The sequence below is a fragment of the Nannobrachium achirus genome, assembly GCF_963921795.1.
Source record: "Nannobrachium achirus genome assembly, chromosome: 8".
In the NCBI taxonomy this organism is placed as follows: Eukaryota; Metazoa; Chordata; class Actinopteri; order Myctophiformes; family Myctophidae; genus Nannobrachium; species Nannobrachium achirus.
Window position 1 is genome coordinate 2,316,416 of NC_137817.1, and position 112,500 is coordinate 2,428,915.

The 112,500-nt window shown below is 42.3% G+C and overlaps 1 protein-coding gene across 1 annotated transcript; it reads right to left on the reverse strand.

Annotated features, from left to right (window-relative positions):
- Positions 1-29,561: 29,561 nt before the first annotated feature.
- mpzl3 (myelin protein zero-like 3) lies at positions 29,562-94,720 on the reverse strand. Its single transcript, XM_080732190.1, has 6 exons — positions 94,494-94,720; positions 68,531-68,697; positions 35,245-35,458; positions 34,318-34,474; positions 33,478-33,547; positions 29,562-30,727 (listed from the first exon to the last, which is right to left on the reverse strand). Exons 1-6 carry the CDS (start codon positions 94,696-94,698, stop codon positions 30,650-30,652), a joined length of 891 nt encoding a protein of 296 aa, XP_080588316.1. The 5' UTR covers positions 94,699-94,720; the 3' UTR covers positions 29,562-30,649.
- Between the last annotated feature and the right edge of the window lie 17,780 nt (positions 94,721-112,500).

The following is a 112,500-nucleotide window of genomic DNA, read 5'->3' on the forward strand; positions in this document are numbered from 1 at the left end:
TTGCCACCAAGGGAGCGGTTGCGTCACATCCGCTTTATCTCGCACTCATCATTTCTATTCCGGTTTGCCAGACTGTATGCCGGGAGCATTTGCCCAAATCGCGGAGGCAACAGTCTGGCCACGCGAGACTACTTCCACACTAACTCTGGGGGAGCCCGGAATCGAACTGGGAACCCTTCGGGAACCGTTCGTGTTCTAAGACGGCAACTCTACCCCTGAGCCACTGCTGCCCCTGGAAAAACATGGGAAACTACACAAATCCTCTGTAGTCTCCAGTTCACCACTCCCCTTCTGCCGTTCCCGTTCTGTTGAGCGTGTAAAGGTCCTACACCATGCATTTACAAAAGGTTTGAGGCTAAATGACCACTCCTGAATACAGAGCCCCTGTCATTTCTGCCTGGCTTTCAGAGCATTTTCAGCTGCAGTACCAACCTTGTCCTGAGTGGGAGGACTGCGCTATTGAGCCAGTTTTGGCCCCACACTCCTCCACCACCTCCTGCTCAGCAGGCCTGCCCACCCCTCCCCAACCCCCACTCAGCACAACAGTAGCAGTAGGTCCCGATTGTGATGTCACAATCAGACCTAAAATCAGACAGCCCGTTCTGAGACCTGCTTACATAATATCTGCCCATAAACTGAGAAAGACACAATGGTCAGAAATAGGACTTTGTGAGGACAGAACGTGCTGGTGGGACACCAAGAAAATACACCAGTAAGACTCCCTAATCGGGAGATAAGCGACCGTAGGTGGCTTATCTCCATAAATAGGGCAAAAATGTGTTTTTCCCAAATCTTCCTGATCCATGTTGATGACATGAGTGTAGACATGCTGTGTAGTGATATTCGTGATTTTAGGGCAAAAACTGTAGGAGCAGTGTCCAAAAATGTGTTTTAAAAATCGGCCTGAAGGTGGCGCTAGAATAGGGCCATGTGAGAAATGAGGGGTGGGGTCTCCGCGTTGCCTTGGCGGACGAATAGGTACCAGCCCCGGCTCTCCCGGACGCTCCTAGCCCGAGTTACGGCATTGTATGTGCGCTGCAGTGGGAGGGGGTCCTCCACTGGGGGCGCCACCACTTTTGCATCCGTTCTGGAGCACCAGGAGTCGGTGGTCCCCGGGAATTCCCCGTGAGCAGCCCCGTTGGGGTGGTCATTTGGTCATTTTTGCACATTTGGTCATTTTTTACATCTGGGGGTGGGCTCCGGGGGTCCTTGGAGGTTGTAGTTTGGCAGTCAAGGAGTGTGTGTGCAAAATTTGGCATGGATGGGGGCAACGGTTGTGGAGATATGAGCAGGGCAAAAGTGTGACGGACTCACTGACTCACTGACGCACTGACTCACAGACAGACCGTGGAGGTTTTACGGTCGCAATAAAAATTGGAAAAATGAAAATTTATGGTGTAGCCCCTTTAAAGGAGTAGTTCACCCCCAAAATGACTTTTTTTCTATTGATTAGTCACACCATGGAGACTAGAGTTCAATAATATTTTTAGTTTTTTGTCGCATTCCTAAGACAAAAATGTGATAACAATAAATTTACCCCCATTCGTTCCAGATGGGGACCCATTTCGAAACGGGTCCCCATCCGGAATCAATGGGGGTAAATTTACTCGAATCAAATTTTTGTCTTAGGAAAGTGACAAAAACCAAAAAATATTATTGAACTCTAGTCTCCATGGCGTGACTAATCAATAGAAAAAAAAGTCATTTTGGGGGTGAACTACTCCTTTAAGGCGACAGCGTTTGAACGTTGTGTGAGTGGACAGTCTGGCTTTGAGAGACTACAGCATCAGCTACTTTCAGCCAACGTTCCCCCCAGGATGACGCTAGGGTTCAAGTGGTTAACCTTTATTTATATGCACTGTAGAGGGTTTGCTGATCTTGCAAGATCAGCAAGATGCTTTTTGTTTTTCTTCAACAAATGTACTTTTCTCACATGCCTCCCTCCCTCCCTCCCTCCCTCCCTCCTTACCTACCTACCTACCTACCTACCTACCTACCTACCTACCTACAACAGGGACCCCTTATAGCTGAGAGAGAGATGAAGCAGGGACCCCTTATAGCTGAGAGAGAGATGAAGCAGGGACCCCCTTATAGCTGAGAGAGAGATGAAGCAGGGACCCCTTATAGCTGAGAGAGAGATGAAGCAGGGACCCCTTATAGCTGTGAGAGAGATGAAGCAGGGACCCCCTTATAGCTGAGAGAGAGATGAAACAGGGACCCCTTATAGCTGAGAGAGAGATGAAGCAGGGACCCCTTATAGCTGAGAGAGAGATGAAGCAGGGACCCCCTTATAGCTGAGAGAGAGATGAAGCAGGGACCCCTTATAGCTGAGAGAGAGATGAAGCAGGGACCCCCTTATAGCTGAGAGAGAGATGAAGCAGGGACCCCTTATAGCTGAGAGAGAGATGAAGCAGGGACCCCTTATAGCTGTGAGAGAGATGAAGCAGGGACCCCTTATAGCTGAGAGAGAGATGAAGCAGGGACCCCTTATAGCTGAGAGAGAGATGAAGCAGGGACCCCTTATAGCTGAGAGAGATGAAGCAGGGACCCCCTCTACAAATTGGATTCATGTTAAATGTGTAGTCTTAACCACTTAAACTCAATACTTTGTAACCTTGACCCTTTGCCTCAGTACTTGGTCTGCTCTTTTTCCCCCTGTATGCCTAAACCTCTTAGCCAGAAATAAAGCTATTTTGGGCTAATGTTACTGTACAGTTAGATTGTGTCTGTCTGCTAGTGTAATGTACAGTTTGATTGTGTCTGTCTGCTAGTGTAATGTACAGTTAGATTGTGTCTGCTACTGCAGTGTACAGTTAGATTGTGTCTGTCTGCTAGTGTAATGTACAGTTTGATTGTGTCTGTCTGCTAGTGTAATGTACAGTTAGATTGTGTCTGCTACTGCAGTGTACAGTTAGATTGTGTCTGTCTGCTGATAGTGTAATGTACAGTTTGTTTGTGTCTGTCTGCTAGTGTAATGTACAGTTAGATTGTGTCTGCTACTGCAGTGTACAGTTAGATTGTGTCTGTCTGCTAGTGTAATGTACAGTTTGATTGTGTCTGTCTGCTAGTGTAATGTACAGTTAGATTGTGTCTGCTACTGCAGTGTACAGTTAGATTGTGTCTGTCTGCTAGTGTAATGTACAGTTTGATTGTGTCTGTCTGCTAGTGTAATGTACAGTTAGATTGTGTCTGTCTGCTAGTGTAATGTACAGTTAGATTGTGTCTTCTACTGCAGTGTAGAGTTAGAGTACAGTGTGTACTGTTTTGCTTTCAGCGCACACAGACACATGCGATACAGCGACATGCTCCCTGTAAACAAAACAAAGCCAAAACATGCCCTCCACCATCCATGTGTCTGGAGGGTGAGACTTATGTGGAGAATGTAATCTATCTATAAATTAGGGAAACCTAAGTCTGCATTTCTGCGTCCGTGTGTCTGCGCTGACATCATCCAATGGGAAAACCCTTGGGAAAACCCTTGAAATAACACAGAGTGATGTCATCAACCGGGTGATGACGCCACCCATGGCCTCCCCTAAGTAACAAGAAATCTTGTGAAATAAAATGTTGTCAACCAATCATCAAGGATGATGATACACGAAAGAAGACCTATTTTCTACTGTGCTGTGAACTGTTAACAAAAGAATACTTCTGTACAATGTCTACAAACCTCACTATGTTGGTACCAAATTGTAACAGGTCGTGACAGTGCCAAAAGAAAGATTGAAAATCAAGTACTTCTTGAATTAAAGGAGTACGTTAAAAGACATGGATTCACATTGAATGAAAATGTTGGACTGTCTGAGCCCCATACAAAAAACAATATACGTCAAAGGTCTCGCATCATCAAACACAAAACAGAACACAACATAGACGAACTAGAAGCTCATATCGCCAATACAGAGAATCTCTTAAATGAGGAGTGGGCGCAAACCTCTAGTACCTTCTTCTTTCGTGTATCATCATCCTTGATTATAAATTAGGGAAAAATCTATGTCTGTGTGCGTGTGTGTTTGTGTGTGTCTGTGTCTGTGCTGACATCATCCAATGGGAAAACCCTTGAAATAACACAGAGTGATGTCATCAATCGGGTGATGACGTCACCCAGTTCACGTCCCAGGCCATATATAAGGGCCACGAGAGGGGCCGTCTGTGCCCGTAGCCAATCCGATGGACATAAACAGGCATATGTCCAAAAACCTTGAGGATGGGTGGATTGGTGAGCTTAACATGACATTTGAGCCAACCAGACTATTAATGGGCCAATCTCTAGAATGTGTCAAGCTTCACGTGACATAATATCATAATAAAGTTGATAAAGCATGATTTTCCTCGATTGGCCGAGCCCCAACCCATTGGCTTTGCGGATTGGTCAAACCTCACCGAACACATATACGCACGATGCGGCGCGTTGTGAGCTTTGTAGATTGGCTATTTCCACTATCCAAAATATGGAAACGATTATGACAAAATAATTGCATAATAATTGTGACAGGCGTAGTATTGCTACTTTCTACCCTATCAGGAGTCAGCAATGAACCAATGGCAACGCGCCTACAGATTAGAGTTCTCAAATTCTGCCTGAACCCGACCGACATTTAGGGTAGGGTAGGGCCTAAAATGTATGCTAATTAGTCGGGCCAGGTAGGGCCTTGGGCTCAATGAACAGAAAATATATTTTTTATTATTTTATTACTAAATTCTTTCCAAACCCGACCATACCTGACCCGACGTTTTCGGGCCGGGTAGGGCCTAAAATGTAACTTGTCGGGCCGGGTAGGGCTCGGGCCTGCCCAGTTAGGGCCCAGTTAGGGCCCAGTTAGGGCCGGGCCTTAATTTTCAGGCCTGTTGAGAACTCTTCTACAGATGACCACCAGGTCATATGAACCAATGGCAATGTGCCTACAGATGACCATGAGGTCATATGAACCAATGGCAATGTGCCTACAGATGACCATGAGGTCATATGAACCAATGGCAATGTGCCTACAGATGACCATGAGGTCAAATGAACCAATGGCAATGTGCCTACAGATGACCCCCAGGTCATATGAACCAATGGCAGCGTGCCTACAGATGACCACCAGGTCATATGAACCAATGGCAATGTGCCTACAGATGACCACCAGTCCCCATGGTCATGCAGGATGACAGACATCTACTGAAGGTCAGGCTGTGAGGGTCTCCATCTCAGCGCTGTCAGCTTGAGGAAGACGAGATAACCAGAAGTTAATTACAGGTAATAATAGTCATTTCTCCTTAGTTTAGTTTAGTTTAGTTTATTAGCACATCATATAAAACATGTAACATTATATACATGGGAACAAAATACAGTGCGAGGAAAGGAAGAAGCCATCAGGCTTATTTGGAATCCTTCCCTTATTGGAAGAGTTAATAAAATTACAGTTTTAAAAGTTCAATAACAATACAGTAGAAAACCACAAAAGGGGCAGCTGTGCAATGAAGAGATAATAACACAGAAACTGCACAAAAGAACAAAAGACAAGAGAAAAAGAAGAGAAAAAAAAAACATAAAGAAAACACATCAGTAAACTAAATCATGTTGACTACAGTTAGGACGAAATAAGATATAGCTTTAGATGTTTTTTGAATACTGGCAAGGATATTGATAACTTCAGTGAAGCATCTAGACAGTTCCACAAATGAGGGCCTCTAAATTTGATAAATGATTGATGTTTTGAAGTACGACAAAGAGGTAAATCAAAATCATCCCTTTGCCTTGTGGGGTAGGAGTGAATGTCAGAAGTTAACTGAAAAAAATTATGAAAAGAAAATGGAATGTCTTGTTTGCATTTTTTAAATTTAAACATAAACAAACAGGTTTGTAGAATATTTACTTTGTCAATAGGCAATAATGAATATTTAATGAAGAGAGGAGCAGATGGCTCATATCTATTTGACTGAGAAATCATTCTCACAAACCTTTTTTGAATGATCAGAATTTGTGTTAAAAATGATGGACATGTTGCAGCCCAAACAATATTACAGTAACTAATATGTGGGAAAATTAAGCTATAATAAAGCGTTAAATGGGACGAAGGAAGAACAAATGGACAGATTTTTCTCAATATACCAAGCATCTTCATCGACTTCTTGCATACAGTATCAATCTGTTGTTTCCAGTTTAAGTTTTCATCTATAATGACACCCAAGAATTTTGTATATGGAACCTGGCAAATTTCTGAGCCATTGATTAAGATTCTAGATTTTTCATGGGGGAATATTTTGTTTATGTTGCTAAAAATCATGAAGTTGCATTTTTTGATATTAAGAGTAAGCTTGTTCAACTGAAACCATTTGTACACATCCAACAATTCATCATTAACATGTTTAACAAGGGTATTTAAATCACTGTGTGAGGCAATGAGATTAGTATCGTCTGCAAATAAAATAGGAAGAAACAATTTGCAATTCATGGCTAAGTCATTAATATAAATCAAAAACAATAAAGGACCAAGTATGGAGCCCTGAGGAACCCCGACTAAGATTTTCAACTTCTCAGATAAACAACCATTTATGGACACATATTGTTCCCTGTCAACTAGATAGTTAGAAAACCACTTAAGAGCAACATCCTGAACTCCATATCTATTAAGTTTAGAAACAAGAATTTTATGATTTACAGTATCGAAAGCTTTAGTTAAATCCAAGAAAACACCAAGAACAAATTTCTCATCATCCAGAGCTGAAGAGATATTGTTGACAAGCTGTAACAGAGCCAGTTCAGTTGAATATTTTTTGCGAAAACCATATTGATGGCAATAGAGGATGTTGTTCTTAACACTTTGACCGCCACGGAGGTCATATGACGTCACGCTTTTACACCCCCCGCGCTGCCACCGGCGTCATATGACGCCGGAATGTCTTTTTTTTAATTAACACAAGATTAGGAGCATATGTATCACTGACGCTTGGATTCAGCCGTCCTGGGCCCTGGAATGACTAAAATCACCATGGTTACCATTGTGTGGCCAATCAGCTTGTGTTACCTTGTGTTACCATGGTGATTTGGTACATGACCGTCCTCCCCAGGCCTGGGATTGCTGGATGGACGGCAACTTTGGCAAGAAGCAGCAGCCATGTGTTTGGGGGGGGGTTTAGTTTAGTGCTTTACTATACTACTGAGGACTACTTCTACAGCCGTTACATGTGATCTGAAAAGTTTTACTGGATCGTCATGGTTCATCGACCAGGCCACCAGGGACCACCGAGCCGCGGCGTCGCAGCGAAAAGAAGCAGCAGCCATGTGTTTGGGGGGGGGGGGGGGGGGTTTAGTTTAGTGCTTTACTATACTACTGAGGACTACTTCTACAGCCGTTACATGTGATCTGAAAAGTTTTACTGGATCGTCATGGTTCATCGACCAGGCCACCAGGGACCACCGAGCCGCGGCGTCGCAGCTGCTATATAAAGTAAGTGGTTGTTGCTAGATTGATTGATTGATACATACAGTGGTGTATTGGCGTGTTTGGGGGGTCGCAACGTCGCTCCGAGAGCAAGCATGAGATGAGAGATGATTATGCTCATCTCGGATCACAACAGGTGGTCCGCGCGCGGACCACCGATCGAGCAGGGCGTTTAGCTCAGCGGCGTCAGTTCAGAAAAAGCTAAGTTATGGCAACTTGACTGGTGTCTTTCACGCGCGCGAGGCTCGCGTGCAAGACACCAGTCATGTTACATACCTTTACAACAGGCACGATTACAGTACATTTTATTATATTCCCCCTGTAGCCAAGGTATGGCAGCTGCCATAGCTTGCCATACCCAATTGACGCCTCTTTAGCTTAGCTTGGTGAGAAAGGAGGACAGATGCTCCATTTAGTGCAAAACAAACACATCCCAGCAAAACAACCACTATAAGTCACTCGCAAACGTCGCAGTCTGACCAATCCAGCGAGATGGATTGGTCAGACCTTGTACCAGTTCACTGGTACAAGGTCTACTAAAAGGAGATCATGAGATCCATGAAAAGACTAGGCTTATTTCCATAGTAAACCATTGCAGTATCTCATATAACATTGAATGACAGACGGATAGAACACAGTACTATGCAGTAGATATAGTCAGGAAAAAAGGGGGAAATAAAAAACAGTATAAAAACATACAGTAGGTAAATACAAAGAAGGGATTGATTGATTGATTGATTGATTGAAGACTTTATTAGAAGTTTGCATAGGAAAAGGTACAGTTTCATGACGGTACAGTTCACTGGTACAAGGTCTACTAAAAGGAGAGCCATGAAAATACTAAGCTCATAGTGCCTTGCTGGGCTATGAGCTTGTAGATCGGCTATTAGGCATCATATGTAAATGGCAGATCTACAAGCTCATAGCGCGGTGCCGGGCTATGAGCTTGTAGATCTGCTATTTTGGAAATATATGTACCTGTGTATATAAAATGTATAGCAAATAATTATATACCTTATGGTAATTATGTTTTTTTTTTTTCATAACTACTCTTACTTGCAGTTGCCTGGTCTGGATTCTAACATGGTGAAGTTTGTCGCAGTTGGCTTGACTTTGTCAATACAAACATTTCCATATGAATGTACATCAATTTTTATTTAATTTTATGTATTATGACTTTGAATTGCTCAGGGTAGTTTGACCGTTTTAGTTTGAAGTGACTAAAATGATGATTGCAATGGAACACATCTACAACTATACTGAAGTGAAACAGCAATGTAAAGTTTTTTTTTGTTATCTTTATCAGAGTTTTTATCTTTATTTTTGAGATGTCTGATGTCTAACTGAAGGCTTGAATAAAAAATCCCAGGTCAAAACACAGTGGATTCTACTCTGTCTCTCCTTCATCCTGGGAAGATGAAAAAAGAGCCTCTGTCAGTCTCCTGGCTTCTTCCACTTTCCTGCCTTATAACTAGACCACGGTACAACTTTTTTTAACTTTTTTTTTTACATTATTATGGCCTGCACCCTGTTCTTCATTTAGAGGTACTGTGTGTTCTTGTACCATTTACCAATTTGTTTCTAGGGCTTCTGAAAGTTTTTTTCCTTTGACCTCAATTATCTCAGAAAGTAAATTTCTGATGCTCCTTTTTCATCTGTACAGCTTTCGCTCTCCCTCAGGTTTCTCCACAGCAGAACACCACAGCAGGACGAAATTTTTATGGTGAAAGCTAAGGTTCCGACTCTATATTCTCTGAAATTTTTGTCAATTTTCGTACATCCTACCATTTTCAATTTATTCCGTCAAAAATGAATGGCCGTCTATGGTGGCAAGGGTTTTACCCTTAAAACCCTTAACATTGTGGCAGTCAAAGTGTTAAGTAAATGAGCGGAAATTCTTGAATAGATAAGTTTTTCCAAAATTTTAGAAAAACAGGGAAGAATAGATATGGGCCGATAATTGCCAAAATGATTAGTATCTCCTGATTTATGTAGTGGCACCACTTTTGCTATTTTTAAATTTTGAGGAATAACACCAGACTCTAAAGATAAACAAAAAATATGAGTTAAGGGTTGGATAATATAATCAATAATTTCTTTAATAAAAATACTTCTAAACCCATCATGACCTTCAGCAGAATTTTTCAAATTAGAGACAATACCCCTCACTTCCTCAACACTGGGGGGATCAAAACTGCAGAGTGGAGTCCTACTAAGGCCCTTGTCCTTATATACGGTCATTCCAATAAGTACTAGTGCTTCCTGTTAAGGTTATTCCAGCTTCCCCAAGAGAATAACACGTAATCTTGAATGACTTGTTCTTCCAGCCTGAGTGATTACTGCTACTCTAAAGGTGAGTGTAAGCCTTCCATATCCACACTGGTCGGGCAGAAACCTCGTATCTCCAAGTTTCAAACGGTACGTTTTTTTCGTGAAGTAAAGCCCTGTTTCATCATGCAAGCCTGCCGCACGACGCTAGTGAAAACAGCAGATCTACAAGCACACAACGCCTCACGGTGCGAGGCGTTGTGTGCTTGTAGATCGGCTATTTTCACTCGTTTAAATCATTTTTAAAATGATGAATGCAAAACGAACGGTTTTGGACATACAAGGTTTCGCCCTGACGATACGCTGTCTTTCTCTCCTGGCTGTATCTCTTCCAACTGTATGTATCTCTCAACTCTCTCTCTCTCTCTCTGCCAAGTGTGTCTGTGTGTCTCTCTTCTCTCTCATCCGTCTCTCTCTCTTCTTGGCTGTATCTCTCTCATCTGTGTGTCTCTCCTGGCTGTATCCCGCTCATATCTCTCTCTCTAGTGTGTCTGTGTGTCTCTCTGTATCCCTCTCATCTGTCTGTCTCTCTTCTTGGCTGTATCCCACTCATCTCTCATCTCTCTCTCTCTCTCTCTCTCTCTCTCTCTCAGGCCAGTGTTGTGGAGGACTCTCTGCCAGTGTGTCTGTGTGCCAGAGACATGCAGTCATCTTTACAATAAGTCTGAGGCACACTTCCCTCTGCCTGCCATGATGTCAGGGTGATGTCATCACATCGTAACTCAATGAGGTCAGGATGATACCGTGATGTCATCATCACATCAGAACTCCATGAGGTCATATGAGGTGTTCTCACTTCCAGAGATGACTGTACACCGTAATCTCTAGAATACTCTTGTCTAGTCAGTGAAACACTGGCCGTAATCTATCTATAAATGGTACAAATCTCTGCGTGTGTGTATGTAATCCGCGTATCTCGAGAAACGTATGTCCCACCGGCTTCACATTCGGCACGCGCGTCCCCCGAGTGCGGTGCCGGGCCTCGACCTGACCCGATGCGCGGTTTTCCCGAACCGGCGCAAAACGTTCGGAATCTCCTTATGCAGAGCTGATTGTTGACATCAGGCTGATCTGGAGGAAATCGGCACAAGCGCTGACTCATTGTGACATCACTTCATAAAAGGATATGACATCACATACGCCACATGAGTCAACAAAAAATGCCATGGTTACGTATTGAATGTCATCAGTATGACGTGTTCTGATGTTCATATATGGGCTTAAATGGACACAGGCAAACATATGGCCTGTATATGACACATATGAGGCACAGACAAAGAGATCTCCATAATGATATATAAAGGGACACAGACAAACAGATACAGAGATCTCCATATGGGCATAAAATGGATGCAGACATAAATGGACACAGGCAAACAGATGGTCAATACGGGTCCTACAGAGAACTCCATATATGGGCATAAAATGGACACTTAGAGACAGATATCTCCAAATATGGGCATAAATGGACACAGGCAAACAGATGGTCAAAACGGGTCCTACAGAGATCTCCATATATGGGCATAAAATGAACGTAGACAGACAGATATCTCCATATATGGGCATAAATGGACACAGGCAAACAGATGGTCAAAACGGGTCCTATGACAACAGATATAATGGGGTTTGCATTAAAGGGCGGGGCATTCATTCCCTATTTACATTGTCCCCGAGTTGGCCAGGGCGCCGACTAGACGCTCAGCCGCCAAGCTTCTCAAAGTCCAGTTTTTATGTCAATATGTTGAAAATAAAAATAAGTTGCCTATTGTTTTTGATTCACTAATAATGCTCACTTAATTTGGTTTACAGAGCAGCACTTTCACATAAATGTGTCAATGTTTTATCATTCAACATAACAGCAAAATAATGTTTGGGTTGCGGACACATTTTTAGGGTAAAAATGTAATCAAACCCAGTGTGAAGTGAGTGGTAACTTTTATGTATAGTTGTGTGCTTAGAGTCCAAGCTGTACGGGACCGACATATGGTTCAGGTTTATTGTCAGATATACTGTATCCATACAAGTACAGATTATAATGAAATGCTTGTGCCAAAAGCAGTCTCAGCCTTATTACACAAAGACATGGTCACAGTGTGGAGACTGTGGACCCACATACCATGCAGGCCACACAAAAAAAAAGTCCCAACAAACAACATACAATACCATGCAGTGTAACAGTGTACAGCTTAAAAGTGCGTGCATGTTTGCCTATGTTTGAACCCTTTGTTGAGCAACCTGACTGCCTGGGCTAAAAAAACTATTACTGAAGGGAGCGTGTCGCTGTTACTACATGTCATCTTTTCGAGGACGACACAAACCCTCACCCTAACCGGTGAGGGTTAGTGAGTCGCTAACCCTCCGGTCGAAATGACGTTCATTCGAAAGAGCGTGATTTCCCCTTACTGAAACGGGTGTTGTGCGATGGACTGACGTACCATACATACATACACACAATACCAGATGTAGGAGTGTTTAGTGGAGCTCCGCCCTGGTCACGGTGGCCTTCATGGTCACAGGGACAAAAGCAATGAGTCCCCCTGCTGGCTGGAGGCCATGCTGGCAGCGTCCCACCATGGGATGGATGCCAGCTCTACCAGCTCTCTGTCTGCTGGCTGCCCGATGAGATGAAACCCTTCCTCCAGGGAAGAGAACAAGAGGTTGACATCAACTGAACCATGTTGTCCTCAATCCCTCCAGGTGAACCCTGGGGTTCCCCAAGGAAGTATGCTAGGGCCGTTACTGTTAAGGACATGAACGCTGCCTGTAATGGCAAATTGTTTCTGTTCGCCGGCACTCCTGATGTCAGACGAGGACAAAATGTAGGTTGGGGACGCTCTCGGTTCTGAACTCAACACGATGCGTACGTGTTGAGTTGGGAACCGAGACCGAAACCATACTTATGGCTTTCCAACAACAAACTGCCACCAAGCGTCCGTCTTTTTGGGTGCAAACATTCCCTCAGTAAGGTATGAGCTGATGATATCTATACTATAATTTTGCGAATGTCTGAGTGTCTGTCTGTCTGTCTGTCTGTCTGTCTGTCTGTCTGAAACCGCGTTTCTCCTCGGTGGCTGGAGCAATTGATCTGAAATCGCATCACCATTAGCATATGAACACACCTGACATAACTGTGAAGCCCGTTTGTCACTTTCACAAATCGTATGCTGTATATTAGCATTTTTATGGTGTATCTACTATCTATTCTGCATCTAGCATGAGGCACATCTATTCTGCATCTAGCATGAGGCAAAATGTTTAACCAGCTCTGTGTGTGTGTGTGTGTGTGTGTGTGTGTGTGTGTGTGTGTGTGTGTGTGTGTGTGTGTGTGTGTGTGTGTGTGTGTGTGTGTGTGTGTGTGCAGGCAGGCGGGTGTGTGTGCAGGCGGGTGGGCGGGCGGGCTGGGGGGGGGGGGCTACAGTATCTCTGTAGCCATTAAACGAAACGGGTTTCTTACATTGATGCTCCTACATCATGCAAGCACCAGTTAAAGTTACTTTCCATCCCTCATATACTGTGTGCACAGTGCACATCCCATAACCCACACACTGCACATCATTTTGGAGCTCATATCTTTGAACGGGTAAGGGCTAGTAATAATTGATTGATTGAAGTTTGCAAAGGTGGGCAGTTTCATGACAGTACAGTTCACTAGTTCAAGGTCAGCTAAAATGATACACCCAAAAAGCCTATGGCTCGTTTCAATTGAGATCCTTTTTTGAGCGGTGGTCCCGCCGCTCCTGTGATTCGCTTTCAAGATGTTACTGGCTGGCTGGCTGGCCGGCCGTGTATGTCTGTCGCCTGCCATACCTACCACACACACAGACCACACACACACACACACACACGTTAAAGGAGGGGCGCTATTGAGCAGGGCAGGCAGACAACACACTCTCTCTCTCTCTCTCACACACACACGCGCGCACACACACACACACACGGGTAGCAATGAGGGCGCGCGCGCGCACACACACACACACACACACACACACGATTTAAAAAATAAGAAATCGTCAAATCGAGTTTCACTTTAATTAGGGTAATTCTTACTCATTGGAGCCTTGCAAGGGGCAAAACGTACACAGCCCGGTCCTCCTAAAGCAGGACGACAAGGTCCGACACCAAATTAATACTGATTTCTCTCTGATGTGTAATTTCTTTGATGCACATGCAGCGCACGTCAGACTGTGTGCTGTGGCAGAGCTCACCACAGCACTGCGCTCACTCGCGCTGGTACAGGCAGCAAACAGAACAAACGCTGCTGAGCTGGTAAACTTACTTATTGTTGTAGTTTGAAAGAAGCTTATTATGCTGTGTTACCCACCTACTGTAGTCCTACTGTCCCTATCACTGTGTTAATTTTGCGTCGGGAGACTCAGGAAGCAAAGCGCTTCGCCTCCGTTTACAATCAATCAACATCTCCGTGCATGAGCAGTGCAGGGGCGGCCTTAGCTATTTTTTCACCCGTTTCACCAGCCTCCAAGAGCTGGCTTGTTTTGGCTGTTTTGTCACTCACTATTGATAAGGAAACACTAAGTTAACTAAGTTAACTTCTGTATGTGATTGTTGCGCAACTAAAGTTATTATTATTAGTATTATTGTTTTATTACATTTTGCTATTTGGCTATGTAAAAAAATAAAACAAATAAAACAATAATAAAAAAAAATAATTTCCTTGCATTTTTTAAATGAAAACAACATAGTTGAAACAATGTATTATTCTTTTACCAAAAAATGGAAATCGTAATCGAAAATCGACTTTTCTGAGAAATAAATCGAGATTTTATTTTTAGGCCACATCGAACAACCCTAACACACACACACACTCAGTCAAGAGATATTTAGAGCAGCAGACCCATAAGTACTGCAACCCCCGCTGCACCCACCCAGTAATGCTGTTGCGCAGCCTCCACAACCACCGCTCACTTCACAAGGGTGTGATTTTTTTTTTATAGCTCAAATAACATTGAATGACAGAATGATAGATGATAGAACATGAACACAGTACTATGCAGAAGATGCCAAATCTGGGTTGGACGTGATCTGTGAATATCTCGCAAAGAAGAGGTTGCCAATTTGAGCGGCCTTCTTGACAGCAAACTGACATCTGAGGTGATCAAAAAATTAAATCAAGATTCTTGGGTGGAATTTCCTCTTTTGTCATGAAAAGTGCTCTCAGGACTCATTCAATGCTTGGTTTGACAACATCTCAATAACACTAAAGGCTACACGTCAGACCAGGCCTCAGTTCCCCAAGGAAGTATGCTAGGGCTGTTACTATTCCTTCTATCAGGGACGTGCTGGCCATTGGGAAAAGCGGGACAACTCCCGAACGGCCGGTTCATTCCCGGACGGTCCAGGCCGGCCATTAGGAAAAAAATTCAAATAAAATGTCGGCCTTCGTTCCATTTTGGGGGCTGGGCGGCCAACAAAGTAAATCGTCACTGTCGGGCAGAAACCTTGTATCCCCAAGTTTCAAATGTATACATTTTTTCCAAAGCAAAGCCCTGCTTCATCATACAAGGCTGTTGCACAAAAGTAGTGAAAACAGCAGATCTACAAGCACACAACGCCTCGCACCGCGAGGCGTTGTGTGCTTGTAGATCGGCTATTTTCACTAGTTTAAATCATTTTTAAAATGATAAATACAAAACAAACGGTTTTGGACATACAAGGTTTCCGCTCGACAACGACGTAATATAACTCATGTACAGTAATTGGCCCACTGGCTTGTCACTTGTCATGATCTGAAATGGCAAATCTTTGAGTAGCAGCAGCGCTATAGAGAGAGATCTCTCTATAGCGCGCAATGAGGGCCTCTCCAACTCTTTTTCCCGGGCTGAATCAGGGGCCCAGCACGTCCCTGCCTTCTATACATGAAGGACATGAACGCTGCCTGTAACGGCAAGTTGTTTCTGTTCGCCGACGACTCGGCACTCCTGATCCCGGGCCAGGAGAAAAATTCAATTGAGATCCTTTTTTTTTTTAAGCTCAAATAACATTGAATGACAGACAGATAGAACACAGCACTATGCAGAAGAAGCCAAATCTGGGTTGGACGTGATCTGTGAATATCTAGCAAAGAAGAGGTTGTCAATTTGAGCTGTCTTCTTGACAACAAACTGACATCTGTCGTGACAAAAAAGTAAATCAAGATTATTGGATGTAACACTGGGTGAAAAGAGAGATTATCTGACATATACTGATAGATTATATGACCAATTTTGTACCAGTATACTGGGCATATACCCACATTATTGGAAGTTTTCAGTTCAAGAGATTTTCAGGCATATTCCCCTGTAAACTGCAAATAATAGACAAAGGCACACCAGGGTGTGCCTTTATGTGCCTTTGTCTAGCTGGGGGCAGAATATCACCCATTATTTGCAGTTTACAGGGGAATATGCCTGAAAATCTCTTGAACTGAAAACTTCCAATAATGTGGGTATATTCCCAGTATACTGGTACAGAATTGGTCATATAATCTACCAGTATATGTCAGATAATCTCTCTTTTCACGCAGTGTAATTTCCTCTTGTGACATGTTCTCAGGACTTGTTCAATGCCTCCTTGCTCATGCTGGGGTTTATAACATCTCAATATCACCTCAGACCAGGCCTCAGATCAGTCAATCAATGATGCTACTCCTACAACTAATAAAATCACATCTAGTGTTAAGTAAGCAGTGCTATTCACGAGTTAACCCTTAAGTTATGTTTCCGGCATTTTGACCTGTTTAACATTTTAATTAAAATAAAGAAAAGTTTAAATATGTTTTCCACCGGAAACTCACTGGGCTTAAAGATTCTTCTGTGATGAACATGTAAAAAACACTGCACTACACCATCTTACTGTGGGCCAGCAAGGTTTCACAGCAATCAGACTGTTCCTGAATTGAGACATTTTGTTCATCCTAATCGTCCTCCTCTGAAGCCAATCAGACCGGTCTGTCTTGATCACATGACTGTTAGACTGATTTCACTTGGCATCCTATTGTAGTCCAGGCGTTTCAGGCAGTATTTTGATGGAATCGTGCACTTTATGAAAGAAGCATGAACTTTGGCACACAGTTAGAACATGCCATATGGAACATCTTTGGCTATAGGGGCATCTCAGATTTGTCTTGGGAAACTTGTGGGAGCCAATTAAAGTTGGGCTCTCATAGACTTTACTATAGAGTAAAATAATAAAAAACAAAATACATATGCTTTAAGTAGCATGTGAGGGGTCAAACTAGGTGTTTTTGGGATTCTGAATCCAATGCAAACATTTGTTTTGCAGGAAAAAACATGGGCTAAAATGAGTCATCACTTTTCAAAGTTTTGTGGTGGCCGTTTCTCGGAAAGGAATGTTTTTCGTGCAAAACAAATGCTTGCATTGGATTCAGAATCACCAAAAACACATAGTTTGACCACTCACATGCTACTTAAAGCATATTTATTTTTTTGTATTATTTTACTCTATAGTAAAGTCTATGAGAGCAACTTTGATTGGCTCCCACAAGTTTCCCAAGACAAATCTGCGATAGCCCTATAGCCAAACATGTTCCATATGGCATGTTCTGTGTGCCAAATTTCATGCTTCTTTCATAAAGTGAACAATGTTTGCCTGAAACGCTTGGACTATTGTACATGGAAGCTATGGTGAGTATAGCTTCCATGTACAGATTATTGATTCATTTTAAAAGGATCCCTGGCTAATACGACAAATATGCCTTAATACATTATAATTGTCCTTTATAACTACAATGTAAAATTAAAAACACCTTAAATATTTTATTTCTTCTAGAAATAGCTAATCTTTCACTCAATAGGGGAAATGCCTGTCGCAAGTTGATGATGTCATAAATGTCATGTGTGATCTATCCCTATGGAATTTATGGCATGCATGTTCAAAAAACACATTTGAAATATTGATTTGGTGCTCATATTAACCATAGGAAGTATTACGTTTGTTTTTATTTGCACATGCATTCTATAAATTCCATAGAGATAGATCACACATGACATTTATGACATCATCAACTTGCGACTGGCATTTCCCCTGTTGAGTGAAAGATAGCTATTTCTAGAAGAAATAAAATAATTAGGGTGTTTTTAATTTTACATTGTAGTTATAGAGGACAATTATAATGTATTAAGGCATATTTGTCGTATTAGCCAGGGATCCCTTTAAGTACTTTATCCATTTATATGTTGGCTATTCAAAAATAGCAGATCTACAAGCTCACAGCGTCACTACTTAATACATCCTACTGAGCGGTGCTAACCGCTCCCACATTTGACTTTGTGTGTCACGCGTCACTACGTTTTGTGACGAGTTCTGATCAAAACCAACAACAGAGTCAACGTGGCTTGCAATTTAACAGTCTTTTATTGGGGGAACTTAAAGGGAGGGGGAAAATCATCATCAACACAAATTCCTCCTGGATTGGGGTATTTTCCATTTATGGTTTCTTCATGCAAAGCCCTGGAATGCCTTGGGAAAAGAGCAGAAACCACAATTAGTTCTCTACCGTCTTAAGCCATTCTAAAACGGTTAGTTCCAGTACTTTATTCTGATTGGCTGGTCCCTGATTAGACCAGTGTCTAAATCACACGATAATCCACACCTTGAATCAGTTTATATCAAACCCAGGTGTGTTATTTCTTTCCACAGTGTTGTGAAGCTGAACTAGAGAGGGGAGGGCTTGATTTGCTCTCAAATCCTGCCGTGCGGGTGCTTCTAAGCACCGCCCGTGCACAGTAAGGTAACTGAGTGACTCCGGGCGGGGCTTGTAAAAACAGCAAGCGCCCCCTATTCACCATTCTGATTGCAAGTAACAGGTGTGTTGTTTCTGCAGCCTGGCCGGGAACTACTTTCTTGTAGCTGGGAACTACTTTCTTGTAGCTGGGAACTACTTTCTTGTAGCTGGGAACTACTTTCTTGTAGCTGGGAACTACTTGTAGCTGGGAACTACTTTCTTGTAGCTGGGAACTACTTTCTTGTAGCTGGGAACTACTTTCTTGTAGCTGGGAACTACTTTCTTGTAGCTGGGAACTACTTGTAGCTGGGAACTACTTTCTTGTAGCCGGGAACTACTTTCTTGTAGCCGGGAACTACTTTCTTGTAGCTGGGAACTACTTGTAGCTGGGAACTACTTTCTTGTAGCCGGGAACTACTTTCTTGTAGCTGGGAACTACTTTCTTGTTGCTGGGAACTACTTTCTTGTAGCATGTGAACTACTTTCTTGTAGCATGTGAACTACTTTCTTGTAGCTGGGAACTACTTTCTTTCTTGCAGACCTTGTAGTGAATTATTAGTGAAATAGAACAGTTTTAATTGGTTCATGATGAGGCTTTGCCTCGTGTCTCACCATGCCTCTCAGCTGTTATAAAATACCAGGTAACCAGAGGCCTCTTGTGGCTTATTGCTTCTATAAGGGTTAACTGTTGGAGTGTACATCGCTTAACGCCAGAGCCTGCGTCCCTTCACCAAGGGAGCATGTTTTCATCTGAGCAGAGGTTCAGCAAACATTTGTGACTCAACGTGACTGAGGGGCAGTCATTTCGGAAGGCAGGGTTTTTCTCTACTGCTAATATGATTTTTTTTTTTTTTTTTTTTTAAATGAAAAAAGCCACAAATGCATCTCAAAATATCTAGGCTACATTTCACTTAAACGCCAGAGCTTAACTCTGCATGTAAATAAGACTTTTTTTAATTAATGTGAGAGATCGTCAGGTCATTTGCAGGCATTTATTTTGAACTTGAATATCTCAAAAGTAGTATTTCAGCATGGCGTCATTCTATAAGCCATATCTTCAAAACTGTTGGGTCAATCTCCACAACCACTATATCATTTTGTAGCTATGATCACCAGCTTTCAAATGAAATGAAAATGAGGAAAAAATGCAATGACTAGCCGTCAGTTGTGGGACACATTTATCATTTTGTAGCTATGATCACCAGCTTTCAAATGAAATGAAAAAATGAAAATGAGAAAAAATGCAATGACTAGCCGTCAGTTGTGGGACACATTTATCAGTTGGTGCTGATCAGAGCAGGGCTGTCGATCAGAGCCCAGGTGTCATCACATCATCTTGAGTGAGGATGGAAACAAACCCTCCCTGCCAATCTCTGTACTGTCTTTGGTCACCCTGTAGACAATATGTGGCCCAGCGCCCCCAGCAGCCAGTCATCTCGGGGACTGTCATTATTCCCTACAGCCAAAATGATTTTTTATTTTTTTTTGCTCTCTAAAAAGATAATGCCACAACAGCATCTCATAATATCTAGGCTACATTTCACTTAAACGCCAGAGCTTAACTCTGCATGTAAATAAGACTTTTTTTAATTAATGTGAGAGATCGGTACATAATTCTGTTAGTCCTCCCAGTTTATATTAGCTAAAATGCTAACTAGCCAGCCTTTGTTAGCCGTTTGTAGCCAAATGCGGTAATATCGGGACTCCATTACTTAGCGATGCAACCCACAGTATTGATCCCATTAATTTAATGCCACGTGTGTTCCAAATGAACAATTATTAACCACGTAATGTATGATTTAGTGTATTATTTTATTTATTATTCTTCCGCCGTTCTTCCGCTTTTTCTTCTTCTACGCTGGTGAATGATCCGTTCCTGCCTGGAGCGGCCTGGAGACGTCTGTGACGTATGCGTGCGGAAGCTTCCTTTGGCACTGAGTTAGCTTAGCATTGGGTATGGCAATAGATCAGTGTCGTCCTAAACTATCTAATTCTAACGTTCAGGGCGTTTGTTTTTTTGGACAATAAATTGACAGCCAAGAAAACATGGATGGAATGCAATCGTTCACTCGCCGTCGGAAAGTTGACTTTAGAGTAGACTATTCTGGTTGACTGGCTATGAGTGGCTAACGGCTAACGCTAGCTAGCGTTAGCTAGCGCTAGCTGCAGCGCTAGCTGCAGGCTATAAACAAATAAAACGTGACCCAACTCTATTGTTGCTCTCTTCTACAAGCTCACAACGCGAGGCGGTTAAGCCTGTAGATTGTGTTTTATTATCAGGTCAGATAATCCTTCTGACTAAAGTTACACAAACACTGATTATGCTACATTTAGCACAGTTAGCCCTGTTGCGCACGTAATACATTCACTTCAACCTCGTGTTGAGCAGTTAATCCTATTTGCTATGTACGTCTACAAAAACCTTCATATTTCAAAGATAACGTGCTTACTGAAGTCTCACAGATGTCACAGTATGGTACGCTCAAGCAGAATTACCCGTATCTTTCGTATTGTTTAATAAACTGCATTTTAATCCGATCAGATGCCATTTTCTGTTGTTTTTCAGCCATGCGACCCCATCGGTTGCGAGGTGTACTGCACTTAGATACATTAATACCTTTTTAAGGAAACGACGACCGATCGGATTAAAATGCTCCTCATTAAATAATACGATCATTACGGGACATCCTGCTGGAGCGTACCCTATGGTGACATCTGTGAGCCTTCAATAAGCAATTTATCTTTGTAATCTGACCGTTTGTGTAGACGTATGTAGCAAATTGGTTAAACTGCGTAACAGCAGATTGTGTTGAATTCACGGTTGGCGCAGCGTAGCGTCTTTACATTTAGCCCAATAATGCTTGAGATGCTGTTGTGGCATTATCTTTTTAGAGAGCAATAACTACATTTTAAAACATACATAAACCACTTTAGCCCTATGTTATACCAAGGCTATTTGAAAATAGCCGATCTACAAGCTCACAACGCATTGCGGTGCGACGCGTTGTGAGCTTGTAGATCTGCTATTTTCAAACATTTTGTACTTTTACTTTTGGTACTTTAAGTACATTTGGATACCAATACTTTTGTACTTTTACTCAAGTACATTTTTAATTCTGGACTTTTACTTGTAACAGAGTGATTCTACATTGCAGAATTGATACTTTTACTTAATTATAAAATGTTGGTACTTTTTCCACCACTGTGTAAACGTTTGTGTTCTCATGCCAATAAAGCTTCTTTGAATTGAAGATTGAATTGAAGATTGCTCCCCATGTGGCGGAGTCAGGTCATTGCAGGTTAGAAATTTATTTAAAACTTGAATATCTCAAAAGTCCTATTTCAGCATGGCATCATTCTATAAGCCATATCTTCAAAACTGTTGGGTCAATCTCCACAACCAATATATCATTTTGTAGCTATGATCCCCAGCTTTCAAATGAAATGAAAAAATGAAAATGAAAAAAATTGCAATGACTGGCTGCTGGGGGTGCTGGGACACATATGCATTCCGGTTGGTTCCAGATTTCTAGCGGAAGTGCTGCGTTCAACGGACGCTACGTCATGCGGTGCGGGTCTGTTTAGAATTCCCTAGCGAAAAAACTAAAATAGATTGTGGCTCTTAACTCGCTCTTCATAGGTGTAACATTGCTTGAATCAATGTTTTTATTTGTATATTGTTTATTGCGAGCGCAACCGACGGCGCAGGAGACGTAGACCAGATTTGTTCGTGCAGGGAATACGTTTGCAGGAACACCGCCCTGTGAAAAAATACAGCTTCCGGGAAAATTCAGCCCCCCCTCCTAGAACGGTTTCTGCCTTCTATTGTCACCAGGCTTTTCTCTTGGCAGATGAGTACGCCTGGCTACGCGAGGCCAGTCTTTGGTACTGGAACCTCTCAGCCCTCTGCTGGCCTTGCTGGAGGCCCCATTTGGCTCAGGCCCAAAGCCACGGTTCCTCCACAGTACGGCCAGGGTCACATTGACCAAGCTTTGCGGGACACTTAATGACATTAACTCATAAATAGTAAAGCTTACTTCTTCACTGGGTGTGATTTTATTAACACCAGGCTTCTTGTCTGGGCTTCTGAGGACAAATACATTTACATTTTGGAGGTCCTTGGCACATAACCATTTGAGAACTACAGTGCTACAGTACAGAGCTAAGATTGAGAGCTGCCAACAGAAAAATAGGCAGCTCTCTTAAAGGAATATGACAGCGAGCACTGCAGTAACAAGGAGTAACTCAGAGGCGTCAATTGGGTATGGCACCTTGGCTACAGGGGGGAAAAAATGTACTTCTTAAAATAAATTCATCATGCCATCATGCCTGTTGTCTTGCACACTCGCACGCGTGCAAGACAGCAGTCATGTTGCCATACCTTAGCTTTTGCTGCACTGAGGCCACTGGAGTAACTAAGGACTAAGGAGTGGCCCTATTATCGTCCTCCTTTCGTACCTTATCTCTAAACGTCTTTTTACTAATACTAATAATTAAAATAGCAAATCCACATTGACACGTTGTGAGCTTGTAGATCGGCCATTTGAACTATTTAACACATTCAGTACCTTTGAAAAATTGCTGAACATTCCGCTCATATCCGCGAACGGGAGCATTCAAAAGACGACCACGGCTCTTGTCGAATCGGAAAATATTCATCGTCCGACTGCGACCATCTGAAAGATACAGGCTTCAGAGTCCAGCATGCGCCTTAAAGGGAAAGGTTGTTTTGGTTCCGGTTAAGTCATCGGGCCCTGGAACCAGAAGATATTTGGTAACCCATGAGCTTGTGAACAGCACCATCCAGCGTAAAAAACAACAACATAGCGTCGAACTCGTCACGTGGCAGTGAATGAGAAATGTAAGTGTTTGTTGTTTGTTTTTTTAATATGTTTTTTTTTTTTTGCATTCTTGTTTCTTTCTTCTTGTTTTTCTTTTTCTGTATAAAATTGCTTGTGATGTTGTTCTGTCCAAAAGGTTTATATAAGCCTGTTCACAATTTCTTCAAATGTATTATGTTAAAATCTGAAAAGCAATAAAAAGTATTAATCACAAAAAAAAAAAAAAAAATGCAAAAACGGGGTAAGGCACCGACTAAAACAGGGCCCTCTGTGTGGGGGCATAGACTGTAAATAAATATGGACGGTGGGAACCCATTGGTTTCTATGCTGCGAAAATTAAGCTTGTTTTGCCCTTGTATGGGTGTCGCCATCTTTGTTTTACTGGCAGGGATACTTGGGTAAATGTGTTGAGCCTGCCGAAAATAAAGCACACGAAGAAGAATCATCACAAGCCAATGATCACAAGCCTCTTCTACAGCAATTATAACATGAATTGGAACATATTCTCACAAAATGCATATCATAGTGGTTGAAACAAGGCTTTAAAGTAGCGACAGGAACCATGTATTTATGACAATATGTATTAAAGGTAAGAACATCAAATGTAAAAGTTCGGGGGAAACAAATGGAATCCTATGGAGAACATGTTGCTCCTCGTACCAGAACAGCACAACTAACGGCCAATCATAGGAACTTTTAGTTCTGTGTTTGCTTCATTTCAAATCCAGACAACTGGCCCTGTGTGCACAACAACACACTGTTATGGCCCACAGCTGATGACAGCACAGCTGTCAGCACTTTCTAATCAGAGCACACAGCTGTCATCACTTCAGCTGATTGAGAAGTGAACGTATTTATTTAGCACCAAACCTCCCTCCCAGGGACGTGCTGGGCCCCTGATTCAGCCCGGGAAAAAGAGTTGTAGAGGCCCTCATTGCGCGCTATAGAGAGAGATCTCTCTATAGCGCTGCTGCTACTCAAAGATTTGCCATTTCAGATCATGACAAGTGACAAGCCAGTGGGCCAATTACATGAGTTATATTTCCTCGTTGTCGGGTGGAAACCTTGTCCAAAACCATTTGTTTTGTATTTAAACTAGTGAAAACAGCCGATCTACAAGCACACAACGCCTCGCGGTGCGAGGCGTTGTGTGCTTGTAGATCTGCTGTTTTCACTACTTTTGTGCGACGGCCTTGTATGATGAAGCAGGGCTTTGCTTTGCTGAAAATTCTACAAATTTGAAACTTGCCCAGCCCCAAAATGGAACGAAGGCCGACATTTTATGTTTATCTTTTTCCTAATGGCCGGCCTGGACCGGCCGGGAATGAACCGGCCGTTCGGGAGTTGTCACGCTTTTCCCAATGTCCAGCACGTCCCTGCTCCCTCCAATCAGAAGCTGGCCAAGAGCCGGGGAGCTGTCCATGGTACTGAAGTACATCACTTGGTTCACCTCCATGAGGGGACAGTGTTGTTGCAGGTCTTTCAGTCAAAAAGGCAAATGGGATAAAGGACAACTTTATTTTTTTTACAACAAGGGTTCATATTTTAGATTGTAATTAAAGAATATAAAATGAGTGTTAAAATTATTTCATTTACTTCTTTCTATTGTTTTAGAGATTCTTATTTCAGTGGTTGGGGGCATGCGTACAAGTGGCTAAATATGTCATTTTACATAGAATAAGTTTGATTGAGTGAAGACTTTATTAGAAGAAGTCTGCATAGGAAAAAGAACAGTTTCAAGGTCTACTAAAAGGAGATCCTAGAAAAGACTAAGCTTATTTCCATAGGAAACCATTTAAGTATCTCATATAACATTGAATGACAGACGGATAGAACACAGTACTATGCAGTATAGTCAGGAAAAAAAGGGGAAAACAATTTAAAAATAAAAAAATAAAAAGTCCATTCCCAAGATACAACGCAACCTTTCATGGTTAGATGTGACTTATGGGGGCTAGAAGTGTTACTGTAAATAGCAATAAAGAAACTTCTGACTTATTGTGTCTAAAAAGACATATTTAGCCACTTGCACGCATGCCCCACATTTTAGCACGGTAAACGCGACAAAACAATAGAAAAAAACAAATGAAAACATTTTAACACTCAGTTTTTCTTTTCTCAAATTACAATCTAAAATATGAACCCTTGTTGTAAAATACCGAACACTGTGAAAATAGCAGATCTACAAGCTCACAACGCCTCGCAGTGCGTTCAAGTCTAATGCGACACAGATGCGTTCCAGGTCTAAAAGGGTCAATGGATGAAATACCATCAGATTTCTGTAAGAAAAAAATGCGTGATTCCTAAACCCACCAGGCTTGAGTTAAGACCCGCCTCGTGGAAACGCGAGGACTTCCAGGAGTGGCTGAAATCCCCGCCTGACACATGGAGGGTGGATAAAGTCAGAGGCATGAAGACTTGTACTGTGAAAAGCCTGCATTTGCACAATGCACAGCTATTAATTTCTCACTACAGTGCTCAAAATGAACTGTGCTAAAATAAACTTGAAACTGACTTAATTGTACTGTGCTTAATAAAGGGAAAACTTTGTAACTTTGCTAAAGAGAAAAACGTACTGAGAAAGCTATTAATTTGTCACTACTGTGCTCAAAATACAAACTCTTACTGATTATCAGTTAAATTGTTATAGTTTGGATATGGCTTTGGGCCTATTATGCTGCGTGTATTATTGTAATGGATCAGTATGTAGTAGTAGGTACTTTGCACTTGAGCGAGCAGCACTAACGTTCATGGGCACTTTCATACTTAAGATTATCGAGAGGAGGCGGGTCTTAACTCAATCCTGGTGGGTTTAGGAATCACGCAGAAAAAGCACCCTCCTTTCCTCCTTTAACGCATATCTCTCTCCCTTTGCTCTCTCTACCTCTACGTTCTCACAGAATACAAAACCATGAGCGCACAAAGAATAAGAAAGACTCTCAGCCACTGCTCAACACCAGTAGAACTCAGTGAAGTGATAAATACAAGTGATTGTACAGTAATGTGTGTCTAATTGATTCATTGATTAGCAGTGATGTCGATGCCTCTCTGATGACCTGGCAGGATGCAGTGTCTTGACACAGCTTGATGCTCTTTGGCAGCCTGGCTCTGACTCTAATGCTTCAAGAAGACTGAAGTCAAAGTTTTCAAAACTTCGCTACATCCAACCGAGGAAGTTCCCCCCCGTCAGGTGATAAGAAGCGGCCTGCTCACTCCTCATGCACTGAAGGAAGCATGAGCTCAGTTCAGGGCTCTGCCCAGGTTGGCAGAGGGAGAGCAGAGCCCAGGGTTACAGCTAATAGGCAATAATTGGCACTGGGTGAAAAATGGGTTATAAAATAGTGGGATAAAAATGTTAAAAGCAAAAAAAATATATTGATGACATCATGGATCTCCATATATGGGCATAAAAGGGACAAGGACAGAAGGGTTTGCACCACTAGGGACTGACAGATGCAGATATTTGCAAGTGTGTCTCGCCTCAAGGCAACCACACTTGCAACTTACAATTGCATCTTTCTAGTTAAGATTTCAAATTGCAGTATGAAGTATGAAACATGGACATGCTCAAATCAAGTATAGTGCCTCAAAACTGTATTCAAGCTGTACTCAATGTACGTACTGTACTATCCAACACTGGATTGATTAACTCAATATGAAGATACTAGCAGGATTATTAACAGTACGGTGGTAAGGGTTATGATAAAACAGGAGTGTCAAAAGTGCGGCCCGGGGCCAAATGCGGCCCACAAGTTCATTCCTAAGTTGTATTCTAAACGGCCCGCCAGCACCGTCAAACAATAATATTTTCCCAGAATATAATTTGTCAGGATTCCTTGTTCCCTGTTGTCTCATTCTGAAGGGTCTTGTTCCCTGTTGTCTCATTCTGAAGGGTCTTGTTCCCTGTTGTCTCATTCTGAAGGGTCTTGTTCCCTGTTGTCTCATTCTGAAAGGTTCCCTGTTGTCTCATTCTGAAGGGGTCAAAGAAAAGCTATTTTATTGTAGGCCTATGTTTTACCTTGCACGTCAGGTTACATTTGGTGATGTGAAATAAGGAGTTATTTGTGTTTTGTTCAGAGCACACACCTGACAAAAAAAAAACATTGATATTGAATATTGATAATGATAGTTAAATAAAATTGTAATTGCGATGCATATTTAATTATGTGACTTTGTTACGCTCCAACTGAACGCACATCGTGTTAGGAGATGTAGTCGGCCCTCCACTCCTTCCATCAGTACAGTATGCGGTTTCACTTTGGTAAAACTGTGATTCTCCTCAAACATCAGCTCTGCATGAAGACAGCCTTTTCCCTGGCAGAGCCGAGACGAGACGTGAATTATAAACGTTTAAAGAAAAGCAGCCGTGTGTGAATGATTAGCAGTAGTTGGAGGTTGTGGTTTGGAAACGAGGACTGAACATGAATTAGAGCAGGAACATGACAGAACGAGGCCTGCTGGGGAAGAAACTCTGTTAGCGCTGACGTTAAATTAGCATGGCGTTTTAGGACACTTCTGTTGTGTGACTGTGGGGGGGGTGACGGACTGACTGACTGACTGTGGAAGAGCAGAGAGACGCTGTAGGAATGTGTTAAACAGGGAGATGTCTTGTTACAGATCATTGGACTTCATTTTTAACAACTTAAAACACAATATTCTTAGTTGACCGGAGTCTCTCACCAACGGGCAGGCAGTGTTTTTACAGACAGCCGTACTGATTTAGCTAAAAGTGAGGAAAGGGCCAATTTATGTACTTTACTTACTGAGGCCTTTAACTTCACTATGGAACTTGTTGCTTATTAGGATCTACTACCTTAGCAGCAGCTACTCTTCCTGGGGTCCACAGAAATAAAATAACATTAATACATTTTACAGTACAATATAAGAAACAGTTTAAAATGTTAAAATACATCCAAAATATAAAACAAATAATTATGGTGAATCATTGCAGAAGTACATCTTAAAGGAGCTATAGTCAACTTTTTCTTGAAAAACGGATGCTAAAATAAAAATTATGTTTCGAAAATATTTTATAAAAAAAATAAGCTGTTTCTGTGTGTTTCTATTCAAAAATGACCACAAAAAGTGTAAAATAATGATAAAATAATCATTTTGGCCATTGTCAGACCGACACTTTGTTTACATTCTAGTCTATAGACTAGGTTGTAAACAAAGTGTCGGCACCTACAATGAAAAGGTTGACTATAGCTCCTTTAATAATATCTCAACAACCCAAAAGAATTCAAACAAATGCAAATAAAAATACATTACATTCTATAACATCTGGAACATATGGTCACAGAACGTTCACTCCAGAATAGGGATGTTAAGGTTCGAAGCAACGCCTTGTGAGCTTGTAGATCTGACATGTTCTCTAGTGTGGGACACTGGCAAACGTCTAATCCCTCTTTCAGGTCTCAACCTGAGAAGTGCTCTACTAGTCTAGTCTAGTCTAGTCTAGAGCAAGTGCTGGTGAGTTCTGAACATGTATGAGTTTGAGAGGACTTTAGAGACGATGCAAATAGGATATACATTTCAACATGTATATTATTTGTCTCAACAGTGAGCAGTCCAGTATACTGTGTTGTTGATTGTTTTTTATAGCTTGTATTGTGTTTGATATCAGGGGGTCCTTGAAACAGAGAACTTCCATGAATAAATTAACGACTAAGAAAGAAATGGATCAGTTCATATCTTGACATTTATTTGTGCACAATCATCGTACAACAGATTAGAAAACCGGTTCGTTCAACAGAGAACAGAGCACGTCTTACAACGACAGTCGACGTGGCTCACAACGTACGTTACATAATAAAGTAGTGTTCCGTAATAACGTTCTATAATAAATGTCAAGTCAACAAACACACCCTAAACAACAGATCAATATTACATCTACACATAAATACAGCAGGTGACTGACTGATCATCACTAAAGCCAAAAATCATGACAAAGAAACAGCTTATCTATTATACATACCAATATAAACTATAAGATATCCAAGGCAACGCGCAATCCTGTACAAACAAAGACGACTCTCTATATAAACGTTTCTTAAATGTTTCGTATCAAACGTGAAACTAAATCTTGTTGCTTCAGCAGCCGTCAAAATAACTTATAAAAAGGAAAAGGAAGACCTCTAGGCTGACGCACTAGGACACATCGACGCACGCAGACGCGTTTCATAATAACATTCTAAAGTGACAGATTTACAGACAGATGTGGGATCATTAAGTGTGCATTTATTATTGTCTTCCACTGTACCTGGTGGTAGAGGCTGCTACCAAGCTGCAGGCTGCACAGCAGAGTTGATTTTGACAGCATATTTGTATTTATTTTTAGCCATAGTCTTTTGAATATAATTAAATGTTTTGGTCATCTGAAATGTTTTAGTTTTAGTCGACTAAATCTACAGTTGGTTTTGCCGACAAAAATGTATTTTGCCGGTGGCCGGAGGCTACACAGTGGGAAGAGATGGGGGTTGTTTTTGACCATGAAGGGTTAACCTGGAACCTTCCACAATAACCTGAAACTGTCCAAAGCCCTCGAACCCGTGTTTGTGTTTTCTAGTAGACCCACACCCACCCCAAGATACCTCCACATCAACCTGAAGACTGGACAAATAAAACAAAAATAGACTACAAAACTACAAAACATGTACTGTAGTCCCCAGAACTCAGAGTTGCTTCTACTAGGGATGGGAGACGATAGTTGTTATTATCGTTTATCGCTCACAATAATCGTATCGTGGAGATTGTTGTTCCTCCGTCGTACACTAGGAAGAATTAATTGTTGAGCTTCAAATTCATCTCATTTTAAACCCTCTATACTTGGTAAAACGTACCTGAGAAGAGTGCATTTGGTACGCTCTCATTTCAAGCTACACAAATCAACACGCCAAAGACAGCCGACGTGTTGCGTTGCAACGCGCTAGCTGTGAGCTAGCTGTGAGCTAGCTGTGAGCGTGTGCATCGGCTATTCTTTGGGACATGTTAAGACCCGATGACGTGTTAACTAAAACATATACAAACATTACGGCATATTTTGTTGTACTTGGTGATTTAAAGAGATTCTGCTTCAGCTGATGTTGGATGACAAAAAAAAAAAAAAAAACTAAAAACAAACTGGGGGACAACTCAGTGTAAACACAATTAATTGCAATTAATTCCAAGTGCGTTTTCACTTCCCGAAGATAATATCTGACACCGTCATCATGTGGTCTGTTAGGTCAGTGCTCCTGACAACCTCTCTCCTGTGGAAGTCAGGATTCAGCCCGCTGGGCGTGTGCTACCTCTCCCAGACACCAGGGGGGGCTCTAGCAGTGGGACTCTGCCACGTCGTCCTCCATGGGAGGTCTCTGTTTGAGGTAGAGTTCCTCCTCGTAGTCCGAGTCCTAGAGGGACAGACAGACAGACAGACAGACAGACAGACAGACAGACAGACAGACAGACAGACAGACAGGCAGGCAGGCAGGCAGACAGACAGACAGACAGACAGACAGACAGACAGGCAGGCAGACAGGCAGGCAGACAGACAGACAGACAGAGAGCAGTTTAGTTTTAGTCATACTGTAGTATTTTGAATAAATTCCATTTAGTTTTTAGTCATGTGAAATGTTTCAGCGTTAGTCTAGTTTCAGTCGACTAAATATCATAGGATTATTGTCGACTAAAATGTATTTCGGCGGTGCCTTGATGGCGTCGCAATGCCCCGGTTGCGCTCTGAAAACGGCAGATCTACAAGCTCACAACGTGTCGCAGCACGTGTGTTGCGAGCTTGTAGATCTGCCATTTTCAGAGCGCAACCAAACATGAAAGGAGTTCTTTCATCAGAATGTATATTATATAAACACAGTGGAGTCAATCCGTCAGACAGACGGCCATGTCAAATTAATTATGTGAAAGGGATCTGCCAGACATGTTTCAATGACTTATTCATGAGGTTGGAACTTGGAAGTAAAAAGTGCACAGGAATCACAATCACCATCATCTCTGTTGTTGTCACAAACTCTGGCTGAAATGTGTTATTGTTGCTTCCAGAGATAAACTGTACTCACCCATCAGATAATATAATTAACTCTACCCTGCAAGCCAAATGACGTCATGATGACGTTACCATAACGTCCTCCGGTGACGTTCAGAACTAGTCCAGATCACAGCCCATATGGGGATGATCTTGACGTCATTATCAGGACGTCATATGGACTATAGGATTATTGTTATATTGTTTGAAATGTTAGTTGAAATATGAGCATGTAAGGTTATATTCTGGGACATCTGACTAGTTATGATATTTATCTGGCCTCGATTGGACCCTCTCTGATTAATCCAGGATGTCCGTTGTCGTGGGCAGGATTTATGTTGGTTGAAATCAGGTGATATTCTAGGCCAGATCTGACTAGTCATGTTTTTTTTGTTTTTTTTTAAGATTTGTTTATGGGCTTTTATGCCTTTATTGGATAGTACAGTAGACTGACAGGAAACAGGGGGAGAGATGGGGAGAGACATGTTTTGAGATGTTTGTTTTTTGTTTTGATTACTTTTTAAACATTATGGTAACTAAGGAGGATACGTATTTAGGATAGGCAGTTACAAGCTATATAGCTTCAGCCTATTCCCTTTGATCACTCCAGTGTTTTGTTGTGTCTTTTTTCTCTCTTGTGGAGGTATGATTTGTAAAATGTATCACACTGTGAAAGATCATCAAATAAACTAAACTAAACTAAACTAAAGGTCGTCCGGATCGGGAATCGAACCGGCGACGCCGCCAGGCATCAATGCCTATATGGTATGCACTTAGACCAGTAGGCCACCATGCGCCCCTGACTAGTCATGGTTTGATTTGATCAGGCCCCAATCGTGACATCACTGATTGGTTGCTGCTGGGAACTCTACCATCACATACATCAGTGAGAGATTAGACGTATTTCCCGGGACCCAAACTACTGAAAATAGCAGATCTACAAGCACACACAATGCAATGCCAGCTTGTAAATCAGCGATCATAAATTGGGCCCTGGCATCTTGGCCCAGACCGGCCCACCACAACCAGCACAAACCAAACATAAAAGATCTACAAGCCCACAACGTGTGGAGGCAGCGATGCGTTGTGGGCTTGTATAGCTGTTAAATGTTTGGGTGGGACTCCTGGGCCACGGTAGCCTGTGATTGGCTGCTACTAGGCCGGTATTCAGATGATAGACAAGCCAGTGGGCCAATCATGTGATGTCTCTCTGCTCTGTGGGCCGGTGCGGGACGCTATTTCTACGTGTCATTAGTTCCACTAAGGGTTAGGTTTAGGTTAGGTTTAGGTTTAGGTATAGGTTATGTTTTAGGTTTAGGTTCACTGAGGTTAGGTAGGGTTAGAGACTTTGATATATTGTGGCCACAATATAGGGAATTATATGCTTTCGCCATCTTGTTTTTAAAGAAAGATCTGTAATTATGGTTGCTTGATAGTTTCATTATTCTAAGAGTTTTACTGAGGTTAGGTTTAGGGTTAGGGGTTAACATTCACCTGAGTCGAACAAATGGTTTGGATTGTCCTTCTCCACTTAGTAGCCAACCAGCCCAGACATTACCGTAACTATCCTAAAATGTTGGCAAAAAAACTACTGTACTGTACATAATAGAGGGTATGCACGTCCACTGGGACCCGCCCCCCTAATCTAGACTGAGTGGCAAAACATTGAGCAGCATGGAGCGTTGGAGTTTGGAAGTGCTTGTTGCAAATCACTCAACGGCCCTGCATACCACCTGTTTCTAACTGTCACATAATGCAGGAGGCAGCAAGATGTTGTGTTGTTGAAAACGAGTGCTTCCAAACTCTGACACTTAGAAAAATAAAAACCTGCACAGAATGTCTTGACAGAAAGTAGCTAATTGCCTATGGTGGATTTTTATGAAACAAAAACTGCAGATAGAAAGAGGATAATTCAAGCTTTCAGTACAGCCGCAATGTTGGTGAGTTTAACTTTGTTTAATACAATCAGAAATTACGTTTCTGGCTGTCAATGGCAGAAATTAGTTTTTTGCCACTCAGTAGGCGTTCCCACTTCCCACATAACTTCCAGCAACAGTGATGTCACACGCATAGTCGCATACCCTCTATTAACTGTACAGTACTTCATTAAGTGTACTCTACCATCAGATAAAGGTCACAGCAGTTCATTTTCTTCTCCTTGCCACTCATGGACTTCACTCCATACTCGTCCCTGGGGAGAGAGAAGACATTTAACAATGGATCAACACACATAAAACAAAGCTAGGAAAACAAACAGCTGTCGACTCAAACACACACATTATTGTACAAGCAACCTTCTGACCCTGCAAAACAGCTGGGAATAACAAGGATAACATGCCCACTTAACTCTACCTATTGATTTGTCCATTTTATTTGTATTTTTGTTCAAACCAAAAGTATCTCAGTATCTCAGCTTTTATTTTATTTTTTGGTCTCTGTAAAGTGGTTCATTTTGTTGTTGTGTAGGTGGTGGTTTTTTTGCACTACAAGTGTTGTGAGCTTGTAGATTGACTATTTTTCCACAATATTTATCAGTGGAACCGATACTAAATGATAGGCCTACTAAATGATAAGCCTACTAAACAAACTAAATGTAATGAATGCCTCAACTCCTATAATTCCAAGTGGTTATCGGGGTGGGGGGTCCACACACACACACACACACACACACACACACACACACACACACACACACACACACACACACACACACACACACACACACACACACACACACACACACACACACACACACACACACACACACACACACACACACACACACACACACACACACACACACACACACACCCTGCTGTTTACACACAGCCCCTCCCCAGGGACCCCCGGCCACTGATTGGTCAGATCAACCTCCCCAGGGACCCCCGGCCACTGATTGGTCAGATCAACCTCCCCTGAGACCCCCGGCCACTGATTGGTCAGATAAATCTCTCCACTCACCCCTCGGTGACCTCGATGGGCGACCTGTAGGCTTTTGATTGGCCGCTCTGCGGTGACGAGCAGAGCATGCGTCCAATCAGACCCAGCGTGATGAGAGCAGAGGGCAGGAGCACGAAGGCCAACAGGACCGCCACGTCACTGAACCGGACGCTAGCCGCTAGGGTAGAGGGACAGATGGGTTAGAGAACCTTATGGTAGCCGCTAGGGTAGAGGGACAGATGGGTTAGAGAACCTTATGGTAGCCGCTAGGGTAGAGGGAGAGATGGGTTAGAGAACCTTATGGTAGCCGCTAGGGTAGAGGGACACAGGTTAGAGAACCTTATGGTAGCCGCTAGATTAAAGGGAGACAGTGGTTGGTGTAAGTGTAACAGAGTAGGTTAAATGTGAACCTAATAGTGTAGGATTAAATCATAGACTGTAAAAAAAGAGAGGGACAAAGCTACGCCCATATAGATTGGAAGAAGACTTTAAACTATAGTGACTGGAAGCATAAATTTATTAGGACAACCCAAAGGAGCGTAATACTGTTTGGTAGCAGCAGCGGGAAAACAGCAAAACTAGCGGCCGTTCATATGAACTTTCTCTTGAAGTCTCTTCCTATATCGCCTCAACTTGCAAGCTGGATATTATGGATACTATGCCCTTCGGTTAAATGTGTACCTTTAGGGGTGACAGCAAGGGTCATATTTGTACCTTTGGGGGTGACAGTGTAGGGTAATATTTGTACCTTTAGGGGTGACAGTAAGGGTCATATTTGTACCTTTAGGGGTGACAGTGTAGGGTAATATTTGTACCTTTAGGGGTGACAGCAAGGGTCATATTTGTACCTTTGGGGGTGACAGCAAGGGTCATATTTGTACCTTTGGGGGTGACAGTAAGGGTCATATTTGTACCTTTAGGGGTGACAGTGTAGGGTAATATTTGTACCTTTGGGGGTGACGGTCAGCACGGTGTGTGAGGAGGGGGACCCGTGCACGTCGGGGGGGTTCCTGACGGAGCAGGTGTAGGTCCCGTTGTCGTTGAGCGTGGCGTTGATAAGGGCCACGGAGGCGTCGCCCCGCGCGGGGCCCCCCTGCCAGCGCACCCGGTCCCTGAACTGACCCTCTGTGGCCGGGAAGGCTCTGGACGAGAAGTGGAAGAACTGGAAAGAAATGACAAGAGTTAAAACTAGAACGAGGACCCTAGGGGGTCCTCACTCCTCAGGGGTCCTCAGAGTTACTACAGGGGGTCCTCCAAATCTTTGTGTGATAGAAGCTTATTTTTTCCTTTTTTATATTAACCACTTGAACGCGTCCATATTCTGAGAACTTTAGCCAAAAATAGCAGATCTACAAGCTCACCATGCCTCGTGCTGCGAGGCGTTGTGAGCTTGTAGATCGGCTATTTTCAGCAAAGAGCTTTGGTGTAGAGGGGAAAAAGAGCAGACTAAGTACAGGGTGAAAGATCAAGTTTATTAAGTATTGACGGTTCAAGTGGTTAAATATCTGAAAACACAAATTGACATGAACCCAAAATACACTGATGATTGTGCTGTCAAACAATGAAACTATATGGAATCTATTGTTGTGGGGGTCCCTGCTTCATCTCTCTCTCAACTAAGGGGTCCTTGGCCTGAAAACGTTGAAGACCCCTGGTCTAGAAGATCTGGACACAACAATAAGAGTTAGGGTACCGTCAATAATTTGACTGTTCGATACAAATTTGTCTCTAAAAGTGGATATGCATCAACCATTACTGAGAACCATCTACCATTGGCTCATTGATTGATTGAATATTTTATAAGACAAACATGGAGAACAGTACAATTATAGTTATAAAAGGGTTAGGGGTTAATTGGGGTTAATTATAGTTATAAAATAAAACATGTAGTACAGTACAAGTACAGTTGAACCTCCTGCATAAAAGGAGCATCCCAAATAAGAACCTTTTACGGTCTTGTTTACGTCGGAGGTCCTTGGTATTCAATTCATGTACAGAGAGCTCAGCTCTCCTAGCGGTGTAGAAGTAATGCCTCCCTGTCCCTATAGACCGGGGGTCAGCATCCCGCAGCTCTAGAGCCGCATGCGGCTCTTTAGCGCCACCCTAGTGGCTCCCTGGAGCTTTTTCAAAAATGTATTAAGGGAAAAAGATAGGGGGAAATATATATAATCTTTTTTGTTTTAATATGGTTTCTGGAGGACAAACATGACACAAACATTCTTAACGCTTTCCAATGCTGTAAAAATGTGTAGAATAAATATTAAATGTAATGCTCATTTGTAGCCTACTTAGTCATTTTGACAGTAGGCTAATATAGCTATTAAGACTTTTAATATATTGTCACTGTCGAGCAGAGACCTTGTATTCCAAGTTTTACAATTGGATGTTTTTTTTTTCGCAAAGTAAAGCCCTTCTTCATCATACAAGACTAACGCACAAAAGTAGTGAAAACAGCAGATCTACATGCCGCGAGGCGTTGTGTGCATGTAGATCGGCTGTTTTCACTAGTTTAGTTCATTTTGTAAATGATAAATACAAAACGAAGTTTTGGACATACAAGGTTTCCACCCGACAACAACGATATATAAGGCTTTAATAATTTTGTGCGGCTCCAGACAGATTTGCTTTTAGTTTCTTTGGTCCAATATGGCTCTTTCAACATTTTGGGTTGCCGACCCCTGCTATAGACGCTGCCATTCATACAGGAGCATCCAAACATCACTCATTATATTCTGTCACAGCTCCTAAATAAAAGGCTTTAATCGTCCCAGCTGCTCCAGTCTCTCTCTCTCTTTATCGATCAGAAGAAACAATAATCATGCATATTTTATTGTTCATCCATCAGGTTTCATTAGGCCTAATAAATGTGTATCTCTGCCTCACAGCACGGCTACAGGCTGAGGGTCAAAGTGAACAGAAGGCAGGACAAGATAACCAGTCTATAATCTATAGAGTGATTGATGAGAGGATTAGACGCGATGTTTACTGCTGTCTGCTTATGGAGGTACAGTAGAGGTGATGTTTACTGCTGTCTGCTTATGGAGGTATAGCACTGTAGGTGCTTAAAGCTATACTGTATTGCTTTTTTCGGCCGTTTTTCACCCGGGGTCGTCGCGGACCGCCGCCGCGGACCACCGGAGCGGCGCCGCAAACCACCGCGACCGATACGAATCCGTGGAGAGGTAGAACGCATGGTAGAACGTAATTTTCTTGCCAGGATTTGGGGGTTAAGAGGTTAAGAATCCTTCTCCATGGTAAACACTGTAGCTGAGCGAGGCTACTTCCTGAAGACCATGGCAGATAAGCTGTGATTGGCCGGTAGTGTATCATGTGTGTATGATCCGCGATGTGATTGGCCAACGTATACAGATGATGCACTATAATTTTTCCGCGAAAACCGGACCCCGGCCAGGATCATAGAAAACATATAAAGAGAAGGCTTTAGAAGCTGAAAATAACGGAGTGGGTGTTCTAAAACTTTAGCGATTTAACAGTTAGGACAATTTTAAGATTAATTTTATAAAAAAAGTTACATGGTATAACTTTAACATCAGTCAATAAGGTTTACAAACAGCAGGCTGAATACTATAGCCCAGGGGTCTTCAACAGGGGGTCCGGGACCCCTAGGGGTTCCTCAGAGTTACTACAGGGGGTCCTCCAAATCTTTAGGTGATAGAAAGTTTTTTTGTTTCTCCTATTTTATATGAACCACTTGAACCCTAGCGTCCATATTCTAAGAACTTTAGCCAAATATAGCAGATCTACCTCGCAGTGCAAGGCGCTTTGAGCTTATAGATCGTCTATTTTTGGAGGTACAGTACTGTAGGTGCTCTGCCTCTTATGTTTACGTTCCCTGATTCATAATAATGACTTATTACTATATATATATATATTTTTTCTAATGTTTTTTATCCCACGGACGTTGGTGGAGGAACACGCCCCCAGCTTATTACTATTTACCTCTCTGTACATTTTATAAACTGCTTTACGACTAGTGATGGAGCCCTAAACAAGGGTAGCTCGATAACCCGATAACAGATTTATTGATTACCCGGTATCAATAAGCTTTGGGCTTATCAAGCTTGTTATCGAGCATAGCGCCCCATGATGTCATGTTTAAACAATCAAGACAAGAGGCCATCAAGACATTATTACAGTACTATTCATAATATAAAGCCATTCAACGCCAATTGCACACTAATGAATGACTGTTTTAATGATATTTAATGATATTTGTTACTTTTGTCAGTTATCATCTTCATAGATGTAATGGAGGTCAGCCACAAACTCACAGTCACAACAACTGGACAATAAAAAAAGATCTGGATAAAATCCTGGTTCAATAAGCAGGATGGATAAGGTGCTCGTTATCAATAAAAATTAACAAGCTCCAATCCCTATTTATGACACTGAGTGTAAAACACAAGGACCCCCAGAATGATAGGTACTAGATTTGGCTGTGGACCCCCACCTGAAAATGTTTAGCCTGATACCTCCAGAAGTAAAGATTTGAGTGAAAGATGTTAGAAAATAAAAAATAAATTAATCGTTAATCGTGTTAATCGTCTGTGTGATTTGAATAAATACCAAAAACTGAAGCTGAAACCCTGATGGTTGTCAGTGGAGAGCAACAGAGGAGACAGGCCAGTATCGACCAGACCACTGTGAGCTTGTAGATCTGCTATTTTGGTCGCGCCACACCATTATGAGCAGAGGTATAAAATATGGCTTAAGGAAGGCCCAGCTGAACAACAAGCCTTCATTCTGTGGATTCTTCAATAAGCAATGATAGAAATGATGATAGCAGAGTTAGAAAAATGGTCCTCTATTAATTCACTGACCTTGGTTTATCAATATATTGTATAATAAAGATGTAATTTCCTCTTCTTGTTCAATTTTCTTTGCTGCTGCTGAATAACAGACTGAATTAAAGAAGCCTTTTTAAAGAGAGTCGCCTTGACTTTTATCATCCCATTTAGGCCTGAACACATTATGACGCAATATTTTATGCTTTAAATATTAAAAAATAGCAGATATACAAGCTCACAGCGCGCTGCGAGCTTGTAGATCTGCTATTTTAGAAAAATCGTGAAAATTAGAATTTTGACCCGATTCTATAAGTGTCTTTTGAATCCTTGTTTACTATGTTTATGTCAGCAATCTGGCCAGTCAAAGAAAAGGTCCTTTTCACTCAACTGGAGCTCAGTTAGTCTGTTCTTGAGAGACTACTATGTCAGTGGTGCTCAAACCTTTTCATGTGAAGGACCCCCAAAATGATATTTATTTGGCCACGGATCCCCATTTCAAAATATCTAGTTCCAGGGACCACCCAGAAGCAAAATTTGAGTTACAAACGTTCGCTTTGAAAATACATGTATTCAAAGATTTGCACACATTTTCACGACTTTTTTCAAAAATAGCAGATCTACAAGCTCATATGAGCTTGTATATCTGCTATTTTTCACTGGTTAAAGCATTCAATAATTCCAGGCCTAAATGGGTTAACACATTAAGAACTGAGGAAGGATCTACAAATGTCTTCTGAATCTGACAGTTTTATGAAAAATAAATGTCAGTGGAGCTCAAACCTTTTTCATGTCAAGGACCCCCAAAATTACGTATGTGTTTGTCCCCTGACCCCCATCTCAAAATACTTTGTTCCAGGGACCCCCCAGAATTAAAGATTTGAGTTAAAAGTCTTTGCCAAAAATAGCAGATCTACAAGCTCACTGCGTGGTACGAAGTAAAGCACTGTGAGCTTGTATGTCTGCTATTTTTGAAAAGCTAACTGATGTGCTATATGAAATCACCTGTAAAACAACATCACTGATAGCATGATTAGAACCTTCAAATCACTGGAAGAAACAACAAACATGTGTTTCTTACAGCTGCTCTGCCATGAGAAAACATTTCTTACAGTCTCTGCTCTGCCATGAGAAATAAGATGACAAACCTATGCCTACGGCGCCACACCCGTTACTTTAGAAACCAATCATGCTGAAGGAATTCAACTCAATAAGTAGAACGGCAGTGGCTCAGGGGTAGAGAAACCGTCATTAGAACACCCAAAGGGTTCCCAGTTGGATCCCGGGCACGCCCCAAGAGTTAGTGTGGAAGAGTCCTTGAGCAAGACTCTGAACCCCTAACTGCTCCTGATGAGCAGGTTGTTTCCTCTGCATCGGTGTATGAATGTGTGTGTGAATGGGTGAATGTAATGAATGTGTGTGTGAATGGGTGAATGTAATGAATGTGTGTGTGAATGGGTGAATGTAATGAATGTGTGTGTTTGAATGGGTGAATGTAATGAATGTGTGTGTGAATGGGTGAATGTAATGAATGTGTGTGTGAATGGGTGAATGTAATGAATGTGTGTGTGAATGGGTGAATGTAATGAATGTGTGTGTGAATGGGTGAATGTAATGCACAATCTATGTAAAGTGCCTTGGATAAAGGCGCTATATAGTCTCGCGTAGCCAGACAACTATTCCACAATCTCCAAATGCTATACAGAGTCTGGAACGGCAGCTCCCGAACTGCGAGTATCGGAAGTAGTCACTGCTGCACTGAACTGTAGTCCCACTGGAGACTGAGTCATTCGAGCAGCATATTCTTGTTATGGGTGTATAGTTTAAGAAAACATTTGAAAACATCATGGAAGTAACACCAACGGAAAGACAAAATAACGCCCCAAAAAATACTGAAAGGAGACATAACGCTTCCAGTAGGACTTGTTATTGCTACTGCACCAAGGGAGCGGTTGCGTCACATCCGCTTTATCTCACACTCATCGTTTCTATTTCCGTGCCCCAGACTGTATGCCGGGAGCATTTGCAAATCGCGGAGGCAACAGTCTGGCCACACGAGACTAGAAGCTATATAAATGCACCATTTAGAACATGGAGCAAAGACAGACAGACAGACAGACAGATGTACAGGACAGGAACATCCTTTCCATCTGCCAACGCTCCATACAGCTCTGTGTCAACAGCTGTTTGACATCTCATCACCGTCTACTGCACTTCATGGTTTTAAACTCAGGCTTAGGACACGTTTGATGAATCTAATGGAACAATTAGTCTTACCCTCGTATAACACACACACACATTCAGGTGGTCAGGCTTAGGACACGTTTGATGAATCTAATGGAACAATTAGTCTTACCCTCGTATAACACACACACACATTCAGGTGGTCAGGCTTAGGACACGTTTGATGAATCTAATGGAACAATTAGTCTTACCCTCGTATAACACACACACACATTCAGGTGGTCAGGCTTAGGACACGTTTGATGAATCTAATGGAACAATTAGTCTTACCCTCGTATAACACACACACACATTCAGGTGGTCAGGCTTAGGACACGTTTGATGAATCTAATGGAACAATTAGTCTTACCCTCGTATAACACACACACACATTCAGGTGGTCAGGCTTAGGACACGTTTGATGAATCTAATGGAACAATTAGTCTTACCCTCGTATAACACACACACACATTCAGGTGGTCAGGCTTAGGACACGTTTGATGAATCTAATGGAACAATTAGTCTTACCCTCGTATAACACACACACACATTCAGGTGGTCAGGCTTAGGACACGTTTGATGAATCTAATGGAACAATTAGTCTTACCCTCGTATAACACACACACACATTCAGGTGGTCAGGCTTAGGACACGTTTGATGAATCTAATGGAACAATTAGTCTTACCCTCGTATAACACACACACACATTCAGGTGGTCAGGCTTAGGACACGTTTGATGAATCTAATGGAACAATTAGTCTTACCCTCGTATAACACACACACACATTCAGGTGGTCAGGCTTAGGACACGTTTGATGAATCTAATGGAACAATTAGTCTTACCCTCGTATAACACACACACACATTCAGGTGGTCAGGCTTAGGACACGTTTGATGAATCTAATGGAACAATTAGTCTTACCCTCGTATAACACACACACACATTCAGGTGGTCAGGCTTAGGACACGTTTGATGAATCTAATGGAACAATTAGTCTTACCCTCGTATAACACACACACACATTCAGGTGGTCAGGCTTAGGACACGTTTGATGAATCTAATGGAACAATTAGTCTTACCCTCGTATAACACACACACACATTCAGGTGGTCAGGCTTAGGACACGTTTGATGAATCTAATGGAACAATTAGTCTTACCCTCGTATAACACACACACACATTCAGGTGGTCAGGCTTAGGACACGTTTGATGAATCTAATGGAACAATTAGTCTTACCCTCGTATAACACACACACACATTCAGGTGGTCAGGCTTAGGACACGTTTGATGATGAATCTAATGTAACAATTAGTCTTACACTCTTATAACCCACACACACATTCAGGTGGTAACATCGTTCGATTTATCTCTGATGCTGTTGAATAAAAGACTGATGAAGATGAATTAAAGAAACCTTTTAAAGTCACCTTGACTTTTAATCCACACATTAAGAACAGAGGCTGGTTCTACACATGTCTTCTAAATCCAGACATGTTTCTTTATCAGTGGAGCTCAAACCTTGGCAAGGACCCCTGAAATGATATGTATTTGACCTCTATGTTGTTCCAGGGACCCCCAGAAGAAAAGAGTTGAGTTGAAAAATGTGTGCTTAAAAAAAAGATATATATTCAAAGATTTGGCCGATAGCCAGCCAATGTGCTATATATGATATACAGATAAAATATAAATCCCGTTATTAATTGAATTAATATTCTGCTAATCTTAAAACAAATGTACACTGTGCATCCAGGTTGTTACGTCCAGACATATTTTATTCTGTGTTGTTTGTATATTTTGTATTCATCTGCTGTTACGGTATAGGATTTTATGAATTATTGTAAACCTTCACCCTGAAGTTAATCTTATATGAAACTCTGATGCTACTGAAGTAATAAAACATTTCAGTCTTTAATTCAGTTCTTCCATATCTACGTTACTATTTTATCCACCTGTTTCTGCAAGACTTTACTGTAACATTATCTGCGGGACACTTCCGGTTAACAGCAGACATACAAGCTCACGTCGCGTCGCAGATGCAACCGTTGTGAGCTTGTAGATCACATTTGGCTGCGACGCGGGAAATGCCGCTCGCCTTCTGCGCAATGCATGATGGGATGTTAGAAAGTTGTGGATACCCCTGGACAAAGGGTTGTAACAATGTTCTATTTAATTTGCTTAATATTTTAGATTTTCAACACGTTGTGAGCTTTTGTAGATCTGCTATTTTAGGCGTTCCCTCCAGAATAGGGATGCTGGGGGTTCAAGCTAACAAAAAAAAAGCCATTTTAAGTTGCAATTGTCACAATAATTATGATGTCATTTTCATATCGTCCCATCCCTCCCTACACTGGAGATGATCTGGCTGTAAAAACACAACGGCTGTGTAATGCAGCAGGGGTTTTCAAAGTGGGTGACGGGGCACCCTGGGGTGCCGTGACGGCAGTCCAGGGGTGCCGCGAGATCATTTGATAATATTTTGAATTTATTTGGACACTTGAAAAAATATAATTTTGTATAATTTTAAACTTGAAGTACAAAGTTATTTTCAGTCAGTTCTAACCAAAATGGCTATTATCTCAACGTCTCGCGATGCGAGGCGTTGTGTGCTTGTAGATTAGCTGTTTTCACTAGTTTAGTACATTTTCCACCCGACAACGACGATATGCTATAAATACAAGGTGCTGGGAGTGAAAATTATAATGTAGAGGTGCCTCGCATTAAAACAATATTCATGGGGTGCCCTGAGACAAAAACGTTTGGGAACCCCTGGTGTAATGGAGAAGCTGGATGATGTTTTCTGACCAACTCCCTCCCTACACCAGTTCATCCACCAGTAATTGACAGTAATCTTTTTCAATGAACATATTTTCTGTTTTCTCACGGCCTGTAAATAAACCAGGTCGTGTGATATATGAGCAGAACACTTCACTGAGCACAGAGCAGCAGACAGAGCCACAACTAGGGGTGGGCGATGTGGTGATAACTATCGTTTAGACGATACAGTGTCTCCACGATAGGCCTTTTCAGAGGTATCGTATATATCGAGATACAATGAGGGAGCCTTATAAAATATCCTGTTGAATTGTTAATACAGAGTTTCATTGCAGAATTCATTGAAACCTGCATTTTGGTCTAAATCAGTAGTTCTCTAACTTTAAAATGTCAAGGTCTCCCTCTTAACTCTGACAGTATACAAATGAAACCAAATGGACCCGTAACGGTCCATTTGGTTTCATTTGTATACTGTCTGAGTTACATAGTTGTCAAGGGTCAATTTAGAACTCCCAAAAGGATCCCTTTTTTGTGTTACCTTGTAGGTGGTTGTAAACCAACACGAAAAAGAATCGTGATGAGATTGCGTATCGTGATACCGGTTGGAACGATATCATGATATTATATTTTTCCATATCGCCCACGCCTAGCCTCAACACACTACCGTAAACTGAGCACTGTTCTCTCATTTTATTTTATTTACATATCTACTGCATAGTACTGTGTTCTATTCGTCTGTCATTCAATGTTATATGAGATACTTTAATGGTTTCCTGTGGAAATAAGCTTAAGGCCTCTCCATACTTCGACCGAAACCGCCGTTTTCGGTCAAAAGGTCCTTTTCTACAATAAAATCATATCCCTCTGGACTTCTGAAAAGCATTGGACCGAACGAGAGTTCGGAAATTTGCACGTCGGAAAACACAACTCACCGAACATTTCGGTCGATGTATGGAGAGGCCTTTAGTCTTTTCATGGATCTCCTTTTAGTAGACCTTGTACCAGTGAACTGTACCGTCATGAAACTGTACCTTTTCCTATGCAAACTTCTAATAAAGTCTTCAATCAATCAAGTCTTCAATCAATCAAAAGCACTTCACTGAGCACAGCAGCAGACAGTCAGAGCCTCACTGTGTAGTAAATGCAGCAATATTCTCTATGTGACACAAGCCACGTGTGTTTGTGTGTGAGGCTCACAGACAAACACACGTGGCTTGTGTCACGTTAAAAGAGATTATTGCTGCATTTATTACTAACCATTTACTACAGTGTGTACACTACACATCATAAAACACACAACAAAAGAGTGAAGTGTGAACACTGACTGAATCTTTATTGTTTTATAGTCTGTCTGTCTCTCTGTAACACCGTTCCTGCTCGCTTGTAATGTACAGTTTAACTCATTTCCTGCCATTTTGAATGCCATTTGTTCAGGATATCCCGCCAGAAGTCTCAATAGACTTCCATGTAATTTATAGTGCACAGATCATGCACGCCCATGCACACACCATGCACCATGTTTGTGCAGGCTGTTCACAGCTTTCAAACAAAAAAATCCGATTGGAAATCCGTTCAGGCATTCTTGAGATAATAGCCATTATGTTTTACATGTTATGTAAACAAAGATGGCTGCCCTGTATGAAAGATGGGGTTGTATGGGGGTGGAACATGCAAAATCGCGATTGAAATCATGTTTACTAGATTTAATGGGGTCCAAAAATTATTTTTCAAAAAAAAAGTTGAAAGCTTGTAGATCTGCTATTTTTGAACAAATTGTGAAAATGCGTTGAAGTTTTTGAATATTTTGACCAAATCCTAATTCCTAAATGTCTTCTACATCCTTCTTCTAAAATCAGTGGTTTTCAAACTTTTCCAAACACAACATGACATGTATTTGGCCACGGATCCCCATCTCAAACTCCATGGCAGAGCAGCAACGCAGAGCGCCACTAAAAAACCTTTTGGCTGCAGAATCATATTCACTGATGATTGAGCTTGCATTATCTGTTGTTTTCTCCATGCTGATATATATGACCAGAGACTGACAGACAGACAGGCTGATATACAACCATCAGACAGACAGACAGACAGACAGACAGACAGACAGACAGACAGACAGACAGACAGACAGACAGACAGACAGGAAAATACAACCTCTAACCCTAACGGTAACCCAAGACCCGCTAATGAAATTGGACCAAAATTGGAGTGAATCAAGGCAAAGATACACACAAAAAGGATACACATAACTGTGTTGCATTTGTGAGGAGCTGTAGAAAGAAAAACGGATGCCATTTATCAAGGTTATCTAACAACTTGTTTGTGCAAACAAAGGGAGAGAGTGTGTGTGTGTGTGTGTGTGTGTGTGTGTGTGTGTGTGTGTGTGTGTGTGTGTGTGTGTGTGTGTGTGTGTGTGTGTGTGTGTGTGTGTGTAGTGAGGGGTGTCCTTGCCACACCCCGGGACAACGGGTTCATTTGGCAACATTCAGATTAAACAGAGTGACGTGAAGCCATTCAGCCACTGTGACTTATGGACCGTGTGCGTGTGCACACACACCCTTATGGCTGTGACTTATGCACCGTGTGTGTGTGTGTGTGTGTGTGTGTGTGTGTGTGTGTGTGTGTGTGTGTGTGTGTGTGTGTACACACACACACACCCTTATGGCTGAGTCATACAGTACTTTGTCTTACGAAGGAGTCGGTTGCCCAAAATAGCCGCTCTACAAGCTCACATCGCGTGGCATCCGCGCCGCGTTGCGAGCTTGTAGAGCCGCTATTTCCGCCACGCGACTGAAATCAATGGGGGTACGTTTATTGAAATGAAATTATTGTTAGGAATGCGACAAAAAGAAAAATATATTATTGAATTCAAGTCTCCATGGTGTGAGTAATCAATAGGAAATAAAAAGTCATTTTGGGGTGAACTACTCCTTTAACACAGGGGTCTACAACAGGGGGTCCGGGACCCCTAGGGGGTCCTCAGAGTTACTACAGGGGGTCCTCCAAATCTTTGTGTGATAGAAACCTTTTTTTTCTCCTTTTTTATATTTAACCACTTGAACCCTAGCGTCCATATTCTGAGAAGTTTAGCCAAAAATAGCCGATCTACAAGCTCAGAACGCCTCGCAGCGCGAGGCGTTGTGAGCTTGTAGATCAGCTATTTTTGGCAAAGAGGTTTTGTAGAGGTGAAAAAGAGCAGACCACGTACAGAGTGACCACGTATTGACGGCTCAAGTGGTTAAATATCTGAAAACACAAATTGACATGAATCCAAAATACAATGACGATCGTGCTGTCAAACAATGAAACTATATGGAATCTATGAACAGGTTGTGGGGGTCCCTGCTTCATCTCTCTCTCAACTAAGGGGTCCTTGGACTGAAAACGTTGAAGACCCCTGCTTTAACACATTAAAACCCCAGAGTGATTCTACAAATGCCTTCAAAAATGTGTAGTTCTTCTCACACTTTCAATATTAAAATAAAAACATCTGTGAGCTTGTAGATCTGCTATTTTTTGAATAGGCAACACAACAATCTACAGTAAAATTACAGATGGTTTCCCAGTTTAAATGAGTTTATTTGGTTAAAGCTCAATATTCAATAGTAATCATACTCCTAGTGTGTTCAATAAGTCTCTCTCCAACTCCTTAGTAAACACAACAGAAAATACATTTTCAGGTGGGATGCCAATTTCATCCAATCACGACAGAGTAGCCATTCATCATCTAAAGTTTGATTGTGTGTTCCAGTTGCATTGTGTCTGCTTATTTCCCTGTGTCATCACTTCCTGTGTCATCACTTCCTATTTTACCATATTTATCCTGCATCCTGCATGAGTTCTCTCTCCTGATTGGATACAATCAGTATCCTGACCTGAACATGTACTTTCAGAGCTGGAGAGACAGAAAGGCCCCCTGTTACTGAACATAACACTTCATACTTATTTCAACCAAAGAGAGAAATCACTTACACACAGGTGACTAACCGGTCTTGCATTTAAAGCTACTCTTTACTTTAGGGGCTTGGTCAAGGCCAGGTTGCCTAGGTATTTAACAGGGTCTGTCAGTGGCAGGGGCAAACAGTTTTTGACAGTATTCACCAGAGCTGTTGTCTGTTGACTGCTTATATTTCATTTATTGAATGCAAACTATAGGACTTAGGCTACAGAGAATGAATATGTATGATTTACCAACTCTATGAAAACGTTTGGACTTCAGTTATTGAGAGCACACGTCTGAACTCCCTCGGCAACCAGTAGCACCCAAAGTAGACCTATAGGACTTGGGCACTCCACACCACTTTAAATAAGGAACCTCCCTTATTTGAATTTCAAATAGTTTTGCAAACCCTACACAAAAGACACACAGGATGGCTTTATCATTGACTAAGTAATTACAGTGACAATAGTTCTTCCTGCTCATAATCTCCATTAGTTCTAAACAGGCCAGAAAAGTAAGGCCCGGCCCAAACTGGGGCCAGCACGAGCACATTAATTACCATCATTTCAGGCTTGAAAACTAGAATAAAGCTAAAAAGAAATCACAGAGATTGAGGCGTTAAACCAGTGGCGTATCACAAAATTCAGAGGCCCCCCTGCAACGAGGCAAATGGCAGTGGAGGTGGTACTGGGTGTGGTAAATGTATTTAGTCTGCATACAGCCCAATGAGCCCATAATGGTATAGTCCAATGGTCTTCAACAGGGGGTCCGGGACCCCTAGGGGGTCCTCAGAGTTAGGGTCCTTTAAATCTTTGTGTGATAGAAACTTTTTTCACCTTTTTTATATTAACCACTTGAACCTTAGTGTAGTGTAGTTGAAGACCCTGTCTATCACTACACCACGCTACATGTTTGCTCCAAACAGAGATACTAACTTTCCTCCACTCCTCCTCCTACAGAAAGTGTCTGTGACTGTGCTTGCGCATATCAACTTCTCTCAAACACCAAGCAGACGACATGCATGATGTGCACAACAACATTGTTTATTAGACATTACCAACATTGCCATTTTAGTGCTTTGCTATTAAATTAGATATTATTAGAACCGGTCAGGGAGGGTAGGGTTGGGCTGGTAAAAACCTAGCCCAACCCTACCCTCCTCTGCCCCTTCCTTGTATATACTTACTGTTTGTTTAGACTTACTGTTTTCTTTTTCTTTTTTTTTTCTTTTCTTTACATATCTACTGCATAGTACTGTGTTCTATTTGTCTGTCATTCAATGTTATATGAGATACTTAAATGGTTTCCTGTTGAAATAAGCTTAGTCTTTTCATGGATCTCCTTTTAGTAGACCTTGTACCAGTGAACTGTACCGTCATGAAACTGTACCTTTTTCCTATGAAAGTGTAAGACGCCTCAGGGCGACAAGCGACCTCGGCGAGGTCGCGCCATGTCTTGGCCATCTTGCCAGTGATGTATATCGGACCAGTTGCCCATATATGGAGACCCCTGGTACCCATATATGGAGATCCATGTACTGTATATGGAGATATGTCGTGAGACCCCAAACATGCCTACTCATTTATTCGTTATGTGAAAATCCTATGACGTCTATGACATCTGACACCATAATCCCTTTTATGCCCATACATGGAGATCACTGTCTGAACCAGCCACACAGATAATATGGGCTGTCTTCCTCCATATATAGGCATTCACAATTTCCCATTTTGTTAGATATGGGCTTTATGTTGATGACATCAGGGATCTCCATATATGGGCATAAAAGGGATTCTGTTAGAGTGGTTGCCATGACATCACAGTGATGTCAGAGCAGCAAACCCATAGACGGTAAAAAAGTGTACACGTCCAGACAGACAGACAGACAGAGTCAGCATGTGCCGTTTCACATACTAAACTGCGACCTTTGGTCGCAATAAATGAACGCTAAGCGCTGCACGTTGTATATCTGATTTACCAATATGATTAGTGCTTTCGGGTACACATTATTGTGTATCATTATTTTATGCTTTAACTATTGAAAAATAGCAGATATACAAGCTCACAGCGCGGCACCGAGTGCCGCGCTGCGAGCTTGTAGATCTGCTATTTTTGAAAAAAATGTGAAAATTTGAATTTTGACCCGATTCTATAAGTGTCTTTTGAACCCTTTTAAGTTTTTTTTTAAAAACCTATGTTTCTATGTCAGCAATTTGGCCAGCCATCGTCAAAGAAAAGCTCCTTTTCACTTAACTGGAGCTCAGTTAGTCTGTTCTTGAGAGACTACTACTGTATGTCAGTGATTCTCAAAACTTTTCACGTGAAGGACCCCCAAAATGATATGTATTTGGCCACGGACCCCCATCTCAAAATATCTAGTTCCAGGGACCACCCAGAAGCAACATTTGAGTTACAAACGTTCGCTTTAAAAATACATATATTCAAAGATTTGCACACATTTTCACGACTTTCACGAGCTTGTAGATCTGCTATTTTTCAATAGCTAAAGCATTCAATAATTCTAAATGGGTTGGCCAAGCTCCTTTATAAGGTCGGGAAAATCCAACTGCTGCAACAGGTGATATTCAAAGGACAAGTTAGATTCAGTTCATTCAGTTGTCAGTAATGGATGCACTCCCCAGTCTATTTTGGATCATTTCCAGTCGGTAAAATTATCCTTCCCCGCTACTGAGGCAGAGGACTGAGAGCAACGTTAACACTGGAAACAACAAGCTGTGCTCTGTAAGCAGGTCTTTATTTGCTGTGCAATGAATGAATCAAACTGAGAGAGCGAATGGCTTCACTTCGCAAATCATTTCTTTGAATAGACTCTCATCTTATACAAACAGAAATGACACAAGGAACTGAACTGACACTCTATCACTTCTGCTGATTATATAGGTATACTAGGTATTATTAACTGAATGAGTGGTAGTTGGTTTGATTTTATTTGTAATGAAATTGAAGGAAAAAACAAGCATTAATTAATTATTTAATCGTGCAAAGACACAGGCCCAAATCGCAGAACAAACCCGGCCTGCGGTCTTATTAGAAAGTATAAATAAAGTGCTCATGCTTCGTCTCAAACAGACTACACAAATAAAACAACTGGAGCACTTATAGGTCTGCACCACAATTTATTAATTTGCAAATTCCAGGGTTGATAGGGCAGTAGGCCTATATCAAATTAGAAAGGCTTCTAAAGAAGATTCCCTCGTTGCAATGAACAGCCAAATGTTTTGCAAATGGACTTAAGGGTCACATTAAAAAAACACTTACTAGACCATGGAATGACAAAAGAACAAGCTGACAAAGTGTCAAAGTCTATCAAAATCAAACTTTAGTTTGTGTATCCTACTATCCTTGGCTTCTGCACAGGGGCGTCAATTGGGCATGGCAGGGGTATGCAGCTACCATACCCTGGGTCCAGGGGGGAGAATACAAGTTACTTTAAAATATAAATCCATGCATGTCTCTTTGTCTATCTGTGCTGGTTATGTTGTTAAATTACATTGAAATAACTACAAATGCAAATTTTTACAAGGTATTATAATTATATTCTCCACACTTGTATTCTCCCCATCTTGACAGAATGGTATATTCCTAGGTTCCGCAGGTCAGTTGCACAGGTGCAATTCATTATTGTTAATTGTGGCACGTTTACTATGACCCAGCATAGCAGAGGGGCAGTCATTTCGGAAAGCACAGCTTTAGACCAGCCCTGAAATTACCTTTCTTTTTTTTTTCTAAAATGTGATAAAGCCACAAAAGCATTTCCTAAATATCAGGCTATATTTCACTTAAATGCCAGAGCTTAACTCTAATTTAAAAAAGTCTTATTTACATGCAATGTGAAGAGAAACCTCACATTTTGCAGGTTACATTTCATCTAAAATGCTGAATTTCTCAGATCTAGTATTTCAGCATGGCATCATTCTATAAGCCATATCTGAAAAACTGTTGGGTCAATCTTCACAACCAATATATCATTTTGTAGCTATGATCACCAGCTTTCAAATGAAATGACTAGCCCTCAGCTGTGTTTGGACACTTATGCCAAGTTAAGCTGCATTTAAACAACTGTTCCAGACTGCCATATCCAGCCCAAGAAACCATAGACATCTTTGGGGAAAAAAATAGAATGTACTTCTTAAAATAAATGTATCATGCCTGTTGCTAAGGTATGGCAACATGACTCTTGTCTACCAGTCATGTTGCCATCTTTTTCTGAACTGACGCCACTGCTTCTGCGTCCAGGCAGGAAGAATGGCTGTCTGGGACCACGATTGGCCGACCAACCTCGACAGAGGAGTCACAGCAGGCGCCACCAAGGAATCTAAATAACTGAGAACATGACTCCATGCAGTCTTCAGCCATACAACGCTCTCTCTTCTCCTCCCCCCCCCCCCCCCCCCGTGTAGCTGCGAGCGCAGTTTTCCCGGTGAACCTGAGCGCAACGGTGGGGGTGCGGAAATGTGGGGAACACACACCACTGACTATTGCCGATGATGGAGAGGGTATATAGCTTTAGGCCTATGTATTGATTGAGAGGCACTCTTGCCGATTTCAGAAGAGACTCATCGCCAATTGCAAGATATGTAAGTTATTTGGGGCCATGATGATAACCTCTTCTTCCCACTATTTATATTGTCTGTGTAATTGTTTACGACCACAATTATTCACTTGTGGCAACATTTGGGTTCCACTAGTTTTACTTGTAGGCTTAGAAGCCTTTTCAGAAGTTCATTTAATGTTTTCCATTTAATGATTTCCTTTATCCTCATCTATCTTGCGCTAATGCACGCAACTGTTTTCGCCATAAAGCCTAGTAGGCTTTTCAGAAGTTAATTTAATGTTTTCCATTTAATGATTTCCTTTATCGTCATCTTGCACTAATGCACGCAACTGTTTTCGCCAGGTTTTAAGGTCTTATTTTAGTTGTTTTCTCAGAAGCTCGCGACCCTCCTTGCCCATCGGCCCCCACCGTTGCACACAGGTTCACCGGGAAAACTGCGGTCGCCTCCTCCTCACCACACACACACACACACACACACACACACACACACACACACACACACACACACACACACACACACACACACACACACACACACACACACACACACACACACACACACACACACACACACACACACACACACACACACACACACACACACACACACACACACACACACACACACACACACACTTTGAGGCCTAACCCAGAACTACTGCGTCCTAACAACCAGAACCCACAGCACTCCATGTCGGTCGGAGCCGCAAACTGCATTATCCTCTCTCCACTTAACAGAGAGTGCTCCTATAGGAGATCATATATAATACACACCAACCCCAGACCACAATCTATGGATCTGAGAACACGACCAGCGCTCCAAATGGAATTACAACACAGACCGCACTCTAAAGGCCCCCAGGGCTGTCGCACCAAATTCTGGGCCCTGGGTACAAGGATTCACCCACATTTTGTGCTTTAACTCTTGAAAAATAGCAGATCTACAAGCAATTTTGAAAAGTCGTGAAAATTTGTGCAAGTCTTTGAATATTTCAAATCCTTCTTTTTTTTTTCTATATATTTTTATCCCACGTTTTTTGCAACCCATTTTCTCTCCCAGTGCCAACTACCTAACCTGTAGTCCTGGTTCCCGCTCTCCCCCTGCCGCGCCAGGGGAATTGGGGAGCACCCGGCTGGCTAGGGGGAGGTATAGAAACCAGGATTACTGCATGTTTTTGTGCGGGCATTTACCCTAGGAAACACGGGGAGAACATGCAAACTCCACACAGAAAGGCCCTATCGCCAACCCCACCTAGGGTGTGGGCGCTGATGACACGGAGGGAGGAACACGCCCCCAGTGCCCACAGCTTCCCCCGGCAGGAATCGAACCCAGGACCTTCTAGCTGTGAGGCGAAGCATTAACCACTGCGCCACCATGCCCCCTTATTCCAAATCCTTCTAAGGTTTTTGGAAAACCCTATGTATCTATGTCAGTGGTGCTCAAACCTTTGCATGTGAAGGACCCCCAAAATGATGTATTTGGCCGCAGATCCCCCATCTCAAAATATTTAATTCCAGGTACCCCCCCCCCCCAGAAGCAAAATTTTAGTTACAAAATGTTTAATAAATACTTATATTCAAAGATTTGCACACATTTTCACGACTTTTCAAAAATAGCAAATCTACAAGCTCGCAGCGCGGCTGTGAGCTTGTATATCTGCTATTTTTCAATAGCTACAGTTACTAGGGCCCCTCCACCTTGGGCCCTATAGTAACTCAGTCCCACTTCCCCCCCACCTTGTGACGCCCCTGAGGGCCTCTGCTGCTGCTCAGTGCAGATGGAGACTGATCCGTTCAGCTGTGGAAGCAGACTCAGGACAGGACGGCTGAGGTTACAGAGCTGAGTGCACTTATGAGGAGGAAGGACTCCATGTACTGTAGTTGGACTTAAAGGCCCAGTTCACCTCTGGGACAACCAGATCTTATTATTATTGTTGTTTGGGACACGATCAACACAATCCTTTTTTGTGTTCAATCTGTGTTTTAAGATACTTTAGTATTTCAGCATGCTACAAAGCATCATAATGATGCTTTGTATCGAGCCTTTGTGGTAAAGGCCCCCAAACTCTGGAACAGCCTGCCAGAAGTACCCAGGTTGACCACCTCATTAACAACTTTTAAATCCCTTTTAAAACCCCATTTCTACCGAATGGCCTTTTTATCTCCTTGAGTTATATATTCTTGAGTTATAGATTATTGTTCTGTTATTCTGTTTTAACTGTTACTTTTTATTGTTATTTAATTTGTATTGCATTTCTGTTATGTAATTACCGTTTGAGTTTTTGACTGTTCAAGCACTTTGTAAATTTGTTTAAAAAAAGTGCTATACAAATAAAGTTTTATTATGTTATTATTATTTGTAGCATGCTGAAATTGAACACAAAAAATAACTGTGTTGATCGTGTCCCAAAAAACAATAAAATAAGATCTGGTTGTCCCAGAGGTGAAATGGTCCTTTAAAGGAGTAGTTCACCCCCACAATGATTTGTTTTCTATTGATTTCTCATTCCATGGAGACTTGAGTTCAATAATATTTTTGGTTATTGTAGCATTCCTAAGACAAACTAAAATTATAATAGTAAATTTACCCCATTGATTTCGGATCCAAAATCAATGGGGTAAATGTATTCATTGTAATCAATTTTTTTGTCTCAGGAATGCAACAAATACAAAAAAAATATATTATTGGACTCAAGTCTCCGTGGCATGAGAAATCAATAGAAAACAAATCATTGTGGGGGTGAACTACTCCTTTAAAGGGGTATTTCTATTTAAAAACAAATTGGGTCATTTTTTTAAAGATATGTTTTTGTGCTTTTATGCCTTTATTGATAGGACAGTAGACTGACATGAAATGGAGAGAGAGAGATGGGGAGTGACACGCAGGAAAGGTAGTCGGGAGCGGGAATCGAACCAACGACATGCTGTCAGGCTCCACAGAGCCTATGTGGTACAGTATGGAACTGGACCGCTAGGCCAGCGGGCAGACCATGTTTGGGTCATTTTATCGTCCACTCATGCTTTTGGGAACACACCGGAGTCAGACTCATTTTAGATTTTTGCGTTGGCTATTCCAAAACATCTTCTCTCCAGGGGTCCCTGGGGGTCCCTGGGGGTCCCTGGCACAAAAAAAAACATTTTGAGAACCTGAATCTGCCTCAGGTCCCAAAGGGTTAATAATATACAGTACTTAGTTACTTTCCACCACAGGGTGTGTGTGTGTGTGTGTGTGTGTGTGTGTGTGTGTGTGTGTGTGTGTGTGTGTGTGTGTGTGTGTGTGTGTGTGTGTGTGTGGTTACAGTGCTGAGTGCCTTTATGAGCCATATGATGTACAGTCAGTGTACACATGATACACCATCTCTGTACATTAGAACAATAACAGATCTTTAAACCCATCTCTGTACATTAGAACAATAACAGATCTTTAAACCCATCTCTGTACATTATGACAATAACAGATCTTTAAACCCATCTCTGTACATTAGAACAATAACAGATCTTTAAACCCATCTCTGTACATTATGACAATAACAGATCTTTAAACCACAGGAAGCTCTGACCACCTGCCTGGGGTTTCCTGACCACCTCTCCAGGGGCAGCAGGTCAACATAAAGCCTGTTCTACTGGGAGGATCTTTGAGGCAAGGATTTCCTAGTGGTCAAAGCTGGTACTGCAGCAAAACATGGAAGTAGGAAAAGATGCCTTCCCTTGACCGTAACGTGACGGACTCGGACATGGAGGTAGTTGTGACCTAGAGCAGGGGTTTTCAAAGTGGGTGACGGGGCACCCTGGAGTGCCGCAAGATAATTTGATAATTTGAAATTTATTTGGACACTTGAAAAAATATTTAGTATCTTTTTAAACTTGAAGTACAAAGTTATTTTCAGCCAGTTCTAACCAAAATGGCTATTATCTCAACGGTTTCCTCGAAACATAATCACTAAAATATCGTCACTGTCGGGCAGAAACCTTGTATCTCCAAGTTTCAAATGTGTACGTCTTTTGGCAGAGCAAAGCCCTGCTTCATCATACAAGACTGTCGCACAAAACTAGTGAAAACAGCCGATCTACAAGCACAGTGCTTGTAGATCTGCTGTTTTCACTAGTTTAGTACATTTTATAGATGATAAATACAAAACGAACGGTTTTGGACTTACAACGACCAACGACGATATGCTATAAATATAAGGTGCTGTGAGTGAAAATTATAATGTAGGGGTGCCTCGGATTAAAACAATATTTATGGGGTGCCCTGAGACAAAAAGGTTTGGGAACCCCTGACCTAGAGGACTGTACATGCTAATGGACCCTATGATGTCATCAAACAGAGGGCCGAACAGATCTAAATGGTAAATGGTGCATTTATATAGCGCCTTTATCCAAGGAGCGTTACAGAGATTGTGCATTACATTCACCCATTCACACACACATTCATTACATTCACCCATTCACACACACATTCATACAGTGATGTCAGAGGAAACCATGCTTGGCACCAACCTGCTCATCAGGAGCAGTTAGGGGTTCAGAGTCTTGCTCAAGGACTCTTCTACACTAACTCTGGGGGAGCCCGGGATCAAACTGGGAACCCTTTGGGTGTTCTAATGACGGTTTCTCTACCCCTGAGCCACTGTCGCCCCTGTGTACTGATCTACACCAACAGTACAAGCTCACAATGTGTTGCCTCGTGAGCTTGTAGATCTGCTATTTTGGAATAGCTGAAATAGCTGAAATATAAACTAGGGTAGTGGTTGAAGTGATTTCTAGGCTACATTAAGCAGTCCTGGGAGCCTAGCGACACAGAGTGCTGGGTGGAGCAACTTAATTAAAACTAATGGATGGGAATCCTCTTGATATTATACAGCTCTACAATTATAATTCACAATGTAGGCATTTAGCAGACACTCTTAATCCAGAGCTTACAAGCAAGGACAACACAAGGTAATAACATCAAATGCATAGCAATAGTAATCTACTATCGTAGCGAGACCAACAACCTATAATCAGTCCAACAGTAGAATAACCAAAACTATCTGAGGTAAAACACACAAGACACAGACATACTGCAATAAGGGTCAAATGCGTCAGATGCTAAATTCTGGAACTCCCTACCGAAGGCTTTAAAGGGATCCCTGGCTAATACAACTAACATGCCTTAATACATTATAATTGTCCTTTATAACTACAACGTAAAATTAAAAACACCTTAAATATGTTATTTCTTCTAGAAATATCGAATCTTTCACTCAACAGGGGAAATGCCGGTAGAAAGTTGATGATGTCATGAAACGATGTGTGATCTATCCCTATGGAATTTATGATGCATGTGCAAATAAAAACAAACTTAATACTTCCTATGGTTAATATGAGCATCAAATCAATATTTCAAATGTGTTTTTTGCACATGCATGGCATAAATTCGATCACACATGACATTTATGACATCATCGACTTGCGACAGGTATTTCCCCTATTGAGTGAAAGAGTAGCTATTTCTAGAAGAAATAAAATATTTAAGGTGTTTTGAATTTTACATTGTAGTTATAGAGGACAATTATAATGTATTAAGGCAAATGTGTCGAATCCTTTTAGTTGACCTTGTACCAGTGAACTGTATACTATACAGTCATGAAACTGTACCTTTTCATATGCAAACTTCATTAAGTTTTCAATCAATCAATCTATGAACAGATTTTTCGATTGTGAAGTTATCGACCTTTTTGAGGTTATGATTTGATCCAAAGAGGATGGATTCAGCTTTTCCCAGGTGAATTGATGATTTGTTGTTGTTAAGCCATGTGCAGATCTTACTTAATTCAGAGTTAAAGGACAACTTTGTTTTTTTAACAACAAGGGTTCATATTTTATTGGATTGTAATTAAAGAATATAAAAGATGAGCGTTAAAATTATTTCATTTACTTCTTTCTATTGTTTTAGAGTTTCTTATTTCAGTGGCTGGGGGCATGTGTACAAGTGGCTAAATATGTCATTTTACACAGAATAAGCCCATTCCCAAGATACAACGCAACCTTTCATGGTTGGATGTGACTTATGGGGTCTAGAAGTGTTACTGTAAATAGCAAAAAGAAACTGCTGGCTTATTGTATCTAAAAAGACATATTTAGCCACTTGTATGCATGCCCCCATGCGTACGCATGCCCCACATTTTAGCGCGGTAGAAATAATAAGAAACAAATAACTTAAATATACAGAGATATGACTGTATGAAAATAGTCTATCTGGTACGATCTACAAGCTCACAACACGTCGCATTGTGACATGCTGTGAGCTTGAAGATCAGAAGATAATTCAGAAGATAATTGTTATCAGGTGATTATGTAATAATTGAGGCAGGCCTAGTGGTCAAAGCTGGTACTGCAGCAAAACATGGAAGTAGGAAAAGATGCCTTCCCTTGACCGTAACGTGACGGACTCGGACATGGAGGTAGTTGTGACCTAGAGCAGGGGTTTTCAAAGTGGGTGACGGGGCACCCTGGAGTGCCGCAAGATAATTTGATAATTTGAAATTTATTTGGACACTTGAAAAAATATTTAGTATCTTTTTAAACTTGAAGTACAAAGTTATTTTCAGCCAGTTCTAACCAAAATGGCTATTATCTCAACGGTTTCCTCGAAACATAATCACTAAAATATCGTCACTGTCGGGCAGAAACCTTGTATCTCCAAGTTTCAAATGTGTACGTCTTTTGGCAGAGCAAAGCCCTGCTTCATCATACAAGACTGTCGCACAAAACTAGTGAAAACAGCCGATCTACAAGCACAGTGCTTGTAGATCTGCTGTTTTCACTAGTTTAGTACATTTTATAGATGATAAATACAAAACGAACGGTTTTGGACTTACAACGACCAACGACGATATGCTATAAATATAAGGTGCTGTGAGTGAAAATTATAATGTAGGGGTGCCTCGGATTAAAACAATATTTATGGGGTGCCCTGAGACAAAAAGGTTTGGGAACCCCTGACCTAGAGGACTGTACATGCTAATGGACCCTATGATGTCATCAAACAGAGGGCCGAACAGATCTAAATGGTAAATGGTGCATTTATATAGCGCCTTTATCCAAGGAGCGTTACAGAGATTGTGCATTACATTCACCCATTCACACACATTCATTACATTCACCCATTCACACACACATTCATACAGTGATGTCAGAGGAAACCATGCTTGGCACCAACCTGCTCATCAGGAGCAGTTAGGGGTTCAGAGTCTTGCTCAAGGACTCTTCTACACTAACTCTGGGGGAGCCCGGGATCAAACTGGGAACCCTTTGGGTGTTCTAATGACGGTTTCTCTACCCCTGAGCCACTGTCGCCCCTGTGTACTGATCTACACCAACAGTACAAGCTCACAATGTGTTGCCTCGTGAGCTTGTAGATCTGCTATTTTGGAATAGCTGAAATAGCTGAAATATAAACTAGGGTAGTGGTTGAAGTGATTTCTAGGCTACATTAAGCAGTCCTGGGAGCCTAGCGACACAGAGTGCTGGGTGGAGCAACTTAATTAAAACTAATGGATGGGAATCCTCTTGATATTATACAGCTCTACAATTATAATTCACAATGTAGGCATTTAGCAGACACTCTTAATCCAGAGCTTACAAGCAAGGACAACACAAGGTAATAACATCAAATGCATAGCAATAGTAATCTACTATCGTAGCGAGACCAACAACCTATAATCAGTCCAACAGTAGAATAACCAAAACTATCTGAGGTAAAACACACAAGACACAGACATACTGCAATAAGGGTCAAATGCGTCAGATGCTAAATTCTGGAACTCCCTACCGAAGGCTTTAAAGGGATCCCTGGCTAATACAACTAACATGCCTTAATACATTATAATTGTCCTTTATAACTACAACGTAAAATTAAAAACACCTTAAATATGTTATTTCTTCTAGAAATATCGAATCTTTCACTCAACAGGGGAAATGCCGGTAGAAAGTTGATGATGTCATGAAACGATGTGTGATCTATCCCTATGGAATTTATGATGCATGTGCAAATAAAAACAAACTTAATACTTCCTATGGTTAATATGAGCATCAAATCAATATTTCAAATGTGTTTTTTGCACATGCATGGCATAAATTCGATCACACATGACATTTATGACATCATCGACTTGCGACAGGTATTTCCCCTATTGAGTGAAAGAGTAGCTATTTCTAGAAGAAATAAAATATTTAAGGTGTTTTGAATTTTACATTGTAGTTATAGAGGACAATTATAATGTATTAAGGCAAATGTGTCGAATCCTTTTAGTTGACCTTGTACCAGTGAACTGTATACTATACAGTCATGAAACTGTACCTTTTCATATGCAAACTTCATTAAGTTTTCAATCAATCAATCTATGAACAGATTTTTCGATTTTTTTTGTTGTTAAGCCATGTGCAGATCTTACTTAATTCAGAGTTAAAGGACAACTTTGTTTTTTTTACAACAAGGGTTCATATTTTATTGGATTGTAATTAAAGAATATAAAAGATGAGCGTTAAAATTATTTCATTTACTTCTTTCTATTGTTTTAGAGTTTCTTATTTCAGTGGCTGGGGGCATGCGTCCAAGTGGCTAAATATGTCATTTTACACAGAATAAGCCCATTCCCAAGATACAACGCAACCTTTCATGGTTGGATGTGACTTATGGGGGCTAGAAGTGTTACTGGAAATAGCAAAAAGAAACTGCTGGCTTATTGTATCTAAAAAGACATATTTAGCCACTTGTACTGTATGCATGCCCCCATGCGTACGCATGCCCCATATTTTGATAAACATGATAAAACAAAGCAAATGGAAACATTTTAACTCACCTTTTCTTTTCCCCAATTACAATCTAAAATATGAACCCTTGTTGTAAAAAAACAAAGTTTTCCTTTAAGGGTCTTTTCAACCTGCAAGTTGTCCTTGCCAAAGAAACAAATAACTTAAATATACAGAGATATGGCTGTATGAAAATAGTCTATCTGGTACGATCTACAAGCTCACAACGCGTCGCATCGTGACATGCTGTGAGCTTGAAGATCAGAAGATAATTCAGAAGATAATTGTTATCAGGTGATTGTGTAATAATTGAGGCAGGTCTAGACAGCTGTGGGTGAACATGGTGAGGAACAGAAGAGTTGGCAGGAGTGGTACATTCCTACAGGAGTGGTACATTCCTACAGGAGTGGTACATTCCTACAGGAGTGGTACATTCCTACAGGAGTGGTACATTCCTACAGGAGTGGTACATTCCTACAGGAGTGGTACATTCCTACAGGAGTGGTACATTCCTACAGGAGTGGTACATTCCTACAGGAGTGGTACATTCCTACAGGAGTGGTACATTCCTACAGGAGTGGTACATTCCTGGCACAAAGTACTTTTACTCAAGTCCTGTAAGTAGAGTTTTGAGATATTTTTACTTTACTGGAGTATTTCCTATTTTCAGTACTATTTTACTTCTACTCCACTACATCTCAAAGGCAAATATTGTTACTTTTACTCCACTACAATTATTTGTCTATTTTCACACCATTTTCACACATTTTTGAGTACTTTTTTCCATCACTGAAGACAGCACATAGGAAATGATGACGATAAAGATTATTGTCTTATTAGTACAGTAACACACACCCTTACATGACAACTATACCTTACAGTATAACGCATTCTTATTGGTACAGTACTATACACACACCCATGACATCTATCATACCTTCCAGTATGAAGCGGTCTCATTGGTACAGTGCTACACACCCTTACATGACAACTATTCATACCATCATAGGTTTACAGTGGGCGTTGAGGGCAGGGCAGCTATGATGAAATCTACAGCAACTTACTGTATGTCTGACAACTCTTCTACTGTGGGTTTAAACTTACTGTATGTCTGACAACTCTTCTACTGTGGGTTTAAACTTACTGTATGTCTGACAACTCTTCTACTGTGGGTTTAAACTTACTGTATGTCTGACAACTCTTCTACTGTGGGTTTAAACTTACTGTATGCCTGACAACTCTTCTACTGTGGGTTTAAACTTACTGTATGTCTGACAACTCTTCTACTGTGGGTTTAAACTTACTGTATGTCTGACAACTCTTCTACTGTGGGTTTAAACTTACTGTATGTCTGACAACTCTTCTACTGTGGGTTTAAACTTACTGTATGTCTGACAACTCTTCTACTGTGGGTTTAAACTTACTGTATGCCTGACAACTCTTCTACATACTGTGGGTTTAAAACTTACTGTATGTCTGACAACTCTTCTACTGTGGGTTTAAACGTACTGTATGTCTGACAACTCTTCTACTGTGGGTTTAAACTTACTGTATGTCTGACAACTCTTCTACTGTGGGTTTAAACTTACTGTATGCCTGACAACTCTTCTACATACTGTGGGTTTAAAACTTACTGTATGTCTGACAACTCTTCTACTGTGGGTTTAAACTTACTGTATGTCTGACAACTCTTCTACTGTGGGTTTAAACTTACTGTATGTCTGACAACTCTTCTACTGTGGGTTTAAACTTACTGTATGCCTGACAACTCTTCTACATACTGTGGGTTTAAAACTTACTGTATGTCTGACAACTCTTCTACTGTGGGTTTAAACTTACTGTATGTCTGACAACTCTTCTACTGTGGGTTTAAACTTACTGTATGTCTGACAACTCTTCTACTGTGGGTTTAAACTTACTGTATGCCTGACAACTCTTCTACTGTGGGTTTAAACTTACTGTATGTCTGACAACTCTTCTACTGTGGGTTTAAAACTTACTGTATGTCTGACAACTCTTCTACTGTGGGTTTAAACTTACTGTACGTCTGACAACTCTTCTACATACTGTGGGTTTAAAACTTACTGTATGTCTGACAACTCTTCTACTGTGGGTTTAAACTTACTGTATGCCTGACAACTCTTCTACTGTGGGTTTAAAACTTACTGTATGTCTGACAACTCTTCTACTGTGGGTTTAAACTTACTGTACGTCTGACAACTCTTCTACATACTGTGGGTTTAAAACTTACTGTATGTCTGACAACTCTTCTACTGTGGGTTTAAACTTACTGTATGTCTGACAACTCTTCTACTGTGGGTTTAAACTTACTGTATGTCTGACAACTCTTCTACTGTGGGTTTAAACTTACTGTATGTCTGACAACTCTTCTACTGTGGGTTTAAAACTTACTGTACGCCTGACAACTCTTCTACTGTGGGTTTAAACTTACTGTATGTCTGACAACTCTTCTACTGTGGGTTTAAAACTTACTGTACGCCTGACAACTCTTCTACTGTGGGTTTAAACTTACTGTACGTCTGACAACTCTTCTACATACTGTGGGTTTAAAACTTACTGTATGTCTGACAACTCTTCTACATACTGTGGGTTTAAAACTTACTGTATGCCTGACAACTCTTCTACGTACTGTGGGTTTAAAACGTACTGTACGTCTGACAACTCTTCTACATACTGTGGGTTTAAAACGTACTGTACGTCTGACAACTCTTCTACATACTGTGGGTTTAATGTACTGTGTTTGTACAGCAGGACAAAAGAACTGCATTCTGCTTTATCAATGTTTCACACAGTCCTTATTGACTTTCTACACAGTCACACTTTTACACTACGATGAATGAATACTGCTATTATATTCTGCAATACACCGTATCGCTCTATTATGGCCTACTCATGTTCACGAGTTAAAAAAGAAGAACAAAAAAGATATTCTTTATTATATGAAGAAATGAAGTGGCCTCTCCTCCATATCCTGTAGCATGTAAAATTAAAAACACAAACTATGAAAGATTATTAAAGCCCCCTTTTTATAACATCCTGTATACATTGATTCCAGAGGCACCATGAACCATAATAGACACATTTTGAGTGTGAAATTCTAAAAGATAATCTCCTCTTGAAGCCTTGCGTGTGCCCTAGAGTCATTCCCCATTCCACTCCACTCCCTCCATCTGCTCCTGCCTGAACCCTGGTACAAAACACCGATGTTGTCCTGCCTGTGCCCTAACAGGCCTTGACACTAAGGGTTGCCCACATGTCTCTGGCAGGCAACTAAACCTTCGGGCAGGTGGAGTCTGCTTTCAAGTTGCCTGACTGGGCGAGTGCATGTTTGAGAGGAGACAAAACCGTCTATACAACACTAGATATCTTATCTGTCTAAACACCTGAACGTGGCCAGAGTGCTCTGTCTACTGGTCTTTGGAATGTAAAATAAGAGCACTGTTTACCTATAATGTGCTGTGTCCACTGTTGCTACACTTAAATAAATAAAATAACCCTTAGTTGTGAACCCTTAGTCATATTCATAGGTATGAGGGTATTTAAGGCATGACTTTTGGGCACACAGACCCAGAAAAAAAAAAGTTAAATTAAACAGTAATTCAAACTTTACCTATCATTTTATAATGGACACTTTACTTTTAAGGCAAGTGGGCATGACCTTTGGGCAAGCAGAATATGACCTGTACTTGACCGATGGGTCAACCCTTGACCTCTGTGACCTTAGTGTCAACCCCTGCATTAGTACAACACACTGCTGTTGTAGTACAACACAAACCAAAGCCCAGATCCAACGCTACAACCCTTACCCCTCACAACAGGAATGCTGTCTGAGCCTTCCCAAAGAAACACCCTGGACAACACTCCTGTTTATCTAGATCTCACACAAGTAGCTAAATGTTTAAACCATACATTGTCATTGACGTAAACATCTCACCAGTCGATTAGGGATGGATCCCTAAACAAGGGTATCTCGATAACCCAATAACAGATTTATTGATTACCCGGTATCAATAAGCTTTGGGCTTATCAAGCCTGTTATCGAGCATAGCTGCCCATGACGTCATGTTTAAACAATCAAGACGAGGCGATCAAGAAATTATTACAGTACTATTCATAATATAAAGCCATTTAACAGTTATTGCATACTAATGAATGATTGTTTTAATGATATCTAATGATATTTCTTACTTTTGTCAGTTATCATCTTCATAGATGGTGGTCAGCCACAAACTCACAGTCACAACAACTGGACAATGAAAAAAGATACCAGTTCTGTTCTGAATTTGTCGTTTCATATTTTTCCACAACATATTAGAAACCGCTCAATAGTGGGCTTGATAAAAGCCTGGCTCAATAAGCAGGATCGATAAGGTGCTAGTTATCAATAAAAATTAACAAGCTCCCTCCCTACTGTTGAGACGACCACAGTGAATGGAGCGGAGAATCCGCCTGGTTGCCATAGCAGCACTAAAGCCCCTATTCGACTGACAGCTTCAGCACCACACGGCACTACACCACACCACATAAAAATATCCACATTTTCCAATCTCTTTTCCAAGTAAGAGTTGCAGACTCCCCATATTTTCTCAAATAGCTCTTGTTTGTTTTTGAGAGTGTATGTGATTCTTTCTAATGGAAGGCACAAAGACAGTTCCTTAAACCACTGAGCGATGCTAGGTTTCCCTGTCTTTTTCCATGAAAGTATGTCAAGGGCAATGATCTCTCTTATTTAATGGAGGAACCAGGTGTGGGGTAGCTGCATTTCCTCTGCAGTCATTTGTCCGGCCTTACGGCATAGGACTCTGGGTGTAAATAGTGTAAATAGTATATGTGCTCTTTATATAATAATTATTTAATACTCTTATGTGTCGTGTTAGTGTCAGGTTTTTTGGGGGTTTTTTTTCTCAGTATGTTTTCTAAGTATTTTCTTTTTTGCTTGTTTCGTCTGTATGTAGCATATTATTGTCCTGTATATGTTGTTTTGGATGTCTCTTTAAAAAATGAAAAACAAAAATAAACATATTGTTTAAAAAAAAAAAAAAAAGAGTGCAACTCTTTTTTTTTCTTTCTTTTTTTTAAACAATATGTTTATTTTATGTTTATTTTTATTTTTTTCAATGACCGGAGTGACGCTCCTTCATAGGTCTTGCCGCAGTGAGTGATCAGTCATTATGAAGGGTTTGGCCCTGTTTGGCCTAACTCCGACCTACTCTGGTGTGGAAACTTTTTAGTACCACTTTTAGTACCACTTTCACACCACTCTACCTAGGTCCTAGTGGAAAACCTGGGCGGTGTGGAGTGGGTGTGGTGTTGTTGGGCCATGTCAGTGGAAAAGGGGCTTTAATTGTAAATGCAGGGTGGGGGGAACATTAGAGGGACGGACAGGAAGTAAACATATCTGTACGGGGGCTTTAATGCTGCAGCATCACAATACTGTTCTTACAGCCTTTCAGTAAAGCATGCTGTTCCATTCCTTACATGTTACAAAAGGTAAAGAATGCAAGGTGTTTGATTACACACTGTGTAAACTGAGCCTGTTGGGTGTGGAACTCTGACAGTGTGCAAATGGGTGTGTATCAACTCTGACAGTGTGCAAAATAAATGGGTGTTTAACTCTGTGAGTGTACAAATGGAACTATTGAAGCATGGAACTGTAAGGGTACACTCTCAGAGTTATATAAGACAAGATGATTTTACATTACAGACCAGCAAGACTCCCTAATCGGGAGATAAGCGACCGTCAGGTCAGAGAAAAGTGTCATCAGTACACCTGGGAAAAACCGAATCCTTTCTCTTTGGGTCCAAACAGAAGCCCAGTAAAACAAAAGGCCACATATTTCACTGTCAGCCTGTGACAATGTAATCACAAGTTTAAAAAAATCAATGGAAATCTTGGATGACAAGAGAGTCAACCAAAGAATACGATGTTTGGACAGGATCTCCTTGTTTATCAATAAGAGTTAAGAGTTCCCAAATTCTGCCCGAACCCAACCATACCCGACCCGACCTGACATTTAGCTAACTTTTACTGAGATGGAGTTCTAAATTCTGCCCAAACCAGACCCTACCTGACCCGACCCCACGTTGTTGGGCCAGGTAGGGCCTAAAATGTATGCTAATTAGTCGGGCCGGGCCTTCATGAGAACTCTAATAAAAGTGCACTGAGGAGTCTAGCTGGAGCCCTCATCCAGTGTCATATGACCATGCTTAAACCTCATGATACTCATAATGACAGACCTCTCAAAACAAACCAGTCAGACTACTACTAGACCAGGACTCACCTAAAAGCCCTGCTCATTGGGGCGCCCGCTGGCCTAGTGGTCCAGGCGCATACCAGATACTAGGCTACGGTGCCTGCTGGCGTCGCCGGTTCGATTCCCGATCCGGGCGACCCTTGCCACATCTCTCTCCCCATTTCCTGTCAGTCTACTATCCTATCAAATAAAGGCAAAAAGCCCAAAAAACAAAAAAAGCCCTGCTCATTGTGCTAGACTGGAGAGCCATCAACCTTTGACACCCTGACCTCTTTGAAAACCACCCTCACAAAGTGAAATAAATACGTAGATAAATCTAGTGTCTCCCAGGGGTTGTCTGTCGCCCCTGCCCCCGTTTTAAATATGCCTTTCATTACTCCTGTATTGATGATGATTAGTATTGTATATTGTATATATTTGATGTCCTGATTATGAATTGAATACATAGGACCACAATGGATACAAGCACTCAGGGCTTTTTGAGCAGTTTGTAAATACAGTATTTACAACGAAGAGAGTCCTTGACATTAAACAGCTTGATCATCTCTAACAGCCAGCACTCTGTGTAAGCTTAGTGTGAACATCATACTCATAATCTCAGATATATTATAAATATTATGTGTAAACTCACAATCTCAGGGGGTCCCCCGCTGGGCGGTCTGTAGGACCAGTCCACAGACATCTTACTGTACTATATTACATTATATTATATGATATGATATGATATGATATGATATATAATATTATATCATATTATATTATATTATATTATATTATATCATATCATATCATATCATATCATATTATATTATATTATATTATATTATATTATGTATAAACTCACGATCTCAGGAGGTCCCCCGCTGGGTGGTCTGTAGGACCAGTCCACAGACATCTTACTGGTGGGTCTACTGGTGGAGGTGAAGGTACAGGACATGGTGACCTCGTCCCCCACGGAGGCATGAAGCTCTGGAGGAGAAGATACTGAGATGGAGGAGACTGAGGAGACACCTGGAGAGAGAGACAGAGACAGGGTTAGAACATGAAGACACCTGGAGAGACAGAGAGACAGAGAGAGAGACAGGGTTAGAACATGAAGTTCAGGAGGAGAAGATACTGAGATGAGGAGACCGAGGAGACACCTAGAGAGACAGAGAGACAGAGAGAGAGACAGGGTTAGAACATGAAGACACCAGGAGGGACAGAGAGAGACAGGGTTAGAACATGGAGCTCTGGAGGAGAAGATACTGAGATGGAGGACACCGAGGACACACCTGGAGGGACAGACAGAGACAGGGTTAGAACATGAAGACACCAGGAGGGGCGATCGGGCCTTTATGTGTGGAGTTTGCATGTTCTCCCCGTGTCTCCTAGGGTTGATACCCTCACAAAAACATGAACAAACTCCCCCCAGAATGACAACAACTAGAATCGTCAGAGAAACGCTGTGGTTGGGCAGATGGTCAAGAATTGGCGCGACGGTCGCATGTCACCCTGAGGTCGCATGTCACCGAACCAAGAACAAGGTGTAAACGCGACGTTTTTTGGGAAATAAATCCAAAAGGAGACCGGCAGCGTTTCCAAGCGTCCTAGTCAGGCCCTAAAAGGGTTAGGGCAGGAGGGAAGGGGGGGGGGGGGGGGGGGGCGGACACCGAAGGAGAAGGAGGACAGCTTGTAAACAATGCCATGTTCTTTTGTTAGTGAAACATTGTTGAACATACAGTATGCTTTAAGGCAGAGGGTCTCGACCTGCTTCATTTCTGGGACCCCCAGTTTCAGAAGCATTAGGGCCGCCACGGACCCCCATTTGATGCCTATTTAATCTCTGGGACCCCCAATCCTCAGTGCTGTCAATTTAACCCATTAAGGCCTGAGGCCGATTCTAATAATGTCTTCTAGATCATGACAATTTTCTGGGAGAAAAAAAAACTTCATATATAAGGACTCCCAGTCCCAACATTATATTTGTGACTCAAAATGTTGTCCCATGGACCCCCAGAGGCAAAGAATGGAGTTAAACATGTTCACTTCAAAAGAATATACTGTATATTCAAACATTTGCCACAACTGTCACGATTTATCAAGCCCATAGCGCTGTACAAAGTGACACACTATGAGCTTGTATATCTGTAGCCAAAGTACAAAACAATTTTAGCTTAAAAAGGACATGGTTGCGTTTCCCTATAAATGGGTCATGTGTACACTCTCAGAGTTACAGACCTGTAAGGGTCCATTTGGTTCCATTCCTACACTCTCAGAGTTACAGAGCTGTAAGGGTCCATTTGGTTCCATTCCTACACTCTCAGAGTTACAGAGACATTGTGTGTAACTCCTCAAGGCCCCCCTAGGGGTCCCCAGCCCCCCAGTGTAAGGCTTCATTAGATCCTGTCAGACCACAACAGCTGCTCTCAAACGCTGCACGTTTCTATCAGCAGAGGGGAAGGTGTCAACACAGCAGGCAGCACTCAGCCACACGGCGTGCGTGTGTGCGTGCGTGCGTGCGTGCGTGCGTGCGTGTGTGCGTGCGTGCTAGACAGTAAAATGTAAGTGACAGAAGAACATGTGTGCGTGCGTGCGTGCGTGCGTGCGTGTGTGCGTGCTAGACAGTAAGCTGTAAGTGACAGAAGAACATGTGTGCGTGCGTGCGTGCGTGCGTGCGTGCGTGCGTGCGTGTGTGCGTGCTAGACAGTAAGCTGTAAGTGACAGAAGAACATGCGTGCGTGCGTGCGTGCGTGCGTGCGTGCGTGCGTGCGTGCGTGCGTGTGTGTGTGCGTGCTAGACAGTAAGCTGTAAGTGACAGAAGAACACAGTTTCTCCGCCAGTCTCTGCTGTGAGGTGACAGGCCTGCTGAGACCAGCACACAGTTACACACATTGCTGTGTCTTATCTAGACGTGTTCCATTGTTAATCGCTTCAGTGTTAAAACACCAAAGGGAGCACTGCCCAGGCCATGGCACCATTAGGCCTGTACAATGTAGGCATTTAGTAGGCTCTTCTTCCAGAGTGCAAGGGTAACACTTACTGTACATACAATGCAGAGAGACACTCTATGTACATACATTAGTAATCTATTAATCCATTACTAATCGAAGAGTGCTGTAGAACAGTGTTTCTCAACCTTTTTTCTGCATGGGCACACTTTTCATGTCCCAAGAATCCATGGGCACACCAACATAATACGGGGGTGTAAATATTGTCACTGTCGGGAAGAAACCTTGTATCTCTCAAATGTGTACGTTTCTTCGCAAAGTAAAGCCCTGCTTCATCATACAAGGCTGTCGCACAACAGTAGTGAAAACAGCCGATTTACAAGCACACAATGCCTCGCGGTGCGAGGCGTTGTGTGCTTGTAGATCGGCTATTTTCACTAGTTTAAATCATTTTTAAAATGCTAAATACAATACTGGCTTTCAAGCAGTTTCAAGGGGCACACTTGACCCTTCTCAGGGGCACACCAAAGGTCCCCAGGACCAGTGGTTGAGAAACACTGCTGTAGAATAATCAATTTTGATAAAAGGTCCATTTTAGACATCCCTACTGGCAACGTCATCATTAACGACCAATGAGGGACCAGCATTCCTGGTGATGCCAGTGGTGATGTCACGGGCATCACCAGTGGGAGATGCCAGTGGTGAGGGCACCTCATGGCGCGCGCTGCTGGCGCACAAGGCCTACTTGTGCACAAAGCACAAGTTGGCACCTCGACAGTTTATTTCTATTATTGGTACCAGTCATTGTCAGTCATTTCTGAGTATATTTAAATTACTTATAGTGACTTTATCCAAGGCACTTTTCAATATGCATTACATTCATACAGTGATGTCAGAGGAAACCATGCTGGGCACCAACCTGCTCATCAGGAGCAGTTAGGGGTTCAGAGTCTTGATAATTAACACCAACCTGCTCATCAGGAGCAGTTAGGGGTTCAGAGTCTTGATAATTAACACCAACCTGCTCATCAGGAGCAGTTAGGGGTTCAGAGTCTTGATAATTAACACCAACCTGCTCATCAGGAGCAGTTAGGGGTTCAGAGTCTTGATAATTAACACCAACCTGCTCATCAGGAGCAGTTAGGGGTTCAGAGTCTTGATAATTAACACCAACCTGCTCATCAGGAGCAGTTAGGGGTTCAGAGTCTTGATAATTAACACCAACCTGCTCATCAGGAGCAGTTAGGGGTTCAGAGTCTTGATAATTAACACCAACCTGCTCATCAGGAGCAGTTAGGGGTTCAGAGTCTTGATAATTAACACCAACCTGCTCATCAGGAGCAGTTAGGGGTTCAGAGTCTTGATAATTAACACCAACCTGCTCATCAGGAGCAGTTAGGGGTTCAGAGTCTTGATAATTAACACCAACCTGCTCATCAGGAGCAGTTAGGGGTTCAGAGTCTTGATAATTAACACCAACCTGCTCATCAGGAGCAGTTAGGGGTTCAGAGTCTTGATAATTAACACCAACCTGCTCATCAGGAGCAGTTAGGGGTTCAGAGTCTTGATAATTAACACCAACCTGCTCATCAGGAGCAGTTAGGGGTTCAGAGTCTTGATAATTAACACCAACCTGCTCATCAGGAGCAGTTAGGGGTTCAGAGTCTTGATAATTAACACCAACCTGCTCATCAGGAGCAGTTAGGGGTTCAGAGTCTTGATAATTAACACCAACCTGCTCATCAGGAGCAGTTAGGGGTTCAGAGTCTTGATAATTAAACCAACCTGCTCATCAGGAGCAGTTAGGGGTTCAGAGTCTTGATAATTAACACCAACCTGCTCATCAGGAGCAGTTAGGGGTTCAGAGTCTTGATAATTAACACCAACCTGCTCATCAGGAGCAGTTAGGGGTTCAGAGTCTTGATAATTAACACCAACCTGCTCATCAGGAGCAGTTAGGGGTTCAGAGTCTTGATAATTAACACCAACCTGCTCATCAGGAGCAGTTAGGGGTTCAGAGTCTTGATAATTAACACCAACCTGCTCATCAGGAGCAGTTAGGGGTTCAGAGTCTTGATAATTAACACCAACCTGCTCATCAGGAGCAGTTAGGGGTTCAGAGTCTTGATAATTAACACCAACCTGCTCATCAGGAGCAGTTAGGGGTTCAGAGTCTTGATAATTAACACCAACCTGCTCATCAGGAGCAGTTAGGGGTTCAGAGTCTTGATAATTAACACCAACCTGCTCATCAGGAGCAGTTAGGGGTTCAGAGTCTTGATAATTAACACCAACCTGCTCATCAGGAGCAGTTAGGGGTTCAGAGTCTTGATAATTAACACCAACCTGCTCATCAGGAGCAGTTAGGGGTTCAGAGTCTTGATAATTAACACCAACCTGCTCATCAGGAGCAGTTAGGGGTTCAGAGTCTTGATAATTAACACCAACCTGCTCATCAGGAGCAGTTAGGGGTTCAGAGTCTTGATAATTAACACCAACCTGCTCATCAGGAGCAGTTAGGGGTTCAGAGTCTTGCTCAAGGACTCTTTGATACCACTGTAACTCTGGGGGAGCCCGGGATCGAAGCGGTCGCTCCACCTCCTGAGCCACTGCCGCCCTCTTGCAAACGCCACTTGCAAAAATATTGTTTTTTGCAAGTCCTAGACAGTAGTGCTGAATATTAGTTATATTACTAATTCTATGCATTTGATGAATTACCTTGTGCTGTTCTTATAACTCGCTCTGGATTAAGAGCATCTGCTAAATGCCTACACTGTGTGCACAATCTTTTTTCATTGTTTGCATTTAGACCCGTCAGTCACTAACCTGGGACCTCCCTTCATTCAATGTTTGCAAAGCCTCAAAAGTTAAACGGAAGGAATTTAATTTCTATTCACTCATTTCACTGTCTATGTTCAAATGTTCAGTGCCAAAAAATTGTTTAATTGTTAAATTATTTGTATGACAACTGATCGTCAACTGAAATGTCACGATGATGCCGACAGCCCGTAGCAGCATCCGGAGAAATAGAGCATCACAGTGGGCGTGGTTTACTGGTAACCTCCTGTTCATTTCCTCATAGACTTTCACGAAAATATTTATAACAATTATTAACAATGATTTAGCCTTCCAGGATGTCAGAGAATCATGACCATGAAACCTTTGTTTCTGTGAAGAAGAAAAAAATGCAAATCACTAAACAAAGGGTATTTATTAAATGCAGTATATGAAATAGTTAAATAATAAAATATGTTTTAAATAGGATCAAAGGTTGTATGGTCATGATACACTGAGATCCTGGATGGCTTGGTTCGAGGCTTAACATAATTGTTATAAATATTGGAAATGGAAAATGAATGGGAGATATTTTTGTGGCACCAGTAAACCACTTCCACTGCGATGCTCTAAGAACACTAAACAAGGAGTTTGTACGGGGGACAGACTGACTGCTGGTTCATTATAAGAACACTAAACACATAGTTTGTACGGGGGACAGACAGACTGCTGGTTCATTATAAGAACACTAAACAAGGAGTTTGTACGGGGGACAGACTGACTGCTGGTTCATTATAAGAACACTAAACAAGGAGTTTGTACGGAGGACTGACTGACTGCTGGTTCATTATAAGAACACTAAACAAGGAGTTTGTACGGAGGACAGACAGACTGCTGGTTCATTATAAGAACACTAAACACATAGTTTGTACGGGGGACAGACTGACTGCTGGTTCATTATAAGAACACTAAACACATAGTTTGTACGGGGGACAGACTGACTGCTGGTTCATTATAAGAACACTAAACAAGGAGTTTGTACGGGGGACAGACTGACTGCTGGTTCATTATAAGAACACTAAACACATAGTTTGTACGGGGGACAGACAGACTGCTGGTTCATTATAAGAACACTAAACACATAGTTTGTACGGGGGACAGACAGACTGCTGGTTCATTATAAGAACACTAAACACATAGTTTGTACGGGGGACAGACAGACTGCTGGTTCATTATAAGAACACTAAACACATAGTTTGTACGGGGGACAGACAGACTGCTGGTTCATTATAAGAACACTAAACAAGGAGTTTGTACGGGGGACAGACAGACTGCTGGTTCATTATAAGAACACTAAACACATAGTTTGTACGGAGGACTGACTGACTGCTGGTTCATTATAAGAACACTAAACAAGGAGTTTGTACGGGGGACAGACAGACTGCTGGTTCATTATAAGAACACTAAACAAGGAGTTTGTACGGGGGACAGACAGACTGCTGGTTCATTATAAGAACACTAAACACATAGTTTGTACGGAGGACCGACTGACTGCTGGTTCATTATAAGAACACTAAACAAGGAGTTTGTACGGGGGACAGACAGACTGCTGGTTCATTATAAGAACACTAAACAAGGAGTTTGTACGGGGGACAGACAGACTGCTGGTTCATTATAAGAACACTAAACAAGGAGTTTGTACGGGGGACAGACAGACTGCTGGTTCATTATAAGAACACTAAACAAGGAGTTTGTACGGGGGACAGACAGACTGCTGGTTCATTATAAGAACACTAAACACATAGTTTGTACGGAGGACTGACTGACTGCTGGTTCATTATAAGAACACTAAACACATAGTTTGTACGGGGGACAGACAGACTGCTGGTTCATTATAAGAACACTAAACACATAGTTTGTACGGGGGACAGACAGACTGCTGGTTCATTATAAGAACACTAAACACATAGTTTGTACGGGGGACAGACAGACTGCTGGTTCATTATAAGAACACTAAACAAGGAGTTTGTACGGGGGACAGACTGACTGCTGGTTCATTATAAGAACACTAAACACATAGTTTGTACGGGGGACAGACTGACTGCTGGTTCATTATAAGAACACTAAACACATAGTTTGTACGGGGGACAGACTGACTGCTGGTTCATTATAAGAACACTAAACACATAGTTTGTACGGGGGACTGACTGACTGCTGGTTCATTATAAGAACACTAAACAAGGAGTTTGTACGGGGGACAGACAGACTGCTGGTTCATTATAAGAACACTAAACACATAGTTTGTACGGGGGACAGACAGACTGCTGGTTCATTATAAGAACACTAAACACATAGTTTGTACGGGGGACAGACAGACTGCTGGTTCATTATAAGAACACTAAACACATAGTTTGTACGGGGGACAGACAGACTGCTGGTTCATTATAAGAACACTAAACACATAGTTTGTACGGGGGACAGACAGACTGCTGGTTCATTATAAGAACACTAAACACATAGTTTGTACGGGGGACAGACAGACTGCTGGTTCATTATAAGACCACTAAACACATAGTTTGTACGGGGGACAGACAGACTGCTGGTTCATTATAAGAACACTAAACACATAGTTTGTACGGGGGACAGACAGACTGCTGGTTCATTATAAGAACACTAAACACATAGTTTGTACGGGGGACAGACTGACTGCTGGTTCATTATAAGAACACTAAACACATAGTTTGTACGGGGGACAGACTGACTGCTGGTTCATTATAAGAACACTAAACACATAGTTTGTACGGGGGACAGACAGACTGCTGGTTCATTATAAGAACACTAAACAAGGAGTTTGTACGGGGGACAGACAGACTGCTGGTTCATTATAAGAACACTAAACACATAGTTTGTACGGGGGACAGACAGACTGCTGGTTCATTATAAGAACACTAAACACATAGTTTGTACGGGGGACAGACAGACTGCTGGTTCATTATAAGAACACTAAACACATAGTTTGTACGGGGGACAGACAGACTGCTGGTTCATTATAAGAACACTAAACACATAGTTTGTACGGGGGACAGACAGACTGCTGGTTCATTATAAGAACACTAAACACATAGTTTGTACGGGGGACAGACAGACTGCTGGTTCATTATAAGAACACTAAACACATAGTTTGTACGGGGGACAGACAGACTGCTGGTTCATTATAAGAACACTAAACACATAGTTTGTACGGGGGACAGACAGACTGCTGGTTCATTATAAGAACACTAAACACATAGTTTGTACGGGGGACAGACTGACTGCTGGTTCATTATAAGAACACTAAACACATAGTTTGTACGGGGGACAGACAGACTGCTGGTTCATTATAAGAACACTAAACACATAGTTTGTACGGGGGACAGACAGACTGCTGGTTCATTATAAGAACACTAAACACATAGTTTGTACGGGGGACAGACAGACTGCTGGTTCATTATAAGAACACTAAACACATAGTTTGTACGGGGGACAGACAGACTGCTGGTTCATTATAAGAACACTAAACACATAGTTTGTACGGGGGACAGACAGACTGCTGGTTCATTATAAGAACACTAAACACATAGTTTGTACGGGGGACAGACAGACTGCTGGTTCATTATAAGAACACTAAACACATAGTTTGTACGGGGGACAGACAGACTGCTGGTTCATTATAAGAACACTAAACACAAAGTTTGTACGGGGGACAGACAGACTGCTGGTTCATTATAAGAACACTAAACACATAGTTTGTACGGGGGACAGACAGACTGCTGGTTCATTATAAGAACACTAAACACATAGTTTGTACGGGGGACAGACAGACTGCTGGTTCATTATAAGAACACTAAACACATAGTTTGTACGGGGGACAGACTGACTGCTGGTTCATTATAAGAACACTAAACACATAGTTTGTACGGGGGACAGACAGACTGCTGGTTCATTATAAGAACACTAAACACATAGTTTGTACGGGGGACAGACAGACTGCTGGTTCATTATAAGAACACTAAACACATAGTTTGTACGGGGGACAGACAGACTGCTGGTTCATTATAAGAACACTAAACACATAGTTTGTACGGGGGACAGACAGACTGCTGGTTCATTATAAGAACACTAAACACATAGTTTGTACGGGGGACAGACAGACTGCTGGTTCATTATAAGAACACTAAACACATAGTTTGTACGGGGGACAGACAGACTGCTGGTTCATTATAAGAACACTAAACACATAGTTTGTACGGGGGACAGACAGACTGCTGGTTCATTATAAGAACACTAAACACATAGTTTGTACGGGGGACAGACTGACTGCTGGTTCATTATAAGAACACTAAACACATAGTTTGTACGGGGGACAGACAGACTGCTGGTTCATTATAAGAACACTAAACACATAGTTTGTACGGGGGACAGACTGACTGCTGGTTCATTATAAGAACACTAAACACATAGTTTGTACGGGGGACAGACAGACTGCTGGTTCATTATAAGAACACTAAACACATAGTTTGTACGGGGGACAGACTGACTGCTGGTTCATTATAAGAACACTAAACACATAGTTTGTACGGGGGACAGACTGACTGCTGGTTCATTATAAGAACACTAAACACATAGTTTGTACGGGGGACAGACAGACTGCTGGTTCATTATAAGAACACTAAACACATAGTTTGTACGGGGGACAGACTGACTGCTGGTTCATTATAAGAACACTAAACACATAGTTTGTACGGGGGACAGACAGACTGCTGGTTCATTATAAGAACACTAAACACATAGTTTGTACGGGGGACAGACTGACTGCTGGTTCATTATAAGAACACTAAACACATAGTTTGTACGGGGGACAGACAGACTGCTGGTTCATTATAAGAACACTAAACACATAGTTTGTACGGGGGACAGACTGACTGCTGGTTCATTATAAGAACACTAAACACATAGTTTGTACGGGGGACAGACAGACTGCTGGTTCATTATAAGAACACTAAACACATAGTTTGTACGGGGGACAGACTGACTGCTGGTTCATTATAAGAACACTAAACACATAGTTTGTACGGGGGACAGACAGACTGCTGGTTCATTATAAGAACACTAAACACATAGTTTGTACGGGGGACAGACAGACTGCTGGTTCATTATAAGAACACTAAACACATAGTTTGTACGGGGGACAGACAGACTGCTGGTTCATTATAAGAACACTAAACACATAGTTTGTACGGGGGACAGACTGACTGCTGGTTCATTATAAGAACACTAAACACATAGTTTGTACGGGGGACAGACAGACTGCTGGTTCATTATAAGAACACTAAACACATAGTTTGTACGGGGGACAGACTGACTGCTGGTTCATTATAAGAACACTAAACACATAGTTTGTACGGGGGACAGACAGACTGCTGGTTCATTATAAGAACACTAAACACATAGTTTGTACGGGGGACAGACTGACTGCTGGTTCATTATAAGAACACTAAACACATAGTTTGTACGGGGGACAGACTGACTGCTGGTTCATTATAAGAACACTAAACACATAGTTTGTACGGGGGACAGACTGACTGCTGGTTCATTATAAGAACACTAAACACATAGTTTGTACGGGGGACAGACAGACTGCTGGTTCATTATAAGAACACTAAACACATAGTTTGTACGGGGGACAGACAGACTGCTAGTTCATTATAAGAACACTAAACACATAGTTTGTACGGGGGACAGACAGACTGCTGGTTCATTATAAGAACACTAAACACATAGTTTGTACGGGGGACAGACAGACTGCTGGTTCATTATAAGAACACTAAACACATAGTTTGTACGGGGGACAGACAGACAGACTGCTGGTTCATTATAAGAACACTAAACACATAGTTTGTACGGGGGACAGACAGACTGCTGGTTCATTATAAGAACACTAAACACATAGTTTGTACGGGGGACAGACAGACAGACTGCTGGTTCATTATAAGAACACTAAACACATAGTTTGTACGGGGGACTGACTGACTGCTGGTTCATTATAAGAACACTAAACACATAGTTAGTACGGGGGACAGACTGACTGCTGGTTCATTATAAGAACACTAAACACATAGTTTGTACGGGGGACAGACAGACTGCTGGTTCATTATAAGAACACTAAACACATAGTTTGTACGGGGGACAGACAGACTGCTGGTTCATTATAAGAACACTAAACACATAGTTTGTACGGGGGACAGACAGACTGCTGGTTCATTATAAGAACACTAAACACATAGTTTGTACGGGGGACAGACTGACTGCTGGTTCATTATAAGAACACTAAACACATAGTTTGTACGGGGGACAGACAGACTGCTGGTTCATTATAAGAACACTAAACACATAGTTTGTACGGGGGACAGACTGACTGCTGGTTCATTATAAGAACACTAAACACATAGTTTGTACGGGGGACAGACAGACTGCTGGTTCATTATAAGAACACTAAACACATAGTTTGTACGGGGGACAGACAGACTGCTGGTTCATTATAAGAACACTAAACACATAGTTTGTACGGGGGACAGACAGACTGCTGGTTCATTATAAGAACACTAAACACATAGTTTGTACGGGGGACAGACTGACTGCTGGTTCATTATAAGAACACTAAACACATAGTTTGTACGGGGGACAGACAGACTGCTGGTTCATTATAAGAACACTAAACACATAGTTTGTACGGGGGACAGACTGACTGCTGGTTCATTATAAGAACACTAAACACATAGTTTGTACGGGGGACAGACAGACTGCTGGTTCATTATAAGAACACTAAACACATAGTTTGTACGGGGGACAGACTGACTGCTGGTTCATTATAAGAACACTAAACACATAGTTTGTACGGGGGACAGACAGACTGCTGGTTCATTATAAGAACACTAAACACATAGTTTGTACGGGGGACAGACAGACTGCTGGTTCATTATAAGAACACTAAACACATAGTTTGTACGGGGGACAGACAGACTGCTGGTTCATTATAAGAACACTAAACACATAGTTTGTACGGGGGACAGACAGACTGCTGGTTCATTATAAGAACACTAAACACATAGTTTGTACGGGGGACAGACAGACTGCTGGTTCATTATAAGAACACTAAACACATAGTTTGTACGGGGGACAGACTGACTGCTGGTTCATTATAAGAACACTAAACACATAGTTTGTACGGGGGACAGACAGACTGCTGGTTCATTATAAGAACACTAAACACATAGTTTGTACGGGGGACAGACAGACTGCTGGTTCATTATAAGAACACTAAACACATAGTTTGTACGGGGGACAGACAGACTGCTGGTTCATTATAAGAACACTAAACACATAGTTTGTACGGGGGACAGACAGACTGCTGGTTCATTATAAGAACACTAAACACATAGTTTGTACGGGGGACAGACAGACTGCTGGTTCATTATAAGAACACTAAACACATAGTTTGTACGGGGGACAGACAGACTGCTGGTTCATTATAAGAACACTAAACACATAGTTTGTACGGGGGACAGACAGACTGCTGGTTCATTATAAGAACACTAAACACATAGTTTGTACGGGGGACAGACAGACTGCTGGTTCATTATAAGAACACTAAACACATAGTTTGTACGGGGGACAGACAGACTGCTGGTTCATTATAAGAACACTAAACACATAGTTTGTACGGGGGACAGACAGACTGCTGGTTCATTATAAGAACACTAAACACATAGTTTGTACGGGGGACAGACTGACTGCTGGTTCATTATAAGAACACTAAACACATAGTTTGTACGGGGGACAGACAGACTGCTGGTTCATTATAAGAACACTAAACACATAGTTTGTACGGGGGACAGACAGACTGCTGGTTCATTATAAGAACACTAAACACATAGTTTGTACGGGGGACAGACAGACTGCTGGTTCATTATAAGAACACTAAACACATAGTTTGTACGGGGGACAGACAGACTGCTGGAGCTGCAGGTTAGCAGGAAGAATGATTCACACAGATCAAGGGAACAAGCAGAATGAACGGTTGGTTGAATTACTCAACACCGCCTACAGTTGTCTACTCAGCCACTGGCGTGTGCACAACACTGTCACTGCACTGTGTCTACAACACTGTCACTGCACTGTGTGTACAACACTGTCACTGCACTGTGTGCACAACACTGTCACTGCACTGTGTGTACAACACTGTCACTGCACTGTGTGTACAACACTGTCACTGCACTGTGTGCACAACACTGTCACTGCACTGTGTGTACAACACTGTCTCTGCACTGTGTGTACAACACTGTCTCACTGCACTGTGTGTACAACACTGTCACTGCACTGTGTGCACAACACTGTCACTGCACTGTGTGCACAACACTGTCACTGCACTGTGTGTACAACACTGTCACTGCACTGTGTGTACAACACTGTCTCTGCACTGTGTGCACAACACTGTCACTGCACTGTGTGCACAACACTGTCACTGCACTGTGTGCACAACACTGTCTCTGCACTGTGTGCACAACACTGTCACTGCACTGTGTGCACAACACTGTCTCTGCACTGTGTGCACAACACTGTCTCTGCACTGTGTCTACAACACTGTCACTGCACTGTGTGCACAACACTGTCACTGCACTGTGTGCACAACACTGTCACTGCACTGTGTGCACAACACTGTCACTGCACTGTGTGCACAACACTGTCTCTGCACTGTGTGTACAACACTGTCTCACTGCATTGTGTGTACAACACTGTCACTGCACTGTGTGTACAACACTGTCACTGCACTGTGTGTACAACACTGTCTCACTGCACTGTGTGTACAACACTGTCACTGCACTGTGTGTACAACACTGTCACTGCACTGTGTGCACAACACTGTCACTGCACTGTGTGCACAACACTGTCACTGCACTGTGTGCACAACACTGTCTCTGCACTGTGTGTACAACACTGTCTCACTGCACTGTGTGTACAACACTGTCACTGCACTGTGTGTACAACACTGTCACTGCACTGTGTGTACAACACTGTCACTGCACTGTGTGTACAACACTGTCTCACTGCACTGTGTGTACAACACTGTCACTGCACTGTCTGTACAACACTGTCTCACTGCACTGTGTGTACAACACTGTCACTGCACTGTGTGCACAACACTGTCACTGCACTGTGTGCACAACACTGTCACTGCACTGTGTGCACAACACTGTCTCTGCACTGTGTGTACAACACTGTCTCACTGCACTGTGTGTACAACACTGTCACTGCACTGTGTGTACAACACTGTCACTGCACTGTGTGTACAACACTGTCTCACTGCACTGTGTGTACAACACTGTCACTGCACTGTGTGTACAACACTGTCTCACTGCACTGTGTGTACAACACTGTCTCTGCACTGTGTGTACAACACTGTCTCTGCACTGTGTGTACAACACTGTCTCTGCACTGTGTGTACAACACTGTCACTGCACTGTGTGTACAACACTGTCTCTGCACTGTGTGTACAACACTGTCTCTGCACTGTGTGTACAACACTGTCTCTGCACTGTGTGTACAACACTGTCTCTGCACTGTGTGTACAACACTGTCACTGCACTGTGTGTACAACACTGTCACTGCACTGTGTGTACAACACTGTCACTGCACTGTGTGTACAACACTGTCACTGCACTGTGTGCACAACACTGTCTCACTGCAGGCAAGTGAAGAGACCTTGATTACTGATTCACTGAACAACTACTGAAGGGGGGAGAGAGACAGAGAGAGAGAGAGACGTAGTGTGCCCCTGAGAAGGGTCAAGTGTGCCCCTTGAAACTGCTTGAAAGCCAGTATTGTATTTATCATTTTAAAAATGATTTAAACTAGTGAAAACAGCCGACAAGCACACAGCCTACAAGCAGTAGCCTGACTGCTAAGTCAGTCTCAATCACACACTTCGTTTTGGGATTTGAGTCTGAAACTGGGGACGGAGATTCTACTTCGCCGGGCGCGGGGTAAAGCCTATTGACGTCACACACACACACACACACACATACACACACACACACCAACGCGACGGCGACGTGGCGTGACATTGCAAAAATACGTTATTTCTCATAACATATTATATGTCTGCATGTTTACGTTAGTGCAAAATGGTATTAAAACGTGATGAAACAGCACTATTGCATCGTTTATTAAAATAATACGAGTCGAGTCTGACTCCGCCATGACAGTTTTCACGGACCAATCAGAGTCCACTAGACTCTCACGTGGGCAGAGGACACCAATCAGAGTCCACGAGCGAGTCTCACGTGAGCTCAAGAGCTCTGTTTGGAGGGGGCTGGGACCGGAGCAGCCAAGCCACGTGCCCCAAGCATACAACCCTGATTGGCCCATTCAATTCGCCCGCTCTAAGGGCGCCTTCAAAATAGATTAAAATATGTGCAGTTTCAGTCCACACTACAAACCACCCACCAGCAGGGGGTGGTGATGTGCGGACTGAAGTGTCAGGCTATACAAGCAGTGCTTGTAGATCTGCTGTTTTCACTACTGTTGTGCGACAACCTTGTATGATGAAGCAGGGCTTTACTTTGCGAAGAAACGTACACATTTGAAACTTGTTTCTTCCCGACAGTGACGATATTCACACCCCCGTATTATGTTGGTGTGCCCATGGATTCTTGGGACATGAAAAGTGTGCCCATGCAGAAAAAAGGTTGAGAAACACTGGACTAGAGAGAGAGAGAGCATGTGATAAATACAAACACATCAGAGAGGAATACTACCCTAAATTCATACAAATAACAAAAACAAAGATACAGTTTGACTCCATCCAGGCAATCCCCCTGTTTACTAGGTGAGAAAGCTCAATGTTCAAGGTTGGCAGCAAAACATGTAGCAGCCTGTCACAAAATGAGGGACAACGGGTGAACACTATAAGTGTTGAACACAATGAATAGACTAATGTCATTTTGCTTATATTTTTCTTTGTTTTGTTCATATTGATTGTTCTGATTTTGAATATGTATTATTTATATAATCATTTTGTATCATACTGTATGTAATGCTTTGGCAATGTAAGAATGAATGCTTGTCATGCCAATAAAGCAAATTTGAATTTGAATTTGAATTTGAATTTGAATTTGAGAGAGAGAGAGAGAGAGAGAGAGAGGTTTTTAGAGAGAGGGCGAGATCATTTAGCGACCTACAACCGGGTCGCGACGTGGTCGGTAGTTTTCAGCGACCGGGTCGCAAAATCGAGCGACCGGGTCGCTAAATGGAGCGACCGGGTCGCTAAATCACCGACCGCGGCACTAAAGCGAGCGACCGGGTCGCTAAATGGAGCGACCGGGTCGCTAAATCACCGACCGCGGCACTAAAGCGAGCGACCGGGTCGCTAAATCGACCGACTGGGACGCTAATTCCATCGACCGGGACGCTAATTCCACCGACTGGGACGCTAATCCAGCGACCGGGTAGGTAAATCCACCGACCGGTGGTCGCTTCCACCGACCTACTAACCCTAACCCTAACCCTAACCCTAAACCTAACCTCAGTAACCTTACCTCAGTTAGGCTAACCTGCCACGCAACCTCCCGACCGTTACCTCAGTTAGGCTAACCTGCCACGCAACCTCCCGACTGGGTCGCTAAATCACCGACCGCGTCGCTAAATCACCGACCGCGTTGCTAAAGCGAGCGACCGGGTCGCTAAATCGACCGACTGGGGCGCAAAATCTTCCGACCGGGTCGCTAAATCTACCGACCTAAAACTGCAGGCAGGTCGGTAGATTTAGCGACCGGGTCGGTCGATTTAGCGGCGCGGTCGGTGATTTAGCGACCCGGTCGCTCGATTTAGCGACCCGGTCGCTGAAAACTACCGACCACGTCGCGACCCGGTTGTAGGTCGCTAAATGATCTCGCTCCTACTGGGTTTTTATGCAAATCTCACAACATCCAGCTGTGCCAATTAAACCAGTGGTTCTCAAACTCTTTTGGAGACAGTACCACCTTATAGTGATTTCTGGAGCCATACCCCCTTCCCCTGAACACCTTATAGTGATCTCTGGAGCCATACCCCCTTTCCCTGAACACCTTATAGTGATCTCTGGAGCCATACCCCCTTCCCCTGAACACCTTATAGTGATCTCTGGAGCCATACCCCCTTCCCCTGAACACCTTATAGTGATCTCTGGAGCCATACCCCCTTCCCCTGAACACCTTATAGTGATCTCTGGAGCCATACCCCCTTCCCCTGAACACCTTATAGTGATCTCTGGAGCCATACCCCCTTCCCCTGAACACCTTATAGTGATCTCTGGAGCCATACCCCCTTCCCCTGAACACCTTATAGTGATCTCTGGAGCCATACCCCCTTCCCCTGAACACCTTATAGTGATCTCTGGAGCCATACCCCCTTCCCCTGAACACCTTATAGTGATCTCTGGAGCCATACCCCCTTCCCCTGAACACCTTATAGTGATCTCTGGAGCCATACCCCCTTCCCCTGAACACCTTATAGTGATCTCTGGAGCCATACCCCCTTCCCCTGAACACCTTATAGTGATCTCTGGAGCCATACCCCCTTCCCCTGAACACCTTATAGTGATCTCTGGAGCCATACCCCCTTCCCCTGAACACCTTATAGTGATCTCTGGAGCCATACCCCCTTCCCCTGAACACCTTATAGTGATCTCTGGAGCCATACCCCCTTCCCCTGAACACCTTATAGTGATCTCTGGAGCCATACCCCCTTCCCCTGAACACCTTATAGTGATCTCTGGAGCCATACCCCCTTCCCCTGAACACCTTATAGTGATCTCTGGAGCCATACCCCCTTCCCCTGAACACCTTATAGTGATCTCTGGAGCCATACCCCCTTCCCCTGAACACCTTATAGTGATCTCTGGAGCCATACCCCCTTCCCCTGAACACCTTATAGTGATCTCTGGAGCCATACCCCCTTCCCCTGAACACCTTATAGTGATCTCTGGAGCCATACCCCCTTCCCCTGAACACCTTATAGTGATCTCTGGAGCCATACCCCCTTCCCCTGAACACCTTATAGTGATCTCTGGAGCCATACCCCCTTCCCCTGAACACCTTATAGTGATCTCTGGAGCCATACCCCCTTCCCATGAACACCTTATAGTGATCTCTGGAGCCATACCCCCTTCCCCTGAACACCTTATAGTGATCTCTGGAGCCATACCCCCTTCCCCTGAACACCTTATAGTGATCTCTGGAGCCATACCCCCTTCCCCTGAACACCTTATAGTGATCTCTGGAGCCATACCCCCTTCCCCTGAACACCTTATAGTGATCTCTGGAGCCATACCCCCTTCCCCTGAACACCTTATAGTGATCTCTGGAGCCATACCCCCTTCCCCTGAACACCTTATAGTGATCTCTGGAGCCATACCCCCTTCCCCTGAACACCTTATAGTGATCTCTGGAGCCATACCCCCTTCCCCTGAACACCTTATAGTGATCTCTGGAGCCATACCCCCTTCCCCTGAACACCTTATAGTGATCTCTGGAGCCATACCCCCTTCCCCTGAACACCTTATAGTGATCTCTGGAGCCATACCCCCTTCCCCTGAACACCTTATAGTGATCTCTGGAGCCATACCCCCTTCCCCTGAACACCTTATAGTGATCTCTGGAGCCATACCCCCTTCCCCTGAACACCTTATAGTGATCTCTGGAGCCATACCCCCTTCCCCTGAACACCTTATAGTGATCTCTGGAGCCTAGTACCCCCTTCCCCTGAATACAGCATTTGGCTTAGAAAATGCCCACCAAAAGTCCAGTTCCAAGGCCAATATGTTCGAAATAGAACAACATAATAGCAAATAAACATTGCTTCCTATTCAATAACAGTTGTACAGTTGACCTGCTCATCTGTAACAGTTTACAGATGAGCAGGTCCACACAAAGAGTCAGTGTTGTGTCATTGGCCAGAATAGTAAATACATCATTTCCATTTTCTCCCTACGTGATAAAAAACACTCAGGATAATCGTATCGTGGAGATTTAATTTAACGTGATATCATCCTCCATCATGCACTGGAATCAATTCACCTTTTATTTGCCAAGCTGCATATCCGCTACCATTTAAACACCATGTAATTTATTGGTAAAAGGTATTTATAATATACATACTTGATACATACTTGATACAGTCTTTTTAGCCGATCTACAAGCTCACAGCACGTCGCGTTGCTATTTTTTGGCAAACGTTCCGCCGCAGGATAATGGAAGCTGATCTACAAGCTTGTAGATCAGCTATTTTCGGCAAAGAGGTTTGGTGTAGAGGGGGAAAAAAGCAGACCAAGTACTGCTCTCAAACGCTCCATGTTTCTAATTTCTATCAGCAGTGGTGAAGGTGTCAACACATGGACTAAGTTTATTAAGTATTGACGTTTCAAGTGGTTAAATATCTGAAAACACAAATTGACAAGAATCCAAAATACACTGATGATTGTGCTGTCAAACGATGAAACTAAATGGAATCTATGAACAGGTTGTGGGGGTCCCTGCTTCATCTCTCTCTCAACTAAGGGGTCCTTGGCCCTGTCGTAGATTAGAGTTTATCATGATTGATTATGTGTGACGTTATAGAGTAGATCATGTATTCATTGATTATATTAATATCTAGGTCTGTATGATGATACTAATAGATAGGAGTAGAGAGGCCTCCCTCCAGGACAGTGTTTTCAGGTATACTGTTTACCCTGCAGCCATCCAAGGCATGTCCCGCCCAGGTGTCAGCGTGCTACACATGGCCTGTTTCACGGCCACACGGCAGAATGTTCACAGGAACACATGGTAGCGCGTCCTGTTTGTCTGACTCCTTCTCATGACCCTGCATGGATCTGTCCTGTGAAAGACCTGGCTTTGCACGAACACAGAGACAGGCCTCACTGTGTGCTTCTTCACAACACTAAACCTTATTCCATGTTCTCACCTCAAGCTGCCCTCTCTGCAAGGTGGAGGAGATAGCAGCGAATGTTGCATTCTTATAGGGTCTGTATCTATCCAAACGCACAGAGAGCAGGGGTGGGCAACTTTGATGATGGCGAGGGCCACTATATTTCCACCTTCACTGCAGAGGGCCACTTTGCATATTTGTCATATCTCATACAAAAGAAGCACAAATAGCAGATCTGCAGGCTCAAATCGCGATCAAAACGTGCGATGCGTTTTGAGCTTGTAGACCGGCTATTGTTGCTGATTTCAAACACATCTAGTTATATACTCATGTTAACTTCATGAACCTAAATACAAATAACTTGGACATAAAAAAATACATTTTAATACTACTATACTAGTCATTAAGTTACTAATATAGACTGATGGAATTAAAGCATGTTTGGAATTGCAACAGCTGAAATCAGTAATATATCAGTATTCCGGTATTAACCTGCGGGCCACATTAAGTGAAGGTGGGGGCCGCATGTGGCCCCCGGGCCGCCAGTTGCCCATGTATGAGTTAGGGGTTCAGAGTCTTGCTCAAGGACTCTTCGGGGTGGGCCATATTAACCAACATGTTGGCTCCTACAGGAGTTAAGGCCCTTTCCCACTGGGTGTGATAACGATAAATAATGGTGTTTTTCAATTGAAGTGGATGGTAGTTGGTAAAAGATGGACATATCGTTATCGCACCCAGTGGGAAAGGGCCTTTACTGTGTAGGCCACTTGGTTCTCAAAGTGGGACCCAGGGCATGAGGGGGTTCCAGGGGGTCCCAACAGGAGGAACCGTTTAAAATAGCCAATATACAAGGTTACAAGCCTACAAAGTGACACGTGGTGAGCTTGCTGATCAGCTATTTTGGACAAATCTCTTAGGGAGAATTACAATATCTTTCTAGATGGGAGTCTGGCTAAATAAATGCCAATGGTACATTCAAACAGATAGAGAAAGGTATCTGTAATGAAGCAGACAGCCCGGAACACTCCAAGTTAGATGAAGGCTTTTAGGTGCACGGCTCAAAAAAGCATATGAGAAAGAAGTAGTCGCCAGCACTCAAGGAATCTCCTTTTTACATGATTTTATTTACCTCAATGGACAGAGTGTAGCCAACGGACGCGTTTCGACCCTGTGGTTTTCTTCAGCGTTGTATATATGATACAGCATTCCTTGAGTGCTGGCGACTACTTCGTTCTCAACTTCTCATACATTCAAACAGAGCCTTTTACCAGAGTGCTTTTCAATATGCATTACACACACACACACACACACACACACACACACACACACACACACACACACACACACACACACACACACACACACACACACACACACACACACACACACACACACACACACACACACACACACACACACACACACACACACACACACACACACACACACACACAGCAGAGGAAACCATGCAAGGCACAAACCTACTCACAGCAGCAGTTAGGGGTTCAGTGTCTGTCTTGCTCAAGGACTCTAACCCAGGGAGCCTGGAATTGAACCAGGATTCCACAAATCCACACTAGAAGCCACACTACCACATGAGCCACTTCCACCCCTAGTGAATTTAACTGTGGGCTCGCTCCAGCAAAAACACACTTGTCTCCATTGGAATCCTACTACTAACACATTCTTTGAGCTAGAAATTGTATTCCGCTTTACGCAGTTATTATGGCTTGTACTTTTCTTTTTATAATCTTTAAAAGAAATAAATGATAACACATAAACAGCGAGGAATCCGCTGGGGAATACATTCTGTCTTAACATCTATATTACTGCTTGGGCTTGAGCTGAATCCAAAGTCTGTCCAAGGAGGCATTTTCTACTCTACATATTATATTTGGGTGTTATCAGCGATCCCACGCAGTTTCTGCAGGAGCTGCTTTTTCTAGTTACAATTACTGTACATATAAATTTGGGGGTCCTTGACAGTGAACATGTTAGACAAGCACTGACGTTGGATCCTTCATACGATCAGACAGACCCCAGGCTGAGTGATTCACCGTTTTATAAGCGATTTATAATAATCAAGGTAAAACACACACATAGAACATACAGTACATACATACAGCGTAGCGTCTCAGTAAACTATAGGATCGTAGAACGCAGAGAGACAGCGTAGCGTCTCAGTAAACTATAGGATCATAGAACGCAGAGAGACAGCGTAGCGTCTCAGTAAACTATAGGATCATAGAACGCAGAGAGACAGCGTAGCGTCTCAGTAAACTATAGGATCATAGAACGCAGAGAGACAGCGTAGCGTCTCAGTAAACTATAGGATCATAGAACGCAGAGAGACAGCGTAGCGTCTCAGTAAACTATAGGATCATAGGTAAACACATGGGCTTGGCATCGGATCTCATTTCAAGTTTTGCATAAAACTGCATGGTCGCCCAGGCCAGGTGGAGGTAGAGTCTTAAGCCCCTATCATAGTAGGCACCGCGGTGATAAGCTATCCACCGCGGTGTAGTCTTTTTTAAATAAAACTACAACATTACGTCATTACTCGCGGTGAAGAGCTTTCCACCGCGAACCCCGACACATCTCTCTGTTTTTTACTATCAGACAGATCGGCCCATCACCCCGTTCACTGATTGGTCGATCTAGACCGGTCAGTCACAGTGATAGGACTTCACCGTGACTGACTGTGATGGCCTCCACTTGTTTTATCACTTTAGGATTATAAATTTGCAGTGGTAGGCTCTTCACCGCAGACTCTGATAGAGGCTTTACACCACATGCCTGCAGTTACAGCAGGTATTTATTAGTGGGAATCAGACTCTGATAGAGGCTTTACACCACATGCCTGCAGTTACAGGAGGTATTTATTAGTGGGAATCAAGCCAGGGAATCTGTGATGCACTGTTGACCTCCTGACATGTTGATGTGCTTATGAGATCAACCACAACACCACACACCACTGATAAACACATCAACCAGGACCTGATGCTGTCCTGTCTAGGGCTGTCACAATTATTACATAATCGTCTAATCGTGATTATTTGACATTATCGCAATTATTTTGTCATAATCGTCATAATCGTGAATGTTGAAAGATTTCTGAAATAGTGGAAATAGCAGATCTACAATGTGTTGTGAGCTTGTAGATCTGCTATTTCCACTATCAAAGTTTTTCTTTTTTTTAAGTAAGTTGTCAAATATGTCAGTAATTTCTTTGTATATTTAGGTTATGTGTCATATCTACCATGTACAACTTCAAAGCCTAAAAGCCAAATAGAAATGTAATTATCAACGACAAAAACACAATTAAATCGTTAATCGCCAATTATTTGAGTGACAATTAATCGTCATGTAAAATGTCATATCGTGACAGCCCTAGTCCTGTCCTGTCCTGTCCTGTTCTGTTGTCTGCTGCACAAAATACTACACATATTATAAGCTAGTAGAAGCTCGCAGCGCAGCCCAAAGTGACACGCTGTGAGCTTGTAGGCCTACAGTATATCTGCCATTGTTCAGTAGCCAATGTATATACGGATAATGTGGCTAAAATCATTGTGATGCTGTTTTAACACATTTAGCTGGGGACCCCCGGTAGACCCCCCACCACCCCAAGGACCCCCGGTAGACCCCCCCACCTCCAAGGACCCCCGGTAGACCCCCCCCACCACCCCCAAGGACCCCTAGGGTTCACCACTCTGAGAACCACTGGTGTATAACTAATACATATCAAGACATGGACCTACTGTACTCTGTACCGGTTCCCTTGAACATAAAAAAGCTGAGAAAAACACAGATCTAAATCAAAACATCATGTATTTTACAGACAGACAGACAGACAGACAGACAGTGCAGTTCCAGGTTGTTTGAGCTTCTTCTTGGCAGCCAGTCACTCAGTCAGAGATCCTTGGTGTTGGCAGAGCAGAGCCAGCAGGCCTCTGGCCTTTTCAAACAGCAGCCTGTTATAGCCAGTATTTATTTACTTTATGTCCGTCTAGCTCTACCCTGTTGCAACACAACTACTGTATATTAACCACTGAAGCACTGGCCTGGGCCTTGGTCATAGGATGAAAGACTATCTTTGGCTGTCTAGCTGGGCTATACAGTATGTTGTAGGCCAGGGGTGCCCACACTTTTTTGACGTGAGATCTACTTTTACAATGACAAGCTCAACATGATCTACCCATCCAACATGTTTTAGCTGAGGGCCTGAGGGAGGCTATAGCAGCACTGGCAAACACTCACTGTAAGGGGGAAATACATGGGAAATACTGGGGGAAATGTCTTCATCCCATCCCATTCTGTATGGAAGTGGTAGGTTTTGGGGTTCTTTGTAATGCTACTGACTCTTGATGTCATATTGCCTTTTTTTATATATATTATTTATATATAGAGGCATGTCATGTGGTCTACCTGCACACCCTTGGTGATCTACTGGTAGATCACCATCTACCTTTTGGGCACCCCTGTTGTAGGCTGTACTTTCACTATTTGTTGAAAACCTTTGCCTATAATGACATAATAGAGAATATACAGGCAGGCTTAGCTCCTTTCAGAACCACTCGCTCCGCGGCTATGCTGCTCTGAGATGTGGTTCCTGCTCACAGCATGACCACATGAGGTTTCTCTGGGGGGTAGTTCACCAGGTTATCAACCGCTCTTACTGTCACCAAGCATTGTATCCCAAAAAAAAATGGTCCTATACCCGTCTCTTGCATCTCTACTTTTTTAGCGGCGGGGGTAATCCAATCGATTTGTTGAAACAATACTTTAAAAACGCTCACTTTGTCAGCCCGCTCTGTGTTTTTTTGTCATTCTGTTGCCATTTCTCGCGGGGAAATCTCGCGACACGCTCCCATTTCTCGCTTGAGATTAATGGCGTGGTTTAGTTGTTGCTTCCGTAACATTTCACTGGGAAAACACAGACCGGAAAACATGTTGGCAACAAAATGAGGGACCCTGGCACTAAATCTTCTCAAACCAGGGGGTCCACGGCCCAACAAACCAGGGTGGGGGTACACGGTCCAACAAACCAGGGGGTCCACGGCTCAAACCAGGGCGTCCACGGCCCAACAAACCAGGGTGGGGGTCCACGGCCCAACAAACCAGGGGGTCCACGGCCCAACAAACCAGGGTGGGGGTCCACGGCCCAACAAACCAGGGGGTCCACGGCCCAACAAACCAGGGGGTCCACGGCCCAACAAACCAGGGGGTCCACGGCCCAACAAAAAAGTTCAAAACGTTTGAAAGTATACAGAAGATCTACAAGCTCACGTGCGACGCGTTGTGAGCTTGCTGTTTGTAGATCTGCTATATGGTATAAAATAGGGCTATTAGTTGTTTGTATGTTTTATAATATTATAATTTATATCTGCAAAGTATCTAGTAACTGAGGTTTTCAAATAATGGAGTAAAAGTACAATATTTGGATCCGAGATTAGTGTTTGTTTGATAGATTGATTGAAGACTTTATTAGAAGTTTGCATAGGAAAAGGTACAGTTTCATGACAGTACAGTTCACTGGTACAAGGTCAACTAAAAGGAGATCCTAGAAAAGACTAAGCTTATTTCCACAGGAAACCATTGAAGTATCTCATATAACATTGAATGACAGATGGATAGAACACAGTACTATGCAGTAGATATAGTCAGGAAAAAAAGGGAAAACATTTTAAAAAACAATTAAAGAAAAAGTAAAAATAAAAACATACAGTATAGGTAAACACATAGAAGGGTCAGGGCTGGGCTATGTTTGTTTTTACCAGTGGAGAATTGGAGTAGAAGTAAAAGTATTGGAAATTGGAAATACTCAAGTAAAGTACAAATAATACCTTACTTAAGTAAAAGTACTTAGTTACTTTACACCACTGTGTGTAGTCTGTCTGTATGAGTGTCGTGCAGAACTTTGGTCCAACTGCTGTAGTAGTAGTAAGTGTAGCCTACTGTAAAGAGGATCGTTACTAAACACAGCAGTAGGATACAGTAGGACACATTGTATCGGCTCAGGCTCAGTAGGCTAGGCTACATAGTATCGGTAGGTTAGGACGGTAGGCTATAGTATCGGGTAGGTAGGGTAGAGTAGGTACTCACTCAAACACAGCGTCAAGTAGAGCAGCAGTACGGTGTTCAGAGAGGTTGTTGGACTGATCCCTTTGGTCCTGCGGTTCGCCTGGTCCCCGTGGTGGTGAGCTCTCATGGCTGTCTGGGTGAAGGAGCGGTGGTTCCGATCAATAAAGACTCGATCCTCTCGTCGCCTCAGAGCCGTAATGAAGAGCCGTCCATGTTGTTGTGTCATGACTGACTCACACCACCGTGTGTGTGTGTGTGTGTGTGTGTGTGTGTGTGTGTGTGTGTGTAGGATTACCTGACAAACAGGTGGATCAGGAAGTAGACGCAGCAGCTGCATATGGTCAAAAGGAAATATACTACTACTGCTATCTATATACATATATATAGACCTATTCTTCTTTTTTTTTTTTTTTGCAGCCAATAAAGCGTTGCCTTCCTCCTATAAATCCTTGTTTTGAGTGGTCTCATGTAATATTGTAATATTTTGAAATATGGACTTTTGATATTCATGAGCTGTATATGCTATAAAAATTTAAATATTTAAAAAAAAAAGGTTTGGAATAATTTGCTGAATTTGCTATTGAACAGGAGTGTCTGGTATGTGAAAAATGAAAGAGATATGGGACAGCGTTCTGATGTATTATGATCCTGTCAACAAAGTCTTATGATATTTAAAACTCAGGGGCGTCACAAGGGAGGGAAAGTGGGACTGAGTTACTGGGGCCCAAGGTGCATGGAGGGGCCTAGTCTTTAGCTACTGAAAAATAGATCTACAAGCTCACAGCACGGCTGCGAGCTTGTTGATCTGCTATTTTTGAAAAGTCGTGAAGATGTGTGCAAATCTTTGAATATATATATTTTTTTTAAATAACTACTAAAAAATACATATTTTGAGATGGGGGGGTCCGTGGCCAAATACATTTTGGGGGTCCTTCACATGAATCCGTTTGAGCAGAACTGACATAGAAACATAGGTTTTTCAAAAACCCTTAACAGGATGTGAAACATTCAAAGACTTGCACACATTTTTACGATTTTTCAAAAGCAGCAGATCTACAATATCTATATCTGCTATTTTTCAATAGTTAAAGCACAAATAAATAACGCACAATAATGCGTTCCCAGTCTAAATGGGTTAAACCCCCTCCCCCCTTTTCATCACTAAACCATCGTTTTCTGGGGCCATTTTTAGCCCAAGGATGTTTTTTGTGCAAAACAAATGCTTGCAATGGATTCAGAATCATGACAAACCCCTAGATAGACCCTCACATCCTACTTAAATACCCAGAAGAAAAAAAAGATTCTGGGTATTTTCCTCCTGTATAGAAAGTCGATGGGAGCCCAACTTGATTTGGCCCACTGTGGCGACCCCAAAGGTCGCCGACTCGGGAGCCTTAGCTAAATCATTAGAGCATGCCCTGAGCTACATCTGTGCAACATTTGGCGCTTTTAGACTAATATAACGCGAAATGGCCGTGTTATCTCCCTAATGCCCCCGACTACATAGTTCCCTGGTAACGTTGGCATGGTATAGCGTTTGTGTTTCACAGTGTTGTACAGTACAACATTACTATACTGTACGCTGGCTTATTGCCATCATTCATCAACTGCAGAAAGACTCAGAGAAGCCAACTGGCTTCTCTCCAGAACATGTGGTCTCATGTCTGTCACAACCCTGGAGTTATGAGATTATATCTACAACATGTTGGTGGAATAACCACACGTGTGTGCGTCGAGTGCGTGTGTGTGTGTGCGCGCAGTGTGTGTGTGTGTGTGTGTGTGTGTGTGTGTGTGTGTGTGTGTGTGTGTGTACGCGCGCACGTGTGTGTGTGCACACGTTCAATTCAGATCAATTCAATTCAATTCAATTCAAGTGAATCCCATTCAATGCTATTCATAGGAGCTTTATTGGCATGAGAACATATTTCCCAAAGCAAGCATCAAATAAAAACAGTCAATTATTGTACAACTAAAAGCAAATAAAGAATTGTGTCACATTGCAATTACAGTTTTTCACGACCTTAACTTCATGAACCTATTGCTTGCCCCGATTTGGCACTACTTCACACTCCCTTTTCTGCATTACACTCAGATTTTATTTCTTTACACTCCAATCTTTTTATATTTTGTGCCCATCTCTGACCGGAGGCATGATGCCTAAATCTACTGTAAATCATGTACCCAAATAAAACTTTTTGGATGCATATTTGTGTTTTATGTTTGACTATATAAAAAATGTTGGCCAACACTGAGTCATTTTACAAAAGGAGAAATAGCTCATTCTCCAGGGTCAATGTCATTCATATGGTGTGTTCCAATTCAATGGTATGTTTTCAATTTTGCACTCCAGTGTGCAGCAAATGCTTAGTTGTGTGTACTGCATGAATGGTATGTGTCATTTGAAAATATGGCGTGTGTACCAATTAAATGAAAACACAAGTCCATTTTGTGAACACAGTTAAGTGATTTGATGGCAAAGTGATCATCTTGGGAAGGGAGTGTGAGGTTTAGCATTCTGTGTGTGAGGTTTTCAGTTTTGTGTGTGCAGTTTTGAGAATGCCGTTATTGTAGTGAAAAACGTGTAACAATCGTGAAAAACTGTAACTTAGTAAAAACAACCTCACACATTTAGGCCATGGTACAGTAGCTTGTTATAGACCTTTTGTATCAAATGGCATACATTTTTTTCAGGATCTTGCGATTAAAACATTGTGGGACAAATATCAATGTATTAAAAGTATAGTATAACACAAATAGCATCAGTTTTATATCTTCTGTGTGGGAGGTCACCTGGGTGCAACCATGAACACACAATGATTGGTTTATTCCATCCTCCTTCTGTCATAACAGCTCACACATCTCTGCTGTGTTTGCACGAGGCAGCACATTTTATGTCCTTGCTTTCACTTTGTTTTCTTCACAAATAGCAAAAGTAGCAGTTCTACATGGAGCTCACGACACCTCGCATTGTGGCTAAGCTGCTAGTTTGGCATTTTTTTATGTTACACTGTGTTTTATTATGGGGGGAAAATACTTTCAGTTAAAATATGTGCAGAGAGAGAGAGAGAGAGAGAGAGAGAGAGAGAGAGAGGCAGGCACTGGAACCAAGCACAAACTAAGGGTTTCCACCCCAACTCAAGCCAAGTTTAGACTGGTCCGGTGCATCTCAGGACCGGGACTGGAATCATCTGGGGACCTCCAGTTGACTGGGTGAATGTAATGAATGTGTGTGTGAATGGGTGAATGTAATACACTATTTATGTAAAGCGCCTTGGATAAATGCATAGGCGTTATAAAAATGCATCATTTGCCATGTCCTCGGATGAGCCAGGCTGTGAGAGAGTGTTTGACAGACAGACAGACAGACAGGCAGGCAGGCAGGCAGGCAGGCAGGCAGGCAGGCAGGCAGGCAGGCAGGCAGACAGACAGACAGACAGACAGACAGACAGACAGACAGTTTTCATTATGTGTGTAAACCATCATGTGGTCTCCGCTCTGAGGGGACCAGCTATCAGTGGTACAAAGTAACTGGATACATTTAGGCCTACTCAACTACTGTATTTTGAGGTACTTTTTAATGTACTTGAGTATGTCCATTTCACATCAGAGGCAAATATTGTACTTTTTTTTTACTCCACTACAGTTATTTGACACTATATTTAATAGTTGATTTCTTATGTTTTGCCAAAATGTTGATGGTGAGAGCCGGCTCTTTAACCCAAGATGGACGGATGCTTTGGCTGTCATTTTACCATCTCATGCTAATTGCGACCGTCAGGTCGCACTTACTATCAAAACCACCACAAAGTGTAAGTAACTCCGTCCGTCCGTCCCTCCGTCTGTCTGTCACACCTCACACGTCACACTCTTGCCCTGCTCATATCTCCGCAACCGTTGCCCCGATCCATGCCAAATTTGGAACACATGTTCCTTGCCTGCCAAACTACAACCTCCAAGGACCCCCGGAGCTCCAGGGACCCCCAGGTCCCTGGGGGACCCCCAGATGTAAAAAATGACCAAATGTGCAAAAATGACCACCCCAACGGGGCTGCTCACGGGGAATTCCCGGGGACCACCGACTCCTGGTGCTCCAGAACGGATGCAAAAGTGGTGGCGCCCCCAGTGGAGGACCCCCTGCCACTGCAGCGCACATAAAATGCCGTAACTCGGGCTAGGAGCGTCCGGGAGAGCCGGGGCCGGTACCTATTCGTCCGCCAAGGCAACGCGGAGACCCCACCCCTCATTTCTCACATGGCCCCATTCTAGCGCCACCTTCAGGCCGATTTTTAAAACACATTTTTGGACACTGCTCCTACAATTTTTGCCCTAAAATCACGAATATCACTACACAGCATGTCTACACTCATGTCATCAACATGGATCAGGAAGATTTGGGAAAAACACATTTTTGCCCTATTTGTGGAGATAAGCCACCTACGGTCGCTTATCTCCCGATTAGGGAGTCTTACTGGTTCAACACCACTATGTTTCATTGGCCAGAGAACATTGTCAGTTGTTAAGATGGACAAACGTAAGGCGCCAATGAACGACATAATAAGTTATCAAGTATCATTAATGTTGTCATTTTATTAACTTGCCCCTTTCCATTTCTGTAATGTTGCCCCCTGTTATTGAGTATGCTGTAGGCCTTTCACTTGTAATAGTATTTCTGCAGTATTTTCTCCTTTCACCTTTAGTTCACCCCCCAAATTTTTTTTTTTTATCGAATACTTGCCGCATGGAGACTTGAGTTCAATAATACATATTTTTTTAGTTTTTGTTCCCAAAGCCAATAATTCGAGGAGACTATGTGTAGGGTAGGCCCATTGTTTCCGGCATCCGGAATCAATGGGGGTACATTTATTTTAATCAAATTGTTGGCTTAGGAATGCGATAAAAACATTCAGAGTATTCGATTAAAACAAGTCATTTTGGGGGTGAATTACTCCGTTAAAGTAACTATCTGTGTATTTACTATTTATACTTCCACCAGCATCAGCACATTATATGTCTGTCTGTCTGTCCATCCATCCATCCATCCATCCTTCCATCCATCCATCCATCCATCCATCCATCCTTCCATCCATCCATCCATCCATCCATCCTTCCATCCATCCATCCATCCATCCATCCATCCATCCATCCATCCTTCCATCCATCCATCCATCCATCCATCCATCCATCCATCCATCCATCCTTCCATCCATCCATCCATCCATCCATCCTTCCATCCATCCATCCATCCATCCATCCATCCATCCATCCATCCATCCATCCATCCATCCATCCATCCATCCATCCATCCATCCATCCATCCTTCTACCACAGCACTGATGATGAAGATGATGATGAAGATGAGGACATATTTCTCCACATTGCGTCTCGCTAAGCCCCAGTGTTTATCCTGCTAATGAGCTCTAATGGGAGCAGAGGTTTGTTTGACTGGGCATCGCTGCTTAACCCCATTGTAGCGTCTTTATCTCTCTCAGGGACGTGCTGGGCCCCTCATTCAGCCCGGGAAAAAAAGAGTTGTAGAGGCCGTCATTGCGCGCTATAGAGAGAGATCTCTCTCTATAGCGCTGCTGCTACTCAAAGATTTGCCATTTCAGATCATAAGTGACAAGCCAGTGGGCCAATTACATGAGTTATATTTCGTCATTGTCGGGTGGAAACCTTGTCCAAAACCATTTTAAAAATGATTTAAACTAGTGAAAACAGCCGATCTACAAGCACACAACGCCTCGCACCGCGAGGGGTTGTGTGCTTGTAGATCAGCTGTTTTCACTACTTTTGTGCGACAGCCTTGTATGATGAAGCAGGGCTTTGCTTTGCGAAAAAATTTACAAATTTGAAACTTGGAGATACAAGGTTTTCTGCCCGACAGTGACGATTTACTTTGTTGGCTGCCCAGCCCCCAAAATGGAACAAAAGCCAACATTTTACTTATTTATTTTTTTCATAATGGCCGGCCTGGGCCGGCCGGGAATGAACCGGCCGTTCGGGAGTTGCCCCGCTTTTCCCAATGGCCAGCACGTCCCTGATCTCTCTGCTCCTCTCCTGTCTTCCAACACAGCCTTTCATGTCTGGCTTTCTGTTTCTGGCGATCTGGTGTCTGCAAGGGCTGGAGAAAGTGGCGTCAGTTCAGCCAAAGCTAGGGTATGGCAAAGATGGGAGTCCTCGTGGAAAATAGGCATTACATTTTGTATAACACGGTTCTATTGTGAAAATAGCAGATCTACATGCTCACAACGCCTCGCGCTGCGAGGCGCTGTGAGCATGTAGATCTGCTATTTTCACAATGTCTGAAAAAACAAACAAATTTTGTCAGTTTTTTACACAGGTTTATTATAATTGGGCTGGATATGGCAGCCTGGAACGGTTGTTCAAGTGCAGCTTGGCATGTTAGCAGCTGACCTGTGGAACCTGGGAATATACCATTCTGTCAAAATGGGGAGAATACGAGTGTGGAGAATATAATTATAATGCCTTGTTAAAGTGGCATTTATAGTTATCACAGCACAGATCGACAAAGAGACATTCATGGATCTATATTTATTTATAACTTTTATTTTCCCCCCTGGACCCAGCTAGAGTATGGCAGCTGCATACCCCTGCCATACCCCGGACCCAGCTAGAGTATGGCAGCTGCGTACCCCTGCCATACCCCGGACCCAGCTAGAGTATGGCAGCTGCATACCCCTGCCATACCCAATTGACGCCCGTGCAGGAGGGGTTCATGTTATGTAAGCTAGTGGTTCCCAAACTGGGGGTCGGGACTCCCAGGGGGGTCCTTTAGATGATAATCTTAATCTGCAACATTGTTTATCTCACTCAACAGTAAACAAACCAACAAACAGTATAAGTGGATACAGGGTATCTGCACATTTATAAAAGTCACAATTAAGGACGGAAGTGTAATGGATTTTATACAGGCCATATGCTGTATATCTCTGCTATCGGGCCGAAACCTCCTAACTCCAAAATGTTTATTTTCGGGAAAATAAGCTCAAGTGGAGTTAGGAGGTTTTGACCGAAGGGCTTTTTACTACTTTTCATTGGTTCAATTATTTTAACCAACACACAGACGTAAAGGGTGTTCAATAGCACATATTTATGAATAAAAAAAAAGAGAGGGCCAATCGGGTGGAGTTAGCTGGTTTGGCAGAAAGTGTGGAGTTAGGAGGTTTTGTCCCAAGCACTTTTTACTACTTTCCATTGGTTCAATATTATTTTAACCAACACTCAGATGTAAAGGGTGTTCAATAGCCCCCCTGATTTATGCCAAAAAAAAATCAAAAACCTCAACAATGGAGTTAAGAGGTTTTGGCCAGACAGTGACAATACATAAAATCCATTCCATCAGAAGTTGTAACAATACAGCTCATCTCAGTTGAATTGTGAACTCCATTTCCCATGAGCACTCGATTACATCCCGACAGAATTAGCCCTATTCACGGCCCGCCCACTCAGCATCCCCCTGGTGCTGAAGTCACGTTTTGAAGGGTAAAACCCTGCTAAAAGCCCATAGAGTTAACACAGAAATCGCAAATGTAATGCAATTTCCGAATAGTAAAGTATAAAATACGGCTAGCATGATCAAGAACACAAGATAGTAAAAGGTGCAAAGCATTATAATTTACTTTACCGTTCGAAATAATGATTTGTTGGCTTTAAGTCCAGCTATTTCTGTTATAGTTTCCCCTTCTAAACTGACGTCAGCACCAGGAAGTTGCTGAGTGGGCGGGCCGTGAATAGGGCTAATTCATCCTTTTACCCCCTTACCTGACCCCATATCCAACTATTACACATTTCTATTATCTTTGTGAACAGGGGTCTTTGCCATGCTAGCTTGTGGTGCACATGTCACAAGGGGTAGGGAAGTGGGACTGAGTTACCAGGGCCCAAGGTGGAGGGGCCCTAGTAACTTTAGCTATTGAAAAATAGCAGATATCGGTGCCGCGCTGTGAGCTTGTAGATCTGCTATTTTTTAAAAGTTGTGAAAATGTGTGCAAATCTTTTTAAGTATTTTTTAAGCGGACATTTGTAACTCAAATTTTGCTTCCGGGGGGGTCCCTGGAACTAAATATTTTGAGATGGGGGTCTGTGGCCAAATTCCGAATTACCATAACTAGTCTGTAACACTGAGAGTGTACAGTATGGAACTATAGTGAACTACCATAACTAGTAGGGATGTGCGCGTGTACACGGTTATCCGTGTACACGGTTTGAAAACCACTATTCGTTTTGAAAATACAATTCGATTATTCTATTAAATATATTTTTAATTATTGAGATATTAACTTTATTAAACATTTAAACTCTGCGCCCATATTACTGTCTTGTCTTAATAAAATGTTACTTTTTAACAAGCAAATTAAGCAATCCCTTGGTTGATTTGCGGAGCATGCCTGTCTGTGTGACAGTCTGACTGACTGTTGCGCGCTGCAGTGGTCGCGCTGACACGCAGCCACACACCAGGCAGGCTGTCCGCTGCGCAAGTAAATTAATGGCAATTAAGCGACGTGTATCTTAAACATACTGGATGTGAATCACTCGCCTGCACGCTGCATCTGTGATCCGGTCCATGAATTAATCCATATTTTGAGGTGAGAACATGCCAAGGAGAATGCTTAATCATACATTGGCTGAGTATGGAATACCATTATGTAGCTAACTTTGAACAAAGCTGTTGCTCATTACTATAGCGACTCCAGTCAGACAGACATCAGCTGTTATAGCGAGTCTAGCGACCCAGCTGAGACTGATGCGCTAATTATTACTGACCCAGATTCACGCAATGACGTAATTGATAAATTTGAGCAAGATTTCAATATTATATAACATTTTAAAAGGCTTTTATATACTCTTGATACTTTTTTCAAACGAGGTTTGCCCTAATAGATCGAAGTGCTCAGTTTTGGCTATTTTCTGTGTGAAATTACAATAAAAAAAAAAATAACAATTAATTTTAGATTAATCGTGTATTCGATTACAAAACGGTCGTGTACACGTCAGTGAAATTAGTCGCTAGGAACATCCCTAATAACTAGTCTGTAACACTGAGAGTGTACAGTAACTATAGTGAATGACCATAACTAGTCTGTAACACTGAGAGTGTACAGTAACTATAGTGAACTACCATAACTAGTCTGTAACACAGAGTGTACAGTAACTATAGTGAATGACCATAACTAGTCTGTAACACAGAGTGTACAGTAACTATAGTGAATGACCATAACTAGTCTGTAACACTGAGAGTGTACAGTAACTATAGTGAACTACCATAACTAGTCTGTAACACAGAGTGTACAGTAACTATAGTGAATGACCATAACTAGTCTGTAACACTGAGAGTGTACAGTATGGAACTATAGTGAATGACCATAACTAGTCTGTAACACTGAGAGTGTACAGTATGGAACTATAGTGAATGACCATAACTAGTCTGTAACACTGAGAGTGTACAGTATGGAACTATAGTGAATGACCATAACTAGTCTGTAACACAGAGTGTACAGTATGGAACTATAGTGAATGACCATAACTAGTCTGTAACACTGAGAGTGTACAGTAACTATAGTGAACTACCATAACTAGTCTGTAACACAGAGTGTACAGTAACTATAGTGAACTACCATAACTAGTCTGTAACACAGAGTGTACAGTAACTATAGTGAATGACCATAACTAGTCTGTAACACTGAGAGTGTACAGTATGGAACTATAGTGAATGACCATAACTAGTCTGTAACACTGAGAGTGTACAGTATGGAACTATAGTGAATGACCATAACTAGTCTGTAACACTGAGAGTGTACAGTATGGAACTATAGTGAATGACCATAACTAGTCTGTAACACAGAGTGTACAGTATGGAACTATAGTGAATGACCATAACTAGTCTGTAACACTGAGAGTGTACAGTAACTATAGTGAACTACCATAACTAGTCTGTAACACAGAGTGTACAGTATGGAACTATAGTGAATGACCATAACTAGTCTGTAACACAGAGTGTACAGTATGGAACTATAGTGAATGACCATAACTAGTCTGTAACACAGAGTGTACAGTATGGAACTATAGTGAATGACCATAACTAGTCTGTAACACAGAGTGTACAGTAACTATAGTGAACTACCATAACTAGTCTGTAACACAGAGTGTACAGTAACTATAGTGAATGACCATAACTAGTCTGTAACACTGAGAGTGTACAGTATGGAACTATAGTGAATGACCATAACTAGTCTGTAACACAGAGTGTACAGTATGGAACTATAGTGAATGACCATAACTAGTCTGTAACACAGAGTGTACAGTATGGAACTATAGTGAATGACCATAACTAGTCTGTAACACTGAGAGTGTACAGTATGGAACTATAGTGAATGACCATAACTAGTCTGTAACACAGAGTGTACAGTATGGAACTATAGTGAATGACCATAACTAGTCTGTAACACAGAGTGTACAGTATGGAACTATAGTGAATGACCATAACTAGTCTGTAACACTGAGAGTGTACAGTATGGAACTATAGTGAATGACCATAACTAGTCTGTAACACTGAGAGTGTACAGTATGGAACTATAGTGAATGACCATAACTAGTCTGTAACACAGAGTGTACAGTATGGAACTATAGTGAATGACCATAACTAGTCTGTAACACTGAGAGTGTACAGTATGGAACTATAGTGAATGACCATAACTAGTCTGTAACACTGAGAGTGTACAGTATGGAACTATAGTGAATGACCATAACTAGTCTGTAACACTGAGAGTGTACAGTAACTATAGTGAATGACCATAACTAGTCTGTAACACTGAGAGTGTACAGTATGGAACTATAGTGAATGACCATAACTAGTCTGTAACACTGAGAGTGTACAGTATGGAACTATAGTGAATGACCATAACTAGTCTGTAACACAGAGTGTACAGTAACTATAGTGAATGACCATAACTAGTCTGTAACACTGAGAGTGTACAGTATGGAACTATAGTGAATGACCATAACTAGTCTGTAACACTGAGAGTGTACAGTATGGAACTATAGTGAATGACCATAACTAGTCTGTAACACAGAGTGTACAGTATGGAACTATAGTGAATGACCATAACTAGTCTGTAACACAGAGTGTACAGTATGGAACTATAGTGAATGACCATAACTAGTCTGTAACACTGAGAGTGTACAGTATGGAACTATAGTGAATGACCATAACTAGTCTGTAACACAGAGTGTACAGTATGGAACTATAGTGAATGACCATAACTAGTCTGTAACACAGAGTGTACAGTATGGAACTATAGTGAATGACCATAACTAGTCTGTAACACTGAGAGTGTACAGTATGGAACTATAGTGAATGACCATAACTAGTCTGTAACACTGAGAGTGTACAGTATGGAACTATAGTGAATGACCATAACTAGTCTGTAACACAGAGTGTACAGTATGGAACTATAGTGAATGACCATAACTAGTCTGTAACACTGAGAGTGTACAGTATGGAACTATAGTGAATGACCATAACTAGTCTGTAACACTGAGAGTGTACAGTATGGAACTATAGTGAATGACCATAACTAGTCTGTAACACTGAGAGTGTACAGTAACTATAGTGAATGACCATAACTAGTCTGTAACACTGAGAGTGTACAGTATGGAACTATAGTGAATGACCATAACTAGTCTGTAACACTGAGAGTGTACAGTATGGAACTATAGTGCCAGTGGTCATACACAGTGGTGGGGAAAGTACTCAAATGTTTTACTTGAGTAAAAGTATCAATACTACAATGTAGAAATACTCTGTTAGGGTGCCCACACACCACAATACCTAGAGTGGAATCCACCAATGCATTTCAATGAGAATGGAGCGTTTTTTTGCCAGTAGAGGATTTCTGCACAAAAGAAAACGCTCCATTCTCATTGAAATGCATTGGCGGATTCCACTCTAGGTATTTTGGTGTGAGGGCACCCTTACAAGTAAAAGTCCAGAATTCAAAATGTTCTTGAGTAAAAGTACAAAAGTATTGGCATCAAAATGTAGGCCTACTTAAAGTACCAAAAGTAAAAGTACAAAAATGTTTGAAAATAGCAGCTCTACAAGCTCACAACGCTATTTTCAAATAGCCACAGTCTAGAATAGGGCTAAAGTGCATTCTTGTATGTTTTATAATATAATCATTTATATCTTCAAAGTAACTAAAGTTTTCAAATAATTGTAGAGGAGTAAAAGTACAATATTTGGATCTGAAATGTAGTGGAGTAGCAGTAAAATACCTGAAATACCTCAAAACTGTACTTACAGTACTTAAAGGGGAAGACCACCCATTTTCAATATTGAACTATGTCATTAATATACCTTAGAGGAATTGTGTGGAAATAGAAAAAAAGATCCCCCCCCTTCTGTGTTGCCTAGAACTGGAAGATTGATTTGGGGGTTTGATTGTATTTCCACACCACTCCTCTAAGTTATATTAATGACATAGTTCAATATTGAAAATGGGTGGTCTTCCCCTTTAAGTACTTAGTTACTTAACACCACTGGTCATAAATCAGTGTCATACAGTACACATTCTGAAGTAAACCTGGAGAACTTTATAATGGTGAGTAAAAAGAAAAAATGAAAATCTATAATTTGCCACAGACGAGGCCAAGTGTTTGCCAGGGACATGTTGAAGGACCCCTGCCAAGATACAAGACATAATATGATACAGTATGTGAGGGGGATTCACATGAAGCACATAATATGATACAGTATGTGAGGGGGATTCACATGAAGCACACGCATTGTTGACATTATAGGATGACAGCTAATCTTTATAATGATTCCTTCTCCTCTCATAGACAGACCCATGGGACCGCCTTACAACCCCTAAAGCCCATTTTCGACTGCAGCTTTAGCACCACACCACACCACACCACACTACACCACACCACATACAAATATCTACATTTTCCATTACACATAAGTACCCCTATCGGTAAGAAACAAATCGACCCTTTTAACTGTGATTATAATACAATATAAATTTGTGTTACAACTATCCTAAATTATAATGCACTATAATGGATTATAACTGTGATTATAATACACTATAACACATTAATATATTACTATGATAATTATTATTATAATACACTATAATAGATTATAACAGTGATTATAACACAATATAATTATTACAATTATATCATGGTGGTCTAAAGTCATTGAGTGTCATTATGAAGTGTTTGGCCCTGTTTGGCCTAGCTCAGACCTACTCTGGATTGGATACTTTTTAGTACCCTGTTTAGTACCACTTTAACACCACTCTACCCAGGTCCTTGTAGTGGAAAACCTGGCACAAGTGGGCGATGTGGAGTGGTGAGGTGTTGGACCGTGTCAGTGGAAAGGGGGCTTTAATAGTCCTCTTCCCTCTACCTGGGAACACTCACACTCCCAGGCTGTCCCAGCGTTACACAGTGTGTGTGTGTGTGTGTGTGTGTGTGTGTGTGTGTGTGTGTGTGTGTGTGTGTGTGTGTGTGTGCGTGCGTGCGTGCGTGCGTGCGTGTGTGCGTGCGTGCGTGCGTGCCTGTATCACATGAATTCTATTCCATAATCAGATGAACAGTATTGTACTGCAGGTTTCATAGGGGGTCCCCAGCAGTACCTGTGAGTCCATGGTTCTCAGATAGCACTGCGTACAGACACACATTGTGCAGCGTATTGTGTGCAGTGAACAGAGCTCTCTCTGTGCAGTACAGTAGTGTACCTTACAGCTCCCATCTTCCCAGCTCTCCCCACAACACGCCTGTTCTTTTGCTGTCAGCACCCACCGGGTGGGGGTTTCAGTTGGGTGGGGGTGGGGCAGGGACGTGCTGGCCATTGGGAAAAGCGGGACAACTCCCGAACGTTCGGGAACGGTTCGTTCCCGGCCGGTCCAGGCCGGCCATTAGGAAAAAATAAAAATAAAATGTCGGCCTTCGTTCCATTTTGGGGGCTGGGCGGCCAACAAAGTAAATCGTCACTGTCGGGCAGAAACCTCGTATCTCCAAGTTTTTCAAATGTATACATTTCTTCGCAAAGCAAAGCCCTGCTTCATCATACAAGGCTGTTGCACAAAAGTTGTGAAAACAGCAGATCTACAAGCACACAACGCCTTGCGGCGCGAGGCGTTGTGTGCTTGTAGATCGGCTGTTTTCACTAGTTTAATTCACTTTTAAAATGGTTTTGGACATACAAGGTTTCCACCCGACAATGACAAAATATAACTCATTTAATTGGCCCACTGGCTTGTCACTTGTCATGATCTGAAATGGCAAATCTTTGAGTAGCAGCAGCGCTATAGAGAGAGATCTCTCTCTATAGCGCGCAATGAGGGCCTCTACAACTCTTTTTCCCGGGCTGAATCAGTGGCCCAGCACGTCCCTGGGGTGGGGGGACCCTGATAGAGCTCACAGCTATTATCCTGCAGCCCCCCTCCTCCCCCTCAAAACAGTGTGAGAGACAGGCACGTGCACACATAGACATATAAAGGGGGCTTGAGCCCCTGCCCTTTTATCCGTCTGTAAAAAGACTAGTGCCCTCTCCGAACCAAATGCCTCCAAATGCCCCCCTTTCCATGCTATACCTACAGTTTAGTTTAGTTTTAGTTTAGTTTATTTGATCAACTCATACATTTATACAAGTCGTACATCCATATAATCATTGTTACAGGTGATCAAAAGGAATAGGCTGAAGCTGAAAGCTTGTGAATGCCTATCCTACGTATTCATGAATTAAGACATTGATTAGTTATAGAAGGCAGCATTCAAGAGAATTGCCTTGTCCAAACTCTCCTGAACTTGAATGAATGCAGCATCTTATGTTGAAAGAATTGAAATCCATGCTGTTACGCCACATCTCCTGTATTGACTTGATTATTGCTTATAGTTCAGTGTGGTATCAAGCTCCGAAAATAGCCGACCTCCAAGCTCACAACGCGCCGCGTCGCAGCGCAACACGTTGTGAGCTTGGAGGTCTGCTATTTTCGACCAAAAGGCCCTTTTAGAAATGTCAGACCCTGCCTCTCTAACATTCTCTGCACGTCCCTGGTGAGAGATGGGGGGGGGGGGGGGGGGGGGGGGGGCTTTTTCCTGGACGTTTCGTTTGCCTGCGTTTTTTCTTTCTTTTTTTCTTCTACCCTCCTCACAGGGTCGTTGAGAGATACGAACCATCTCCGCTATCTCAGGGCACTCACGGTTTGGAGCTGGGGGCTCGTCAAGGTTTTCAGCTGAGAGAGATGAAGCAGGGAGAGATCCTAGACCACATGTATACATTTGTATTGTAGAAGTTTCATATATTTCATAAGATACATTCCTAGACTTGTTTTATTGGTACAGTCATCAATTAGTTAAACACTTAAACCGTCAACTTTGTGACGCGTTGTGAGCTTGTAGATCGGCTTGTAGAAACGTTTCTCTTGGGGTTCAAGTGGTTCATGTAAAAAGAGTTTCTCTTGGGGTTCAAGAGGTTCATGTAAAAAGAGTTTCTCTTGGGGTTCAAGTGGTTCATGTAAAAAGAGTTTCTCTTGGGGTTCAAGTGGTTCATGTAAAAAGAGTTTCTCTTGGGGTTCAAGAGGTTCATGTAAAAAGAGTTTCTCTTGGGGTTCAAGAGGTTCATGTAAAAAGAGTTTCTCTTGGGGTTCAAGTGGTTCATGTAAAAAGAGTTTCTCTTGGGGTTCAAGAGGTTCATGTAAAAAGAGTTTCTCTTGGGGTTCAAGAGGTTCATGTAAAAAGAGTTTCTCTTGGGGTTCAAGAGGTTCATGTAAAAAGAGTTTCTCTTGGGGTTCAAGAGGTTCATGTAAAAAGACAAACATCTCTGTGACAGGAATTGCACAACCAGAGGGGCATCCTTCCACCTGGCATGGGCAGGGGCGTCAATTGGGTATGGCAGGGGTATGCAGCTGCCATACCCTGGGTCCAGGGGGGTCCAGGGGTATGCAGCTGCCATACCCTGGGTCCAGGGGGGTCCAGGGGTATGCAGCTGCCATACCCTGGGTCCAGGGGGGTCCAGGGGTATGCAGCTGCCATACCCTGGGTCCAGGGGGGTCCAGGGGTATGCAGCTGCCATACCCTGGGTCCAGGGGGGTCCAGGGGTATGCAGCTGCCATACCCTACCCTGGGTCCAGGGGGGTCCAGGGGTATGCAGCTGCCATACCCTGGGTCCAGGGGGGTCCAGGGGTATGCAGCAGCCATACCCTGGGTCCAGGGGGGGTCCAGGGGTATGCAGCTGCCATACCCTGGGTCCAGGGGGGGAAATAAAAGTTACTTTTAAATATAAATCCATGAATGTCTCTTTGTCTATCTGTGCTGGTTATTATGTTGTTAAATCACAGTAAAATAACTACAAATGCAAAATGTAACAAAATATAATTATATTCTCCACACTTGTATTCTCTCCATCTTGACAGAATGGTATATTCCCAGGTTCCGTAGGTCAGCTGCACAGGTGCAATGCGCCGTATATGGCTGCTCACTGCTCCTAGTTGTTATAGGATGGGTAAAATGCAGAGAACAAATTTCACGTATGTGCAAATGTACTGTGATAAACAGTCCCGAAGGCGTGGGGCCATATTATTATTATTATTATTATTATTGTTAATTGTGGCACGTTTACTAACATGCCAAGTTTAGCTGCACTTGAACAACCGTTCCTGGCTGCCATATCCAGCCCAAGAAACTGTAGAAACGAGGGGGAAAATAGAATGCACTTCTTAAAATAAATGTATCATGCCTGTTGCTAAGGTATGGCAACATGACTGGTGTCTTACACCAGTCATGTTGCCATACCTTTTTAACTGACGCCACTGGGCATGGGCCTACCGTTCATACAGACTGGTAGACAATAGACCAGGGATCAGCCACCTTTAATGTAAAAAGAGCCATTTTGGACCAAAAGAATAAATACAAAATCCGTCTGGAGCTGCAAATATATTTGAGCCTTATAATGAAGTCAACACTGGCTATCAAGTGTATATTGATAGCCAGTTCAAATTGACTGAATACATGTTAATGCAAATTCATTAAATATGATAATCTCTCTCAACAGATCAAGCATACAGTGAATCCAGCAGGATTGGCAGTGAAAGCTATAACGACTAGAACTATTACATCGTTTTACTCAGTTAACTTAAAGGTGTATTCAGTGATAATGAAAGTGGCCGGCCGGGAGTCATCTTGTTCCTTACTGGCCTTACAGCGTGGAAATGTTTAGTTTTTTATAGATTTCTTACACCATTATAATGTTCTCGTTTTGACCATTAGACCCAATCACTGAATATTGGTAGGCCTACGTCTCCAGCTTCAGGATATGATACTGATTAACGAGGAGACTGGCATTTTATGAGTTCAGTAGTTTACAATCTAGGCATTTATCAGACGTTCTTATTCAGAGCGACTGTGGTTCTCAAAACCTTTATTTTGACCATCATAACTAAACATCATAACATAACTACGGCCATACTCTACCCTGATTGGTCGAGGACTGGTTGGCCACCTCTGAAACCCGAACTCTGAAAATGTGTCCTTTGTCCATCAGTCCACTTTAAGGCTTAATCAGGAGTTTGGCCACAGGTAGGCTTAGCGGTGGACATTGCTCTTGTCTATATTATCCTTATGTATGTAAACCTGTCTTGTTTTTGTTGCCTTGTGTCAAATATGTGTACTGTATATGTGTCTTGCATACATGGCTGCAGTGAACTGACAGTGTGAACTGACAATAAAGTACTTTATTACCCGGCTTGTTTGAATGCTTGATTCTGATTGGTCAGTTGCTGAAATCAGCGGTCTGTTATTTCTGGATAACAGACCGCTCCGCTCTATAACAGACCGCTGTCTAATCAAAGGCTCAGAACACCTGCTGCAGTCAAGCTGCACTGCGTGAATCTTGTGCCGTATCCAACATGTCAGCCATGTAAACAAACACACAGCGACATTTACAACTAAACGTTGCTCTCAAGAATGTTTTAAAAAATATTTTAAGCAAGAAATA

Coding starts and splice junctions, on each gene's coding strand:
- mpzl3 (XM_080732190.1), bottom strand. CDS start 94,698: ATGACACAACAACATGGACGGCTCTTCATTACGGCTCTGAGGCGACGA. Junction 68,698..94,493: donor CTACTTGACGCTGTGTTTGA/GTGAGTACCTAC, acceptor CTCTCTCTCCAG/GTGTCTCCTCAGTCTCCTCC. Junction 34,475..35,244: donor GCTGACCGTCACCCCCAAAG/GTACAAATATTA, acceptor CCTCTACCCTAG/CGGCTAGCGTCCGGTTCAGT.